This window comes from Panthera pardus, unplaced genomic scaffold, assembly GCF_024362965.1.
Source record: "Panthera pardus isolate Hobbes unplaced genomic scaffold, ASM2436296v1 HiC_scaffold_10, whole genome shotgun sequence".
Classification (NCBI taxonomy): Eukaryota; Metazoa; Chordata; class Mammalia; order Carnivora; family Felidae; genus Panthera; species Panthera pardus.
Genome location: NW_026526655.1, coordinates 102,178,082 through 102,315,014, shown reverse-complemented (window position 1 = coordinate 102,315,014; position 136,933 = coordinate 102,178,082). Strand labels below are relative to the sequence as shown.

The window sequence follows — 136,933 nt, the reverse complement described above, 5'->3', positions numbered from 1 at the left end:
GATCTTGAACCCAAGAACCGTGAGACCGTGAGATCATGACTCACAAGCCTAAGTCGGATGCTTAACCAAATGAGATCATGACTCACAAGTCTAAGTCGGAGCCTTACCCAGGCTCTGCATGATCAGCACAGAGCCTGACATGGGGCTCGGACCCATAAACGATGAGACCTGAGCCAAAGTCCAACACTTAACTGACTGAGCCACCGGTGTGCCCCGCGGGGCTGGTGTTTTAAAGCACGTATCAATGTAAATGTAGTAGGTAGTTTTGTAGCTATTGGATTTGTGGATATTTTTGTAACAGTCTAGGTCTTTTCCTTTCCTTTTTTAAAAGATTTGATTTTTAAGTAATCTCTATACCCAATACAACCCCAAGTTTAAGAGTCTCTGTCACCGACCAGCCAGACTCCCTTAGATCTTTTTCGTGAAGGGCCCAATAGTAAATATTTTCAGCTTTGCGGGCTACACGGGATGTGTTGCAACTGCTCAGCTCTGCTGTTGTAGAGCAAAAGCAGCCGCGGACAACATCCAAATGAAGGGCGTGGCTGTTGGCCATGAGAGCCGTGTTGTGTGCCAATAAAAGTATTTATGAAAGCAGATAGTGGGCCGTACTTTGTGTATTGAAAGCTTCAAATAATCAGTTGTGATCAGACTATAATTTTGGTTTAAATTGTTTAGGATATTTATTTGTTTGCTTTTTAGAGACAGAGAGTGGAGACTGCCTGCGGGTACATGCATGCACAAGCAGGGAAGGGGCAGAGGGAGAGGGAGAGAGAGAGAGAGAGACCATGAGATCATGGACCTGAGCAGAAATCAAGACTTGGACCCTTAACCGACGGAACCACCCAGGCACCCCTAGGATATTTATTGAATTCAGTTTGTAATCAGTGTTCAAACATTTATGAAAAATTATTCTCCAAATGCGGTTTATTTAAATTCTGTTGTGTTTAATAAAAGCGTGAATTCCCATACAAGTGATGGGAAGTACTCCTCTCTGCTCTAAAAAGCCATTCTGATATTAAAATATTCTACCCATGGAAAAGCAAAACATATTCCACCCATGTAAATGACAGAATGTAAAGTCCCACATCTTTCAATTAGTAAAACAATTCCTATGTAGGTGGTGTGGCAGAGACTGGCTGGCCACAAAGCAAACCCATTTTCTTTCTCTCTGAGCACACACAACCAAAATACATTTCTCCACCTCACCTAGAATTAGGGTACTGTGGGACTGAATGGTAGTCAATAGACTATCATCCCAAGTGACGTACATCAATTCCAGACCTGGCCCGTAAAAACCTCCACCCTGTGGGGCACCTGGGTGGCTCAGTTGGTTAGGCATCTGACTCTTGATTTCGGCTCAGATCATGATCTCATGGTTCATGAGATCGAGCCCTATGAAGCCTGCTTAAGATTCTTTGTCTCCCTCTATCTCTGCCCCTCCCCTACTCTCAAAATAAATAAATAAACATTAAAAAAAAAAAAAAAGCCTCTGCCTTGCCTCCCAGGCCACACACTGAATACTGACAACTCCAAGGCTATAGGGGAGGACAGAGCCAATGTCTGGAAGGTGCCATCCACTGAGTGGGAAACCTGCTTCCAGCTTCCCATGAGTGAGCCATAAAATTCTATTGTATTGAGCCACTGAGATTTTGGGCTTAACTGTCACAGCCAATAATGTTATCTTAATTACGGTAATGGCAGATAGCGATGGAGATTTATTAATTTATTCTGGAATATCTTCGAAGGGGGTAGGGTAAAGGAAGGCAAGAAGATGGAATTTTGACATCCATCTGTCCATACATGTAACAAGTATTTATTGAGGATTTATATGGTTAAGTTCTGAAGAGACAAAGACAAAGGCACAGCCCCTGTCTTCAAAGACCTCATCCAGGAGGGAGCAGGCAGTTATGCTAACAAATAATTGTTTTTGTGTTTGTGTTTGTTTGTTTGTTTTTAGTGTATTTACCAGAATGGGGGGGGGGAGAGAGGGAGCAAGCAGGGGAGGGGCAGAGAAAGAGGAGAAAGAGAATCCCAAGCAGGATCCTCACTGCCAGCTTGAATGTGGGGCTCAAACTCACGAACTCCCGAGATCATGACCTGAGCTGAAGTCAGACGCTTAGCCAACTGAACCACTCAGGTATCCCTAGCAAATAATTGTAATACAGCACTTAGAGTGTCCTGTGATAGAAATAGATCCATGTGAGTTCGTAGGATAGAGGAGGGAGTTGCCATTTCAGAGCAAGGAGAGACCAGCTTCTTCCAAGGGCATTCATGGCTGCCACAGCCTGGGGCCAGCTGGAACTATAACTTACCAAGGGGAAGTTGGGGAGGGCAGGAGTACCAGGAGGTGGGCTAGAGAGGCAGATATCCCTCAAGCCCCACCAGGCAGGTGGCAAGAGGCAGGTGGTGGGGTCCAGGATTGGGCTCTGCATAAAAACTACAGGATTCAGCAAAAATCTACTCTCACAGCACTACCATCAAGAAAAGGCTGCCAGGGGCACCTGGGTGGCTCAGTCGGTGAGCGACCCACTTTGGCTCAGGTCATGATCTCACAGTTCATGAGTTTGAGCCCCGCATCAGGCTCTGTGCTGACAGCTTAGAGCCTGGAGCCTGCTTCGAATTCTTTGTCTCCCACTCTCTCTGCTCTTCCCCCACTCATGCTCTGTCTCTCTGTCTCTCTGTCTCTCTGTGTCTCCTTCAAAAAATAAATAAAAACATAAAAAAGAAAAAAAAAGAAAAGGCTGCAAGATGAGCTGGGCCATGGGCTTGGGTAAGCTTGTGGGGACTCCTACAAAGGAAGATGATTGGTACCGTCATAGTTCTTCCCTTGGCCTCCAGAGGGCGCGCCAATGCTTCCTACGAAGGCTCACTCTTGGAGTACAGTCGTGTCCACCCAGCATCGGTTTTTTTGTGCGGTTTCAGTTACCCCAAGTCAACCACCCACCGGAAGCAGCCGATCCTCTTTCTGATGTAGAATCAGAAGGTCAGTAGCAGCCCGATGCTATGTCACCATGGCTGCGTCATTCACTTACTTCCATCTCATCACATAGCCATTTTATCAGCTCATATCATCACAGGAAGGGTGAGTACAGGACAATCAGATCCTTTGAGAGAAAGCGAGACCACATTTACATAACTTTCATGACAGTATATTGTTATAATTGTTCTATTTCATTATCAGTTATTGCTATTAATCTCTTGCCGTGCCCAAGTGATAAGTTACACTTTATCGTGGGTATGTATGTATAGGAAAACACAGAGTGCACAAAGGGTTCAGTACGATCCACGGTTTCAGGCATCCACTGGGGACCTTGGGATGTATCCCCCATGGATAAGGAGGGACCACTGTATAAACAGAGGGTCTACTGCGTGCAAGGTGCAGCTCTAATCCCACTGTCTAGTAGGCATGGGACAGCAGATACATAAATAGATCATTTACACACCATGCCTGTGACTGGTCCTCCGAGAGACATGTACGTAGGATATCATAGGATCTCGGAGAAGGGGTTGGCTATGTGTCCATAAAAGGGAAAGACTCCTTTTCCTTACCTTCTGGGGTTAGTACACCAAGTTTTGTTTCCTCCACACAATAAAACCTGGCTGCTTTATGGGGCAGATGCTGAGTGGCAGGCATTTTATACATCTAAACACATAAGATTTTGTTGAATCCTAATAACAGCCCCCTTTCCAGATGAGTAAATGGAGTCATGGAGAGGTTACCTAGTAAGTGGAGGTGTCGGGATTTGAATCCAGACCTGCCGGCGCTGAAATAAATCCCTTGTTTTAGGCGTTCTGTTCTAGGGTATCCCAGGAGCTGTATGCTTTGCTCATCAGGCCCCCAACTTGCTGACCCAAAATGTCCTCTGCCTTTACCTTGCTTATTACCTTCATTTCTGGAATGCTAGTTAACTCATCATATGTTGTCCCAAGACATGTCTTCCATAATACCTTTATAGGCTTTTAATAGGCAAATTTGAATAGGCTTAAAATATAAGATGTATTTAAAGTACAACATTATATTTTCCTCTGATGGCAAATTTTTGTTTAAAAATATTAGCCTTGTTGAGGTGTACTTTAATACAACAAAATGTACCCATTTAAAGTGTATATTTCGATGGATCTTGACAAATTTATTTATTTATTTATTTATTTGAGAGAGAGAGGGAGTGGGGGAGAGGCAGAGAGAGGGGGCGGGGAGACAGAGGATCTGAAGCAGGCTCTGTGCTGAGAGCAGAGAGCCCAATGCGGGGCTCCAACTCAACCAACTGAGCCACCCAGGCGCCTCTTGATGAATTTATACACCATGTTAGACCGCCATAATCAAGATAGAGGACATTCATACTATACAAAAGAATTTCCACGTGTCCCTTCTCAGTCAATTCCCCATTTCCATCTTGGCCCAAGGGAATCACTGATCTGGGTTCTGACCTTATAGATTAGATTTGTCTTTTCTGGAGTTTCATAGAAGTGAAACAAAAAATACCTACTCTTGTGTCTGACTTCTTTCACTCAGCAAAATGTATTAGATATTCATCCCCGGACCAGTATTTCTATATTACTGTGGAACAGTAGTTTCATTGTGTTAGTACGGCACGATTTGCTTTTCCATTCTCCCATTATGGACATTGGAGCTTTCTCGGTCATTGACAAAAAAAACTGCTACGGACACCTGTGTACTGGGTTTTGTGTGGGCACATGTGTCCATTTGTCTGTAGTCGATACCAAAGAGAAGAATTGCTCAGTCATCTGGTAAGATTTTTGTTTAACTTTATAAGAAACTACTAAATTGTTTTTTAAGTTTATTTATTGAGAGAGAGAGAGAGCATGAGTGGGGAAGGGGCAGAGAGAGAAGGAGAGAGAATCCCAAGCAGGCTCTGTGCTGCCAGCACAGAGCCCGACGCGAGGCTCAATCCCATGAACCGTGAGATCACGACCTGAGCTGAAATCAAGGGTTGGGTGCTTAACCGACAGAGCCACCCAGGTGCCCCAGAAGCTACTAAATTATTAAGTGGTTGCACCATTTTATATTCCCATTAGCAGTGCATGAAAGTTCCAGTTGCTGCACATCTTCAACGCTTAGTAGTGTTAATCTTTTGTAATCTGAGCCATTTTAGTGGCTATGTAATGTTACCTCATTGTGGCTCTAACTTGCATCATTCTGATAACTAATGATGTTAGGCATCTTTTCTTGTGCTTATTGGCCTTTTGCATATCTTCTTTTGTGGAGTGACTATTGAAACCTTTTGCCTAGTTTACAGTTGGGTTGCTCATCTTTTTTTTTAGTGGGCTGTAAGAACTTTTTGCATATTTGAGATACAATTTCTTTGTCAGATAAATGTATTTGTAGTATCTTTTCCCAAGCTTAGGCTTGCCCTTTTATTTTCTTAACTATGCTCTTGAAAGGGTAAAGGTTTTAATACTAATGAAATGCAGTTTATCAATTCTTCTCTTCTAGGGTTTGTACTTTTTGTGTCTTATCTCAGAAATCTCTGCTTACCCCCAGTTTTCAAATGTTGTCTCCTATGTTTTCCTCTAGTAGTTTTATTTTTTTTTAATTAAAAATTTTTTTTTAATGTTTATTTATTTTTGAGAGAGAGACAGAGCATGAATGGGGGAGGGTCAGAAAGAGGGAGACACAGAAATTGCAAACAGGCTCCAGGCTCTGAGCTGTCAGCACAGAGCCGTACATGGGGCTCGAACTCACAAACCGTGAGATCATGACATGGGCCAAAGTCGGATGCTTAACCAACTGAGCCACCCAGGCGCCCCTCCTATAGTAGTCTTATAGCTTTATCTTTTATATTTGGGTCTAAGATCCATTTTGAATTAGCTTTTTGTACCTGGTATGAAATACGGGACAGATTTATTCATTTTTTTTCCCCCATAAGGACATGAGTTGTTTCAGGTTCATTTGTTTTAACAAATGAAGGGTAAGGATAGCTTTACCCCCACTGAACTATTTTGGAGCCATTGTCAAAAATCAAATGACTAATAAAACTACAGTAATTAAAAAAGTGTGGTGTTAGGGCCAGATTAGGCACGTAGAACAATGGAATAGAATAGAGCCCAGAAATAAACCCACATGAATATAGTCCATTGATTTTTGACAAAGGAACAAAGGCAATCCGATGGAGAAAGGGTGGTTTTTTCAACAAATGGTGCTGGAAGTATGGCACATTCACATGCCAAAATAAATAAATAAATAAAAAATATATATACATATATATGGGTTATATAGAATATATGTAAATATATATAGAATATAGAAATATATATACAAATATATAGAATATATACATATATATATTCTAGACACTGACCTTACACCTTTCATAAAGATTGACTTGAAATGGATCATAGACCTAAATGTAAGATGCAAAATTATAAAACTTTTAAAAGATAATGTAGGACATAAACCTATGGCTTTGGTGAGGACATTTTAGGTACAATACCAAAAACCCAACCCATAAAAGAAAATTTTAAATGCTTGCTTTGTGAAAGACACTGTAAAGAGAATGAAAAGACAAGCCACAACCCAGCAGAAAATATTCACAAAAACACATGTCTGATAAAGCACTTGTATCCAACCCAGACAAAGAACCCTTATAACTCAACAAATACGAAAATAAACGTACTGATGCCAATACTACCCCCACTATTTTGCCCAATTAAAAAGCGGGCAAAAGAGCTCCAAAGACACCTCATCAAAGAAGATAAGCAGATGGCAAGTGAATATATGAAAAGATGCTCGACTTCATAAGTCATTAGGCGATTGCAAATTAAAAGAACAAGATATTACTATACACCTGTTAGAATAGCTAAAATCCAAACACTGACTATACCAAGTGCTCACATGGATGTGGACCCAAGGAACTCTCATTCATGGCTTGTTGGGAATGCGAAAATGGTGCAGCTACTTGGGCAGGCAGTTCGGCAGAGGGTCCGAAAGGACGCCTTCCAAAGATGATATGCAAATGGGCAACAGGTACCTGAAAAGGCGCTGACCATCACGAATCAGAGAAATGCAAATCAAATCCACAATGAGATATCTTGTCACACCGGTTAGAATGGCTGGTATTCAAAGACAAGAAATAACAAGTGTTGGCGTGGATATGGAGGAAAAGGAGCCCTTGTTCACGGTTGATGGGAATGTAAATCGCTGCAGTCACTATGAAAGCTTTTTGAGATTACTCAAAAAAAAAATTAAAAACCGAAGTACCATATGACCTAGCATTCCACATCTGAGTATTCATCCAAAGGAAATGAAAATTCTAACTCGAAAGATATATGTACCCCATGTTTATTGTAGCATTATTTACACCGAGAAGTGCGAGCCAGCCAGGGTCTATCAGTGGATGAATGGATAAAGAAACCATGGCACCTAACAGATGTCAGCGAGGATGCGGAGAAAGGGAAACCCTCTTGCCCTGCTGGTGGGAATGCAAACGGGTGCAGCCACTCTGGAAAACAGGATGGAGGCTCCTCAAAAAATTAAAGATAGAACTACCCTATGACCCAGCAATGGCACTCCTAGGTATTTATCCAAAGGATACAAAAATGCTGATTCAAAGGGACACATGCACCCCAATGTTTATAGCAACACTATCAAATAGCCAAATTATGGAAAGAGCCCACAGGTCCATCGACAGATGAATGGATAAAGAAGATGTGGTATATATATACATACAATGGAATATTACTCGGCAATTGAAAAGAATGAAATTTTGCCATTTGCAACAACGTGGTTGGAACTGGAATGTATTGTGCTAAGCAAAACGTCAGTCAGAGAAGGATAAATATCACATGATTTCACTCACCCGTGGAATTTAAGAAGCAAAACAGATGAACTTAGGGGAAGGGAAGGAAAAATAAGATAAAAACGGAGAAGGAGGCAAACCATAAGAGACTCTTAAATATAGAGAACAAACTGAGGGATGTATGATGGGCCTTAAAGAGGGCACTTGTTGGGATGAGCACTGGGTGTTATCTGTAAGTGATGAATCACTAAACTCTACTCCTGAAACCGTTATTACACCACATGTTAACTAACTTGGATTTAAATAAAATTTAGAAAGAAGCTGTGGTACATGTGTACAATGGAATATCATGCAGCCATAAAAAGAAGGAAATCTGGCCATTTGTGACAAGGTGGATGGACCTCGAGGGCATTATGATAAGTGATATAAGTCAGAGAAGAACAAATCCGTGTGATCTCTCTCATATTTGGAATCTAAAAAACAAAAACCAACCTCATAGATACAGAGAACAGATTGGTGGTTGCCAGAGAGGGAAGGAGGGAGTGAAATGGGTGAAGTGATCAAAAGGTACAGACTCCAGTTGTAAAATAAAGAAGTTCTGGGGATGGAACGTACAGCAGGGTGGCTATAATTAATAATACTGTATTGTATATTTGAAAGTTGCTGGTTGCCAGAAGCAGAGGATGGTGGGCGGGTGAAATGGGTCAAGGGAGTCAAAAAGGGTAAGCTTCTAGTCATAAAATAAGTAAGATAAGGGGATGTAATATACATCGTGGTGACTATAATAATACAGTATTGTATAATTGAAAAGTGCTAAATTTTTTTTTAAATGTTTACTTATTTTTAAGACAGAAAGAGAGAGACAGAGCATGAATGGGGGAGGGTCAGAGAGAGAAGGAGACACAGAATCTGAAACAGGCTCCAGGCTCTGAGCTGTCAGCACGGAGCCCGACGTGGGGCTCGAACTCACGGAGTGTGAGATCATGACCTGAGCTGAAGTCGGACGCTCAACCGACTGAGCCACCCAGGCACCCTGACTGAAAAGTGCTAAGAGAGTAAATCTTAAAAGTTCTCATCGCAATAAAAAAATTCGTAACTGCATAGTGATGGATGTTAACTAGACTTATTGTGGTTATCATTTTGCAGTCTGTACAAATACCAAATCATGTGGTACACCTGAAGCTGATATAATGTTATAGGTCAGTTATATCTCAATGAAAAAAGATTAAAAAAAATTAATTGGTCATATAATCTTAGGTCAATTGCTGGACTCTATTCTCTTCCATTGCTACCTGTGTCTACCCTGATGCTAATACCACTCACTACTGTAGCTTTACAATAAGTCTTAAAGTAAGTAGTGAAAGTTCTCTAACTTACTTTTCTCTAAAGTTTGAATTTCCGTGTAAATTTTAGAATCAGCTGGCAAAGCCTGATGAGATTTTGATTGGGATGGTGTTGAGTCTACAGATTCATTTGGGGAGAACTGGCAGTTTAACGTTGAGTTTTCTGATCCATTAGGATTGTATACCTCTTTAAGTGTTCTTGAATTTGCCTAGCAATGCTTTGAGGTTTTCATTGCACAAGTCTTGCAAATATTTTGTTAAATTCATCTATAAGTATTTCACGTTTTTGGATGTTACTGTAAAAAAAAATTTTTTTTTTACTTTTGATTTTCAGTTGCTCATTGCTAATACATAGAAACAGAAGTGATTTTTTATTTTTAAAAAATTTTAATGTTTATTTATTTTTGAGAGAGAGAGACAGACAGAGCATGAGTGGAGAAGGGCAGAGAGAGAGAGGGAGATACAGAATTCTAATCAGGAGGCTCCAGGCTCTGGGCGATCAGTGCAGAGCCCAACGCGGGGCTTGAACTCACCGTGAGATCATAACTTGGGCTAAAGTTGGACACTTAACTGACTGAGCCACCCAGGCATCCCAGAACTGGTTTTTTAACATCGATCTTGTATCCTATGATGTTGCTAAACTCAATTACTACTTCTTGTAGATTTTGATAGATTCCTTAGGTTTTTCTTTGGATACAATCGTATCACCTGTAAATAAAGATTGTTTTACTTCTTTCTTTCCAATCTAAATGCCTTTTATTTCTTTTTCCTTACCATGTGGCCTTGCTAGAAGCCCCAGTGACTGTTGAATAGAAGTGGTAAGAGTAAACATCTCTACCTTGTCCCTGTTCTCAGAGGGAAGGCTTTCAGTCTTTTTCCTTTGAGTATGATGTTAGCTCGAGTTTTATTATCTATGCCTTTCATAAAGTTGGAGAAAATTCTTTCTGGTTTTAGTTTGTTCAGAGTTTGTATTATAGATGGGGGATGCCATCTGTTAAATGCTTTTTCTGCGTTTATTGAGGTGGTCACATTTTGTTTTTTGAGTCTTTCAATATGGCGAATTGCAGTGATTCGTTTCTGAATGTTGGGCCAACCTTGTGTTCCTATCATAAATCTCGTTTTATTCTTTTTATATATTGCTGGATTTGATTTGCTATTTTTTTAGTAAGGATGTAACATACATCTATGTTATGTTTTGTCTTTTACCCCACTTACTGCAATATTTATGAGATTTATCTGAATTGTTGTGTGAGTAGTTTGTCCATTCATTACTGTATATTACTCTGTATTACTTATCTGTTCTCGTGTTGATGGACCTGTGGGTTATTTTCAGTGTGGGGCTATTGTGAATAGTGTTGTTATGGACATTTTTGTGCAAGTGTTTTGGTGATGCATTTCATTTGGAATACCCTGGAAATGACTTACTGGGCCCTACGGTATAGACGTGTTTCACGTTAGTAGATACTATCAACCAATGCGTAAGATATTTGAGCTGAAATATTTGTGCTACTAGAATATCAACAGTGTATGAGAGTTCTGACTGCTTTACATCCTTGCCAACTCTTTTAAAAAATTTTTTTTAACGTTTATTTATTTTTGAGACAGAGAGAGACAGAGCATGAACGGGGGAGGGTCAGAGAGAGGGAGACACAGAATCCGAAACAGGCTCCAGGCTCTGAGCTGTCAGCACAGAGCCTGACGCGGGGCTTGAACTCACGGACCGCGAGATCATGACCTGAGCTGAAGTCGGCTGCTCAACCGACTGAGCCACCCAGGCGCCCCTTCATCCTTGCCAACTCTTGACATTTATTTGTCTTTTTCCTCTTTGCTATTCTGGTGGCTGCATACTTGTGTCATATTGTGGTTTCAAATTGCCCTGATGACTAGCAAGGTTGAGCACCTTGTCATGTGTTTACTGGCCATTTGCATAGCCTCTTTTGAGAAGTTCAAGTGCTTTGCTCTTTTTTTCCTTTGTATTATCTGTCTTTTTATTATTGATTTGTGGGAGTTCTTTACATATTCTGTATAGGAGTATTTTGTAGGATAGACATTTTGCAAGCCTTTTTTTCCCTCTCTGTGACTTGCCTTTGGACTCTCTCAATGGCGTTTTCCACTGTTGTTTTAAATTCTATTTAAAGGAAAACATTTTTTTCCCTGGTTACACATGAAAACTAGATTCCCAGTAAGCCCTATAGCTTGCTAGTTTTTTTTCCTACATGACAAAGTGTCCTTAGATGAGGTGAAAAAAAAACCCTCCCATAAACAATATAAATGTATGAATTCACCTATATGAACTTGTAGAACAGGTAAAACTAATCTAGGATAGAAAAAAATGAGAGCAGCGTCTGCCTCCGGGAGCATGGTGAAAGATATCGCCTGGGAAGGGGCATGATGGAACTTTCTGGATTATAGCAGTGCTCTATATTTTGATAGGGATCTGGGTTGTACAAGTAAATGCATTTGTTAAAAGCTATCAAGTGGTATATTTAAGATGCTTGCATTTGGGGCGCCTGGGTGGCTCAGTCGGTTGAGCAGCCGACTTCGGCTCAGGTCATGATCTTGCACTCCGTGAGTTCGAGCCCCGCGTCGGGCTCTGTGCTGACAGCTCAGAGCCTGGAGCCTGTTTCAGATTCTGTGTCTCCCTCTATCTCTGACCCTCCCCCGTTCATGCTCTGTCTCTCTCTGTCTCAAAAATAAATATTAAACGTTAAAAAAAAAAATTAAAAAAAAATAAGATGCTTGCATTTTATTGGAGATAAATTTTACCCCAAAGACACAATAAAATTGTAAACAAATGTTCAAGTACTCAAGTACATACCTGTTTAAGTATTTAGGGGGAAGCATACTAACATCTGCGACTTACTCTGAAATGCATGGAAAAGAATTCAGGTAAGAGGTGCCTGGGCGGACCTTAGCTCAGCTCAGGCCTCGATCTCAGGGTGATGAGTTCAAGTCCGGCATTGGGCTCATGTTGGCTGTGAAGCCTACTTAAAAAAAAAAAAAAAATAGAAGAATTCAGGTTGCTGGATAAAGGAGTGGATGAATTGCTAGATGATAAAGCAACTGGAGTAAAATGCTGTGCTAAAAGTCTAGGTAGTAGAGACATGGGTGTTCACTGTGAAAGTCTTTCAACTTTTCTGTGCGTTGGAAAGGTTCCCTAACAAAATGGAGAGAAATAAATAGTAAGTCGAACACCCTCAAAGTCCCTTGAAGTTGAAAGGAGGCCAGCTTTTCTTGCTTCCTGTCACCAGCTACTGCAGACCTTCCCTCCGTCCGTGGGTCCCATCTGCTCTGGAAAAGGGTTTCCTGCCTAAGAGCCCCTGACACGTTTCCCTCTGTCCATGCAGGAGCTCAGATTCCTGTGTGAGTGTTTGAGTCTTGATGGCTCCATTCAGAAGGGTGACTCTATCACCGCAGTGATGCCCAAAGAACACCCGCTGTGAGTGGCAGGTCCTCCCTGGTTAATTAACCCTTTCAGGCACACCACCTTGGTTCATGGAAAACCCTTGGCCTTCTGCTCCCTCCGGCAGAATTAGACTTTGGAGAGCGGAGCTGGGACTGAGACAGAGCCTCCAATTGAAGAAACCATTTTTTACCCTCCAAATTATAATTTTAAAAACGATAATACTCTGGGCACCTGGCTGGCTCAGTCAGAAGAGCATGCAACTCTTGATCTTGGGGGGTCGTGAGTTCGAACCCCATGTTGGTTGTAGAGATTACTTAAATAAATAAAAACTTTGGGGGAAAAAATAAAATGTTAATACTCAAGGCTGGCAAGGATGTAATGATGAAGGGCCCTTTTATACATTACTATTAAGAGCTTTTTTTTTTAAGTTTATTTACTTATTTCTTTTGTGAGAGAATGAGAGAGACAGCATGCATGCAAGCCAGGGAGGGGCAGAGAGAGGGAGAGAGAGAATCCCAAGCAGGCTCCATGCTGTTACTGCAGAGCCCAACTGGTCTTGATCCCACAAACCGGACCCATGACTAGACCCAAACTCAAGAGTTAGAGGTTTAACTGACTGAGCCACCCAGGTGCCACACCAGTAAGAGCTTCTTCTGTACCCAAGGGATACAGGAGTACTGATGCATAGGGGCACTTGTACCCCAATGTTTATAGCAGCACTCTCAACAATAGCCAAATTATGGAAAGAGCCTAAATGTCCATCAACTGATGAATGGATAAAGAAATTGTGGTTTATATACACAATGGAGTACTACGTGGCAATGAGAAAGAATGAAATATGGCCCCTTGTAGCAATGTGGATGGAACTGGAGAGTGTGATGCTAAGTGAAATAAGCCATACAGAGAAAGACAGATACCATATGTTTTCACTCTTATGTGGATCCTGAGAAACTTAACATAAACCCATGGAGGAGGGGAAGGAAAAAAAAAAAAAGAGGTTAGAATGGGAGAGAGCCAAAGCATAAGAGACTTATAAAAACTGAGAACAAACTGAGGGTTGATGGGAGGTGGGAGGGAGGGGAGGGTGGTTGATGGGTATTGAGGAGGGCACCTTTTGGGATGAGCACTGGGTGTTGTATGGAAACCAATTTGACAATAAATTTCATATATTGAAAAAAAAGAGCTTCTTATGGACATAATTTATATATGTATAAAAAGATTCTATATTCTGAATCAATAAGTTATATCCAAGGATGTACCTATATATAAGTGAAAAATCAAAAATTTTTTAAAGATCTAAATATGAAGATATTTTATAAGTTATAATAATAGCAAAAATGGGATATTACCTATCAGGGTACTAATTAAATGACAGTTCAACAATATGTTAGAAATACTATGCAGACATTTTCATGACATACTCTTTTTTTTTTAAATATAATTTATTGTCCAATTGGCTAACATACAGTGTGCAAAGTGTGCTCTTGGTTTTGGGGGTAGATTCCCGTGGTTCATTGCTTACACACAACATCCAGTGCTCATCCCAACAGGTGCCCTCCTCAATGCCCGTCACCCATTTTCCCCTCTCCCCCACCACCCTCATCAACCCTCAGTTTGTTCTCTGTATTTAAGAGTCTCTTATGGATTGCCTCCCTCCCTCCCTATTTGTAACTATTTTCCCCCTCCCCCCCCCCCACCATGGTCTTCTGTTAAGTTTCTCAAGATCCATATATGAGAGAAAGCATATAATATCTTGTCTTTCTCTGACTTATTTCACTCAGCATAATACCTTCCAGTTCCATCCACGTTGCTGCAAATGGCATGATTTCATTCTTTCTCATTGCCAAGTAGTATTCCGTTGTATATATTAACCACATCTTCTTTATCCATTCATCAGTTGATGGACATTTAGGCTCTTTCCATAATTGGGCTATTGTTGAAAATGCTGCTATAAACATTGGAGTACATGTGCCCCTATGCATCAGCACTCCTGTATCCCTTGGGTAAATTCCTAGCAGTGCTATTGCTGGGTCTTAGGGTAGTTCTGGTTTTAATTTTTTTTTAATGTTTATTTATTTTTGAGAGTGAGAGAGAGACAGAGTGCAAGCAGGGGAGGGGCAGAGGGAGAGGGAGACACAGAATCTGAAGCAGGTTCCAGGCTCTGAGAAAGCTGTCAGCACAGAGCCCAACACGGGGCTCGAACCCACGAACCACGAGATCATGCCCTGAGCCAAAGTCAGAGGCTTAACCGACTAAGCCACCCAGGTGCCCCTATTTTTAATTTTTTGAGGAACCTCCACACTGTTTTCCAGAGCGGCTGCACCAGTTTGCGTTCCCACCAATAGTGCAAGAGGGTTCCCGTTTCTCCACATCCTGGACAGCATCTGTTGTTTCCTGAGTTGTTAATTGTAGCCACTTTCATGATATTCTCTTACAGGAGAGAAATGAGGTTATAGAACTTTATACATGATATGATCCTCACGATATGTTAAAAGATTATGAGAGATTATTTGTTCTCCTTTTTATAGTTTCTGGTATTTTCCTAGTTATCTGTAATACATGCACACTGTTTTCAAATTAGAAATGGAATTTTATTTTATTTTATTATTATTTTTTAAAATGTTTGTTTATTTTTGAGAGACAGAGTGCAAGTGGGGGAGGGGCAGAGAGAGAGGGAGACACAGGATCCAAAGCAGGCTCCAGGCTCTGAGCTGTCAGCACAGAGCCCGATGCAGGACTCGAACCAACAAACTGTGAGATCATGACCCAAACTGAAGTCGTATGTTTAACCTACTGAGCCATCCAGGCACCCCAGAAAAGGAATTTTAAAGGCAGCAGTCTGAAACTGGGACATGAAAGAGAGTCTACCGGGGATTCATAATGTGATGCATTTAAGGAAACTGTACCTTGAAAGGTTTGTTTAAAAACTCTTAAAATCATTTGCAGAATATTTTGCTTATAATATGAAGACAGTGCCGGTCTCCATTTAGGCTCATTTTGATGGAAATGTTAAGTCAGTGGGTAGAAGGAACAAAGATTACCACTGACGAGCAGAACTTTGTCTGCATTGGGCTGGAGCAAATGCGTTACAAAATTCCCAAGAGTATAATTGCAAGCAAGGAACTGTCCGTAGTGCCAAAGGTTGCTGCCATTGCTGTCTTGCCACATGGATGGCATTAGCTGCAAATTCCTACCATCCGCAGAGGAAGTGAAGGGTCACTGGAAGGGAAGGGAAGTAACTTTCACTTAGAGAGTCCCTAGAGTTTGCTTCGTGATGTGAAGTTTGCAAGCATTGTCAGTCGTCTGATCCTTAGAGCAGCCTTGTGAGCTGTGCATTATATTGTTGTAGCCAGGAAGTGACAGAAACCCACATCAAACTAGCTCAAGTAAAAAGGGGATGTAATGGTTCAGTTATCTAGGAAGGACAGCTTGATGGAGGCCTCATGTGTTAAGGTCATGAAACTCTGGCAGGTTCTACTCCTGCTAATGGCTGCAACCGTGTCTTCCAACGATGGGACTTTGACGCTTCTTCCATTAAGAAATGGGGCTTGTGTTCTCTCTCCTTGAAATTGGGTGAGCTTATGATGATGGCAGAGGGGATGCCGTGTGACTCTGGAGGCGAGGTCGTAGAGATCCTGCCAGCGTCTCTTGGGACACTCACTTTGGGAACTCATGCTATGAGGAAGCCAACTCCAACTCCAACTATGAGGAGATGGCTGGGTAGCGGTGCTGGCTGACAGCCAGCGTCAGGCACCGGGTGCGAGCCTGAGTGAGGAGGCTCTCAGAGGACTCCATGCCCACCATGGAAAACCAGGTGAGCCATTCTGAACGACAGCCATCCCGTGGAGCCCAGTCAAGTCCAGAACGAGGAGAATGAGAATGACATATTGTTGTCATGAGAATGACATATTGTTGTTATTTGTAGCCACTAATTTTGGGAGTGACTTGTTACACACTAACAGAAAAGTGTTTTCTGGGGCACCTGGGTGGCTCAGTCGGTTGAGCATCTGACTTCGGCTCAGGTCATGATCTTGCGGTCTGTGAGTTCAAGCCCCGCATTGGGCTCTGTGCTGACAGCTCAGAGCCTGGAACCTGCTTCGGATTCTGTGTCTCCCCCACTCTCTGCCCCTTCCCTGCTCATGCTCTGTGTCTCTCTCTCAATAATAAATAAACGTTAAAAAAGAAAAAGAAAAAGAAAAAGAAAAAGAAAAAGAAAAAGAAAAGTGTTTTCTTTCAGTGTCCAAATGAAGTCTGAGGTCAGAGCTAATCTGTTGAGTCATGTCCACCCTCGGTAATCACTGTGGTCCAAGGAGTGGAGTTCTGTGACCAAGGTTGCCACCTGTACATTCTCCCCTTCCCCTTTTAATGACACCTAGTTCTCTTTGGGTTGGCCAGGTGCCCAGCCTGTCTTATATCTAGGCAAAACTACGTGGCTAAATTCTGGTCAATGAGATATAGGCAGAGACGTATGTGGTTCTTTAGGGACAGATCCTGTATTTGTTTCCTATAATCCTGCCTGATCTCCTGTTGCTTAATAATGTATTACAAATTTAGTAGCTTAAAACAACACAAATTTATTGTCTTACGGTTCTGGAGGTCAGAGGTCTGACACGGATCTCACTAGGCTAAAGTCAAGGTGTCATGGGGTCTGTATGTCTTCCGGAGGCTGTAGGGGAAGCTCTCATTCTTTGTCTTTTTCAGTTTCTAGAAGCTGCTGCATGCCTTGGCTCATGACCCCTTCCATCTTTAAAGCCAGCGATACTACGTCACTGTGATATTGATTGTTCTCTCTGTTTCTTCCACATTTAAGGACCCATTGGGCCCAGCTGGATAACCCAGGATCCTCTCTCTATTTTAAGGTCAGCTAATTAGCACTCTTACTTCCATTTGCAACCTTAATTGCTCTTTGCCATGTAGCCTAACATATTCATAGGTTCTGGGGATCAGAACATGGACATCCTTGGGGTCTCATTATTCTGCCTACCGTAGATGGTTAGAGGAGAGTGGGTGTCCTTTTGTCCTTTCCTCCCCCTTCCTGCTATCTTGAATGGACTCAGATATGTCCACTTCTGGGATGAGTTACTGTGGTTGGCAGCCTGCCAGAACCACTTTCGGCAGTCGCTCAAATGAAAGAGGGAAGGGATGCTGGCTGGGCCAAAACACCAAATGTCCTCTGTAAACATCTGCTACAATAATGCTGCATAACCAACACCCCCCCCCCCAAGATCTGATGACATTTATCATCAGTGGGTAGTAGCTCACAGGTCTTCAGCTGATGGTGGCTCAGTCAGGCTTCTCTGCGACCAACCGGGCTTAACTTTAGGCTGTGGGTTAAGTTAGGTGTGATCTATCTGTCTCTCATCCCCCTGGGACAGCGGCTCCTCAGGAATATTCTTCTCATGGCAGATGGCAAAGCATATGAGGGCAAACCAAGCCAAGTAGGCCCATTTACAGCTCTTGCTTGCCTTGTGTCTGGTCACATTTCATTGGCCAAAGCGAGTCTCATGACCACACCTCGTGTCAATGGAGTGAAGGTGAAAATTCTGGCCATTTTAGTGGGAGGGTCTTCAAGGTGAGGCAGCAAAGTTGCAGGGGTATGTAATTCTCTTCTTTCTCTTTTTTTAATTTTTTAAAATGTTTACTTATTTTTGAGAGACAGAGCATGAGCAGGAGAAGGCAGACACAGAGTCCAAAGCAGGCTCCAGGCTCTGAGCTGTCAGCTCAGAGCCCGACGTGGGGCTCGAACTCATGAACTGTGAGATCATGACCCGAACCAAAGTCGGATGCTTAGCTGACAGAGCCACCCAGGCACCCCTGTAATTCTATCCATGAAGGATACAAAGGGTTGGGAGCCATCATCCACTTGGCCACGATAGTATAAAGCAAACCATTTCCCTCACCACTGGGGGAGGCTTGGAGGGATTTTTCTTTAGGTCCACTTGACCTGAGGGACTACTAAAGTAATTTCTTTTCCTCCCACTATTTAAAAAAAATACATAAAACATATAGAGAAGTGCAGAGACTAATATATCACATACTGGAATATGTTCTTACATCCCAAATTTGAAAGATCATTTTTACTCAAAAGAATCCCCTAGATTCGTATTCTATTCTTTATATACATATATATATACATATATGTATACATATACATATATAGTTATAATTTAGTATATATATTTCATATATAATATATACGTTTTTAAGTGGGTTCCACATCCAACATGGTGCTTGAACTCATGACCCTGAGATCAGAAGTTGCATGCTCTACCGACTGAGCCAGTCAGGTGTCTCTATTCTTTTACTACTCCTGGAACATCAAATTTTTGAGACCCCCAGATAATAAATGCATTAGTTTCTGATCCAGAATCCTGGTTCCCATACACTGTAATATTACCATACTTACTTTATGTGGACGTAGTCCTGACTATTCACGGTACCTGTGTCACTTAGGAATTGTATTTGGCTGTGAGTAATAGTACCCTGAAAAAAAGGTGACGTAAATACACAAGGGATTATTCTTTGACAGAAGGAAGTCTTCAGGTGAGCAGCCCAAGGATGATCCAATACTTCTTCAGAATCATCAATCATCAGGAATCGGGATCCTTCTCTGTTTCCATTCTCGAGATTTCCTCATGGTCCTATATGGCTGCTGGAGCTCCCTCTATCATGTCTGCTTGTATATCTTTTTTTCTCTCTCATCACTCCCTGTGTATTCTTCTAAAATTAGGTACTTGGTTGGAGAGGATGACCTTTGTGGACCCAGGAGAATGTCCTTTGGTCAAGTACATTAGTGGTGGAGTACATTTGTGACCTACAACTTCCCAGATTTCAAACCTATTCTCTCCAGCTTACTGTTCCCATTTTTTTTTCTTCCTCCCTATAACAGAATTACATATCCATGTTCTTTGCCAGGAAACTCTGTAGTGCCTCCCATTGGAGTAAGCAGAGTAAACATTCCTGCCCTGCTGCCTTTGGACTTGGCCATGAGACTTGTTTTGATTAATGAAATGTGAGCAACTATGACCCAGGCAGAATCTTTGAATGTGCTTGCATGCCTTGGTTCTGCCTCTCGAACTTTCTGCAATCTTCTAAGAGAAGAACACACTCCCAGATACCTGCTAGTTCAAGAATAAGGAGATACATGGACCAGACCCAAACCCAAACCTCAACCTGGATTCAGGCTCAGCTGATCTCAGGGAAGCCCATCAGGATCATAGCTGAACAGCAGACCCATGAGTGAGAAGTATTTGCTTATTTTTATAAGACTGAGTTTTGGGAACTCTTTGTTACAGAGCATTACAATGACAAAAAGTTGACTAATACATCCACCAGGCAGGTCAACTCAGGAAAAAGAGTTAAGGATACTATTTTACACCTTTTGTGTTGAAAGTAACAAGAAGCCAGCTCATATCAGTATGAAAAGGGAAAGTATGGCTCACATTTCTGAAAAGCTCAGGGGTAAATCTGGTATCTTGCCAGCTGAATACAGAACCCAGATGATATTGCAGAGCTTTGTGTTTCCTTCTACCTCTCTTTTGCCCCTGCTTCTCTTTGAATATTAACTTTAGTTTTTGCTATGGTAAATAATTTCTAACATGCTGCTGGAAGCTCAAGCTTATGATTGGGAATCTCTACAGCTAGAGATTCCCAAGGATGGGGGAACTTTCCATTGAGACCTGGCCAATCAAGGTGCTTCATGCTCCTGGCTATGGGATTGGTCCACTCATGGTCAGGTAGCCCAAGAAATCATTCTTGCCTAGAATTTTCGTGCTGGGATCCTTAGGAAAAAGTATCTGTCCTATATTCTAGGGTTCTATTGAGCTAATTCCTCAGGAATAGTGGAGCAGAGATATTTCCTCAAAGAAGGGATGCTGGTCCAACTACACATGAACACAAAAGATACACAATTTAAGACTGGGAAGAGTAGGCTACTTCAGTCAGAACCTCTCAAATCCTAAAACCCTAAAAAAAGATGAATTCATTCTTTATTCAAAACTCTTCTGTTGACCAATAATAGCTATCATGTATTAATTTGTCTTTTGTGTATTAGGCATTTATTCAATCCTCGCTCGTAGAGATGAGGCAATTTACATTTTTTTCCAACATTTATTTATTTTTGAGAGACAGAGAGTGAGCAGGGGAGGGGCAGAGAGAGAGGGAGACACAGAATCTGAAGCAGGTTCCAGGCTCTGAGCTGTCGGCACAGAATCTGACATGGGGTTCAAACTCGTGAACCCTGAGACCATGACCTGAGCCAAAGTCAGAGGCTTAATCAACTGAACCACCCAGGTGCCCCAAGATCATCCTATTTTATACACAAACTATCTCAGGCTCAGAGAAGATAAGAAACTTGCTCAAAGAACAAAAGTGGTCACACCGCGATTCAAATTCAAATCTGTCTGCAAAGCCCAGGCTCCTTCCTCCCCAACATATTACCTGATGTACTGGCAGGGCCACACTGAGGCAAGACCGTGTTAAGGGTGGGGTAATCACCTCTCCAAAACCCCTCCCACTTTGCAGTCCTCCTTTTCTTTCGGCACCTCTCCTACTCAGTGGCGATGCTCTGGGGCTGGTGGGTGAATTCTCAGTGTGGTCACCTGGGCAGCAACTGAAGCTCTACCTGTTCATGATAAAACTGCTAACCCCCATGCTTTAAGGCCCTGGATCTCTAACACAGATGAACCCAATCGAGTGTTCCCAAGAGAGTCCTCCAGGTAATGGTGTCATATTTGCACTTGGAAAAGACCTTCAGGGTCTTACTTCTAGAGGGCTGCCGGTGGAGGGAACCAGCCCACAGGCAGCCACACAGAGTGGGCAGGCACATTAGTTTCCTGGGGTTCCTGCAACAAATCACATAAACTAGGTAGCTTAAACCAATAGAAATTTATTCTCCCATAATTCCGGATGCCAGAATTAAAAAAAAAAACTTCTTTTCCCCCAAGGGCAAGAATGTCTTTGTTGAAGTGGGATGCTGGGGCGTGGGGGGGTGCGGGGAGGGAGACTCTCAAAGGCCTGGGGCTCTCCCAGTACTCAGCTGCATGCCCCGCTGGGGCTGGCAGATCCAAGTGGTGGTGACAGCCCCGGGGCCAGCAGCCAGGATCAAGGGCCCCAGAGATTACCCCTCCCCACAGTGCTGTGCCACATGCTTGCTTTCTCACCAATTTCCCTGGAAAGACTTTATCAGACTTTACAGCTACATACAAAAGGAAAATATCCGTTCATTCAAATAACGTTCATTCATTACTTAGCAAGGATACTCACCCCAAATCATAAAATGAAATGCCCAGAGTCTAAGAGACCCCCAAAAACGAACCACCAGAGTCCAGAGTCAAAGCTAAGCAGCAAGGGTCATTTATTGCAGGTTCGAACCTGGACCTCTGCGCCCTCGTTGCCGGTGACGCCAAGAGGTCCTGAGAGAGGTTTTTACACCCCTTTTATAGACAGGTACAAACAAGTCATGGGGAAATCAGGAATTTTCCACAGTTACAGAGCTGCGATTGGTTGGTGTTTAAAGTTGGACACTTAACAGTATTCGATTGGTTCCTGCCTTTAGGTCAGACCACAACCGGGGGTACAGGTATCACAATGATTGATCAGGAGTACACGGATGTGCCAAGTAACAATGGTTGATCAGGAATATACGGATGTGCCAGGCAACAATGATTGATCAGGAATACATGGGCGCGCCAAGCAATTGTACAGAAGCGGAACAAGCTGGTTAAGCTTGGTTAGGTTTCAGTTTCCCGTAACTTAAGCTTTTAAGTTTTAATTTGTTCAGGCCTCTCAAAAACATTAAGAAAAAGCTATCGGTTGGGGCACCTGGGTGGCTCAGTAGGTTAAGTGTTCGACTCTTGATTTCGGCTCAGGTCATGATCTCGTTGTTCGTGAGTTTGAGCCCCACGTTGGGCTCCACGCTGACATTGCAGAGCCTGCTTGGGACTCTCTCTCTCCCTCTCTCTCTCTGCCCCTCCCTCCCTCATGCTTGCTCTCTCTCTCAAAAAAAAAAAAAAAAAAAAACTATAAAGAAAATTACAAAAAAAAAAAAAAAAAGGAAAAGCTGTCAGTTGATCAATTCCTGGTCTTCCAAGGGTTGAGTTGTATCCAAGGCGGGGCAGTGGTGGGGGTGGTGTTGCAAAGCAGGGGGCGGATTCTCTGGATGAAGGCAGAGAGGGCATCCCAGGGCACCTCTGTTGCCCTGCAGTTTGTGGTTTACAGATCTTTCGAGGCGAAGATGGCACCTGAGCTGTCTTTAAACTCTAGACTCCTGAGGGAGCTTTGCTTATTTTCTGGTCTGTTCTTAGCTACCCCTTGTTCTTTCAAAAGAGAAGTCATGCAGAATCACACAAATAAATAAGAGAGGAAACATTCTGATCTCTTCCTTGGGAGCTGCCAAGGGCAGAGGCGTTGTCTTGCCTTGACCCAGGCCCCAAAGGCAGAGCTCTGCTAAAGCCTGCCTCTGCTGGTTATTCTTCCTGCCCTGTCCTCAACTCCAAACACCTGTAATTTAATTTTAAACACCTTTAATCATCTGGCTACTTAAACCACCCCCTCACAACTTCCCAGCCTGACTCACATCAAGGCAGGCATTTCCGGTGCCTTCTCTTTCCCCTCCTATGGCTTTCCTTCCTGTTTATTCTGGACAATGCCCTTCTGCTCAGCCTCATTTTATTGATGAAGGAACTGAGGCATATAGTGGCAGAGCAAGTCCCTTATTGATCTTTGACACTGGTTCCCAGACTTTTGGCTTTTGGAATTACTCTTGTGTAGGGAGAACATCCTGAGACAACCTACACTCACTTGCATTTGCAGTAACTTCCCACTTAATGGAGCCTGGCCAAGGTGGGGAACAGCCTTCTGTGGCTCTAGGCCAGGACCTGTCTGGATAATGGGGAAGGAAGTATCAAGGGTGAGGATGTGCATTAGGAAAGGCCTCCGGGCTGCTAGGAAGTTGTGTCTGCCAGGCATTGTGAGGTTCTTTACCCATTCTATCAGCCCATTTTATAGATGAAGAAAATGTGGCTCCAAGAAGATTCGTGATCCGGCACCTGAGAGATGGCAGTGGGAGTCACGGGTAAGTCTGTCGCCAGGGGCAGATTGGAGGTAAGAAGTACCTCAGGGGAGCTGTGGGTGCCTCACCGAGGAGAGGGGAGGACTGGGTGCCCTGCCCTGCTCCTCTGCCCTCCTCGTTTGTTCCCAAATGACACCCTGTGAATCCTCCCTGGGCTGTATATGGACTTCTGCAGAAGCCATTGGAGCAGGCATGACCCCTGAGCCCACTGGTGATGTGTTCTTAGAACACCACAACTTGCTACTTTGTTAGAAATCAGTACCACTACTCTATAGTGTATGTGGGGGGGGGGGGGTGGGGGCTGGGTGGGGATGGGGGTGCTTCAGGGCTCCCCAAACCTCGCAGAGCTTCAGAATCACCTGAGATGCTTAAAAAAGTATGTTTCACTGGGGCCCTGCTCCGTCCTGGGAGATGTGACCTGCCTCCCTGAGCCACTCCGCAGGAAGACTGGCACAGGTGGGGTGTTTCCTAGCACCTTCTGCTAGCCCAGTGAGGCAAGTGTCACCCTTGTCCTCTGAGCGACAGTGGAGATGCAGGTCTGAGGGGCAGCCGGTGGCCACGAGAGAGAATGTGACAGAAGGGGACAAGCAGGGCCTTCCTGGAGACTCCTGGGTTTGGATCCATTCACGTCACCTGGGCCTTAATTCCCTCATCTCAATAATGGGTCCAGTACTCCCGATTACAGAGCATTGAGGTGTGGTGCCCACTTCAAAGCAAGATTAAATTCACCAACCTGAGTGGGAGGCTGGCCCTGCGGGTTCTCACAACTGACAGCCAGTGAATGGAGGCTGTGCCAGTTGTGGGCGGACGGGCCTTTTGCTTCTGGGCTAGGTCCTTGACTCTGACAGACGTTGATTGCGAGGGACTTTCCCAGGGACAAGAGTGGTTTTCAAACTGGCGGGACAAAACTTCTGGATGAAGTGCCACACACCGGGGACCCGCTCTGTGGCAGGAGTTTCTCACACAATTTCATCTCACGCGGACCCCCACCCTCGCGGTAGGCGTGCTGGGCCTGAGCCCGGAGCCAGGTCTGTGTGGACAAGAACCACGCCCTGGGCTCCATTCAGGGTGGTTTTTCCTTTGGTTTACACCAGAAGCAGCCAAAAACTGATCAAAGCAGATAATCCAGATAATAATAGGAGTGTGGCTATGGCTCCCTACCGCCTCCCTCAGGGATCATGGAAGCCTGGGAGTTCTGCAGCCTTGGTGGCTGGCCCCACCAGGCTGGTGCAGGGCAACCAGGTGGGAGGAGAACAGATCTGTGGGCCTCCTGCCCCACATGCCCTCAGTCACATTAGCGCCCAGGGGAGACTTCCACCTAAATGGCATCGCTACTCAGGAAGTCACTTCGCTCCAGTTGCATGGCTAGGCTTTGGGACTTTGACCCCATGGGGAGCAGGTTCCTGCCTACCCCTGAGCTTCTGGGCCTAGTTTTCCATGCGCAGGCTGGGCTGGAACCGGACGGTCACCATTCTCAAAACCCACTGATGTAGTCAGGTTCACGGAACACCTCTGACCACATCTCCTTCCCAGCAGCTGCCTATCACATTTGATGACGGTCAAATTTTGTACTTTTCAACTTCATTATCAAGGCTTCTCACTCTCTAGTCCCATTTTCCATCGAAGGTGTGCCATACTCCAGCCATATCAGACAGTTGCCCTCCCTGCCGTTCCAGCACGGGTCATGCCTGGGGGGCCACCTTGTGTGGTACGGGCACCTGAGCCAGGGAGACGTGCACGTGAATGCTGGCTCTCAGATTATTCACCAGCGGAGTGACCTTGGGCAAGTCACTGTAACTCCTGTTCTTCTGGCTGAACCATGTCTAAGACCAGGGCACAGGCTTTGGAGGGAACGGAGAGCTGCTTGGCCTCAAGGAGCTTCTCCTTGAATTTAGCCTCCGCAGCCACAGCTGCATGATGGGAAAACCGCAACCTTCCTTGCAAGACCGTGGAAATGAGTGGAGTAGAACATGTGGTGAGGAGGGCCTGCCAGCTGTCTCTTTTTTTCTTTTCAGCAACCTACACCTGCCAGGGTCGAGCTCCAGCCTTTCTTCTCTGTAACCTTAACCCCTGGCCTCCAGGGTCCTGATCTCCTTTTTTCCCTGCTAAGCACCCACACCACCCGACTCGGTTATGCCTGCCCAGCTGCCTGTGAGCCTGGGGCTCTGCGGATGCCCCGTGGCAGGTATACAGTTCATTCCTGACAGGGGCCTCTGGCCTTGTTCATTTGCTCTGGAACCACAGACTGGATGGACCTCAGACGAACCTTAAATATTTGTCAACCCTGCTTTCCTCAGAGCTTGAGGCCAGCAATGTCCCCAGCACAGGACTGGCAGTCCCTGTGGCCTGGAGTCTCAGCCAGCGCATGCAACTGATGTGGCTGGAATGGGGAGGAACAAGGAGTTAGGAAAAGCTATTTCTCTAATTCTTTTCCTCCCCATCAGAGGTGTGTGCACTTCAGGCTTAGACTAGGTGGGTCCCCTACCTCGCACCCTAGCAGAGGGGAGGATGAGCTCCAACGCTTCCAGACAAAATCTTTAGAAAAAGGAAGTGAGGAAGAGCCATTAGAACGGAGGAAGTGATTTCAAGAACTCAGATTACCAAAGACTTAAAGTAACAAATGCACTTTTAATTGATCTACAGATAAAAACTACTCAGAGCATGTCAGTAACCATTTCAGCCCCTACTCTGTTAGGGCCGTATCCTGTAGAGTCTTCAGGATCTAGGTTAATGGGCTATTTTCATCATTTCACGTCATCCACAGCATTAGAAAAACAAGGCATTGTTATCAGTTTAGATGAAATGCATTGCCGGCAGCCAAATCCAGTTCCTTATATTCCATATTTTTTCTTTAGCTCTTCTACTTTGTTGATGTAAGCTTTCATGGCATCTTCCTTGGAAGTCCCTGGAAGGAGTCAACAGGGTTATTGGTCAGAGAGGCAGCACGGTAGAAAAGCAGCAGACTGGAGCCCTAGACAGCCCCCAGTTTTAATGCTCTGAGGCTCAGTTTCCCTTGTAAAGTGGGGATTCCACTACCTGCACCTCACAGGCTTGGCCTGAAATACCTAAGGAGCCTGGCCCACGGTGAATGCTCCACAGAGCCCTGAACCCATAACGTGTATACAGCTGTCCTGAGGCTTGTCATTGGCCTGCCGGCCATGTGAGTCCCCCACTGCTGGAATGAGCAGTCAACCTGAGCCTGGGGAGAGAGGCTGGACACTCCGGACAGGCAGGAAAGCCTAACTAACACGGGGAGCTGTAGTGACTTTAGTTGTCCTGCTTCCTCTCATGGTTGGCTTTGGCCTATCAAGTAGCCCTCTGCCGGGCTCTTATCTGCCAGATGTGGCCATGAAAAAGCAAAGCCAGATGCCCTCTTCTCCCCAGAGGGAAGTTGTGAGTAAAGTTTCATGAACTCTGAGTGAAAGCAGCTGGCTCATGGAGTGGAAGGAGGCAAAGTTTTGCCTTCGTGCTGCGGTCCAAAGGGCACTGGCCGTACCCCTTAGTAGTAACACCCAGTTTCCTGGGTTCTGTGGCGAAGGGGAGATACGCCGGGAATCCGAGTGCTTTCTGAAGCATTGGAGAGTACACGGACACTGGGATAGAAAAGCCCAGTGACAACGGGCAGTCAGACGGGCATTCCTGTCCCAGTTCCTTGCAAATCCTAGGAGTGTATTTATTGTATTCTGGCCCTTTTTGAATTCAAGGGTTTTCCATTTGCAGGAAGACAGAGGGCTTATTCAGAAACGAGCTAGCAAGAACACAAAAGCTGGCAGGCACTTCACTGCCAACTTGTGGGTCCTGCTGCTGCAGGTGGCACGTGATTAAGTCGGAGCCGGGCTCCTTCTTGGCTGCCGTTGCTTAGCATATAATAGCTCCATTCAGGGGCCTACGATGTGCCAGCAGCCTGCCATGCGTTAGCTCATTCCTTTCTTTTATGTGCCTTTCTGGCTGGAAGGGAGCTGGGGAAGGCTGCTTGGGTAGGGGGTCACTACCCGGCCTTGTCGGGGAGAGGAAGGTGCAGGAATATACGGAAAACCCAGGCCAACTAATTACCTCCCAGCCTTTTCTCAGTAAGCCCCAGCCCCTCCTCTCCCGATGATGCCATTGCGCAGAGATGGGCTCTTGGAGGAACCATACATGGTATTAGGAGAAAAAGTAGGTGGCCCAGTTTTTTTCCATTCTGGCTAGGTTAGGCCGGTTTCTAGCATGGGCCTCATCCACTTTGTTTTCTCTCTTCACCCCTAACACTTCATAATGAAGAGTGTTTCATTACTGGGCTTCACAAGCCGGGGAAACTGATGAGAACAATCACCTTTCAGCTGATTCCAGGCATCCCACTTGGCCTTGCCTTTGAGATCCAACAGTCCAGGCCGTTCTGAAACAAGGGAAGAAAGGACATTAGATCCGCTTCAAGCCTTTTTTTAAAAAATGTTTTATTTTTGAAAGAGTGCATGTGCATGCGTGGGGGAGGGGCAGAGAGGGGCGGGGGCAGAGGATCTAAAGCAGGCTCTGTGCTGAGAGCAGACGGCAACCTGATGCGGGGCTTGAACTCATGAACCGTGAGATCACAACCTGAACCGAAGTCCAACCCTCAACCGGCTGAGCCACCCAGGTGCCCCGGATCTGCTTCAAGTTCTAACGGAGAACATTATCGATGTTCTTGCCCTGAAAGCCATCTTTCACTTCATCTGTTCCTTCCAGGCTCTGTTATGGAGTTAAATGGGTCTAGCATAGTGGGTTCTGTCTTTAGAAACCCAGATGTACAGAAACCCAAACTTATGATCTAAAGAAAATAGTAAGAAAACTTTTCATTACTAGATGGTCTTTGTTTTAAAAGTTAAACAACTCCAAGATTTCTTTTTTCTTTTTATTTAAAAAAAAATTTTTTTTTAATGTTTATTTATTTTTGAGACAGAGAGAGACACAGCATGAGCAGGGAAGGGGCAGAGAGAGAGGGAGACACAGAATGTGAAGCAGGCTCCAGGCTGTGAGCTGTCAGCACAGAGCCCGACGCAGGGCTCGAACTCACGAACTGTGAGATCATGACCTGAGCTGAAGTCGGACACCCAACTGACTGAGCCACCCAGGTGCCCCTCCAAGATTTCTTTTAAAAGGCATACTTAAAAACATTTTTTTTTAAACACGTACTACATCCATTTATATGGCTTGCTATATAAGCTATATAATGCTATAAAGAGGGCTACTATAAAGTTTCCCTCCCACCCCTGCTCTCAGCCACCCAGTTCTTCTCCTTCATGCTATTATTGCTATCAGTTTTCTGGGAGTCTTTTCCTGTGAACAGTCTGTTCATATCCTTGCCCCATTTTTCTACCAAATTGTTAGTCTAATTCTTGATGATTTGTGGGCAGTTGTTCCCCCCGAAGGCAAAGCATCCTTAAAGTTATACCATGATTTTATGCTCCCAGGCCTGTCCTCAGCTGCACCTGGGAAACACCCTCGCCACCTCCCCGCTGACCTATTTTACTGCCATGCCGAGAGCAAAGGCAAAAGGAGCAGTGGCAGTGCCCACCGCTGGGACCACTGTGTCTGAGAAACATCAAGTCTCCGCAGGTGCTTTCAGGGAGGTATTCCCAGGGGTACCAGGAGGTGCACCTGCAGAGTCATCATCTAGGAGAGCAAGCGCACTCCAACAGCCCTTTCTGTGCAGATGGAGACATACATTTGCACTAACTCAGGGCCACCTGCCTCTTGTGGCACCTGATAGGTGACTTGTGCGACTGAGGACTGAGCTTTGGATTTTTTTTTTTTAACTCTTTCTAATTTCAATTTAGATGGCCACACGTGGCTAGTGGTGACTGTATCTGGACGGTGCCGCCCTAGAAGGCGCCGAAGCCTCCACTGTCAGGAAGTGAGAGTTACTCAAGCCAGTCTTTGTATGCTCCTGCAAAAGAAGGGCAGAGGCCAGTGTCTGTGAAAATCCTGTCTGGCAGAAAAGCATCTCAGCCCCTCCGGCCACCCCCACTTCATCTCTCTCCCTCCTCCCTGGGAGGATAGAGAATTTATAAACCTAGCATAAAACTCATCTTTGCCCCTAGACCTCTCTCAGCTAAGCCCTTCCTGTGAACTTTGATTTGGTGCTGCTCATGATCCTTAGCTCTGGGCACCATCTCCTGCTTCCAGATGGCTGGCAGCCACCGACTTGCTCCACCCTCCACCCCAACTGCAGTGGAACTGGGGGCCATGCCACCCTCCTGAACAGACAAGGGGGTGACCTCCTTCTGGGCTGCCATGGCCACCGCCTCTGAGCCCTTGCATAGAGTGAATCGTGCTGTTGCCTCAGTATACAGCTGGGTTTCAGGGACTTAGGGGCAGAATAAAAACCGTCCAAGGGGGGAAAGGCTGTCTTCAGACTATGGTAGTCTAGACTATGGCCTCAAAATCTGTACCAAGATTTTTTGATAGGCGAGAAATGGTCATCAGGGCTGTGGTCAGCAAAACGGCTTCTGACCTGCCACAGGAAGCCAGCTGCTTCTCTGCTCCCGATATCAGGCTGCCAAGTGCTCTGACTTCCGTCCTGACTGTCTGGGGAGGCATGCTACTGAAGCAGTGTGGTTCAACAAAGCTACTACTGAGTTGAGACCAAGTCTCTTCCAAGCTGGGGTCTTTGCTTCTTCCCAAGTAGATGGAAAATGCTGGTGATACCCCGCAAAGTCCTCCCCAAACTCGGGTTTGAATTCCGCGACCTGAGCCACCGAGAACAGTGCAGGGTCTGTGAGTCCCATTCAGGAACGTGATCTTCGTGAGGAGCGGGGGGAGCCCCATGAACTATTACCATGTCCCACGTGAAGAGTAGGGCTTCGGGCGGTTTTGAGAGTGCAGTTCCCACAGATTAGAAGAGCTCCAGCACCCATCAAGGCTGCTGAGCCTGCTTTGATGCGGGGCCTTCCCAAGCTCATCTCAGCATACCTGTGTTTATGTCACCCACAGTTGCTTGTTTGTAGTGGCCGTAGATGAACAACATCTCATCATCTGCTGGCTTGGTCTTGAGGTGCTTAACATCCTCAGCAGCTTTGTCAAACTCAGCCTAAACGTGGGGGAGAGGAAAGGCCTAAATAGAGCTCAGTAATGGGGAGAGACAGGTTGAAAAGGCAGCACTCCTGAGATGCCCCTGAGGAAAAGCAGTGTGTCTTCTCATCTCCCCAAGAGGGAAGCCAGAAAGATTCAGCAAAACAAGGAAGGGAAGCACATTGGTTCACTCATTCGATGGACAACTATGTACTGGATGCTCTCACTATCAGGTGCTAGAAACACAGTGGTGAAGGAGGAAAGTTAGGAGTGCCTGCAGTAGGCATTCACTTCATTGAAAAAGCAGCGTGGCCAACTGCCTGACCACCCCTGGGCCAGGCCGGGGTCCCAGTAAAGCCTGGACATGTGGATAGGACTAGCACAGCGTGTTTGAAACAGCTGAGATGGGTACAGTTTTGAGTGCGGCTGGCCAGAGGCCATTGGACCCCTCCCCCCCGGGGACCAGGCGTCCAGCGCCAACCTCTCTTCTGGTGTTCCAATTGGAGAGAGGTGATGAGTCAGAGGTCATTCCACACAGCTCGGTCTCAGAAAAGAGGCTACATTCCAAGGAGGGAAAGGCCTCTGGGTCACCTCTCCCCTTCTCGTACGTTGGACACTCGGCCCCTGAGTCCCCTGACCTCTAAACTGTTAACAACCACTTCCTTGCTTTCCCATTCTGCATGGCTTCCCTACTCTTGCCCTGACCTTCCGGATGGGGAACTCGGTCCCCTTGCTCCTTCAATCCATGCAACCCTCTACCTGCCATCTTTCTCCCTAGGACCCTCTTCTCCAACTCTTGTTCCTGCCTCACCGCGGAGTCCACCCCACGGGCAACTTTCCAGCAGTTACCGGTGGGTACCTAAGTCCAAACCTGGAAAGTTCCGCTCATAAAGCTCTGTGCAAAGAGAGCGGGGCACGGGTCCAGGAGGCACAGCGGGGCCGGGACGGGAAAGACTCTGCGGAGTTCTGCTTACGGGATAGTACCCCCCCCCCCCCCCCCAGTTTCTAGCCCCGCCGCACCTTGGCAGCCAGGCTAGGCACAAGCTATACCTGAGACATGCCGGCGGGGTTGCAAGGATTCCAGGGAGTGAGCGAGGCGGCCAAGAGCAGGAAGCAGTAGCACAAGACTCGACTGGCAGCGCCTTTAGAGGCGCAGCCGCAGGCGGCTCCAACCGGGCCAGGCCAGCGACAGGCAGCCAATCAGAAGCCAGCCTCACGCGGGGGGCGTGTTCAGCCTCCGCCGCGCGGCCAACCTCTCCCGAACCCACGTGGGTTTGCTCGCACAGGCGCAGAGTGGAGCCGAACGGGACGCCGGGAACAGGTCTGGGCCGCGGAAGTCGGGCGTGCTAGTGGGTCCGTGCAGGCAGGTCCGAGCGGGGTTCAGCTCCGGGCCGCCGTGGGGGAATGCACCGCGGGGCAGAGAGGAAGGGGCGGTGGCTGAAGAGCAGAGGCTTTTAAATTTGTTTCATTAAATCGTGTATCTGGAGTGAAGAGCCCGGAAGTTGCGGCTCTGGACTAGCAACCTCTCAGGCCTGGGGAGGGCGAGTGCGCTCCGCTCCTCTCGGGGGTCTAGAGGAGACCCTCCGGGATCCGTCCGTGGAGAACTGCTCCGTGGGAAGCTGGACCGGCCCCAGAAAGGCAAAGCCGAGGCCTCTTCCTCTGAGCTTTGGGCGTGTCTGTGACCTGCCCGTGGCTTTAAGTTTGCGGTCCTGCAGTGCACAGTTTTGTGTTGCATTTCTCCATCGGGTGCATTAAAAGCTTTGCCAGTGTCTTACTTGCCTTAACAAACCCGGCCCGGACCAGGTACCCAGCAAGTGCCTGTCAAGTGAATGACTCTTCATTGACAAATGTTTACTGAACTCTCTGCTACCTAACTTGCGCTCTTTTAGACCTTGATGATACAGCAGTGAAGGAAACAGATAAATTCCTGCATTCCTGGAACATTGGGGATGATAGTTAACAAAATAAGTAGAAAGTTTGTTAGGGAGATAGGGGGTTGGAAGTTTAGTTTTACATGGGAGGTGGAGGGCAAGGGAAGGTAACATTTGAGAAAGCCCCTCAACAGAATTTCCAGGCAGAAAATAAGTGTAAAGGTGTGACCAGGGAGTGGAGGGAAAGAGAAGAAAGAGAGGAGACTGGAGAGTTGAAAGAGGTGGCAGGCTGGCTAGGTGACGGAGAGCGTGGCCTTTATAGGTACTATATGGGTTTTGACTTTTATTTTGAGATGGGAAGTCAGGCTTTTAAGCAGAGGATGAGACTGAGAGGTCAGGTCTTTACAAAGTTAGGGTGATATTCTCCATGGGAACAGAAAGGAGCAGCACAGGTGGATGGCAGAGTTTGAGGATGATAAGAATTTTCTGGTAGTGGTTACAAAGCTGGCTGAAGGGAGGGAATTGATGGAAAATTCTCTGGAGATCATTTAAAAAAAGATGGGGCTCCTGGGTGGCTCATTCGGTGAAGTATCCGACTCTAGATTTTGGCCCAGATCATGTTCTCACCGTTGTGAGATTGAGCCCCATGTCCGGCTCTGCGCTGACAGTGGGGAGCCTGCTTGGGATTCTCTTTCTCTCTCTCAAAATAAATAAAAATAAACTTGAAAAAAAGGAAAGGAGATGATTCCTTTTCAATTCCTAATTTGTGTCAAGAGGACTAGACTACAAATCCACACACCCCCTCCCCAATTTATGGCCATAGGAGTTTAGAAAAAAAGGTGGGGTGGAAGATTTCGGAGGTAATTTCCTAACTAGTGTAGGCCAGCCTTTTTAAAATGTTTGGGGAGAAGTGGAGGCCAGTAGCAAAGAACAAATCCGGAGGCTCTATTTTAGTCTCTGTGTAATTTTGGTAGAGAAAGCAAAGCCAAACAAATTGACAAAAAGTTTGGAGTTACACTGGGGGAGATTACATTTGAATCTTAAGAAGTATAGTTTTTTTCCCAAAGTGACAATTCAGAGCTGTTTTTGTTTTTGTTATTATTTTTTTTAAATCCCCTTCTGAGGCACAGATGAAGCCTGGATTCATTTTTGTTCCATCATGTAGTGCTTACAGATGCGCTAATGGGAATTCAGATTATTGCCTGTGTGGGTCAGATTTCTAGTCAAATGTATCTTTTTTTTTTTTTTTTTTTCAACGTTTTTTATTTATTTCTGGGACAGAGAGAGACAGAGCATGAACGGGGGAGGGGCAGAGAGAGAGGGAGACACAGAATCGGAAACAGGCTCCAGGCTCCGAGCCATCAGCCCAGAGCCTGACGCGGGGCTCGAACCCACGGACCGTGAGATCGTGACCTGGCTGAAGTCGGACGCTTAACCGACTGCGCCACCCAGGCGCCCCTCTAGTCAAATGTATCTTAAAGTCACTAGGTTTTAACATTAGGTTATTATGTTTGGCACATTTGAAAAGATTAGGTAGCTCTGACAGTGTAACTTCATATTCCTCAGAGATTGGTTGATGTGATTGAGTTTTTTTTTAAATTTTCAACGTTTTTTATTTATTTTTGGGACAGAGAGAGACAGAGCATGAACAGGGGAGGGGCAGAGAGAGAGGGAGACAGAATCGGAAACAGGCTCCAGGCTCCGAGCCATCAGCCCAGAGCCTGACGCGGGGCTCGAACTCACGGACCGCGAGATCGTGACCTGGCTGAAGTCGGCCGCTTAACCGACTGCGCCACCCAGGCGCCCCGATGTGATTGAGTTTTGACTGGACGCTGTAGAAAGCAGGGCTAGTGTTTTAACATGGTAGTCTCCAGTTTATTTTATCTTTTATTTTTATTTTATTTTTGCTAGAGCGTAAGCGGGGAAGGGGTAGAGAGAGGGGGACAGAGGATCTGAAGTGGGCTCTGTGCTGACAGTAGAGAACCTGATGCGGGGCTTGAACTCCCGAACCGCGAGATCATGACCTGAGCTGAAGTCAGACGTTCAACCCACTGAACCACCCAGATGCCCCTCCAGTTTGTTTGTTTGTTTGTTTTAATTTTCAAAAATTTCTCATTTTTTTCTTCAAATTTTTATTTAAATTCTGGTTAGTTAACATACAGTGCATTATTGGTTTTAAGAGAATTCAGTGGTTCATCACTTAATATACAACACCTAGTGCTCATCATAACAGGTGTTCTCCTTAATACCCATCTAGCCCATCCCCCACCCACCTGCCTCCATCACCTTTGTTCTTTATCGTTTAGAGATCTCCTGTGGTTTGTTTCCCTCTCTTCCCCCCACCCCGTATGTTCATTTGTTTCTTAAATTACACATGTGAGTGAAATCATATGGTGTTTGTCTTTTTCTGACTTATTTCTTTTAGCATAATACACTCTAGCTCCATCCATGTTCTTCCAAATGGCAAGATTTCCTTCTTTTTGATGGCTGAGTAGTATTCCATTGTGTATATATACCACATCGTCTTTGCCCATTCATCAGTTGATGGACATTTGGGCACTTTCCATAGTTTGGCTATTATTGATAATGCTGCTGTAAACATCAAGGTGCATGTACCTCTTTGAATCTGTATTTTTGTATCCTTTGGGTAAATAACCTAGTAGTGCAATTGCTGGGTCATAGGGTAGTTCTATTTTTAACTTTTTGAGGAACCTCCATACTGTTCTCCAGAGTGGCTGCACCAATTTGCATTCCCACCAGCAGTGCAAGAGGGTTCCCGTTTCTCCTCATCGTTGTCAACACCTGTTGTTTCTTGTGTTACTTAATTAAAAAAAATTTTTTTTTTGCATTTATTTATTTTTGAGAGACAGAGACAGCATGAGCAGGGGAAGGGCAGAGAGAGAGAGGGAGATACAGAATCAGAAGCAGGCTCCAGGCTCCGAGCTGTCAGCGCAGAGCCCGATGCGGGGCTTGAACCCATGAACCGTGAGTTCATGACCTGAGCCGAAGTCGGATGCTTAACCGACTGAGCCACCCAGGCGCCCCTGTGTTACTTAATTTTAGCCATTCTGACAGATGTGAGGTGGTACCTCATTGTGCTGATGATTTGTGTTTCCCTGATGATGAATGATGTTGAGCCATCTTTTCATGTGTCTGTTTGCCATCTGGATGTCTTCTTTGGAAAAATATCGCTCTTCTGCTCATTTCTTACTTGGATTCTTTATTTTTTGGGTGTTGAGGTTGGTAAGTTCTTTATCGATTTTGGATACTAACCCTTTATCTGATATGTCATTTGCAAATCTCCTCCCGTTGTGTAGGCTGCCTTTGAGTTTTGTTGATTATTTCCTTTGCTGTGCAGAAGAGAAGCTTTTTATTTTGCTGAAGCACCAATAGTTCATTTTGCTTTGTTTCCCTTGCCTCGGGTGACGTGTCAAGTGAGAAGTTGCTATGGCCAAGGTCAAAAAGGTTGCTGCCTGTGTTCCCCGCTAGAATTTTGATGCTTTCCTGTCTCACATTTAGGTCTTTCATCCATTTTGAATTTATTTTTGTGTATGGTGTAAGAAAGTGGTCCAGTTTCATTCTTCTGCATGTTGCTGTCCAGTTTTTCCAACACCGTTTGCTGAAGAGACTGTCCTTTTTCCATTGGGTATTCTTCTCTGCTTTGTCAAAGATCAGTTGACCATATAGTTGTGGGGGCAATCTCCAATTTAAGTGGAGTTGATTTGTTGGTTGCTTGTTTGGAATATGCTCCACATTCCTAAAACAAAGCACTTTTTCACATGATGGTTTTGTGCCCAGGTGAATCCACAAAAGTTGCTTAATGCAGTTGAACTATGGAACTAGTGAGGATTGCAGATCCCAGGGAGCAGGGTGCTAAGTGGTTTTTTCTTGTTGCGGAGCCCCCGCTAGGCCAGGTTTTGAAATAGGTGAAGGCATGCCCTCCAGCCTGCTTCCTGCTTCCTTCCCTGGTTCCTCAGGGACTCATTTTGGGTAATTTCTACCTAAGGAAATGGTGTCTTAAGGCCTCCACTTACTGCTTCTAGTGTATGCAGTTGGAATGACATTTAGCTTTTAACCTAAAGAGATAATAGCAAGCTGGCATCTGCGATTTAGTTTTTTAAAGTAAATTTTAGAGTATGTTTGGGGGTCAGTAAATTATATGAAATTTTTAAATGTTTTATGTATTTTTGAGAGAGAGCGAGCAAGCATGAGTCGGAGAGTGGCAAAGAGAGGGGATAGAGGATCTGAAGCAGGCTCTGTGCACTGACAGCAGTGAGCCTGATGTGGAGCTTGAACTTGCAAACCTTTGAGATCATGACCTGAGCTGAGGTCGGATGCTCAACCAACTGAGCCACCCAGGCTCCCCTAAATCATATGAATTTTTAATTCTATATTTGGATAGCATTGGAAGGGAAATTGCTTTGCGTATCCCCAGAAAGTGCAAGTTCCTCAGCTTTGTTTATATCCTTGCTAGCAACTAGCACACTTTGTAATTATTTTATTTACAGTCATTTTTTAAATTTTTTAAATTAAAAAAAAATTTTTTTTACATTTATTTATTTTTGAGAGCCAGAGAGAGCCAGAGCACAGGTGGGGGAGGGCCTGAGAGAGAGGGAGACACGGAATCCGAAGCAGGCTCTAGGCTCTGAGCTGTCAGCACAGAGCCCGGCGCGGGGCTCGAATGCACAAACTGTGAGATCATGACCTGAGCTGAAGTCGGACGCTTAACCAACTGAGCCACGCAGGCACCCCCATAGTCATTTTTATTTATGTACTCTTCAGTCTGATCTCCCTCCTCTACATAAGCCAAGGAGAATAGGGATTACCCTGTATTGGTCAGTTCTGTATCTCCAAGTGCCTGGCACTTCTTAGACACCTGAACAAAATGGCAGGTGAATGAACAGAGTCATTTGCTCTTCAGGAAATGTAGTCATTCTGATTAGCTGTGAACTTGGAAACTATTAGAACTGAATGTGCAACTCTAGGCTATGGTAAAGTAGATTAATTCTGGTAAAAGGACTATGTAACCTCTTTGTATCACAGTCAGCTGGAAACAGAACACCTGAAATATTAAGAGAAGATGGGGAACCTGATGAGCCAACTAGTCAGCCTAATCGGCCTTCCCACTTAGTGGAGAGGCTCTTGTCATTGCCGCAGCCCGCCCTCACATCTTTGGGGTGCCAGTCCTGAGTACTCACAGGCTACCCTTGCTGGGTCTCAGCGTAGAGGCAGCCGGGCAAGATGCCTTAACAGAGGTTGAAAGCAGTGCTTGCCCAGTGGGTGTGAGTCGTAGTTTTATATTAGGTGTCTTGATGTAAACTAAACCTCTAATTTCTAAAAGGAACCTAGTTATTAAAAAAAATGGACTACGGTTACAGGAAAGCTTTGCTAGAAGGCAAAGGCTAGAGTGCTCACAAATGATGAATTATCTCCATCCAGTATTTATTTTCATTTCTTGGTATGCGATTCCTGAGGCATGGCTCAAGCAAAGCTGGGAGGAGATTAGTGTGTTTTAAAGGGAAGGAAGCACTTGGGAAATGCTTCTGGGGTAGGAGGTGGGCAGAGTTGGGGGCGTTTGTTTTGTGAAGGTGGAGGAAGGAGGTAAGTGCTGAGATGGGGGGATAAGAATGCAGCGTGGCTTTTCTCTCTGTTCCCTCTGGTTTTTTCCCCCATTCTTTTCTCTTCCTGTGTCTGTCGTACTCTTCTGATGGCATAACTCGTTTTTGGTGGTCAGGCAGCTGGAGGTGTTAGCCAGTCCCTCCCCTTTGCCATTCTCTTGTTCCTGTGAGTGTTCATATTCAGAGGAATTGTAGCGAGCTGGATGTGAGAGAAGAGTGTGTGTGTGAGACCTGTATGTGTATGATTCGCTCCTTGTCCTGTGTCTGTCCAGCTAACATGGTGGGGTGGTATTTTGGGCTGAGGTGAGACTAGGAGACCAGGGCTTGCGATCAGGGGGCTGTGGTAGGAAGTGTCCTACGTTGTCTAGGAGTAGGGAAGACTTTCTTAAGTCTTATTTAAACGTAAATAAACACTGCTGAGATATTGCCTGTATCCTGTCTAGAAATACTTATGACTGGGGCGCCTGGGTGGCTCAGTTGGTTAAGCGTCCGACTTCAGCTCAGATCATGATCTCACGGCTCGTGAGTTCAAGCCCTGCCTTGGGCTCTGTGCTGACCTCTGAGAGCCTGGAGGCTGCATCAGAGTCTGCCTCGGTCTCTCTCTGCCCCTGCCCTGCTCACACGCTGTCTCTCTCTTTCTCAAATATAAATAAACAGTAAAAAAAAAGAAGTATTATATTTATGACTAGGGATAGGAATTAGAAATATTAAAATATGATGACAGGTGTTTTGACTGATAATTCCTTTGGAGACAATGCCAATTTTTTAGAGATTAAAAAAAATTATTTATTTTGAGAGAGAGAGAACATCCATGCACGCACTTGCAGAGAGAGAGGAGGGAGAGAGAGAATCCCAAGCAGGCTCTGCACTGTCAGGGCAGAGCCTGATGTGGAGCTGGTTCCCACAAACTGGGAGATCATGGCCTGAACCAAAATCTAGAGTCGGAAGCATAACCGACTGAGCCACATAGGCTCCCCGAAACAATGCCATTTTAAAAAAACAAATACTTTATTTTTATTTTGACATAATGCACTAAAAAAAAATCCCTATTTTTTATTTTGAGGTAATTGTAGGTTCACGCGCAGTCGTTAAATAATGCAGAGATCCCTTGTACCCTTTACCTGTTTTCTCCCAATGGTAACATCTTGCAAAACAATAATACCACAATTGAAATAATTAAGGTACAGGACATTTCCATCATCAAGGAGCCCTCCTATTATTCTGTAATAGCCACAACTGCTTCCCTTCAGCCCTAACCCCTCCTTAGCTCTGATATGATTATGTGATTTTTCTTCTTTAGCCTTCTGCTGTGGTAGATTACACTGATTACTTTTGAAATATTGAACTAACTTTGTTTCCTTGGAAGAAACCCCACTCGGTCATGGCATGTAATTCCTTGTATATATTCCTGAATTCCATTTGCTAATAATTTAAGGATGTTTATGTTTGTATTCATAAGACATGTTGGTTTGTAGTCTAGAATGATTCTGTCATTCATAACAAGTCTGGCCGGTGAGTTGATCCTGATCTGAATGTGTTGCGGTGCAAGGTGGTGTTACTAATCACTTTAGCTACAACTGGGGACAGATTTCTCAAAATAAGCCAAGTGAAAGAAGCTAGACAAGAAAGTATAATCCATTTGAGTCCATTTATTTAAAATTCTAGAAAATGCAAATTAATCTATCATGACGGCAGATTAGTGGTTACCTCGGGAGAGGACCAGTGATTATATAGGGGCATGAGTAAACTTTGGTCGGGAGGCAGGGGAATGGATATTTTCATGATCTTGAATGTTGTAATGCTTTTACAGGTGTATACAGAAAGTCAAAATTTAAATAATTTTGTAATATTAATTATTAATATTAAACAATTTTATTAAAATTAAATGATTATCAATTAATATTAATAGTAAAAATTATTATGTAATTATTATATAAGCAACTCATTGTATGTCATTTATGCCTCAATAAATAAAAGAACTAATACATGGAAAAAACACACCTGGGGACAGATTTCATACCACCTTTTCTAACTGGAAGACTGGTCATAGGGAAGACTACCCGTAGGACATACCTAAAGCAATGAGCCATTTAATCTTCTGGAAGCTCCCGCTGAGTAACTAGATTAGTTTTGGAGTGATCACCTGTGTTGGTTACCCGAGAGCTTGCTTGTGGTGTTTTCTTGAAACACCCTCGGGTTTAAGATGCAAATAACAGCGCTTTTGAGAAGGAGGCAAGTTAATACTTACACACACACACACAAATCACAGGCCTGGTGGTGCACATGCAAATTTCTTTCCTTGGAAAGAAATTTCTTTACAGTTTACCCTGGGAGCCTTGTGGCTCAGAGGGCACAGGTTGTCAAGGCCTCCAGTGTAACCTTCGGCCAGCTGGTGGACTGGAGGGTTTTCACTCGAGCACACATCATTGCATGTGGAACTTGCCTTTGGTGGGGCTGCCTGAGGGCAGTCAGTCCTGTCTGTCCTGTCCGTGCTACCAGCTGAGTGGCATTTGTCTATGGGAACAGGCGGAGGAGACATCTGGAAATGTTGACAAGTATTTTCCATGGGAGGCATCGGAGCTGGGATGTATGCGTCAGATAGACTTGTTGGTAACAGTGATCGAATGGTGGTCAGAGCCATCTTTTAGGGGTCGGCAGATTCAGGTATCAGGAGATTGGAGGTACTTACAGTAGTTTGGGGGAAACTCAGCAGGGTATTTTGCCTCATGAGGACTATTGCAGGGGCAGGCAGTTGTGAAAGACAAAAGATCTCTAAAGAGCTCCCTGCCTGCGTTTCCTGGGTTGTAAATCGTTCTCTCCCTAGATGCTGAGGTTATCTCTCTACCTCCACCTGTACAGAAATCTGCGTGTTTCATTCCAGCATCTATCACTTCACCTTTCTTCTAATCAACTCCTACTCCCTGAAGAGAATTTTTTTCTTTTTAAATATTCTATTTTTAAGTAATCCCTACGCCCAATGTGGGGCTCAAACTCACACCCTGAGATCAAGAGTCGCACGCTCCACTGACTGAGCCAGCCAGGCACTTCCCCTGAAGGGAATTTTTATAAAACTCACAGAGATGCATTATGTCCCCTACTTTGGACTGCGGTGCATTTGAGTGGGTCATTATTCTTGTGATCTGGGACTTGGTCAATTCAACAAGGGAATCCAGGCAGCTGAACCAGAATTCAAATCCCCTAAGCCCCTTTTGGCGACTTGTCACGTGGAGGATGTACCAATTAGGCTGGCAAGGGGGTTTCTGCAGAGGAAAGAAAGAAGCATCTTACAAAGGAATGGCCAGTATGGAATCCCAGGATTTCACACTGGTCTGTGTCAACCCCCTCACCCCCACTTGCAATATTGTTTGTTCCGATCATTACCCAGGAAGCTCCGGAGAGAGGCTGATCCTTTTCTGGGGACGGCCACATTCAGGGAACAGACCATTGTACTTTGTATGTTATGTGCTCCAGGAGGAGATTAGGTAGGTAGGGTGAGAAATCTTTTTGAGTTGATTTCTCAGGAGCCTTTTTTCAGATGATACCAGATGGCTGTGGATGGTAGGGAGGAGTAGACAGTCTATGGAATACCTTGACCGTTAGCCCTTTGTTCCTTAGCATTTGTGATGAAAGATGCACCATTGTCAGACTGCAAATAGTGTGGAAAACCAAACACATGGCACAGATTCTTTTCAAAGGTCACAGTGGTTTCAGGTGATTTGGGACATTAAGACTATAACCTGAAAAAAAAAATGTCCTGGGAGTGTGGCTTCCTGAGAGGAGGTCAAAGGTCAAGTGTAAACAGTCTGCCAGAAGCCGGTGGGGGCAACAGTCTGTGTGGTGTGGCCTCCCTCACCACCGGACCAGCGCGTCAGCCTCTGGCTGGAGTCACAAGTCTGGCACGTGGCGGTGGCCGTGTATCAGAGGTGGAGTTCTTTTTGTTGTGCCCGCCTGCGAGGATGGACCAAGGCAGCCGTGCGGGCAGCCCGGGTGGTGTAGGTGCCATCAGTAGCTGGAGTGCGGCTCCACCAGATTTGTGGGCATCTGGATGAGTTGCCCCGCTGGTTCGGTCAGCAGCTGAGAATCGTTGCCACGGTTCACAGCCCAGCGGACAGTTTTCCAAGTGGCAGATCAAACCACTAGGCCTTTGGCGACAGCACAGGGGTCAGTACAAACATCAGATTCATCCATGGGAACATCAACCAGAGCTATGGCAACGGCCTTGAGTTCTGCTCACTGAGCAGAGGGGTCATGTCCATTTTCAGTTCTTCCTGGGGAGGGGATGCAGGGGAACTTGTGGTGGCGTTTCTCTGCCTGTAGCTCCTCCTGATGGGGGAGAATCCCCCCTGGCACTACGGACAGGGAAGTAGAAGTAAGTGCAACCTACCATTTATACATTCACGTGAGAAAACAATAGTACTTTGGATTGGCCTGAAGGGCCCCATCCACTAGGTCACATTAGTCTCTCTCCCCCACTGTGAATCTTATCCAAACCCCATTGGCTGAATCTGAGTACCTCCTTACACAGGGCCAGGTAGGGTGGTGACTGGGTACCTGTATCCACAGAGCCATAAAAGTTGGAGTCCTTCCCTCCTGAGAAGTCCCCCAGCATACTTAGGTGCATAAGGCTTTCTAGTCTCTCTTAAGGACAGGGAGCCCTCAGCCTACCCATAATTGTCCTCCTCCTCCTTTTTTTTTTAATAAAATTTTTTTTTAAATTTTATTTTTTAAATTTCCATCCAAATGAGTTAGCATATAGTGCAACAATGATTTCAGGTGTCGATTCATTAACGCCCCTTACCCATTTAGCCCATCCTGCCTCCCACAACCCCTCCAGTAACCTTCTGTTTGTTCTCCATACTTAAGAGACTCTTCTGTTTTGTCCCCCTCCCTGTTTTTATATTATTTTTGCTTCCATTCCCTTATGTTCATCTGTTCTGTGTCTTAAAGTCCTCATATGAGTGAAGTCATATGATATTTGTCTTTCTCTGACTGACTAATTTTGCTTAGCAGAATACCCTCTAGTTCCATCCATGTCGTTGCAAATGGCAAGATTTCATTCTTTTTGATTGCCAAGTAATACTCCGTTGTATATATATACCACATCTTCTTTATCCATTGATCCATCGATGGACATTTGGGCTTTTTCCATACTTTGGCTATTGTTGAAAGTGCTGCTAGAAACATTGGGGTGCATGTGCCCCTGCAAAACAGCATACCTGTATCCCTTGGATAAATTCCCTAGTAGTACAATTGCTGGGTCGTTGGGTAGTTCTATTTTAATTTTTTGAGGAACCTCCATACCGTTTTCCAGAGTGGCTGCACCGGCTTGCATTCCCACCAGCAATGCAAAAGAGGTCCTCTTTCTCCGTGTCCTCGCCAACATCTGTTATTGCCTGAGTTGTTATTGTGAGCCATTCTGACAGGTGTCAGGTGGTATCTCATTGTGGTTTTGATGTGTATTTCCCTGATGACGAGTGATGTTGAGCATTTTTTCATGTGTCGGTTGGCCGTCTGGATGTCTTCTTTGGAGAAGCGTCTCTTCATGTCTTTTGCCCATCTCTTCACTGGATTATTTGTTTTTCGGGGAATTGTCCTTCTTCTTAAAGCAGATCTCAGGGTAGAGGGTGAGGGGAAGGACTGGGGGTGCAGAGCAGGAGAGGGGCTCTCTGCCAGGAAACAAGGCACATTTTTAGTTCCGAGTGGCCTGGTGGCTGTTCATCGTCCAACTTAATGAACGTTTCAGTCACCCAGAGCTCTAGATCCTCATTGCGGACATCTTTTGTTTAGGCTCTGGGGATTCCTTTGCTGATCCAACAGCTACAGCCACATTGCCTCTCATCTGAGAGGTGGCGTGCAGCATTGCCAAGGACGGTGAGCCACAGCCAAAGCACCACTGGACAGCTTGTGTCAGTCCTACCCTTTGCTGTTCATTCTCTAAAGGTTAATCAGCCCTTACTCCCCAACACCCACCTCTTGGACAAGAGCATTTGCTGCCAGACCCCAGGGGATCTTCTTATATCCCCAAAGCCCATGAGACCTTTGTCTTTTCTGTTCCAGAAAGCCATGTCTCTGCTAGCGTCCATCGTCAGCAGCAACTGCCAAGAACTGTGAAGAACCTGACATTTTATCCTAGTTGAAAGCTGACAGTCAGCCCGGTTTGCTGGACGCCGGCAGAAGACATGGTAATCTGGGGTCAGAGACAAAGGACTGTCTCTACACGGCGCAGTCAGCAGCATGAATTGCGTGTTTGTGTCAGCACCTCTTGGCCCATTTATCCCATGGGGGCAATGCAGAGTGGTCCAGAAAGATGCTGCCCACTCAGTGGGTTTGAGTCATGGCTGTAGAGCCCTGAGTTTAGGAAATCCCAATCTAGGTGCTGGCAGAGAGCATGAGACTCCTGGGTCACGGACAGAGGACTGTAGTACAGCACAGCCAATAGCATGAGTCTCACGTTTGTGTATTTCCTCCTCTTGCCCCATGCGTCTGCGGCTGTAGAACCCTGAGTTGAGGTAATCCAGATTTTTTTTTTTTAAGTGGTACAAACAAACCTGCCTAACCTTAGCCTGGAAGGGGACTCTCCTTTTGTTCTACTGGACAGTAAACAACTCTGCCCTCTCCTCTGGAGGGAGAGGATGTCTGTGTTTCTAGGCTGTTTACCAGACACACATCTGTGTATAGGTAGTCCAGAATGAAAGCAGCCGTTTCCTCATAAGATGTGCAAAAGTGTGAGAGATCCCTGGAGAATTGCCTCCCAACGCATTGTACAAGGGTTAACGTTCTCACCGAGGGCTGTGAATCAAAAAAAAAGTAGAATTTATATTCAATATACCTTGTTTAAGAAGGAAAGTGTGTGGAATATTCTTTCCAAATAGTTAAGTGTCTAACCCTTTGGGAAACTCGACTGTCTAGGATAGTAGTTCTTAGAGAGTCTTACTTGTCTTGAACAGAGAACCCAAATTGTGATTTTGTGTATTTACCCCAACTTGAGGGTCACAAAGGCAGGTCTGTGGAATTACAGGTGTTGATTTTTCAGGGGGTGATATACTCACGACATTCAACATTTTATTTATCAGAATTGCTTATGACTCTGCCTCAGGAAAGGGCAGGTGCTAATGGCATTATGTAACAGAGTAGTTACAACACTGAGAAGCATTTTTGTAGTCATCAGATTTAGCTGATATTTATTTTGTACTTAAGGTGTTATGTAAACCCCTAAAGAAGAAGACTGTTTTTTTAACCCACCTAACAAATAGTTGAGGTTGGGGTGCCTGGGTGGCTCAGTTGGTTGGAAATCCAACTTCGACTCAGGTCATGATCTCACAGTTCGTGAGTTTGAGCCCCGCATCGGGCTCTGTGTTGACGGCTCAGAGCCTGGAGCCTGCTTCAGATTCTGTGTCTCCCCCCCCTCTGCCTCTCGCCTACTCGCCCTCTCTCTCTCTCTCTCTGTCTCTGTCTCTGTCTCTGTCTCTGTCTCTGTCTCTCTCTCTCAAAAATAAACAAACATTAAATAAACGGTTGAGGTTAAAAACTTCAAAATCATTCATAAGTTAATACATTGAAAATATGTTTCTCAAATGTCTTATGTCCATGAAAGGTGAATAAACTGAGTTTTCTAATAGTGCTTTGATTTCAGTTATACCACTAAATACTTAGAAGAAAAAGGCCAAGGGGTTTTCAAATGTTTATTTAATCCTCATGTGGTCTTAGTCTATAAATGTATACCTAAGTTCATATTTTAAAAAATTATGCTTTCGAGAAAATTTAAACCAAATTCCTGTTCAGTTTTTCTCTTTTTATTGTAATGACCAGCTTTTACTATTTCATTGTTACTGAGATCTATTTTTACAATAAAAGTTGGTTCTCCCTCTGGAGGTTAAAAAAACAAAATATGCTTTTGAAGTAGGCCAGAAGAGATTAAAGTGGAATGAGCCTTTCACTTTTAGTCATAGTCTTCAATGTGATGTGATTTAATTTATGAACTTCATAAATAATTCTTATGAACTTTAGTTACACTGAAATATTATATAAAGGTATTAATTTGCCAAGGTTAAGTTCTGTTTAAAAGGTGAACATTTATCATTTGCCATCTTAGCAGGATGCTAGGTGCTCAGTACTTTTAAGAGTAATAAAAATAATGAAGGTATTTTTCCCCCCTCCTTCTGGTCTTAGGCACCCCCACCCCCCAACTTTAGTGAAATGACACATTTGGATGACATTTAGCAATGCATAGGATTATTTACAAGCTTTAAAGCAAACTTGATATATGGCAGCTTTGGTTCTATAATACTTAAATTTAGGAAGTAGATATAACTTTACAAAGATGTTTAGTTTTTCAAAATGATGCACCCTAGGAATCTGTTAAAATTCAAGACGTAATACACCACTTCTCGGAAACCTGCTGGTTGAAGGAAGGAAGGTCACCCAGTGCCCTCTACTGTCTGGTGGTTATGGAATCTTCCCCTCGTTGACTGCTTCAATGTTGACTACTTTCATACTCTTAAAGCTTTTAATAGTTAACTCGTTCTGGATTCCATTCTTTTACAAAAAGGTCAAGAGCATGCCTTCTTCAAATGCTTTTAAAGGCACATGTACTTTTTTTTTTTTTTTTTTTTTGGTAAGAAAGTCTTCATTATTTGCGTATTCTTTATTTATGAATTCGCCAACTCACTACAATTTATTTGTAACCCTGAAAGCAATACTCAGAGTAGTTTTTTGGTGGAAATAACATGGGCAGAACAGTGAAAAATAGGAGTTCACCAGTGTTCACGCTCCCGGCTGAGGTCAAACAGGGGGACCTTCTTGTTTCAGCTCTCAGGTTGTAAACAAGTGGCTGGTTTATGTTCTGTTTAGTGCCATACTTTTCACATCGTTGTGCTTTTTGTTGGTGAACCCACTTTCCAAAATGGCTACGTGTAGTGCTGAAGTGCAGTCTGGTGTTTCTGAGTGCACGAAGGCTGTGATATGCCCGAAGAAGAAAAATACGTGTATAAGATCAACTTTTTTTTCCCAGACCCGAGTTACAGTGCCGTGGGCTGTGAGCTGAATGTTGATAATAAATCAACAATATAAAAGAGGCATCTTTAAACATCAACACACATAAAGCAAGGTTATATTTTGGTTGCTTGATGAAAATGTTGTGACCGGACATCCCAGAGACTCATGAGAACCTAACCCTGTATGTCCTTAGGGGCAGTGGTTCAATATTCACTGATTCCCTTTCTAGACCTTGTCTACTTCAAATAACCGGAATCGGCTGTAGTTAGTTAGAGCTGATAGAGATAACTTAAAGTTAACAATGGAGTATTCTGCAAATATGCATGTTTTGTGCTTGTCCTAATGCTAGGCTCTGAGCTTTTCACCTCAGGACCCTGTGCCAACTGGCTTATAGTGCTTCAGCTTGGAATTTTGCCACGAGGAGGGGGAGCCGGCTTGGAAGGAGAACAGCTGGGCCTTCAGGGAAGCTGGCATGCAGCTTGGCTTGGCTTTCCCTGACCATTCCCTGCTGAATTTCCACCTTTGCTGGTTGTGCTTCTGGAGCCTGGGTCGGAAAAAACAGCTCCAACCTATCCTGTAAGGACCCGGGAATTCTGGTCCAGGAGGGAGGCTGCTGGGCTGCGTCCATTCTTGGCTCTGAATGATGCGCTGGTTACCTGTTAGGGACCTGGGAGCTCCAGGTGAGGGGGTTCCTACACACATTTTGTGTTTGCTTCTTTGCTTTCAAGAATTTATTTATTTATTTATTTATTTATTTATTTTTCAGTTGATGGACATTTATTTAAAAAAAAATTTTTTTTTTAAATATGAAATTTATTGTCAAATTGGTTTCAACACTTAGTGCTTTCAAGAATTTAGTTTGCTTTGGATACGGCTTTTACTTCATGATCCCAAACCAGCTGGGGAAGTACCAGAACAGGTTTTTTTTAGGCAGGGAGGTTTAATGACCTTCCTAAGCCCCAGGCACTGTTATGTTTCTTTTGTCTGTCTGCCTGTCTGCCTGCCTTCCTTCCTTCCTTCCTTCCTTCCTTCCTTCCTTCCTTCTCTCATGCCCCTCACCCCTCGGTGCTATAACATTTCAAATCCCCACCTTACATCATATAAAATGTACCCATATGCTACATAAAACCTGACATATAATTATGAACAGAGCCGAGTTGCTGTTGAAAGGTTATATGTTGTAGGTATTTGATTAAATGTTAATTTTGATTTTTTAAAACATTTTCATATTCTGGAATAATAAGGTTTTTTGTTTTTGTTTTTGTTTTTTTTTTAAGGTCTCAAACACTTTCACGGGCTGTGGAAAAGCTCATAGACCCTAGGTACCGTGACTGCGCAGGACTGATATGGCAGGGTGTCCGTAGGAAAGGTTTCAGATTTTCCTCATTTCCTCAGCCCTTCAGCTGCACATTACTTCTCCTGACATCGTTGGGGGGCTCTGATGTGCCTCAGGCCACACGTATTGCTGGGTCTACAAAAATAAGCCATGGAACCTTCTTTCCCTCAAGGGGCTTGTACGCTAACCCGCTTTAACAGTTGTCTTCCCTGCGGCATGACCCAGTGCTGTGGGCGAGCAGAGGGGCTGTTGGCTCAGCCTGGGGCAGAGGCGGAACTGGCAGCAGAGATGTCCCGGAGCAGGTGGTCTGGACTGAGTTTTGAAGGATGCTTGCTTGCACGGTGAGGCAGAGAGGCGAGGGGCAGAGGGAGTTTGGGGGGAAAGCCGGGGGCGGGGGGGGGTGGAAAGGTATGGCAGAGGCTTAGAAATAGTGCGGTATGTGTGGGAAACTATGGGCTGTCACTGATGCTGGAGTGATACATGGAAGGTGGACTGTGGTGGTGACAGGTAACATCAGAGACGAGGGAAGGGCTGGGTACCCAGGGCCTTTGTGCCATCTTGGACAAGGTTAGACTCGTCCTGGGAGTGTGACCTACTTCTGGTGCCTGGGCTGCGTGTGCTTCAGATTTATTTGGTAACCCTTAATGCATTATTGGTTGCCTGAGTCTCTAGCCTTGTCTATCCTTTACAGTATTGATAAGTCCTGGGTTGTTTGCTTTTGTCCAGTTATCTCTTCTTAAAAGAAACGGAAATGGCTTCATTTTAAAAATACCTTTTTCTTGGTGCATACCACATGAAAGTAAGCATACAGGGAAACAGCTAAACTTAAAAACAGATAATTGTTATTAAAACATCCAGCAATATTAAGAATATATAAAACAGGTAGCAGTCTCTGGTATGTCTACCATTCAGAGATAGCCACTGTCAGCATTTTGGTAAAGCCACTGTCAGCATCTGGACGTCTTGCCGTGCTTATGGAGATACTACGTACCTGCCGTTTTCTCGCTTGTGTTTATTTTTATTCACTAATATGCCATAGGCAGCTTTCAAAGTTAGTGTCCCTGGAACCATATCGCCCTTAGTGGCTGCAGGGGATTTTATCTTACGGCAACTGTGTGACACAATTTACTTAACCAGTTCTTCACCAGTGGGCCTCTAGATGGATTCTAATTTTTGTGAACTGTTGGAAGCACTCTAGTGAAAAACAGCTTCATTGAATGTACATCTACATGTACTTATCTTTTCTTAAAATATTTTTCTTGTGAGAAATTTTAAACATAAAAAAATAGGATAGTATGACGAGGCCCCGTGTATACCCAGCTTGAGCAGTTGACAATGTTCTAGTTCTACCATTTGTTTTTTTTCCCCCCAAAATTAGAGGAGAGAGACAGAGACAGCACAAGCTGGAGAGGGGCAGAGAGAAGGAGAGAGACGGAATCCCAAGCAGTCTCCTTGTCATCAGCACAGAGCCTGATGTGGGGTTCAAACTCACAGATTGTGAGCTCATGACCTGAGCCAAGATCACGAGTTGGATGCTTAACCGTCTCCTTCTCCCTCTCTCCCTCTCTCCCTCTCTCCCTCTCTCCCTCTCTCCCTCTCTCCCTCTCTCCCTCTCTCCCTCTCTCCCTCTCCTTCAAACTCACAGATTGTGAGCTCATGACCTGAGCCAAGATCACGAGTTGGATGCTTAACCGTCTCCTTCTCCTTCTCCTTCTCCTTCTCCTTCGACCTGAGCCAAGATCACGAGTTGGATGCTTAACCGTCTCCTTCTCCTTCTCCTTCTCCTTCTCCTTCTCCTTCTCCTTCTCCTTCTCCTTCTCCTCCTCCTCCTCCTCCTCCTCCTCCTCCTCCTCCTCCTCCCCCTCCCCCTCCCCCTCCCCCTCCCCCTCCCCCTCCTCCCTCCCCCTCCCCCTCCCCCCTCCCCCTCCCCCTCCCCCTTCTCCTCCTCCTCCTCCTCCTCCTCCTCCTCCTCCTCCTCCTCCTTTTTTCCCCCAAATCTACACTCTCATACTTACTTTTCCTCTGTCAGGGTATTTGAAAGCAAATCATTCATACCATTTTGCCTATGTATACCTTACACTTTTTTTTTTTAATTTTAATGTTTATTTATTTTTGAGAGAGAGAGAGAGACAGAATGCAAGTGGGTTAGGGGCAGAGAGAGAGGGAGACACAGAATCGGAAGCAGGCTCCAGGCCCTGAGCTGTCAGCACAGAGCCCGACGTGGGGCTCGAACTCATGAGCCGTGAGATCATGACCTGAGCCGAAGTCGGACACTCAACCGACTGAGCCACCCAGGCGCCTTACTCCTTTAAGATGAAGATACCATATACCTTACTCTTTTAAGATGAAGACTCAGAGGGGGCGCCTGGGTGGCTCAGTCGATTAAGTGTCCAATTTCGGCTCGGGTCATGATCTCACAGTTTGTGAGTTTGAGCCCCGCGTCAGGCTCTGTGCTGACAGCTCAGAGCCTGGAGCCTACTTCAGATTCTGTGTCTCCCTCTGTCCCTCTGCCCCTCCCCTGCTCATGCTCCGTCTCTCAAAAATAAACAAACATTAAAAATAAACATTAAAAAAAATGTAAGATAAGGACTCAAACGTAATATCAAGTAAACAGAACTGACATTAATTCCTAATAAGATCTAATATTATGCAAATCACAACCCATCTAAATGTTGCTTTGGTTGATATCTCTTTAAGTCGCTTTTAATTTATAATTTTCTACCCCTTCTTTATTTATCATGTTATTTGTTGAAGAAACCAAGTCATTTATTGAGTAGAATGTTCCAGTCTGAACTTGACTGATAGCCTCCTTCTGGTGTCATTTGACGTGTTCTTCTACCTGTCGTGATAGCCCATAAATGGGAAGTCAGATCTGGAAACTAGCATCATTCATGAGGGTTGATGTTAGTAAGTTCAGGTGCCATCAACCCCCGATGTATCTGTTCTAAAGTTTCCCATCAATCTTGTGCCTCGTCATTTTGGCATCCCTTTATGATCTTTCCTTACATTTATTATTTCATAGAATTTTCAAGATGATGATCTTTAGCAACTACTAATTTTGGGATAATTGTAGATTCACATGCAGCTGTTGGAGATGATACAGAGAGCTCCTTTATGCCCTTCATGCAGTTTCTCCCAGTGGTAATACCTTGCTTGAGTATATAGTCCAGCATCACAACCAGGGAATTGATACATTCCATGGATGGTATACAGATTTCACTAGTTTTACGTGCACATGTATTTAGTTCTATGCAATTTTATCACACATGTTGATAAATGTGGATAACACCGCAGTCAAGAATCAGAGCATTTTTATCATAAGGCTCTCTTATGCTACCCTCTTATAGCTACACCTGCTCCCTTCAGGTTGATCAACTTTTCACATTATTGACTTTGTAAAGATAACCAAGTACCTTTACCCATGTTTCTACCAAGATATTGGTCTTTTCTGACCTATTTCTGTTGTTATACCTATCAGCCTTTTTCTGGATGGTTGCTGATTTTTATTCAGTTAGGAAGGGCTTTCTTACCTTAAGATTATAAAAATATGTGCCCATTCTTCTTGTGCCTATGATTTTACAGTTAAATGTAAATATTTGTTCCTTATATGATTTATTTTTGTATAAGGAATGAGGTAAGAATGTAGCCTTACTTTTCTCCAAATGTCTGACCATTCTCCTAATGCCATTTGTTAAATAAACTATCTTTTCCCCAGTAATGTAAAATACCACTTTTATCTTGTACCAAATTCTCTAACCTAGAGTCTGTTTCTGAGTTTTCTGTTGTGTGCCACTGATTTGCCAGGTTTTCCTGCTTCATTATCACAGCTTAAATGGCTCAAGTTAATTAAATTACTTAAGTTGTCCTTTAAAATTTTTACTCTTGACTTTTGTAAGAATATGAATCATACCAGCTTATTCATGTATTACTGTTATATGCCTGTTGCTTTATAATGTGTTTCAATAATTGGTGCTTTTTTCATTTTTTATGACTTTGATGACCAAGCTCACAAATTTATTCTTTCCGATAGATTTTAGAAATATCTGTGACACGTTCCTAGAGCACCTTTTATACTTTGATTGAGATTTTATTCAGTCTATAGAATAATTTAGGGGAGAATTGATTCTTTTACAGCTTTGAGCCTTCATAGTTAAGAACATGGTCATTTCATTTATTCAGATCTTTTGTCTGTCCTTGAGTATTTTTTATTAATTTATTCCCAAGTGTATTGCTTTGGTTTCTCTGTCCCTTCAGTGGAATGTCTTTTAAATTTGACGAGATTCATTTTTTTTCTTAAGTAGGTTGAACCTCTGGGAAAATGTCACGTTTTATAATCTGTAATATGAGCTTTCTAAACTGGCTCTTCACTATGTCTGCATTCCTAAACCAACAAGCTGTAATTCCCGCAGTCCTTAAAACAAATCCGGAAATGGCTGGTTTCTGACAGTAGCTGTTATTCTTTAGTTACTGATACAAATAACAACAAATTTCCCATGAAGATGGCAATGCATTGTGGACCAAATTAGATATGAATGCAGACTTGCAATTTCAGCTATTTAAGTATGACATTTGGGAAGCTTTGTATTAAGGGAAAGAAACAAACCTGTAATTATAAAACAGTTTCATAAGGCATGCATGTGCCAGCCTGCCCAGCCTCCTTAGACCATTTATACGATTCATTTATGGCACCTGGGAATCTAGGATCTTCTGCTGTCTAAATGAGCTGCCTTTATGTCCAACCCTATTTTATCCCAAGTTGACTATTGCTAAAAGCAGCTACCACTATTCATTGAGATTCTGTGTGGGATCCAACTTTGTGTTACAGCAAAGAGGTAGAGGTGGTTTTTAGTTAGTTCTGTCTGTCTCTAAACTCTTCGGGCACTTGGACTACTCTATAGGGCTTCCTGGCATGTGTGGCTTGCATGTGTGTGGGTGTCGTTTGGAGGGCTTCTGTGTTGTGGGAGCTTGATGACAGGAGGAAGAAGTAGTCTTTTAACAAAGCTGCTAACGCTGCTTCTAAAATACAGAAATTTTAGATGTATTTTACTCAGTTGATTGAGCATCCACCTTCGGCTCAGGTCTTGATCTCACGGTTCATGGGTTCAGGCCCCACATCAGGCTCTGTGCTGACAGCTCAGAGCCTGGAGCCTGCTTCGAATTCTTTGTTTCCCTCTCTCCCTGCCCCTCCCCTACTCACTCTCTGTCTCTCTCTCTCTGTCTCTCTCAAAAATAAACAAACATAAAAAAAATAAAATACAGGGCTCTTTTATAATATCCCTTTTTTTAAGGAGTTTGCTTTATTAAGTACTTCAGTATATTTTAAATTGTAATTTTGTGGATGTCTGCTGAAGTGCTATTACTTGGTAGATTCTTGGATCAGAATTTGTGGGGGGGGGGCATTGTAATCCAGTATAAGAAGAAATAATGTCATAGCTAATATTGGAATTATCAAAAGATTTGTTAATTTTTTTATGTTTATTTTTGAGAAAGAGAGCGAGCTTGAGTGGGGGAGGGGCAGAGAGAGAGGGAGACACAGAATCCGAAGCAGGCTCTGGGCTCTGAGCTGTCAGCACAGAGCCCGACACGGGGCTCGAACTCACGAACCGTGAGAGCATGACCCGAGCTGAAGTGGGACGTTTTAACTGACTGAGCCACCCAGGTGCCCCAAAGATTTGTTAATTTAAGGCCATTAACCACTATGCAAGACTATAAGATGAATCCTTAACTTTATTTTAGGGGGAGAAAATAATTTTCAGTTCATTAAGAACCATTCATTTAAATATAAGCAATATTAATTATAAATTATGTATTAAAGCAGCTTGAACCTTTACTTTTCGTATATAATGGTCTATATATTCCCTCAACCTTAGTAAAATATTGTATCAGCATCTTATGATGCAGAAAGACTTTCTAGGCCAAATTAGTGTAGCTTGTGGTGTATATTATGAAGGAGTCCAAACACATTAAAAGGTGTAAAGAATAACATATGACCCATATACCTAACACCTTGCCTAAGGTATAAACTTCTACCAATATAAGTGGTCTGTGTACTTCTTTCGTATTGCATACTCCTTCCTTTGGCTCAGAAATAACAATTATCTCTTTTTGAAACGTAATACAAGCTATGTGTTTTTTTAAAATTTTTTTTATTTAAGTAATTTTTTTTCAATATATGAAATTTATTGTCAAATTGGTTTCCATACAACACCCAGTGCTCATCCCAAAAGGTGCCCTCCTCAATACCCATCACCCACCCTCCCCACCCTCCCACCCCCTGTCAACCCTCAGTTTGTTCTCAGTTTTTAAGAGTCTCTTATGCTTTGGCTCTCTCCCACTCTAACCTCTTTTTTTTTTCTTTTCTTCCCCTCCCCCATGGGTTTCTGTTAAGTTTCTCAGGATCCACATAAAGAGTGAAAACATACGGTATCTGTCTTTCTCTGTATGACTTATTTCACTTAGCATAACACTCTCCAGTTCCATCCATGTTGCTACAAAGGGCCATATTTCATTCTTTCCCATTGCCGTGTAGTACTCCATTGTGTATATAAACCACAGTTTCTTTATCCATTCATCAGTTGATGGACATTTAGACTCTTTCCGTAATTTGGCTATTGTTGAGAGTGCTGCTGTAAACACTGGGGTACAAGTGCCCCTATGCATCAGTACTCCTGTATCCCTTAGGTAAATTCCTAGCAGTGCTACTGCTGGGTCATAGGGTAGGTCTATTTTTAATTTTTTGAGGAAACAAGCTATGTTTCTGAACTTTGCCTAAGTGGTAATGTGCTCTGACTCTTCAGCAACTTGCTTTCTTTTTGTTTGCCATAATATATATTTTTAAAAGTTTAATTATTTATTTTGAGAGAGAGAGCACAAGGGGGGGTCGGATGGGGAGAGAAGGAGAAAGAATCCTAAGCAGGCTCTGCGCTGTCAGCACAGAGCCCTATACGGGGCTTGAACCCACGAACCGTGAGATCATGACCTGAGCTGGAGTTGGACACCTAACCGACTGAGCCACCCAGCTGCCCCTCGTTTGCCATAATATTTTTGAGATTCATTTATGTTGGTGTGTATAGTCCATTTATTTTTAGTGCCTATACTGTTTCACCGAATGCCATAGTTTACTTACCTCTTCTGTTGATGGACATTTTGTTTCCAGTTTTTAGAATTAACAAACAATGTTCTTTTGCACATATTTGGGAGGTTCCCTCAGGTACCTATGAATGAAATTGCTGGATTGAAAGGAGCATATATCTTCAGTTTTACTAAATATTGCCAGATTGTCTCCAAAAGTGTACCTGTTTGGGATGCCCACCTTCCCTGATTAAATTCTCATTGCTCTACACCCTTGCCGACACTAGATATTATCAGATTTTTTAGTCTGTTAGTTCAGTAAGTGATCTCATTATTTTGAATTTCTCTGATTACTAGGGAGGTTAGATGTCTAATGTGTAGTATTACAGGTGTTTTTTCCCAAATATAATTGTATATTACGGCTGCAAATTGTATGCAGAGTTGAAAGCATGAAGTACTTATTACTGGATAGAAATAGACCATAATTCTCTCATTAGATCATAAGCAACTTTGCAGATTTTTGAGGAGGAAATAATTTGGTGTGATTTTCTGATAGTGTATTAGAGCATGGACTTTGGAAGAAGTAAACAAGGGAGCCACGATTCAGGCATCAGTTTGGAATTAAACGTGGCTCCATTATTTACCTGCTTTACGGCCTTGGGCAATTTGTGCAGTCTCTCCAAGTCTGTTTCGTCATCTTTAAAATCAGTGTAATACCTCATGGTTTGAGGATAGAGTTAGGGGAGATGACATTAACAGCTGGCACATAGCACGAGCATGTAGTTTTAGAATGAGGCAAACATGCTTAAACAATAGTGTGAAAGAGGGAAAATACCACAGCAGAAAATGAAATCAGCACTGAAATCTGGCAGCAGTTGTGAGATTAAACTGTGATGTATTGTTAGCTGACTCAGTCTCAGGACCAAGCGAGGGGACGTCTGGCACAGCAAATCCCATTCAGTCATGTCTATGCCATGCATCCATTTGGAAACCCCACTTCTTCCCGTACACGCACCCACACACCTGTGTCACTTGTGTTCGTCTGGGCCCTGTTCGTTTTGTGCCAATCAGGACATCAGTGACTGTGACAGAGCTGTCCAGGGTCACAGTGGATAGACGGGGGTAACCTTGGGACCCTTTTGGGTGCCTGGGATCTGGCTTGGGTTTGGGGACTCCGTCAGTAGCCATGCAGCGTGGGAACGATGGCCGGGTGCCCTGGAGCTGATGGTGGAAATGCACGCTTGTTGGGTAATTGTGAATGGATGTTATTCAGACTGTTCTCATGTCCCTCGCCACAGGAATTTCTCCGCATGGCTTCCAGAGAAGTGACCATTACAGTACGCCTCATTCGTTCTTTTGAGCATCGCAATTTCAAACCTATAGTGTATCGTGGAGTTAATTTGGACCAAACTACAAAGGAATTTATAGTATTTCTAAAGCAAGGTACGAGATGTCTTAATCATTTCATTTTATCAATATTTTGAGAAAAATAGTTGACTACTATATTGATGGTAATCTTTTAAAACTACTTCGAAAGATATTAATTTAGGTTCTCAGCCAGGTGCTAGGCCAGCTCCTGGTCTGGGCTTTGGCATCAGCCAGAATATCTTCCCAAGGCTCTTTGGGCATTGCGTGTGCCCTCCTCGGGAATCATTACCCTCATGTTTGGCTTCTTCCTCCCCCTCCCGCCTTTTTTTTTTTTTTTTTTTAAAGTGTATTTATTTAAATTGAGAGAGGGAGAGAGAGCCTCTGCAGGGAAGGGGCAGAGACAGAGGGAGACAGAAAGAGAGAGAATCCCAAGCAGGCTGTGTATGTACTGTTAGCGCAGAGCCTGACGTGGGGCTCGAACTCACAAACCATGAAATCATGACCTGAGCTGAAACCAGGAGTCGGATGCTTAACCGAGCAAGCCACCCAGGTGCCACTTCCTCCCCCCCCCGTTTTTTTAATTAAAAAAACTTAAGATCTCGGTTTGCTTGTGGTGGGCTTATGGATTTGGAGATTGATTAACAAGGGAATGCGGTGTAGCTCATGGCGTTACCTGGCTGAGCACACAGAGGGCCTCATGGGGAGCATGCTCGGAAGGTGGCAGGCCTCCGTCTTTATAGCCGGAAAATCATGAGTGCTGTGGGTCAGTGTGATCACAGAAATGACAGCCAGACCAACTGGTGTTCGTTTTTCATTTTGAGCTTGACGTTCGATAGGCATGAAGTCAGTGAAGGCTTTTTGTAGGACCTCGATGGGTTTCTAACCCCTGTTTTTAATTATTGAAGTGTTCCAATCATCAACATTTGATAAAACATCTAGAATAAGCTTTTATTATTTTAATCGAAATGTAATTTATATATGATGTAATGGACAGATTACATACAGTTCCCTGAGTTTTGACAAATGTATCACTTTATATCCAACTTAATTTTTTTTTTTTACTTTGACATAATTTCAGACACAGAGAAGTTTCAAAAATAGGACAGAGAATTCCTAGATGCTCTCACAGAGGTTCCTGAAATGTTAGCGGTTTGTTACATTATTTTTTTAACCTTAGCCTCCCCTCCCTCCCACCTTTGTCTCCTTTTCTCCCTTTTCTCTCTTACTGAACTTACCCCTTCATTTTTTTCTTTCTGAACCATTTAGAAGTATATTGCTGACATGATTCTCCTTTATCTCTAAATATTTAAGTGTATATTTCCTAAAAGCAAGAAATTCTCGTACATAATTACAGTACAATGATCAAAATCAGGAACCTAACACTGAAATATAGCAAAAGAAAATTCAAGGGCACATGCTACATTCACTTCCTTTAATCTGACTTTTTTTTTTTAATGTTTATTTTTCTTTTTGAGAGAGAGAGAGAGACAGCGTGTGAGCAGGGAAGGAGCAGAGAGAGAGGGAGACCCAGACAGAATGTGAAGCAGGCTCCAGGCTCCGAGCTATCAGCACAGAGCCCGACGTGGGGCTTGAACTCACGAGCCATGAGATCATGACCTGAGCCGAAGTCGGACGCTTAGCCGACCGAGCCCCCCAGGCTCCCCTGACATTGTGATTCCTTTAGTCTGCAGTCTTCATCACGTTGGCAGCTTTTTTTTTTTTAATTTTTTTTTAATGTTTATTTATTTTTTAGAGAAAGTGTATGAGCGGGGGAGGGGCACAGAGACAGGGAGGCACAGAATCCGAAGCAGGCTCCAGGCTCCGAGCTGTCAGCACAGAGCCCGACGTGGGGCTTGAACTCACAAACCGTGAGATCGTGACCTGAGCCAAAGTCAGACGCTTAACCGACTGAGCCACCCAGGCGTCCCACGTTGGCAGCTTTGAATAGCACGGGCCAGTTGTTTTATAGGGTGCATCTGGGTTGCATTTTTCTGGTGTCTTCTCACAGTTGGGTTTAGGTTATATGTTTGGCAGAGCAGTCCCGGACGTGATGCAGGCTTCTCTGTGCATCACACCAGGAGGCTCCACTGTCCATCAACACCAGTACTGGCAATGGTAACTCTGATCAGTTGGTTGGAGTGGAGTCTGTCAGGTTTCTCCACTGCAAATTTTAATCGTAATCGAAAAGTAGTTTGTAGGGATATATTCTGAGGCCATGTGAATATCCTGTTACTTCTCAAACTTTGATCCACCAGTTTAGCATTCTTTGATGATTCTTGCCGGGATCAGTGATTATGATAATTGGCAAATGGTGATTTTTCCTATTCTGTCCTTCCTCTTACATATGGTAGTTGTTTTTCTCCACTAAGGAACAGCCCGCACCTCCGCCATCCCATTTATTTAATCATCAATCATATCACTGTGGACTTGCAGATTCTTACTTTAGTCAGAGGATTATAATTCTTTACTCTCATTATTTATTTTGTTGGTTTTTTAAAAGTTTTAAAAATTTATTTATTTTTTATTTTTATTTTTTTTAGTGCTTATTCATTATTGAGAGAGAGAGCATGAGCAGGGGAGGGACAGAGACGGGGGGAGATACAGAATCTGAAGCAGGCTCCAGGCTCCGAGCTGTCAGCACAGAGCCCGAGATGGGGCTCGAACTCACAAACCGTGAGATCATGACTTGAGCCGAAGACGGATGCCCAACCAACTGAGCCACCCACGCTCCCCTCATTATTTATTTTGATGCTCCAGGTATCCCCATTTTGGCTGGTGACAGCCCCTTCCATCGGGCCCCAGGCCCTTTGAACACGTCCCCATCATTCTCTGAGCACTTCTTTACTTTTTTGGTACAAGGTGTTCCAGACTTGTCCTGTTCTTTCCCTGCTTCAGCCCTGGAAGCAGCTATCTCTCTGAGGAGCTCTGATTCCGTTACTGGAGAATGATATTGCAAAACCAGTATCTTGGTTTATATATATGCAGTGAAAATGTATATAGCTAAGTTTCTAAAATGTGGTAAATTCCTTTTTTTTTCCCCCACCATCATTAGTATTTTATTTATCCCTCACTGCTCTGAACACACATGTTGTCTCACACAGATGAGGACACCAGTCAGGACTGCAGTGCAGGTTGATTCATTTTTCCATACCCTCCCCCCTCCTCCCGCAGCCTGGGTTGGAGTCCCAGCTGGCCCTGTCCCGGAACATGCCAGATGTGGTCAGACTCTGGGCAAGGCCAGGCATCTGGCAGACCAGCCTCTTCGGGAGCAGCAGTCTCCACTCAGGAGGCCTTCTTCCATCAGTCTGGGTCTGAGCCTAGAGCACATGCTCCAAATCCAAAATGTGGTGAATTCTTGACATTGTACTTCCTGATTGACTTTGTAAATCTTCTCAACTCTTCTCCCTCACATTTCCTCCGACCTCTAATTTTGGTAGTTTTACTACTCAGTATTACCTGTATAGGTCAAGGTGGGCGACATATACAGAAGACAGACCAGTCAGTTGGCTTCGTAGTGACTGTGAAAGATTTCATGAGAACATAATTGTTCGTGAAAGTAACTACAGGCTGATGTATAGAGTATGTGTTGTTGTTGTTGCTGTGTTCTTAATTCTTAGGGGGGAGTTGAGAGTTGGCACTAAGATATTGCCAATTATATAGTGTCCTGCTTTTGGAAAAGATAACACCAAAAAGCATATTTGGGTTTTGAAGTAAAAATAAACCCCTACATTGCTTACTTTAAAACCTGTCTGTGTGTTATGGCTGACAGCGTTTCTTAGTGTTGACCTTGTAAGCGCTCTGATGTTCTTGGTACGGTGCAGGATAGGTTCTTCCTGAAGTCCTGGAGAATAAGGTGTGATCTTCAGGCTGCTGCAGTGGCAGGAAGAGACATAGTCCCCCCGGGGTCACTGTACTCTCCTCCTTCTAGGTAGCCTAGGACGCCTTCTCCGTTAGAGCAGCAGTACCGATCACAGCTCGGTGCTCGGCCGCGCCTTCCCACATCTTTTACCCGTGTTAGTAACAACATGGCTGCTGCTTGTTTTAGTTGTGCGGGTGGGACACTAGAAGGTGAACTTTTGGGGTGTGGGCTCTGTGCCCAAGCCTATCCGATTGGAAGCACTGTGGAACCTCTCTGAAAGGTCGGTGGGCCACCTGTCTACCTTTTACAGTTTTGTATGTGACGAAGACCAAAGAGTTTATTTCTGGGGAATTTTTCAAGTAATAATGATAACCAACTTTGTATGTGGTCCTGTGCTCGGAGCTTAAACTAGGTGATCTCATTTCATCCTCACAGAATCCTTCTAAAGTGGGATCGGTTATGTCCTCATCTTACAGGTGAACCAGCTGAGGGACAGAGAGGTTAACACACTTGCCTGCGGTGACGTGGCTAATAAAAGCCAAAGCTGCAATTCGACACAGGCAGTTTAACTGTACAACGCGTGCTCTTAAACACCGCGCTAAGTTGCCTCCTTTCTGTTCTCCTGCCTCACTTGCTGAGGTGGGATCTCTGAGCTAAATGGACCCCCTGTCAGTGAGTCTTTGCGTGGAGTTCACCTTGCTCTAGCGTTTTGAACACGGACAGCGAGCAGAGAGGTTTGCCACCATGGCACAGTGAATTTTGCACACAGCCAAAAGTGGTCATTGTGATGAATGATCTCTTGGGGTTATTTAAAACATTTTTTTAAATGTTTATTCATTTTTTAGAGAGAGAGAGTGAGAGTCGGGGAGGGGCAAAGAGAGAGGGAGACACAGAATCCGAAGCAGGATCCAGGCTCTGAGCCATCAGCACAGAGCCTGATGCGGGGCTCGAACTCACTAGCCATGAGATCATGACCTGAGCTGAAGTCGGATGCTTAACCGACTCAGCCACCCTTGCATGCCGTGATCTTTTGGGGTTATTTTAGATGACTTCTTGCCTTTCTAACTGTTCTTCACTTTTTTGCCGTCCTTCATCTAGTCTCCTGCCTTGTCTGTCTGTATTTCTCCCTCAGCCAAGGAACTTTGGTTAAATTGGATTCATTCTCCATTGACAATCACTGTTCCACAACATCATGCTATTAAAACCTAAAGTTATATAAATGCAGTAAATATAAGCTCATTTATTTATAAATAAGTATATAAATACAGATTATATTTATGTATGAGTATATAAATAAAATAAAATAAAATAAAATAAAATAAAATAAACCTGTTATTAACATATGGGGGATGGATGTTATTCAGATATTCTGATCACAGAGGTACTGTATATACTACCTTATATAGATGACTTTCTAGATTCAGAATAGTGTCCAAACCAGCTATCTAGCTAATATAAGACCTTTTCATTAATCTTTGATTTGGAAGCATTTAAATATTTTGTAACACGTGAGACCTTCTAAATGTAAAATCATTTCACCCACAAAACAGAAAAAAGCTGTGGATGGTTTGTCCAGACTTGCAGTTCAGAACTCCTTCATCCCTCGCATACCATCTCTGTATGTATGTGTGTTTTGAGTACTTTCTTACTTTATGGCACTATAAGATGCTTCAGGCTCATTGTGTAGATTTCCTGTCCCTGTCCCAGAATCAGCCATTTCTCAAAGGATCCCTGGTTCCTGAACGCAGATCTGGGTGTGGTCATTACTCCTGGGGTATTGTTCTTTAAAGCTCTCTCAGCTGAGGGGGACCTGGGTGGCTCCGTGGGTTGAACGTCCGACTTTCGGCTCAGGTCATGATCTCATGGTTTGTGAATTCAAGCCTCACGTCGGGCTCTGTGCTGACAGCTTAGAGCCTGGAGCCTGCCTCGGATTCTGTGTCTTCCTGTCTCTCTGCTTCTCCCTCACTCACGGTCTGTCTCTCCCAAAAATATATAAATATTAAAAACAAACAAAAATAAAGCTCTCTCAGCTGAAAGGGCAACCTGTGCGCATACACACATCCCCGAGTGTTTTCATGTCACCATCTGTATCTGTGTGGTAAACATGAGTCCTTCCTGATGTTTTCCAGTCCATCCCAACATGTCTCCTTCTAGCTTCCTCCCCTGGCGGATTTGTGTTTCCACTCCAAGAATGAGAACTCTGGCTCCCATCCTCTGCCATCCACTTACTTAATTCTTTAATTCCAGTTTACATGTCTAGCAGTATCAGAGTTTTTCATCTATACCCTCTGGGAAGCAACTTGATATTAACTAGAGCACAGTGCTTTTGTGCAGCTCCTTTTGCCTTAGTCTTACAAGAATCTCTTCACTGCCACGGTTAATTAGATCAGCAGCCTTTCTTTCACTGCCTTCAGGAAGGTTGCTTCATACATTTGCAATGCAGCTGGATTCTTTGGTCACTATCTGCGATCTTTCCTGGGATCTTCTGCCCTCCTAAATGGTGGTTTCTCACTTTGCACACATTCAAGCTCACTCTTTGTGCTCTAAAGTTCTGTGGGCTTCAACAGATGACTAATGTTGTGCAGCCACCGTGACACTGTTTACAGAATAGTTTCACCACCATAAAAATCCCCCATGGTTTGCCTGCTCATCCTCCCCCACAAGCCACAGGCAACCACTGATCCCTTTAATGCCTCTAGTTTTGCTTTTTCCAGGATATCATGTACTTAGATTTACACAATATATAGTCTTGGCGGACTGGTTTCTTTCATTTAGAAGCATGTATCTCAGATTCCATTGTGTCTTTTCTTGGCACACCATGTCTTCTTAATTCCTTTTGATCTGGAGCAGCCCCCCTGCCTTTTATCTGTCACTATATTGATTTTTTTTTTAATCTCGATTTATTTGATTGTTTTCTCATGATCAGATTCAGGTTAAACATTTTTGGCAGGATTACCACCTAGGTTGCAGGTGGACAAGCTACGACAAGCTAAGTCCGACCTGCCACCTGCTGCCACCTGCTTCTGTAAACGAAGTTTATTGGAACACAGCCATGGCTGTGACAGAGACCGCGTGGCTCACAAAAGCTAAAATGTTGACAAGCTGGCCTTTACATAAATAGTTTGCTGACCTCCGATGGAGGTGACTCATTCTTGTTTGCATCATATCCGAAAGCGCTTGATGCTGCTTTGTCCTGTTACTGGTCATACAGATTTCAGTCATTTGGTTAAGGCACTGGCTGCTGGATTTCTCTGTTGTAAAAGTATCTTTCTAATTAATAAGTAGCGTATGGAGTGATAAACATTGAGACCATATACATATCTTGTTTCCAGCAGTTTTGGTATTTCCCAGTGATCCTTATCTGAATCGCTGATATTGCTAGAAATCAGGATTTTTCTTACTGTGTGATTCTTTCTACATTTATTATTTCACATGCTGCTGTAAAGAAGCAGTCCCCTGGTCCCCCCCCCCTTTTTTTTTAGAAAGGAACAGGGTAATTTTGTAGTAGTATAGTCACAGCATATTATCACCTTGTCACAAAGAGACTTGTCCTTCAACACTATGTTGAGGTGATGCTTTCTAGTTTGTACTAAAAAATATACTGTAGATCCTTTAGTGTAATTTTTTTTAATGTTTATTCATTTTTTGAGAGAGAGAGAGAGACAGAGCACGTGCAGGGGAGGAGCAGAGAGAGAGGGAGACACAGAATCTGAAGCAGGCTTCAGGCTCTGAGCTGTCAGCACAGAGCCCCACATGGAGCTCGAATCCACGAACTGCGAGATCATGACCTGAGCTGAAGTCGGATCTTAACTGACTGAGCCACCCAGGTGCCCCTAGATTCTTTAGTTTAAATTCTGAACTCTATAAACTTAAAACACAAAATAACACTCTGTTTTCTGTGGCTGTGACTTATAGAATGAGAGTATAAAAAACATAGGGGATATGATAAGTTAGGGACAGTTAGTGCTTACTTCTAGGAAAGGAGAGATAAGGGGACTAGGGAAAGACAGGTTTCAGCTGTATCTATATTGTCTTATTTCATAAAAAGTAGAAAAGGATCTGAAGCGGTCATGACAGTATGTTCAATTTGGTTGGTGGGTTAAAGGAATTTTCTATTCTCCACACTTTTTATGTTTAGAGTATTTCATAATTAAAATGAATAGCATCTCGATAGAGCTGAACCTTGGAATCTTACTATTATATAGATAGGACCCCTTGTTAAGTTATAATATTGGACATTATTCTGATTAATGGTGGGTGTTTGGTGTTCTTGCTTATACTGATTAGTCATTGAATTGGTCACTTTTTTCCCTTAGGTGTTTGTGCTTTCCCAAAAGTCTAAAAATAAGTTACAAACTGTACTCCTTCTATTTTTATAGCCTTTACTATGAGGTAAAGAATTATTTTATTGCCTGTTGATATTTTAATAATTTTTGAGACTTTATTGATTTTTATATTGAAATGTATGTTTTAACACTTCAGACTTCTTTGGGGGGCATCCTAACTGCCAGCAGTATATTTATTAAGTTGCCTTATTTTGCTTATTAATTTTTCTATGGATGCCTTTCATGGAGACCTAAGTGAATGAGGAAAGTTAGTGGTTACCTTCTCATCAACTTTCCAATAATGAAATATTAAATTAATTTTTGCAGAATTCATTCTGTAATCCCAGATTCTCCTGTATAAGTTCGTTAGGTCTCAAAGTTAAGTTCAAAGGTGAGGAAAGATAAAATAAAAGAAAAACTCTGTGTAAAGTTGGACATCCTTTTCAAAATGTAATAGATAGGCCCCAGACTTTTCCTTTCAGCTAAGGTGAGCAACAGGAACTGAACTCACTCTTGCCTGGAACAACTAAAAAAAAAAAAAAAAGAAAAAAACCAAACTATGCAAAATTTATGCAACAGTGGTTTTCAGATACCGGACATCAGGCAGCATAAGACAGTGGTCCCTGGGATAGGGGAAGCAAACAAGGTGACCCCTGTGATTGTGCCACCTTACCACCTGGAGGGAGTCTGTAGGCTACAGAGCAGGTAGGACTTGGCGAGTTCCATGAGTTCAGCTCAACAGCTGGCACACTGGAGGGGAGCCTGGAGACTTCATAGGGCAGAGACCTGGAACGGAGAGGGCTGTGCAAAGGGAATGCTCTGAAGATTTGCAGAGCGTGTGTCTTCAGTTGAATACAGTCAGCACAAGGGTATAAGGAAACTACCCGCAGTCAAGGTGAAGAACAATCTGAAGGAAGCAGAAGGCAGCATGCTCAGAGCTCAGACAGGCCTGAGAATAGTTTTGTGTTTTTTTTTTTTTTTTCCTCCACACCAGCCAGAATGGAAGAGCTTGTGATTCACAGGTTATCAGGCAGAGTACCTAAAGGGGTATTGCTGAAATTGTAAGGCAAAATGAGCCCTAGAGTAAATTCCGCTCTGCTCTCACCTGACAAAGCTCGAAAGCAAGACTCGAAAGGATCTAAGTTTCCAAGTAGTTTAACAAAGCTCAGGATGTTTATAGAAACACACAAATATCCAGCACTCAACAAGATAAAATTCACAATGACCTGAATCAAATCAGAACTTACCAGGCATGCAAAGAAGTGAGAAAATATGACCCATAATTAGGAGAGAAATCAATCCAGTAAAACCAGCCCAGGAATGCTGCAGATGACAGAATTAGTAGACAAGGACAATTGAAAATTATTATAACTATACTGCAAATGTTCAGGAAGGTAGACGGACAGTTGAACATGTTAGCAATGGAAGATGTGAAAAGAAAAAAATCCCAAATTGAACTAGAGATGAAAACTACAACGTTTGAGATGGATATTCACCGAATAGGATTAACATGTAGATCAGATGCGGAAGAAAAGATTCTTAAACTGAAAACAAAGCAACAAAAACAGTCTAAAATAAAGCATAGAAAAAAACCCGAAAGAAAAATAAATAGAGCGGTAGGGAGGGGTGGGGCAGCTGCCATTAGCTAGATATACGTGTAATTGGAGACCATGAAGAGGGGAGCTGGGACAGGGAGGACAGAAGATGTATTGGAAGAAATGATGGTCGAAAATTTTACAAATGTGATGAAAACTATAAACCCACATATTCAAGCAGTTCAACAAATCCCAAGCAAAAGAAGGATGAAGAAAGCTATACCAAAGCATATATAATGAAGTCGCTTATAGCTGGTGATAAAGAGAAAGTTTAAAAACAGCCCCCCCCCCCGCCAAAAAAAAGAACATATTATATAAGGAGGAACAAAGAGGAAAGACACAGACTTCTCATCAGAATGAGTGCATGTCAGAAGATGCGGAGCGACATCTTTAAAGTATTGAAAGACAAAAAGTCAATCTAGGATTCTATTCCCATCTTTCCGAAATGGAGGCATAAGAAAGACTTTTTAGACGTACAGAAGCTGAAAGAGACCATCACCAGGAAACATCAACTACGGGAAATGTTAAAGGGCCTTCTTCCAACAGAAGGAAAATGATACCAGATGGAAATTTGGAGGCACACAAAGAAATGAAGACTATTGGAGATGGTAAACATGGGTCAATATGAAAGGCTTTTTTTCCCTTATTTAAAAAATTTTCTTAAAATAGGCTTCATCACATAAAGAAAAACACTAACCATGTTGTGGCGTTTGTGGAAAATATATGACAGAACTAGTACAAGACCTAGGAGGGGAGAAATAGAAACATATCCTTTTTATTTTAAATTTTTTTATTAAAACATTTCTGCAATGTTTATTTTTGAGAGAGAGAGAGACAGAGACAGAGTGTGAGTGCAGGAGGGACAGAGAGAGAGGTGAGACATAGAATGTGAAGCAGGCTCCAGGCTCTGAGCTGTCAGCACAGAGCCCAATGCAGGGCTCGAACCCATGAATCGTGAGATCATGACCTGAGCGGAAGTTGGATGCTTAACCAACTGAGCCACCTGGGTGGTCCTCTTTTTTTTAGATGTTTATTTTTGAGAGAGAGAGAGTGCACACAGGCCGGGGGGGGGGGGGGGGGCAGAGAGAGAGAGAGAAACAGAATCCAAAGTAGGCTCTGCGCTGTCAGCACAGAGCCAGATGCGGGGCTTGAACTCATGAATTGTGACTTCATGACCTGGGCCGAAGTCAGTTGCTCAACAGGCTGAACCACCCAGGTGCCCCTGGAAGCGTAAGATTCTTTCACTCTCTATAAAGTGTTACAGTGTCGCTTGGAGGTAGACTGATAAGTTAAAGATGTTTACTGCAAATCTTAGAGCAACCACATGTTCAGGCACACACACACATTACCTGAGTTATAGATAATAGGCGAACAGAAGGGTTAAAATGGAATCATAAAAAATTGTCAGAGAGCCATTTGTCAAAAGAATGTAGAAGAGGAAATAACAGATGGACAAAACCAAACCCAAATAGCAAAGTGGTAGATTTCAATCCAATCATATCAGTAATCACATTAAATGTAAATGGTCTGAACTCCCTAATTAAAAGACAGACATAACAAGCAGTCCTAAATTATGTGTTACCAATAAGGCATGCACTTTTTTTTTTTTACTGTTTTTATTTATTTTTTAGAGAGAGAGAGTGAGTGGGAGAGGGGCAGAGAGAGAGAGAGAGGGAGACACAGAATCCGAAGCAGGCTCCAGGCGCTGAGCTGTCAACACACAGCCCGACGTGGGGCTCAAACCCACAAGCCATGAGATCATGACCTGAGCTGAAGTCGGACGTTCGACTGACTGAGCCACCCAGGTGTCCCAGGGCATGCACTTTAAATATAAAGATAAAAATCAGTTAAAGGTAAAAGGACATAGAAGTTATACCATGCTGATACTAATCAAAAGAAAACTGATATCAGATAAAGTAGAATTCAGAGTTAAGAATATTGCTGGGGATAAAGACTCTCATTTGATAATGGTAAGACACCGATTAAGATGACATAAGGATTCTAAATGTTTATGCACCTGACATGACAGAACTTCAAATATGTATGAGGTCAAAGCTAACAGAACTGCAAAGAAAAATAGGTGATTCTGCAATTATTGTGAGAAATTTCAGCACTGCTCCCTCAATAATTGATGGAGCACAAAGAGAATCTGTAAGGATACAGAAAACTTGAACAACACTTATTGGACTAAATTGGCTACATTGACGTTTGTAGAACACTCCACCGGACAACAGAATACACATTCCTCTCTGGTGTACACAGAACATATACCAAGAGACCATATTGCAAGCCATAAAACTAAAGTCATGATGAATGTAGAAGGATTAAATTCATACAACGTAGGGTTTTTTGACTACGGTGGAATTAGATGAGAAATCAATAACAAGTATCTCTGGAAAATTCCAAAATATTTGGAAACCAAATAGCATACTTCTGAATAACCTACGTGCAAAAGCAGAGGTCAAAAGACGCAGTATTGTGAACTGAAAAAAAACGAATGCACAACTTTGCAAAATTTATGGGAAACAGGTAAAACAGTACTTAGAGGAATGTTTATAGGACTAGAAGTGCCTAAATTAGAGAAGAGATCTCAAATCAATGATTTCAGCTTCTATGTTAAGAGACTAGAAAAAGAAAAATTAAAACCAAAGTAAGCTAAAATAAAAAAATAAAGATTGCAGTAGAAAATAGAAAACCACAGTGAAAATAGCATCCAAAGCTAATTCTTTTTTCTTCATGATTAAAAATTTATTTATTTATTCATTTATAATTTACATCCAAGTTAGTTAGCATATAACATAGTGCAATAATGTTTTCAGAAGTAGATTCCAGTGATTCATCTCCTATGTATAACACCCAGTGCTCATCCCAACAGGTGTCTTCCTTGATGCCCCTTCACCATTTACCCCATCAGCCCCTCCAGCAACCCTCGGTTCTCCATATTTAAGAGTCTTATGTTTTGTCCCCTTCCCTGTTTTCATATTATTTTTGCTTCCCTTCCCTTATGTTCATCTGTCTCGTATCTTAAAGTCCTCATATGAGTGAAGTCATATGATATTTGTCCTTCTCTGACTGACTTACTTCGCTTAGCATAATACCCTCTAGTTCCATCCATGTTGTTGCAAATGGCAAGATTTCGTTCTTTTCGATTGCTAAGTAATACTCCATTGTATATATATATACCATATCTTCTTTATCCATTCATCCATTGATGGACATTTGGGTTCTTTCCATACTTTGGTTATTGTTGATAGTGCTGCTATAAACATTGGGGTGCATGTGCCCCTTCGAAACAGCATACCTGTATCCCTTGGATAAATACCTACTAGTGCAATTGCTGAGTCTTAGGGTAGTTCTATTTTTAACTTTTTGAGGAATTTCCATACGATTTTCCACAGTGGCTATACTAGTTTGCATTCCCACCAGCAGTGTAAAACAGAGCCTCTTTCTCCGCATCCTTGCCAACATGTGTTGTTGCCTGAGTTGTTCATGTTAGTCATTCTGATAGGTGTAAGGTGGTATTTCATTGCGGTTTTGATTTGTATTTTCCTGATGATGAGTGATGTTGAGCATTTTTTCATGTGTCTGTTGGCCATCTGGATGTCTTCTTTGGAAAAGTGTCTATTTTGCCCATTTCTTCACTGGATTATTTGTGTTTTGGGTGTTGAGTTTGGTAAGTTCTTTATAGATTTTGGATACTAACCCTTTATCCAATATGTCATTTGCAAATACCTTTTCCCATTACGTCGGTTGCCTTTTAGTTTTGTTGATTGTTTCCTTTGCTGTGCAGAAGGTTTTTATTTTGATGAGGTCCCAATAGTTCATTTTTGCTTTTAATTCCCTTGCCTTTGGAGACGTGTTGAGCAAGAAATTGCTGTGGCTGAGGTCAAAGAGGTTGTTGCCTGTTTTCTCCTCTAGGGTTTTGATGGTTTCCTGTCTCACATTTAGGTCTTTCATCCATTTTGAGTTTATTTTTGTGTATGATGTAAGAAAGTGGTTCAGTTTCATTCTTCTGCATGTTGCTGTCCAGTTCTCCCAGCACCATTTGCTAAAGAGATTTTTTTCCATTGGATACTCTTTCCTGTTTTGTCAAAGATTAGTTGGCTGTCCATGTGTGGGTCCATTTCTGGGTTCTCTATTCTATTCTATTGATCTGAGTGTCTGTTTTTGTGCCAGTACCATGCTGTCTTGATGATTACAGCTTTGTAGTAGAGGCTAAAGTCTGGGATTGTGATGCCTCCCGCTTTGGTTTTCTTTTTCAACATTACTTTGGCTAGTTGGGGTCTTTTGTGGTTCCATACAAATTTTACGATTGTTACAAACATATACTTATTTTTCCCCCATTTTACTCAAAACGTGGCTTACTTGAAAAATAATGGTCAGCCTTTCTTTACCTTTAACATATCTTGAAGATCTTATATTAGTAGAGTGCTTTCTTGGCCTCTTTTTTTTTTTTTTTTTTTTTGTACAGTTGAAAACTATGTCTCATTGTTTGGGCATATTATAATTTATTTGCAAAGCCTCCCCACCGGAGGACATTTCTTTGGATTTTCCTAAGCATTTGCTATTGCAACCAGCGCTACAGTTAGTATCCTGGTATATGTGTCATATTGAACACGTGTGCAGAGTGTGCAAAGTGTATCTCTGTGATCAATTCTCCAAGTGGAATTGCTAGATCAAAGGGTATATGCATATGTAATTTTGATATATATCAGATTGCCCTCTGTAGGTATTGTAGCATCAGATGTTATTAATGAAAACTAATACTGGTATTTGAAATACTCCTTTAAAAAGAATATTTAGTTTGTTTGTTTTTTTTTTTTTTTGCATTCTTTGCTGAGGTAGAGTAGTTATATTGTAGGTTGTCTGAATTTTGGGAAGAGTAATGACTGTTCTAGATCATTGGTTTCCACTATTGGCCAAAGACCCTGAAGGGGTCATATGCTAAACTAACATCAACTGTATAGAAAATAGTACCTCACACATGAATGCTATATATTTCAAATGTGCATAGATGCTGTTGTATTGAATAAAATGCCAGTGCATTTAAGAACGTTGCTGAATCCTTAATTCAGCTAATAACGGCTCAACATCTTCTCAGTGGTTCCATTATTTTAGGTGACCTTTGGATTTTGGTGGCATGTTAGCTTCATTTTGTGTTCTATTGACCTTTTCAAAGTAGCTTAGTCTGGAGGTCTAGGAGAACAGAGCAAAAGACTATGCATATACCATGAGTGTCTATTTGAATATAATAAAAATAATATTTCTTTTATAGATATTCCTTTAAGGACCAGCCTGCCACCACCATTCAGAAATTATAAATACGGTAACTAATTTTTCGTATTCTTTAAAGTGTATATTAATATAGTTTCACATTAGTTTTACGTTGCTAGCAATTTGAATTTGGTTTTTAAAAATTAGTTTACTATCTGTAAATAAAAACCAATATGGAAGTTTATTTAGAAATCTCGAAATCCTGGTGTATCATTAAATTGTAATTGTGTATGAAAGTGTCCTATTTATGAGGAATAAATAGCATATTTGGCAAACCATGTCTAAAATGAATTTCTTGGGGCGCCTGGGTGGCTTAGTCGGTTAAGCATCTGGCTTCGGCTCAGGTCGTGATCTCGCGGTTTGTGAGTTCGAGCCCCACGTCGGGCTGTGTGCTGACAGCTCAGAGCCTGGAGCCTGCTTCGGATTCTGTGTCTCCCTCTCTCTCTGCCCCTCCTCCGCTCATGTTCTCTCTGTCTCTCAAAAATAAATAAACATTAAAAAAAATTTTTTTTTAATTAAATGAATTTCTTTGTAAGGTAACCAGAAAAGAAAAGTGATTAAAGACTGGGAATTAAAAGAAGAGATTAAACATTAATTTAAATGCCAGTAACTTGAGCATATTACATAGCAGTTTTGTATGTTGCAGTGTTGTTTAAAAATGTAGTAATGAGGCAGGAAGTTGGGTTTCATTATTTGGTAAAAAGATGGCATGGTTATTAACCTTCAGCAGAATGACACTCATCAAACTTTGAGTCTGAGACTTCACTTGAAAATTATGACGCACCTAATAAATATTTCTGTTAATTGGTACAGACATTTTTTGAAGTATAAATTTTTTATTACCTTAGATCATTTTTTTTGGAGTGGCTTTTAATTCTGTTCCCATTTGGTAGAGCAACTTATGACCTAAAATACTTTGAAATCACAATCTTCACCGTGTGTATGCATTTTAATATCCAGAGACTAATTGTGAGGTCATAAGGGGTAGTCAAGCAGAAGTTGAAGGCGCTGAGTGGAAAGTACTTTGATTTATTGGGCTTAAAGAATTTACATACTAAATATTGAATAAGAGAAAGGAATAAAAAAGCATGGTTAAGTAAATATGAAACTTCTCAATTCTGGCTTTCATGGCTTTCAGAGTATAATCACTTGCAATATAACCTTAAACTTGAATCAACCTACAAATGCCGTTTCCTTTTTTGCATGGTGCGTGCGTGCCTCTGTGTGTGTGTGTGTGTGTGTGTGTGTGTGTGTGTGTGTATACAATGCATATGCATACATACTCAAACTTGTGTTCCATGTAAGTTATTTTGAAAAATAAGTTTTAGATACTGGCATTAGAATGTCTGACTATTAATCATCATGGTGGTAGATCATGTGCCTTTTATATTTCTCCACCTTTTTAACACTGCTTTGTTCTAGGATTTGTGTACTATTTAGGTGAATTGGCAGAAGAAGTGAATACATTTATCTGTGAAATTAGAAATTAGAGAACTAGGGTTTTGATAGACTTCCAGGGACTTAGTAACTCAGTCTGGGTTTGGCTTTGTAACAATCTGCTGCTTTGTGTTCACTCAGAACAGCCAAACATTACTTTCTCACCTGTCATTGTCCTTCGGTATTGCTACATACTCTGTGGGAATAGAATCCATTGGGTGATGGGGAGTGGAAAGGGTGCAGAGTCAGATTTCCACTCTGTTGGTTGCGGTCTTTGTGCCCTTGGGCAAAGGGCTGGCTCACTCGACTTGCGAGTCTGAGATTTCTCATGGGCTCTTCTCCCATTTAATTGTCATCTACATCTATTATTGATTTATCCTGACCAGACTGTGTGTTCTAAAGCACATCGGATGCTGTCTTATTTTTAAACCTTGTCACCTAGACACTGTGCATGTGTGTAATAAATATTGGTGGCTGTGCAGCATGGAGCTTCTAATACTGTTTGTTTCATGAGGCTGTGTCAGATTAAACAATGCTCGTGTGAACACGTCAAATACCTAACAAGTTTTTTATTTTTATTTTTATGAGGTTATATTCCTCAAGGAATTTCCATTAAGGGTGCAATACCCATAGATGTTGTTTCTGTTAATAATGCAGATATTTTTGGGGGTGCCTGGGTGGCTCAGTCGTTTAAGCATTCAACTTCAGCTCAGGTCATGATCTCGTGGCTTGTGAGTTCGAGCCCCACGTCGGGCTCTGTGCCGACAGCTCAGAGCTTGGAGCCTGCTTCAGATTCTGTGTCTCCCTCTCTCTTTGTCCCTCCCCTGCTTGGGCTCTGTCTCTGTCTCTCTCTCAAAAATAAATAAACATTAAGAAAATTTAAAAAAATAATGCAGGTTTAAAAAATTTTTTTAATTTTTAATTTAAAAAAAATTTTTAATGTTTATTTTTGAGATAGAGACAGAGCATGAGTGGGGAAGGGGCAGAGAGTAGGGAGACATAGAATCTGAAGCAGGCTCTAGGCTCTGAGCTGTCAGCACAGAGCGCGACGCGGGGTTCGAATTCACGGGCCGTAAGATCGTGACCTGAGCCAAAGTCAGACGCTCAACCGACTGAGCCACCCAGGCGCCCCAATGCAGTTTTTTTAAAAAAAAAGAAGTAAGAACAAGTGAAAAAAGATTGTTTAACAAGAAAGGGACATTATTATTAGTATAATATATTTTGCTAGCTTATTGTTTCTTATCACATCTTACCCGTTTCTGTTGGAGGGAAAAATCTATAAATTTCTGTTCACATTATTTCTTCTTCTGCTAAAAAAAAAAATGTAGCCCTCTTATTATGGGTTTGCAGAACCCATTAGAACAAAGATATTTGTAATTTAAAGGCTCATTAGCAAAATATCTAGAACATAATTAATATTTGGTAAGACCAAACTACAGTTTTGCATATTGATTGTAACAGGCTTTAAGTGGGATTCATTCTTTTTTTTTTTTAATTTTAATGTTTATTTATTTACTTTTGAGAGATAGAGAACACACATGTGTGCACATAAGTGGGGGAGGGGCAGAGAGAGGGAGGGAGAAAGAATCCGAAGCAGGCCCCAGGCTCCGAGCTGTAAGCACAGAGCCTGACCTGGGGCTCAAACCCACAAACCATGAGAACATGACCTAAGCCGAAGTCAGATGCTTAACCAACTGAACCCTAAGCAGGATCCTTTTACTTAAAAAACTGTTACTGGCTTTTCTAACTTGTCTCTAATAATAAACCAGTATCTGTCTATAGTGAGAAAAAGAGAATAGGGAACTTGGAATAATAGGTAATCCAAAAGCCAATTTGTTTATTTTCTTGTGTACCTTATAAGCTTATTTTTAGCAATTGTGGTATATTTACATTCCTAATACTCATTTTTCACTTAGATTAGATTTAGTTTTAGTTCTTAACAATACATAGAGTTTTAGGATTAGGCTGACCTTGTATTAAAAATTGCAGTTGATAATTGAAAGCTGACTTTAAAATAATGGGTAACTCTGAGTGCTAGTTCTTAACTGGATAGCTACCCTATTCTTTTGTGTTATTAGAACAGAGTTAAATCAGGGCCTGTTTTTTTTTTTTTTTTTTAATTTTTAATTTTTTTTAACGTTTATTTATTTTTGAGACAGAGAGAGACAGAGCATGAACGGGGGAGGGTCAGAGAGAGGGAGACACAGAATCTGAAACAGGCTCCAGGCTCTGAGCTGTCAGCACAGAGCCCGACGCGGGGCTCGAACTCACGGACCGCGAGATCATGACCTGAGCCGAAGTCAGACGCTTAACTGACTGAGCCACCCAGGTGCCCCTCAGGGCCTGTTTTTTAAAGTAGATCCTTTTGTTTTACTATTGGAATTCCTTATGGAATCAAATGGCATGATTGATAGAAATAAATTTTAGTTTAAGCTTAAGAGTTTATCCAGATATAATAATACATGTAATCACAGTACACTAATTAAATGGTGAAATAAAACCAAGTGAAGAATTGGAAACTTTGTGACTTTAAGCCTGTTGAATGCTGAGCCTATTTATAATTAAGAGGTCATTGTTACAGAGTCAGAATTTGCCCAATGCGGAGAAATTACTTCTTGGAAAAGCACAGTGTGGCCTGGCTTCAAGGTAAACAGATTAAAGAGTGAAGGAGGATTGAATAAAGCAGATTAGACGGTGTGAGCCTGTGCATCATTTGAAAACCAGGAGGCAAATACTGGTACTCTGTGGGCATTAGCAGCCTTGGCCAGATTACCAGGGTGATCCTTTGACCTCCTGCCACTTGTATGCATTCTGAGAGCCGGGTAGATTGTTTTGAACTGCTTATGTTAATGTCCAATAATTTTTTTACATTATTTGCTCGTTGTAGCATTCTGCAAGTCCCCCCAGGGACAAGACAGAGTGACATGATCCATCTGGCTTCTGTTCTAAGGGGAAGGTGTGCCAAGGTGACTGCAGGTTACGGCATATAGTTGTGTGTGCCAAAGGCCACAGCTTTCAGATATCTTTAAACACAGTGATCTTTAATGGCCTATAGTGGTACTTTTTCTTCTACTGCACTACATTTTTAAGTGAACTGGTCGTAAGGCAAGGACGTAAGTTTCTCAGTTCTGTAGCTGTATCTTTCCATTGCAAATTGTTAAAATGAAGTTTTAGAATAATCTTTGTAAAAATACTTCTTTCTTTCTTTCAGATAAACTAAAGATTGTTCATCAAGCACATAAATCAAAGGTACGTTTCATATATACGGCATCTGGCACGTAGAAAGTAATCGCTGTCGGCTGTCTCAGTGAATAAGGGAACAAATGCATGCACTTCTAAAATATTTTCCATTATAGTAGCATTTTTTTATTTCATAAGTACCCTTCCTACAGCCTTACTTTTCCATTAAGGAAAAAAAAAAAACCTCACCAAGTCATATCCCTGTGAGTAGTAGATCTTGTTAAAAAGTATTAATTTTTGGGGCGCCTGGGTGGCTCAGTCGGTCGAGTGTCCGACTTCAGCTCAGGTCACGATCTCACGGTCCGTGAGTTCGAGTCCCGCGTCGGGCTCTGGGCTGATGGCTCAGAGCCTGGAGCCTGCTTCCGATTCTGTGTCTCCCTCTCTCTCTGCTCCTCCCCCGTTCATGCTCTGTCTCTCTCTCTATCTCAAAAATAAATAAACGTTAAAAAAAAAAAAGTATTAATTTTTAAAAAAGCATACATGGGGGCGCCTGGGTGGCTCAGTCGGTTAAGTGGCCGACTTCGGCTCAGGTCATGATCTCGCGGTCCGTGAGTTTGAGCCCTGCGTCAGGCTCTGTGCTGACAGCTCAGAGCCTGGAGCCTGTTTCAGATTCTGTGTCTCCCTCTCTCTGACCCTCCCCCGTTCATGATCTGTCTCTCTCTGTCTCAAAAATAAATAAACGTTAAAAAAAAAAATTTATAAAAAAGCATACATGTTATTTTTTTTAATATTTATTTATTTATGTAAAGAGCGAGCGCGTGAGCCAGCATGAGCAGGGGAGGGGCAGAGAGAGAGGGAGAGAGAGAGAATCCCAAGCGGGACTCAAACTCATGAACCGTGAGATCATGACCTGAGCCAAAATCAAGAGTCAGATGCTTACCTGACTGAGCCACCCAGGCATCCCAAAGAATACATGTTCTATATCAAGCGAATATTTAAAATAAAATAAACATAAGCATAAAACTTGGTAAAGTAAATTTAGGTTACAAAAAAAAAAAAAAGAGGAAACCTTCTGTTATCTGGCAGTTCAGTATCTTTGATTTTCTTAATTGTGTATCAGAAGAAAAGAGCCAAAAGCAGGTAAAAATAATTTTATTGTTTTTTCTGACCTATCTCTTTCTGTGTGTAAGAGACGGTCCAGGACTCTGGCTCTTGGGAACATGCCTTCAAGTTGCACGCAGGGCATGGCCTGCAGTCTTAATGGTATCTTACCTGCTCTGGAGAAAGCTGTTTATTTATCATGTGTTTACATGTCTGTTTTCTTACTTTTTTAGAGTAATGTATTTATAAAGCCACAATCAAAGATTTGCTTCTCGGGGCGCCTGGGTGGCTCAGTCGGTTGAGCGGCCGACTTCGGCTCGGGTCATGATCTCGCGGTCCGTGGGTTTGAGCCCAGCATCGGGCTCTGTGCTGACAGCTCAGAGCCTGGGGCCTGTTTCGGATTCTGTGTCTCCCTCTCTCTGACCCTCCCCCGTTCATGCTCTGTCTCTCTCTTTCTCAAAAATAAATAAACATTAAAAAATTTAAAAAAAAAAAATTTGCTTCTCATACAGACTAAAGCGATCTTTTTTCTTGAATGTCAATGACTTTGTATCGACTCCTCATTAAAGCTGTAACCTTAGTCTATTATACAAACTAGTCAAGGATGAGGGACCATAATCTGTTCTTCGTGTCTCCAATATCTGGCACAATGCCTCATTCATAAGAGTGTTTTTATAACAATTTAAAAAAATTTGTTATGTTTATTTATTTTTGAGAGTGAGACAGAGGGTAAACTGGAGAGAGACAGAGAAAGAGGGAGACACAGAATCCAAAGCAGTCTCCAGGCTCTGAGCTGTCAGCCCAGAGCCTGATGAGGGGCTCGAACTCACAGACCACAAGATCATGACCTGAGCCGAAGTCAGATGCTTCACCGACTGAGCCACCCAGGCACACCATCGATTTTTGAATTAAGTATTTATTTTTGAATTCACCTAATTTCATTGTCTTTTCTAGTCATAGATGCCTACCATAAACTCAGTCAGCCTTCAAGTAAATGTATACCAGACATTACAAAGAAAATGGCATCAGGGTATGGCTATCAAATGTGAATTAGTAACTTCAAAACACATTTTTTTTTCCTTGTAGCTTAAAATAGCACACATTTATTCTCTTCTAGTTTTGGAGGCCAGAAATCCAAAATTAGTTTCACTGGGCTAAAATCAAGGTGCTGGTAGGACTAGTTCTTTCCAGTAATTTTACTTTTTTATACCACGGATTATATGTACCAATTTGACGTTACCCCTTGTCAGATGCTTTAAAATTCAGTGCCACATGTGTCCGGGCTGCGGTGTGGAATCTGCACTTTGTGTGAGTGCTAGAATGTCCCTCCACTATGGCCGCCAACTTCATTCTTTTTCTGGGACAGGAGGGTTTACAACCTTGTCTCTAAAATGTGGAGAATAGGAAGTTTGGGCTTGTTATAGAGGGAGAAAAATATATACATATACGTATATGTGCGTGTGTGTGTGTGTATACATACATACGTATGTATGTATACATATGTACATGTATACATACATATGTATACATACGCACACACACACATATATATATATAATAAAGTTATAAGGAAACAATATGCTCTTTGAAAAGGTTGTGAAATAGAGTGATGTCATTCTCCATTCAGTGTTGCATTTTTACATTGTTGGACTTGTCCATATGATCGTACGATTAGGTACAAAGACCTGATTCATAATATTCAAATACTCAATATCATGACATTTAAAAAAAAATCAGGAAATTTTCCTCTTGTAGTTGGAAATCTATTAGAATTGTTTCTTATGTTAAAAATGGTTTTTAAGTTTATTTATTTTGAGAGAGAGAGTGGAGCAGGGGCAGAGAAAGAGAGGGAGAGAGAGAATCCTAGGCAGGCTCCGTGCTGCCAGTGCAGAACCCAACATGGGACTTGAACTCATGAACTGTGAGATCATGACCTGAGCCAAAACCAAGAGTCTGATGCTTAACCAACTGAGCCACCCAGGAGCCCATTTCTTATATTTAAAACATATGTTTCAACCTGGCATGTTAGAGTTATACAATTAGAGCTTATCTTTCCAGTTGAACAATGCCTTTATTTAAAGAAATAAAGTTGCTTTAGAATGTTTCTGGAATCTGGCTTTATAAATTTTCATCTAAGCCATAACCATTCTAGTTAAGTACAAACTATACACCCCAGGGATGATTCTTCCACGTTTCCTCTTCAGCTTTTTATAAGGAAAGGGGTTAATATATTTTTACAGATACAGATTTAAAACTTAAGAAAAACTTTACCCCAAAGCCCTCATTTGTGCTTTATCCAGCTTCCAGTCATTTTTCTCATTTCCCCATCTGCATCCTGTTTTCCGTTTTCTGTTCCTCGTCTGTGGGGCTTGTAAAGCAACCCTGGACCAGCGACCAGCCCATCAGTTTTCCAACAACCCAGCAACCCAGCTGTAGTTTTAGTCTCCTTCCTCAGCCAGAGGAAGAGACTTCCAACTGTCTTAATGACCTTGATCACAAAGGCATTTCCCCCATTTCCTCAATTTTCTACTTTTAGAGACTTCTTAATTACCAGGTATCTACAGAAATTTCTTCCCACTATTACAGTGAAACTATCTGGATACCTTCCTGTGAGAGCCTCCTGTTTGGAGGAGCCTACTGTTTGGAGCTCATAAGCTCAGTTTTTTGTTTTTTGTTTTTCCCAATGTTTATTTATTTTTGAGAGAGAGAGAGAGAGAGAGAGAGAGAGACAGAGCACGAGCAGGGGAGGGGCAGAGAGAGAGACGGGGGGAGACACAGAATCCGAAGCAGGCTCCAGGCTCTGAGCTGTCAGCACAGAGCCCAACACAGGGCTTGAACCCGTGAACTGCGAGATCATGATCTGAGTTCAAGTCAGATGCTCAACCGACTGAACCACCCAGGTGCCTCTGAGCTCAGTTTTTGTTGAATGAATGAGTCAATCAATAGTACAATGTAAATAATTACCGTAATATGATTTATGGTTATCAAGAAAATGTACCTGTGTGTGTATTATGGGGCTGTTTGTAAAGTCAGAATAATTCCTATTAAAGAGTTTTAAAATGAAAACTCTAGGGGCGCCTGGGTGGCTCAGTCAGTTGGGCGTCCGTCTTTGGCTCAGGTTATGATCTCGAGGTTCTTGGGTTTGGGCCCCACATCGGGCTCCGTGCTGACAGCTCAGAGCCTGGAGTCTGCTTTGGATTCTGTGTCTCCCTCTCTCTCTGTCCCTCCCCTACTTGTGCTCAAATAAATTCAAAAATAAATAAACATAAAAAAAATTGTTTTTAAATAAAAACTCTAATTTCTCCTATATTGTGAGTTTGGAAACCAGGTAACTACTCTTGTTAAAAGTTTTTGAGAGGAAGAAGTCATACCCTGCAAGAAATTTTTTAAGAAATGTGCAAGATCTTTAAGAAGAAAACTTCAAAATGCTAGTGAGGGTTATTCAGTTGTCCAGGTCCATTGAACTGAACTCCCCTTAAGATCTTTGCATTTTATTTATGTGAAATTCTACCTCAATTTAACAAAAAAAAAAAAAAAATAGACACACCAAAAGGATCCAACATAAGACTTAAATGGAAATGCTTAGGGTATTTGGATAGGAAGATGCACCAGCTTGAAGATGTCTGTTTTCTTAACTTAGTTAACTTATGAATTTAATGTCACCCCAATAAAATACAGCAGCAGTTGTGTATACATATGAATTAAAGAAGCTGATTGTAATACTAATATGCAAAAAGTAAAAACAGTCAGGAAAAAGAAGAGAAAGGAGAGTGGCCAGCCCTGACATGTATTAGCCATATGATTAAACTAAAGTAAATAAAACAGTGTAGTAACTGGCACATGAACTGTTAGGTGAATGGCACAGAATTAAAAGTACAGAAAGAGACCCAAATATATATGGTAATTTAGTGTATAGTAAATTCAGAGCTGTAGAGAAAATATGGAGGATTCTGTAAGTGTTACTGGGACAACTGGGGAGACGTCCAGAAAACAGCTAAATTGAATCCGTATTCTTTTCTTCATGCCAAAATAAATATCCATCGGGTTAATGACTTAAGTGTGACAGTAGAGCCCACAGGTAAGAATGTAGATGAAACAGATTGAACATGAGTAGATCATTTGTTCACACCAGGTGATGGGTATGTGGAGGGTTCAGTATGCTGCTTGGTATACAGTGTATGTTTGAGATTCTCCATAATTAAAAGCTTAGAAAAAATGAAATTGATGAACATGTTTGAAGAAAACGTGAAATTTTAGAAGGAATTTTGGAATGAAGGCCGTTCTAAGTAAGATGTAGAAAACCCAGAAACTGTCAGAAAAATTGCTAAGTTTACTTCATGTATTTATTCAACAGGCATTCAGCACTTTTACTAGAAAAAAAAAAAGCATTATAAGAAAAAAATCAAGGAAGGAATGAACACTGGAGCAAAATTTTCTTTTTTTTCTTTTTTTTTAACTTTATTTTTGATTTTTTAAAATTTACATCCAAATTAGTATATAGTGAAGCAATGATTTCAGTAGATTCCTTAATGCCCCTTACCCATTTAGCCCATCCCCCCCTCCCACAACCCCTCCAGCAACCCTCAGTTTGTTCTCCATATTTATAAGTCTCTTTTGTTTGGAGCAAAATTTTCTAAGTTATATTACAGACAAGGCCTAATTTTCTTAGTGTGTGTGTGTGTATGTGTATTACAATTCTATTTAAAAAATTATCATTTGAGGGGCATCTGGCTGGCTCAGAACAGCATGTAACTCTTGATCTCGGGGTTATGAGTTCAAGTCCCATGTTGGGTATAGAGATTACTTAAAAATAAAGTCTTTTTAAAAAAATTATCCTTGGGGCACCTGGGTGGCTCAGTCGGTTGAGCGTCCAACCTCGGCTCAGGTCATGATCTCACAGTCTGTGAGTTCGAGCCCCGCATCAGGCTCTGTGCTGACAGCTCAGAGCCTGGAGCCTGCTTCCAATTCTATGTCTCCCTCTTTCTCTGCCCCTCCCCTGCTCATGCTCTGTCTCTCTCTGTCTCAAAAATAAATAAAAACATTAAAAAAAAATTATCCTTTGAGCCCATTAAAAAACAAAATATTTATGACTTTACTCAAAATAAATACAAATTAAGACTGCACATAATCTTCATCTGTTAGGTTGCCAAAGATTAGACGGTGTTGATAATACACCGTGTCAGGGGGGCTGTGAGAAACAGGTACTCTCAGCAATTGGTAGCGTTCCTGTAAAGTGGTACCACTTATGTGAAGCATAATTTAGCAATATCTGCCAGAAAAAAATTGTGTGTATTCTCTGACCCAACGATTCTACTTCTAGGAATTTATCTTACATATAAAACTTGTGCAAAATCTATCTTAGCCATAAAACTTGTATGTATGCAAAATATCACACGTATGAGAGGTTATTTGTTGCAGGGTTCTTTACGGTGGCAAGAGATGGAAACAATCTAATGGCCATCAGTGAGGACAGAGTGTGTGTATATGTGTTTATGTCTCTTCAGTGGAATACCCTGCAGCCTTGCTAAATTATGAGGCATCTCGTATACCAATTTGGAATGATTTTAAGCTATGTTTTAAGAGAAAAAAGCAAAGTGTTAGAATATAGTGTACAATATGCTGTTATTTGTTTGAAAAATTTTACATGCACATTTCTGCCTGCATGAACATATACAGACACAGTGTCTGGAAGGATATACCAGAATTAGTAGAAGTTATTTGTAGGAGAACTGGGCACCCCGTAGATAGGGATTGGAAGGAGACGTACTTTACACTCCATCCATATGTACTTGGAGAATTTTGTATTATGAGTATGTTACCTATTCTAAAATGATTTGTTTTAAATAACATTCCCCCTCCCCCCGCCCCACCCCCCCCAGCCGCCGCCCGTTTAATCTCTGTGCTTTGGAGATCAAGCCCTGTGCTCTCTAGTAGGTGAAGTTGTGAACTGTGGAGCATGGCTTCTGGGCCTTCTATTTTGGCTGCTGGAGTGGCCTTTCTGTTGACTCTCCCTCTTAACCATATTTTAGAAATAGACTATGTTGCTAAGCAGCTGCATTCTGGTTGACAAGTGGATTGTGTGTTCATCTCTGTGTGCTTTTTGGGGGCAGATATCAACTCAAAGTCTTCTCCTATAGTTATAATATTTAACTGGATTTGTAAAAAAAAAAATCATTGGAGGACAGATTCATCCACCACCACCTGAAACCTCATCGTGAAAGGTTACAGTCAATATCACATGGGATCAAGTTAATATGACATGGGATCATGTGTTTACTCGATAGGGCAAGGTTTTTAGATACATGGAGGTAAGCTTGTTTTTCCCTGAAGTCAAGCTGGTCAGAGCTCAGGCTTCAGTTCCATGTACTCTGGGTCTGTTTTGTAACCTCTCTGTTTCTTGAAATACTGTGAGGATGAGATGATGATGATGGTGATGGTAGTGGCAGTAATGATCATGGTGGTGGTGGTGGCGGCGATGATGATGATGGTGGTGATGATGATGATAATGGTGGTGGTGGTGATGATGGTGATGGTGGTAGTGATTATGATGATGGTGGTAGTTGTGGCGATGATGGTGGTGGTGGTGGCAATGATGATAATGATGGTGGTGATGATGATGGTGGTGGTGGTAGTGATGATGATGGTGGTAGTGGTTGTGGCGATGATGATAACGATGATGGTGGTGGTGATGATAATGATGGTGGTGGTGGTGATGATGATAATGATGGTGGTGGTGATGATGATGGTGGCAGTGGTTGTGGCAATGATGATGGTGGTGGTGGTGATGATGATGGTGGTAGTCGTGGCAATGGTGATGGTGGTGGTGGTGATGATGGTGATGATGATGATGGTAGTGATGATGGTGGTAGTGGTTGTGGCGATGATGATAATGATGATGGTAGTGGTGATGATGATGATGGTGGTAGTCGTTGTGGCAATGGTGATGGTGGTGGTGATGATGGTGATCATGATGATGGTAGTGATGATGGTGGTAGTGGTTGTGTCGATGATGATAATGATGATGGTGGTGGTGATGATAATGATGGTGGTGGTGGTGATGATGATAATGATGGTGGTGGTGGTGTTGGTGTTGGTGGTGGTGGTGATGATGATGATGATGGTGGCAGTGGTAGTGATGATGATGGTGGTAGTCGTTGTGGCAATGATGGTGGTGGTGGTGGTGATGATGGTGATGATGATGATGGTAGTGATGATGGTGGTAGTGGTTGTGGCGATGATAATAATGATGATGGTGGTGGTGATGATAATGATGGTGGTGGTGGTGATGATGGTGGTGGTGGTGATGATGATGGTGGTAGTCGTGGCGATGGTGGTGGTGGTGGTGATGATGGTGATGATGGTAGTGATGATGGTGGTAGTGGTTGTGGCGATGATGATGGTGGTGGTGATGATAATGGTGGTGGTGGTGGTGATGATGATGATGGTGGTAGTGGTTGTGGCAATGATGATGGTGGTGGTGGTGGTGATGATGATAATGATGGTGGTGGTGGTGATGGTGGTGGTGTTGGTGGTGGTGGTGGTGATGATGATGGTGATGGTGGTAGTGGTTGTGGCAATGATGATGGTGGTGGTGGTGATGGTGGTGGTGGTGATGATGATGATGGTGGTGGTAGTCGTTGTGGCGATGATGATGGTGGTGGTGGTGATGATGGTGATGATGATGATGGTGGTGGTGATGATGGTGGTGGTGGTTGTGGCGATGATGATGATGATAATGGTAGTGGTGGTGGTGATGATGGTGATGGTGGTCTCCTGGAACACTGTGAGGATGAGATGATGACGATGATGACGACAGCAACAACAGAATAGCAGCAGCTAACGTGAAGAGTCCTTGCTCTGTGACGGATAACATATTGATGGTTTCGTCTCATTTCATCTTCACCACAGGGCAAAAGAGAAGATTCCTTCCTCTCCCCTTTTCTACAAAGGAGGACACTAAGTCTTGGAGAGGCTGTGTCGTTTGTTGAGAATACACAGCGGGGCATTGGTGGAAACCAAATTTTAATCTGGACCTGGTGCCAAAGCCCTGTGCTCCCCAGCCCTTGCGGAGCGAGCACACATAATGGGTGCTCACATGTGTGTGCTTCTGCCCTGTCGGTGGTGGGAACAGCATGTGACTCCGGTTATTGCCGTGACCCAGGGTAACAATCCTGTGTCTTCGAGAAGTCTTACCAAACACAAAGCACCTATAAGTACTGGTAAGATGCAGGTTTTTTTTCTTTCCAGACGAATGAGCTTGTGTTGAGTCTGGAGGATGACGACAGACTCATGCTGAAGGAAGACAGCACGCTGCGAGCCTCTGGAATCGGTGAGCGAGAGGGGCCCTGTGGTGCTGGAGGGGCGCTCGCTCCCCCAGCCTCTCTGCTGACGCCCGGCTGATGATGTTTGGATAACTCACCGCAAAGTAAATGCTACCCTGGGTGCTCTTTACACTCCCTGATAATTATTCAGGGGAGGAGGACGAGAATGATGTACATTCAGATCATTTGACTGAGGGCAGGAGATATCTGCTCTCCAAATGTGCAGAATGCAAATAGTTCTTTTCAGCAGGTATGCTCAGAATTCTGCTGAGAGTTATTTTAAGTGATTGACAGGTTATTACTCACTTAATAACCTACTTACTCTTATCAGCATCATTTGAACTGACGGTTTGAGAGAAACGGACCTGGTAAAAGTAACGTGGAATAATGAAGTAAGATGTTGTTTGTATAACGTGCAGCGCAGTTTCTAATAGTCTTCTGGATCACTCAGGGCCCGCCAAGCCGTGGAATTTCAAGCAGGAGCCTAGTGTGTGCGGTTGAAAAGGGGCCCCACCTAGCTCTTCAACCTGTGTGTGGTTCTGTTTTAAAGAAATACCATGTGACATGTTTTGTGACCATTAGATGTCACTCTAATTCTGTGTATGTACACCTAAAGATCATCTGGCGATAGCAGTGAAAATTTTCAGAGGTGTGAGCAGTTAAAGGCACTATGCCTCTGACATACCTCTGCGGTCAGTGACTCTAATGAAACAGCACAGATCACACTTCCTTCATAATTATTTACATGTACTGGTTAAGGGGTACTCTAAGTGAGGTCCCTATTAGGAGGCTTTCCATCTTTTTGGCAGGTGTTCTCTTGAGTCATTTTAGTGACATATGTCAGGAGTTTGATTTCGAAGGGTCCGTGTGGCTAAGGTAAGTTCCTGACATGTCTTCTTTTTTTTTTTTTTTTAACGTTTATTTATTTTTGAGACAGAGAGAGACACAGCATGAATGGGGGAGGGGCAGAGAGAGAGGGAGACACAGAATCGGAAGCAGGCTCCAGGCTCTGACCCATCAGCCCAGAGCCCGACGCGGGGCTCGAACTCGCGGACCGCGAGATCGTGACCTGAGCTGAAGTCGGACGCTTAACCGACTGAGCCACCCAGGCGCCCCCTTGACATGTCTTCTAATTTAAGTAGGATTTTGAATAACACGTTACAAAATCTTAGACTGACTTTCCCTGTTTGTTTCCACTATTAGCTGGATTTAGTGTCTTTTCATATTATAAATAGGTAAGATTGCTATTGTTTGAAAACACAGTTTTTATTTTGGCATTTATTTCTTCAAATGCTATTATATTATTACAGCAAGTGGCACCTGTGTTATTGACGCATACAGCACCTAGAAGTTAGCCCCGCTTGTTACTAACGCATAAAGCTGTAATTATTATAACAGATTGCTGTGGTATTAATGTACGATTGAAAGCTGCATGGAAAAGATCAGAAGCAAACTAAAAAAGAAGTCAGAGTTCGCAATATGATACAGTTTTGACATCTCAAATAAGTGGGGAAAGAGTGAATTAGCTAGAAAATGATGTCAGGCCCATTGCCAAAGCATTCAGGAAAATAAAATTTAAATCCTTATCTCAATCTTTATTCCAAAATAAGTTGTGGATTGATTAAATGTCACAATGTAAAAAAAATTTTTTTTAAATAAAATGTAGCTTAGTAATTTCATAATCATGGGGAGAAGAGCTCTCCAAGCATGACTTTGAAGGCAGAGCCATAAATCGGGGCGAAATGATATATTTGACCACGTAAAAACTAAAAATTGTAAACAGAGTTAAAGCAGAAGCACCAAACTATGAAAAAATACTTTGTATATGACAAAAAAGTTATTAGCCTGAATTGATAAAAGCTCTTATAATTAGCTTGAAAAAGATAAGAAATCCTACTGGTGGAAGAAATAGCTAATATATGAAAAATAGTTCAGCCTTATTAGTCCTGAGAGAGAGAGATACATGATGATAGATGCTATTTTATGTAGTAATAGTAATCTAGTGGTTAAGAATTAGAGACTGGAGCCAGAGTGCTTGGGTTTACAACCTCATTCTGCCACTTACTGGCTGGGTGACCTTGGACAAGTACCAATTTGTTATTTATTATTTCTTTTAAACATTAAAAAACATTTTAAAAAAATATTTATTTTTGAGAAATAGAGCACGAGCAGGGGAGGGGCAGAGAGAGAGGGAGACACAGAATCCGAAGCTGACTCCAGGCTCCAAGCTGTCAGCATACAGCCTGACATGGGGCTCGAACCCATGAACCGTGAAATCATGACCCGAGCCAGAGTCGGCCGCTTAACCAACTGAGCTGCCCAGGCGCCCTGACAAGTAGTGGTTTCAAGACTAGCAGACATGAAGAAAAGTGGTAGTATCCAAGAGAATGTTGGGAAGTGGATACTCTTTTGTACTACTCTTGGGAATGTATATTACCTCTAACTTCCTGTAGGTCAGTTTGGCCAATGAGACTTTCTCGCTCCTTAACTTTGTCTTGTATCTGTTACCAGGCCAACAGGAGTACGCTTCCTCAAACTCTGTGACTCCCCGGAGGTTGAGATGTGCCTTCAGAGGGGTGGCAGGGGTTCTCTCCCCTTCCCTGTTTGTGAAATCACTGGTGTAGAGCTTTCTTTATTGAATGGAAATAGAATATATTGTGTGATACCATTACTGTTTAAAATATATGTTTACACATCTGTATGTGTATATGGAGAAAAGATCATGTAACAAAATTTTAGAAATGGTTCTTCGGGTGGTGGCACTTTAAACAATTGATTTTTTTTTCCTCTCCATATTGTCTAATTGTTCTTGTAGTGGAAAATTTTTATACAGTTCACATATACTTAATTTGTAAATTAAGGAACCAATTTTAAAGAATAGACTCCTGAAAATTGGTTTGAGTGAGGGCTCTGCATTTCACTTATTTTGTGACCTTTGGGAAGCCATTTAGTGTTTTTGAATGTTCTGATCTCTATAACACAAAACAGAACCAATTAGACCTGTGTCAGACTGTTGTCTTAAGAGTTGAATGAAAAAAATATATGAAAGCATCTGGAACGATGTCCGTAGAGACCCTCAGAAATACTTATTTGGAAACCATTTTGGAGAAGGCAGTTGGCAAATGTGAATTGTTGGTTTAATTGTCTTTAATCTCAGACTCCTGTATGGGCACCTGGGTGGCTCGGTTAAGTGTCCGACTTCGGCTCAGATCATGATCTCACAGTTTGTGAGTTCGAGCCCCACGTCAGGCTCTGTGCTGACAGCTCGGAACCTGGAGCCTGCTTTGGATTCTGTTTCTCCCTTTCTCTCTGCCCCTCCCCTGCACAAGCTCGCTCGCGCGTGCGCACGCCCTCTCTCTCTCTCTCTCTCTCTCTCTCTGTCTCTCTCAAAAAGTGAATAAACATTAAGAAAAATTAAAAAAAACTTTCAGACTCATGTAATGAACCACCTGTGAAGGTAAGCATCAAATCCATCTTTTTGTCATTCCTGTTTTAAAGCCATGGGTCTTTGGTGAGAATCAGATCCTTTCCATGAGTCCCAGGGTGGTACAAGAACCTTGCAAGCCCCTAGCCCTGCTCAGGGGTGACGCTAGGCCCGGCCTGAGTGGCTCTCCTGTCCCACGCGTCCCTCCGTGTTGCCTGGGGCCGTGTAGCTGTACCCTGGAGAAGCTTCATTTAACACCTAGGGAAGGAGGTGACGGGCCCTGGAGACCAACCAAAAATTCTAAGTGGGAGTAGAGTTGTAAAAACGACCCTTGAAGTGTGCGACTTTTCTGGGGAATTGCCCCTCCCTCAGTGCTGTGTCTGGTTCGGTTTTTAAGAGGTTTAAGGGAAAAACTCGACGTCGTCCCTCTCCCTTTGTACCACTTGATCTTGCTGTAGAGCTGTCACTCTGCCATCACAGCCAGTTGCCATGGGAATAATGCCAATGTAACAAATTTATCATTATGACTTCTCTGCAGAATTCATGAAAGGGAAAGAAGGACTGTGTGTGTGGAGGGGAAATGAGGGGAACAAACTTGTTTGAAGATCTCTTTTCTCACGGAGAAATTCTCCAGTTCCTGCTCCGACCTTTTATCTGCATCGCAGATCCCAATTGTATATTCTGCGCCTGACGTCAGGGCAAATTTTCGCTTGCGGACTCAGAGCTAAAAGACAGAAGGAAAAAGATTTGCTTTTTGGAAGGAAGAAGAAAGCTTGGCTCAGAACTGTTATTTGTAATTGAAAGATTTTTACCTTGTTATTAATGATTGTGGTTTTGTGCACTGATTCCCCTAAGTGGTAGATTTGCATGTAAGTATTTTGGGGGTATCTCTTTCCTTTTGCAACACTCTGCCACTATTATCTTTTGAGTCTTCTTTCCTTAGGAAAGAAATGGTGGCAGGGTAACTCTTTTCAACCAGTTGTGTTTTGCTGGAAATATTTTAAGACAAGATACAGTGTCCCAAACCAGGAGTGCTGATCTGAGGGAAGAGCTTGCATAAAACCAGATCCTGTGATCCTTCCAAAGCTCCCTTGTGGTCTGTTTTCCTCCTGCGTGTCACCTCTTGGTGCCTGCCCATGACCAGATCCCTGACTCTGTGCCCAGCACCTTCTGATGACCTCACACGTACAGCTGATATTGTGGGATTCTTTGGCTTCCATTCCTTTATCAGGCTCGTGTTTGATTTGTGTTTCCTGAAGGTTTGGGTCCCTTTCCCATTCTCTTCTGGATAGTAATATCTTTGGGCAGATGTGCTCTCCTCCCTTGACAGCGCGGGAAGGGGGCTGTTCTGTACTTTAAACATCAACACAGTGATAGTCTGGTACTCAGGGAAGTAGGTGCTAGACCCAGGAAATTGGGCTTCCAGAGCAAGAGGTCTGGACTGTTTCCTTTCTACCTTCCCCTCACCATTGTGGACATCACAGGCCTGTGTCCAGTCTGTCAAAGGTCAGATTTCTTTTACTATTCGTTTTCTTCAAACTGTAGCTTGAAACCCTCTCTGCCAGCTGATCTCAGGAACACCAGACGCTTGAAGCAAACATAAAATAAAAACCACTGTGTTTGGGAACTTTCTGCCTGATCCCTTTGGTGCAAAGTTAGAAACATAACTCAGCTGTGAGCACAGTTTTGAATGATTTGTACATTGGGATTTTGTGAACCTTGCAAGGGTAAGATGTATTCCTGGGCCAGGAGAGAGGGCAGAACTTTGTCCTTTTGGTCTCAAATTGCCACAGAAACCAAACCTCGCTCTTCGCGTATTGTGTGTGTGTGTGTGTGTGTGTGTACGTGTGTCCATAATCTGCAATTATTATCACATTACAGACTGCCTTGATCATTATCTGTCCCACAGAGTCAGCGCACAGGTCTCTGTCTCTCTTCTCAGACAACAGTTACTGTGCCTTATGCTACATTGGTGCTGACTAGTACAGGCTAGGGAGTTTGAAACTGCAATAAATCCTTGTCGATGGGTGAGTTTTTTGAAATAAGCTAGTTAAGGAGTTTAAGCAGATTGCCTTGAATTTTCCTTGAGATTTCACATTTAAAATTGGTTTTTCTTACATCCTTTTATATAAAGTCATTATTATTTTCCTTTTAAAGGTGAACGTATATGGTGTCTGACCTGTTTAGACACATGGTATACAATTATTCATTTCATTTTCAAAGTTTGAATGTCCTGGCTTATGTTCATTTCAGTAAACTTGAAAGTCTGCATTAAAATGGTGCGTGGTATTTGAAGGATTCTTACTTGATATCATTTGATAGTAAGACAAAGGATGAACTGGCAATGTATTTATTGGATTTTAGATTTTACATTCATTTCAGATCCACTTGCCAAGGCGCTCTGCACCGGAGTGCCCTGTCGCCTACAGCACATTTAATTTAAAATCAGGTGCCCTGGGGGACTGGCACACAGTAGCCTTCCCGAGGGTTCTTCTGGAGCCATTTTAAATAGAATTGGAGAAGCAAGAATTTAAGGGATGATGGTGCGAAAGGGTGATTATGGAGAGGTCTTGAAAATCTTTTGTAATTTGTTTTCATTTTAAATTCACAAGTAAATTTGCATCATCAATACAGGAAATCGTTGTCTCAAACATTTTCAACAGAATTTTATAGATTTTAAAAAACATTCCATTTTGTTTGAGGACCACATTACTAAAGTTTACAATACATCTTAAGTCTTACTTTTTAATGTTCCGAGTAACCTGCTTTGAATTTGTGTCTTGTTTTCCAGTTTTTTAAGGGTGTCAGTTTTACCAGCCTGAAGTTTTTGAGTGTAATCCATTTGTCAGTCTTGTTTTTTTTTGTTTTTTTTTTTTTGAGGAAAAGTATTCATCTGGAAATAAAATCTTGATCTTAGGAGGATCTCATTTTGAGCCTGTATTATGGGAGAAGGCATAAATACTTTAGATAAATAATGAATTGATCTGTAAGTTAATTTAAACCCGAGCAAACCTGCATGTCAAAACAAAAACGCTTCGTCAGTGTTTTCTTTACATCCGCTTATTCTGAACCTGTTACTGCGGTACTGAGGAACCATACGATGCATCCCTTTCTCAAAAGGGGTACAGATAAATGTCAGCTGCAGTAAGTGAAAACCGTAATTACAGTTAGTGTGTATTGAGCAAAGTGCTGTGTGGGCAAAGCACTGTGTAAAGTTCTGTATGTAAATAGCACATCCTAGATAACACTTTGCATTGTGATTATTAAGAACAGGGTGCCCATTCTCCATTTGAAGAACGATTAGCATCGCTTGTAAATGATATAGGTCTACCTTTGGGCTTGCTTCACTTCAAAAAAGGAAACCCCGGGAGCTTTTTATAGAAAGGACAGACCCCAAAACATCTTCTCTTTGAATACTGAATTTTCTGAAGCCCCCTTGTCAACAGTTTACTGATTCCAAGTGCAGGGCCTGTTAGCCATTCTTTTAAAGGCTGTTTTCTTGTAAAATGTAGCTGTACGTGAGCTTCTGGTTTGCCTGGGCTGCATTTGTTTACAGCCCCTCCTCACCGATTCTCAGTTTCTCTCTGCCCACCTCCTCCCCACCCCCAGGCTCATTGTGCCGAGATTGTAATCTGATTTTCATCAAGATTCATCTTCACTTAATCTTGAAGATGCAGTGAGACTGGAATGAGGATCTGAGACTATGGGTGTCTTTATTTTCTTCTTTCCACATTTCTGTGTTTTCTGTAATGAGCACGGGCAACTCATGATTGAGAAACAATAAATTTGATATTCTTTTTTTTTTTTTTTATTTTTTAATATATGAAATTTACTGTCAAATTGGTTTCCATACAACACCCAGTGCTCATCCCAAAAGGTGCCCTCCTCAATACCCATCACCCACCCCGCCCTCCCTCCCACCCCCCATCAACCCTCAGTTTGTTCTCAGTTTTTAACAGTCTCTTATGCTTTGGCTCTCTCCCACTCTAACCTCTTTTTTTTTTTTTTCTTTTTTCTTTTCTTTTTTTTTTTTTTTTCCTTCCCCTCCCCCATGGGTTTCTGTTATGTTTCTCAGGATTAAATTTGATATTCTTAAGACCAGCATTTTTTTTTTTTTTTTTTTAACTGAAGTGCTGTGCCAAGCTCCTTAATTTCATTCTTTTGTGGTAAATTCTAGCGATGAGATGAGTTTGGTAAACTAAGAGACCCGGGGGTGGTAATCCTTGGCATCTTTCCCTATTATCCTATTTATTTGGCTTGAAGAGTTTTACTTGTCTGTTTTTAGAGGATATGTTAATTGAGTGATCAGTATTCATTACAAATAATCTTGTCTGTTTTCTTGTCGAGATTCTGAAGGCCCTTTTGCTCTTTCTGTAAAAGCTAAGCAGACTGTATTAACTTCTGGTTTAATTTAAAAAACGAATGTGGAACTTGTTGGCGCACACCTTAAAGAATTGCATGTTTAATAATTGGAAGGCTTTCCATCAGATTTGTCTCCAGTCTGAATTAATAATGTTGCTGACTTATTGTTTTAGAAGACGGAGTCCTTGACCTGCTGGGTTGAAAGAATGTGACTGCTTTGCCCCTCTGTGGGTCCTTTAGCTGTGCTATATCCCCTGTGAATAATTAGAGGTGTTTGAAGGTATTGCGGTAGAAGCCAATTTGTGTCTTTCACTTTGCATATTGTTGAAGCCTCATGAATTAGTCATAAGCAGGCAAAAAATTAACTTCTTCAGACACATATTTTGATGGGTCATGAGGGAGAATGTAAAGTGATCTGTAAAGTATTCTACTGATCCTCTAAGTATTAAATTATTATACCTACAGGCTAATTTCAGAGAGAGAAAAAAAGAGCATTCTTCCTCCGCCTTCAGTAACTGAGCAGCAAATTTGGGGAAAAAAAAATAAATGTTAATTTTCTGGGACTGTTAAGAGGTCTATAACATGAGCAATTTTATGGTTTCCTGGACACCAGAGTCTTGTACGAATTCTTGTTTTTAATTGTTTTCTTGTGTATTTTTCTTTTTAATTTTAAATTATTCGAGTTCAGAATTCTTACAACAACCAATACTTCTTGTTGATTTGATGAAATGTGAAACCAAACAAGTAGCTCATTTTTCTCACTTTCGGCGTCTGAAACACTGAATCAGAGTAATATGGATTTCAATACTTGCTTAAAAATCTAGTTTTACATTAACATTTTTTTCCATTGTCTTTTTTTTTTTTTTTTTCAGCTCATGAAACTGAAATTGCATTCTTCTGTGAAGAAGATTATAAGAACTACAAAGCTAATCCCATTTCATCCTGGTGAAAACCCTTTGGGGTCTCCCTTTTTGCAAACCTGTCTTAAGCTTTTTATCCCACTAGTGAGTTTTTTTTTTTGAAATTGATAAATAAACTTAAAAAATTAATCGCAGGCTCTGCGATTTTTGCTGAAGTCTGTGGTGTTTTCTGTCCCTGCAGGTCTGTACTTTTTCTTTTTTTCTTGTTGTAAAATAATGTATTTATTTATGAGAAAAAAACAGACGATTTTTTTTTTTAAGTGAAAGAAATGGTTATCCAAAAATCATCATGGATGATTGGTTCTCTAGTCATAACTTATTTTTCTGAAATTAGGGGTTATTTGGGTGGCTTGCATGTTGGGTTCCTTAAAAAGATTGGAAGATGGGGCGCCTGGGTGGCTCAGTCAGTTAAGCATCCAACTTGAGATTCTCCCTCTCCCTGCCACTCTCTCTCTCTCTCTCTCTCTCTCTCTCTCTCTCTGCCCCTCCCCTACACGTGCTCTCTTGGATGTGTCCACCCTCTCTGTCTCTCAAATAATGAATTTCAAAAATAATTTTTTTAATAAAAAAAGAATGTAAGACTAAGGTCATTCTGTTCATTTTGTGTTCTTCCCATGGTTTCCATTAGAGCCACTGTGGACCGTTACCGTCTTTGGTTAGCAGAGATTATGAGTCTCTCATGACCACCAGTGGCATCTTTTTGGCCACAGGGAGAGGTTTTCTGATGTAAGAGTGTTTCTTTTCTTTTCATATTTCAGCCCACACAAGTAACACGACTGATTTCCCACCCCCCGAGCTGTGTTTCCTTACTTCAGGAGCAAACTATAATAGAAACAAACTCATTTCTTTGGAGAGAAAAGGTAGCAGGATGTTTGCACTTCTGGAAGAAAATTGTTCACTGAGAACAAGTCTAAGTCATGGAAGGTACATTTTTTTCAAAATAATATAATACTCTGGGTTCCCTATAATGGCTACTACCAGTTCCTAAAGAGTCCTGATTTCAAAGGGGCCACTCGGACAGCATGTGGATCTAATGAGAACTCCTACGAAGTTAGTCGGCCCTAGAATTATTCCAAGAACCCTCAAAATTGCTAGTAGGACGAATTGGTTTCATTGTGGTAGAGGCCAACTTAAAAAAAAAAAAAAATCAGCTTTGAAAGTCTGATTAACATAATCAAAATATGGTTTTTTGGGGCTTGTTGAAAGATTTAGTATAGTAGAGCCTTACTTAAAAGAGAAAGTTTATTCATGGTTTCATTCATTAAAAAAGGGCTGAATGGACCAATGACCCAGGCTCCTGAGGAGTGAATAAACACTTAAATAAGACACAGTTTTTGCCTCAGCAAGTGGGGAAAGATATTTAAGCAAGTAATTTTAATATAGTAATAGTGGAAGCTGCCATGGGAACAATGATGATGGGATAGTTAATTCTATATTCTGTGCAGGCTTAGTTTTTATTTTTATTTATTTGTTTTTTTAAGTTTATTTTGAGAGAGAAGAGAGCTGGGGAGGGGTAGAGAGAGAATCCCAAGCAAGCTCCATGCTGTGAATATGGAGCCCGAAATAGGGCTCTGTCCCACAAACTGCAATCATGACCTGAGCCAAAAGTAAGAGTTGAACACTTAACCAACTGAGCCACCCAGGTGCCCTGGGTTAATTTTTATTTTAAAAGAAGTATCCGTTGAGCTTTTTCTTAAAAGATTGAATAGGAATTTTTACTTAGTAGAAAATAAGGGAAAAGCTTTTAGGAAGAGGGACCAGCATGTGTAAAGGCAAAATACTGTTAAGGAACTCGGGATTATCCGCAGGAAGTTACAGATTTCAATGTACTAGGGTGGAAGGCCCTTGCACCAGAGGGGAGGAAGAGAAGGCCAGAAGGGAGGTTGAGCTAGGCTTTATCTATCACGCTAAGGAGTTGGAACTTTACCTAGTAGGTAGTAGGGAGCCAATGGAAAGATTTAAACAGATAAATTATAGGACTAGATTCGTATTTTAGAAAGGGAGCTTTGGCCGCAGCATCTAGAAGGCAGAAAGACAGTTGTCATGGACCAGGTAAAAGTCTGGATGGCCTGACCTCCAGAGTTCGGCACAGGGGAAGGGGAGACTTTCTCGCGAGATAGTGTTGACATTTGGTCACGTGTTACATGGCAAGCATCTTGTGGGGTACTTTACATATATTATCTCATTCACTTTTTACCCCAGCTCTTCAGTCTTGATAGTATCATATCTATTTGTGGATAAAGAAATTGGGGCCCAGAGAGGTAAGGTAGTTCACCCAAAGTGATGCAGTCGTGTACAGTGGGATTGGACCTGGGTGTATCTTGAAGTCCTGACCTTGCCCTGTCAGCCCTGTGGCCTCCAGTTAGAGGTGTGGGGTGGAGGGACTGGGGGAATCTGGGGCTTGGTGAGGGCTGGGTGTGGAGGGTGTAGCAGAAGGAGGAGTGGGGACTTGGTGATTCTTGCCGGAGCGAGTGGCTGGCTTGATGGCGAGGGCGTTGACCCACGTAGGGGATTTGGTGAGGAGAATAACAGGTTAGAGCACATTACATTTGCTCGTTTTGCAAACACTCAGTTTACACATAGTTTTTCTTTTTTTTTTTTTTTTAATTTTTTTTTTATGTTTATTCATTTTTGAAAGACAGCACAAGCAGGGGTGGGGCGGAGAGAGAGGGGGACACAGACTCTGAAGCAGGCTCCAGGCTCTGAGCTGTCAGCACAGAGCCCGATGCGGGGCTCGAACCCATGAACCGTGAAATCATGACCTGAGCGGAAGTCGGATGCTCAACCGACTGAGCCACCCAGGCGCCCCGAGTTTTTCTTTTCTAAGAAAAATGAAGCCTTTTTTTTTTTACCTGTATATTTTCTTTTTTAACAAATAATGCAAAAAGATGCATACAAAGTCCTTTGTTTTGGTGTGTATTTTCCTGATTAGACAGTTACATATAGTTATAAACACAGGTGTGGAAATCAAAACTAGAAATGTCTTATGACTGAAGAGGGCTTTTACCAGGAATGGAAGATTGGTTCAAAACTACAGAAAACCTATCAAAGTAATTCACAAAATCTGTAGATTACAGGAGAAAGAAATTACGCTTCTCTCAGTAGCTGCCAAAAAAGCATTTGATGATCTGCAACCCCGGGCATAAGTGAAAGGCAGGAAAAGGATGTGCCCTTCGCTTAGCGAAAGTTGTCCACAGAGAACCCGCTTACTGGACAAGTGTTCTAGGCAGACCTATCAGAGAAGATACAGGACCAAGGTGACCACTGCTGCCGGGACTATCCAGAATTGTTCTGCGGGTCTTGTCATAGCCAATACAATAAGAAAAGTGATAAGGAGCACAGATACTGGAGAGGAGGTAAACCATCCCTTTGCAGACAACAGGATTCCAAGCATATCGAGTGACACATTAGGAGAAGTAACGAGAGACTTCCAGAGCACCTGATGACCAACCTACTGAGACGTGTGCACACAATGTTCCTAGAGGATGTAAGAGACCTAAGCGAAGAGGGATCACATGTTCATAGATGGAAACCCTGGTGTCGTAAAGACGTAGGTTTGTACCGAACCTGTAACTTAGTGTAACCTCCATCAAAACCCCCAAGGATTTATATTGGCATTTGACAAACTGGCTTAGAGATTTTATTTGGAAAAGGAAATGTGCGAAAAGAGCCACGATCAACTGAAAAAGCAAAAAGGAAGGGGGGTTACCCACCAGGTGTCAAAATATGCTTTAAAGGTGTAGTAATTAAAACAACTGGGGAGTGATACAGAAATAGACCCCCCCCCAAAAAAGGAAGAGAATAGCAAGTAAAACTAATGTATGTGGAAACTTAGTATATAATAAATGTATTTGTAAGAAAAGAAGGATAATTATATGCTAATTTGGATGTAAATTTAAAAAAATAAAATTTAAAAAAGAAAAGGATATTTTTAGCAGCTGGCTAGGTGTGAAAAGAGTGAGTTAGGGTCCTACTTGCTACCATTCACATAAATTTCAAATGGATTAAATAACTAGGCATGAAAAACAAGATGATGAGCTTATTAGGAAAAAAATGGATTATATATATGACCATGGGATAGAGAAGTCCTTAAAACACAAAATGCAAATACTATAATTTGCTAAATTTTATGTATCTCTATGAAAAACTCCCTCCCTCAAAAAAAAAAAAAAAAAGGTTGAAAGACAAGTGAATGGGAGAATCTACTTGCAATTATTTAAAAAAATTTTTTTAATGTATTATTTTTGAGAGAGAGAGAGAGACCGAGCATGAGTGGGGAAGGGGCAGAGAGAGACAGAAAGACATAGAATCCAAAGCAGCTTCAGGCTCCGAGCTGTCAGCGCAAAGCCCAATGTGGGACTCGAACCCACGAACCGTGAGATCATGACCTGTGCTGAAGTCGGACACTCAACAGACTGAGCCACCCAGGTGCCCCATGCTTGCACTTACAAAGTAGACAAAGAATGGGGCTCCTGGGTGGCTCAGTCGGTTAAGCGTCTGACTCTTGATTCCGGCTCAGGTCATGATCTTACCGTTGGGTTAGTGAGATCGAGCCCTGAGTCAGGCTGTGCACTGATAGAGAGGAGCCTGCTTGGGATTCATTCTCTCTCTCTCTCTCTCTCTCTCTCTCTCTCTCTCTCTCACTCATGTGCGCGTGCACACGCGCTGCCCCTTCCCCCCTCAAATAAACATGAAAAAAAATTTTACATAAAGGATTCGTTTCCTGAATATGTGAATAACTGTTATTATAATAAGTCTATGAGAAATGGACACACATGCCACAAAAAAACAGACACATTTTATGGAGGAGTTCATGAAAAAGGAAACCTGTATGGCTTATAAACATGTGAAAAGGAGCACATGGTGTTATTCAAGGAAATTCAAAACAAAAGGATACATTTTCATTCGTCAAGTTGGCAAAAAGTATAAAAGGGTTTGGTAATATTGGCAGTGATGTGTACCCATGCTGTCAGTGGGAGTAGAAATTCGTGTGCAGTCCCTTAGGTGTGGTATCTATTAAAAAACCAAAAGTGCAGATTCCATTGACACAGAAGTTCCACTTCCCAGAATCTGTCCCAGGGAAACCCTCTCGTGCCTGCAGAAGGAGGCATTTATAAGGGAATCTACTGCAGTGTTATTTGCAATAGAAAAGCACTGTAAACAACCTAATTAAAGTCATAGCAGAGTAAACAAAGTACAGTGTATCTGGATTCTCTACTTAATTTGAAACAATGAGGGGCACATATATTATTTACTGACATGGGACCGTCTTTGGGACATCTTGATGGAATTGCAGAGGGACTCAAACTGTGATGTCATTTGTTTAAAGGCACAAAATAATACCTATAATGTGTCTATATATGTACATATATATGAATATACACATTGTATACACATATGTACATATGCAAAAAAGAATATACACCAAATTGGTAACTCTGATTACCTCTAGGGAGGGACCACAATTGGGAGGTGAAAGTCCTAAAATCGTAAAAGCCTGTAATGTTTTTAAGGAGAATGTATTTGTGTTAAGAATTACTAATAACTAATATCTGTATAGAAATGAAAAGAAATAGGGGTGTCTGGGTGGCTCAGTCAGTTAGGCATCTGACTCTTGATCCCAGCTCAGGTCTTGATCTCAGGGTTGTGAGTTCGGGCCCCATGCTGGGCATGAAGCCTGCTTAAAAAAATTAATTAATTTTAAAAAATTAAAAGAAGCAAGGAAAAAAACTCGTTAGGCAATCTCCAGTAACATTTTGGTTATCCCATCTAGGGTTATTTCTTCTATATAGGATGTTTAGTGTTTCTGATCATTTTGGTGTGTTTTATTCTGTTGTTTATTTTATTATTATTTTATTTTTATTTTTTTGAGACAGACAGAGCATGAACAAGGGAGGGGCAGAGAGAGAGGGAGGCACAGAATCCAAAGCAGGCTCCAGGCTCTGAGCTGTCAGCACAGAGCCCGACACGGGGCTCAAACCCATGAACTGTGAGATCATGACCTGAGCCGAAGTCGGACGCTTAACCGACTGAGCCCCCAGGCTCCCCAATTTTGGTTAACAAGCAGGTAACATCTGCTTGTTAAAAACAACCAACTTTTAAGGTAAGTAAAAATCCCCTTCTTCCAAGGTCATTCCTTTGCATACCCTGATATGCCATACTCTTTTCTGCATATATCTCATTATTTACACGTGTGTTCTAAAGCGCTATCATTTGATATTTAAAATATTCTCATTCTCTTAAACACGGTTCGGGAGTATCCTTTTCCTTTGGAATCATCACTATGTTCCAGACACTGCAGGTGTCGTAAGTATGATCTCATAAGTCCTCAAGTTGGAAAGAACTCCGAGCAGAACCCCATCTGTGGAATGAGAAGCCAATGCCCACCTCACAGAGTTTTGGGGATCGAGCAAGACATTGCTTACGGGGCACGCAGGACTAGCACAAAGGTAAGTGCACAGTGTCTTATGCTTATTATGAGCACTGCAGCAGCCATCAACTTTATTTTGGCACCAAGAACCTTGATGCTCTCAGACACGAAGACACTCGCCCAAGACCTAAAACCTGAGAAGTCATAGAACAGGTTCCTCCTGGCTTCAAATGCCATACTTAGCAATATTGGGCCCTTGGAGAAACATGGTAGCAAGGGTGTCGCCCAGGAGACGCTGTCCCATTGTTATTGGTTGGCACCCCTTCTACGTGGTTCTGTGCCCTTTTCAATTGTTCTTGTGCCACAGGAACCTACAGGCCCTAGTCCCACATTTAGTCCCACATTTAGCTAAGCCTCGCTGTATGTGAGTTTGAGGAGCTTTCCCTCAGCAAAGCTGTTTTAGTTGCTTTCCTTTCTGCCTCCTCCACACACAGGCAGGGGAGGTGAGGATGTTCCTGCCTCGTTGGGACACCCAGAGAGGCGGCTTTGCCTGGGCCCCTTTGGACAACTGCCGCTGCATATGGAGGCAAGGAGGGGGTGTCTGAGACTGTGGACTCGCATCTGTAGCGGGAAGAGAAGTCTGAGGATGACGGTGTTCGAGGTACCGACCCTTGTCATCTTTTCTTTGTTGTGTGTGCATGCGTGTTGGGGGCAGGGCTCTGATTACTGGTTGCTCGCAGTTTCCCTTACTTTCCTCAGAACTCTTCTGATTCGTTAGATTAGCATAAGTAACTGAAGCTGGCAGGATAGTTCCTTAATTGGTTGGAGGTTAATATTTTGAACTCCACCGTCAAGGCGGTGGGTCTTGGGTTCTGGAGGCCCGGGCAGCCCCCATCGCGCACGTTGGACCCACACTATCAAACTCATTGCCACCCTCCACCTCTCTCTGTGCCCCGCCAGCATTTGTGGGAGGGGAGTTCGTGGTAGGAGCCAGAAAGATCACGAGCTCTCTCCTATCCTTTCAGTGTTAAATTCTGTTTAGCGAAAAACAAACAAACAAAAAAACTCATTTAATTTCCTAATCCTTGTCCTTCCTCCTCCCTGTAACCCCCAACTTTCCTCCCAGTGCTGTCAGACTATGCACTGCCTACCTCCCACCCCCTGTTGCAGACGCCTGCAGGCCCCCGGCTGCCCGCCCCCCATTCCTTCACCATATTAGCTCCTGGCTCACCGTCACCTCTCCAGTACCGCTCTGGTCAGGGTTCAGTACAGACAAGCCTCACAGTACCGCGGGGCTCTCAGGTCACTGACCATCCTGGCTGCGATGTGTTGATCCCGTACTCCGTCTCGGCCTCCTGCTCCCGCAGTCACACCTTAGCCATGGTCATCATCAGTAACCACACCCCAGTAGGCAACACGGTCTTCATAACTACACCTCTCATTTTCCAACCGTGGCCCCCTGCCCTTCCGTCCCTCCCCCTCCAGTGCCCACCCCCTCAGCGGTTCTTCAGCCTCGCCGGGCCTAGAGTTCGTGGCCCCTACCACCTTTTCACTGCCCCTCCCCTCCCCAGAGATTCTCTGGTCCTCATCCTCCATGCCCCTGGGTTTAGTCCCACTCTGTGCCTGGAATGCCTGCACACGGCTGGATACAAGCATGTGGACTGACAAAGCTTTGGTTCATGAGTGCCGGGCTCCAGTAAGTTCCTAACGCTGCCCAGCAGCCCCGCACATCCCTGGTTCCTTCGTCCTCCAGTGGACATTCTCCTTGACCCTCGACCCTCGACCTGACCCCTCCTCTCCTCTTGAGGGCTGCTCCTGTTGTTTCCTGTTTCATTGAGAAAACAGGCCATCGGCGGGTGGCTTGCTCCTGCTCCCACTACCGTGTCCCCCTGCTTGTAACGGTGGTGAGCCAGCAGCAGTGCCCCTTTCCAAGTCTGTCCTCCGTCTGGGCATCCTCCCCGCCCCCGCCCCCAAGCACCACCACAGTGCTGTCCTCGCCCCTCCTCCGGGTCATTCCCACCAGCATGTAAACATGCTGGGGTGACTCCCATCTTCCTGTTAACACAAACCCTTGACAGTTCTGCACACCCTCATTTTTTCCACCTCTCAGCTTCTCTTGAACTCTCTCTGGTTGGGCTTCTGTCCCCCTCGGTCTAGTGACATGGCGCCGGGCAGGGTCACCAGTGGTTCCCCTGTTGCCAGAGGAATATGCTTCTCCGTGTTTGAGTCCACCTGTCAGGGACATTTGACACAAAAGCAACGGACACCTTCCTCTTGCAAACCCCTGCTTCTTGTGGCTTCCTCGTGCTCCACTGGCCACTCAACCTCATTTCCTCCGCCCGCCCTTATCTCCTCCAATACTGGAACGCCCAGTCCCCCTGGCTTCTCTAACTACATCTACCTCCGTGATGAGCTCAGGCATCTCACAGCTTTCAACACCAACTACATGCTGCGGACTCCTCATTTTACCCCACAGCCCAGATCTTCCCCCGAGCCCCACACTCGTACCTCTAACTGGCCACTCTACATCTCCATTAAGGTGGCGAATGAGCTAACAGACATCTCAGACTTTAACATGTCAGAGAACAAGCTTCTGAGCTCTCTCCCCTCCCCTGGTCACCCCTCGGTCTTCCCCACCGAAGGAAAGAACCCTCGTCCGTTTGTGTAGACCCAAAACTTTGGAGACATTTTTCTTTTTCCTCTTCTACCCCGCATCCAGTCCATCAGCCAGCCCTGTCAATTCCACCTCCGAAGTATATCCAGCCTCCAGCCTCGACTCGCCTTTTTCCCTGCTACTGATTGGTCCAAGGCATCACCATCTCTCCCCTGGATTACTGCAAGAGCCTTCTAACTGGGACCCCCTGCTCCTATCCTTGCCCTGCTACGGTGTCCCTCCCCCAGCAGTCAGAGTGATTGTTCCAGAACCTAAATCCTGTCATGCTTTGCTGAGGAAAAAAGCCAATTTCTTGCTGAGATTTGTGAGGTCCTATGTGATCAGCCCCTAAGCTTATGTGACTTCAACCAGCATCTCTCCTCTCTCTGAATAGCCACTTTGGCCTTGCTTCTCTTCCTGGTGCATGCCAAACACATTCATAGCCCAGGGCCTTTGCACTCACTCTTCCTTTTGCCTACAATGCCTTTTCTCCTCGTTATTTTTGTGAGTTGCCCTCGTTTCTGTCAGGTGTCTGCATAAATGCTGTTAAAGACTTCCCCGCTCACCCCATATAAAATAGCAAAAGCCTGCCCCCTGCAGTGCTCCCTGCCCCTCTAGCTCTAAAAAAAAAAAAAAAAAAAATCTTTTTCTGCTCTGACTCCTGCTGTTAGAATGCCCCCAGTGTATAGAACAGTCTGTGGCACTTAGTGGGGCAGCATAAATATTTCTTGAATGAATGAATGACCTTGAGATTGTATTTGAGCCTGAAAGCAAAACTTTATAGATTCTTGAAGCTCATTTCATAGCAAAGGAGACCCGTGTCGATCGGACAAACTCGAGAAGCTTCTGCACTTGAAGAACGGTCATCCACATTTATACACGGACGTAGGCTGTAATTGGTCAGCAGTCCTGCACACATATGTGTCTTGAATGGAATTGAGGAATTGAACGTGAGATGAAACATCTCATCAAGAGTTAGTTGGTTTTTACTGGCCTGAAGCTGGGTGCTGCGGCACCTGTGGCTTCCCTCTGCCGCCAGGTGTTTTCTGCAGCGGGGTTCTCGCGTGAGCTGGAAAAAGCGCCGTGGTGGTTATTCACAAGAGGCAACATAGGTGGCCTAGACTGTCATTTGTTTCTGTTTGAACTGTCCCTGGAAAGCTGTACTCGGTTTCTGCTGGAACTGAACCGTGGATCCTACAACTGTACAAATTACAGCAGGATCTCCCCCCTCCCCTCCCCCCCCACCACCCACTTACCTTAAAGCAAAGTTGCTTGTTTTACAAGTGACCCAGAAGTGAACTTGTGGTGACATTTTGAAATGACACAAATTCAAAACGGACAGTGGTGCACTTTGGCATGGATCGGAACTGTTTCTCCCCCAGTGTTTGGTTTTGGCGAGCGTGAGGAAGGAGGAAAGAGGAGGGTTTTTGAAGGCAGACAGCCCTGGGTTAGAAGAATACATATGTTGTCACTAGTTGGGAGGTGTGACCTCAGGCCAGCCACCCAGTCTGTCTGTGTCTCAGTTTCTTTCCCTGTTAAATGGGGTATGATAGCACTGACTTCACAGAAGGGCTCTGAGGTTTTGGTCAGATGACCTGGCTCAGTGCCTGGCACACACATACTCTATTTTGGGGACAACTGTCACGTTGCTGTTGCACAAAGAAGATTCATTGCACAGAGGGAAGGTTTAGGCACAGAATGAAAGGTTATCCCACATCAAACATTGGGAAGTGGGGCGCCTGGGTGGCTCAGTCAATTAAGCATCAGACTCTTGATTTCAGCTCAAGTCATGATCTCAGGCTTGTGAGATCGAGCCCCACGTAGGGCTTAGCTCTCGGCATGGAGCCTGCTTAAGATTTTCTTTCTTTGCCCCTCTCCCACTTGCTCGAGTGTGTGGGTGCGCTCTCTCTCTCTCTCTCTCTCTCTCTCTCTCTCTCTCAAAAGAGAGAAGCACATTGGGAAGTAAAGCCAGACCTTTTCCTACAAGTCAGGTATTTTCCACTGCTTGTGAATTCTCTCCCTTCCACCTGCACCTGTCATCTCCCATAATACTGCCCAGTACTGCTCCTGGGACCCAGGCAAGGACTCAACTTTTCATTTTCCACAAAATCTTCCCTCCCATTCACTTTCCTTGGGTGCCTTGCCCTTGGATGAAGCTAATGCTCGGCATGTTACCTGTCAAAATGTTACCAGTCAAATGTTTCCTGTACTTGTCCTCTTTCTTCTGGTTGGAGTTTTTCCCAATTAGGGTTGAGTTCATTAACAACAGCAGAGCCATTTACATTTCCTTTTTGTAAGAATAAGGCCATTCCTTTCTATATTCTTTGGCCATAAAGAACAGGAGCAGGGGAGGCGTGGTAGAATGAACAGATGCAGAAGTGGATTCAGAGGTTGCTCAGACAAATATCTTTGGGAAGAACAATTTTGCAAAGGCAGGCTTTGCAGTGTGAATATTCTTGGTACCTGCCGAGACTTCTTCAGTGGTGCTAATGCCCCGCTATTAATCTTTAGATCTTGTAGAGCAGCTCTTCCTCCACAAAACACCTTTCCTGCTGTTTTAGCAGGTGTTCGTTACACGGACTAGAAATCCAGGCAGCAGGTCAGGTGGAGGGAAATCAGCTTTGAACTCACGGTCTGCCACCAGGTGTCAGCAGAGTCTGCCTGGGCCTTGGAGTCTCAAGGGTGAGAGGGCTGGACATTTGTCAGTGACTGTGCTTTGCTGGGGAGGTTTGTCCACCTGTCAGATCAGACTTGGAGTCCTTTAGCTGAAAGTCAAAGCCTTCAGCCTGTAAATGGTATGTATGGAATGTTGTACTCTTGTTCGAAAGTGATCATGGGACGGCTACTGCCTCAAATTCAGATTTCTTTCAAAAGTCAGTGCCTGATTGCTTCAAAACCAATACTAGCTTTAATCGGTTAGACCTCAATAATCTTACTTATTTCTAAAGTGAATACCAACAACGCATTAACGCTTTGGAAAATTCCCCTGCTTATTTGTCGAGCATTACTTTTGAAAGCTAAAGATTGAAAATTGGCAAGCAAGTTTTAATAGATCCTTTGTTAAAGCTTCCAAGGATACTGCATTGTGTGCAACTCCCTTTGTTTAGCTGAGCTTAGATGCTTAAACAAATCCCTTTCCAAACCAGTGATGTTAGAGAAGACATTGTGCTCGGCGGAGGGGCTTGGAAGCGATCCTTCTGCAGGTGACAAGATGAGTTTGCAGCAGAGCCCAGAGGTTCGGAAGCAGGGTGACTGCTGCCTCAGGGACATGGCAGTTGTTTTGCACGAGGTAGTATCTCGTCCCTTCTGGAGGCTGGAAGTGCTCACACGCGATGAGGCGATACCATTAACCCTTTGAATAGTTTACAAAAAGCCTTGTTTATTTCTAGATTATTAAAGAAATATAGCCGCAAGGTAGCGAACAGAATAAAGAACCAGCCTGCCACAGTGCAGAACTTCCTCTGCATGTTCTTTTCATGATTCAGCTCGAGTCTGGCCGATGGAAGAAAACTCTAGGGCGGAGGGCAGGGCCCGAGATGGCAGGGTCTCTGTATAACTCTGGGGACTCTCTTGGGGTCTAACTGTGGTCCTCAGTCCTGTCAGTGCCACTTAGCTCTTTAATGCACACACTGTAGCTGGTAGACGCTTGCAGGCCAAGATGCTGAGGAGAGGCTTGGTCACATGTGACAGTCCTAGGAAGGCCCGCACCAGGCAGGAGCTCATCAACTCCTTCCCAGCTCTTCCTTTTCCAAACAGTTACAGCCCCTGGCAGAATGGGGCTCACGTGACCTCATGAGCAGTCCCTGGTCTCAGGTCTCCCATGTGTGACAGAAACATGTTAAGACCCGTGTGCAAAGGTTCTGCTGACTGGCCTTCCTCAAGTCTCCAGACCAAGGGGACAGAGTAGTTTATTGAGATAGGAATTTGTATGCAATTCTCTGTATTCTTTTCTTCCGTCATTCCAAGGTGGTCAGGCTCTTTGGTGTTTTCACCCAGGGGTGCTTTAAGACTGAAAGCAGAAGCGTTTGAAGGCAGATTCTTTCAGTCTTTCCTGGAGCCTTAGCTGGTCAGGCAGATTTTGCCGTAAGTCTTGAGATGGAGGGGAAGGAGGAGCAGGCCGGGAGGCTGGAATGATTCCACAGGGCAAGTTCTACCACTGGACGTTTTGTGTGTTCTGGGGAGGAAATTGCTACCCCCAACTGGACAAGCCCTCCCACTGTACTCAAGACTCCAGACCTCCATTCCTCATAGGATATGCCCGGTTGCTCAGCTTCTCGGGACCACATGGATAGCAACAATAGTTTCCTCTGGGAAAGCCACTGTGAACTGATGACTAAAAGAGAATCCTAGAATACTTCGCCCCAGGACCTTTGCATAACCTTGCAGTAGAGGATAAGAAAGGTCAATTAATGGCTGAGATTGAATTTCAAGCCAGATGGGGACCTGGAATCAGACTTAAAAAAGGAAGAAATAGGATGTATACCTGAAACTAATATTACATTCTATGTTAACTAACTGGAATTTAAATAAAAACTAAGGACAGAAAGGAAAGGAAAGGAAAGGAAGAAAGAAAAAGAGAAAGAAAGAAAGAAAGAAAGAAAGAAAGAAAGAAAGAAAGAAAGAAAGAAAAAGAGAAAGATGTCTTTTATACATGTGTTTGTTATCACAAATTCATATACAACATGCTAGGGTTGGCCCAGTTTAATATTTAAGGAAAGATAATATAGCCACTCAATTTCTGTTACCAGCCAAAAGGATAATTTAATAAAAATAGAGAACAGAATGAAACTCTACTTCCAAATTATCAAAAGAACCCACCCCTCTTTTTTGAGAATTAAAAAATGTGTGTAACTTCTTACCAAGTTAAAAAAAAATCATACTGAAAGACTTTTACCTCTGTTTCCTGACCTAACTCTTCTCTCTTTGGTGAAGGGTGTGTTTTAGATTTGGGGGACTGGGCATTTGGGAGACACTTTAAATTTGGAAACTCATATCTTTGAGTTTTGGGAAGTTTTCTTGTATAGGCTCTTTAGTGATTTCTTTCTTCTCTGTTTTGTTTGTTCTCTTTGGCATTTTCATTAGCCAGATATGAGACTCCCAGGATTGTTGCTCTAAACTTTTAACTTTTGTCTTTTGGTTTTCCTTCCTGGGAAGTTTACTCAGTTTTATCTTACTATTTAAAAAAAAAAAAAAGTTTATTTATTTAAAGTTTTTTTAACGTTTATTTATTTTTGAGATAGAGACAGAGCATGAACGGGGGAGGGTCAGAGAGAGATAGGGAGACACAGAATCTGAATCAGGCTCCAGGCTCTGAGCTGTCAGCACAAAGCCCGACACGGGGCTCGAACTCATGGACCATGAGATCATGACGTGAGCTGAAGTTGGACGCTTAACCGACTGAGCCACCCAGGTGCCCCTATTTATTTATTTTTGAGAGAGAAGGGGAGGGGCAGAGAGAGAGAGAGAGAAAAAGAGAGAGAGAAAGAGAGAGAGAGAGAGAGAGAGTCCCATGCAGCCTCCACACTGTCAGCACAGAGCCCAATGTGGGTCTTGAACTCATAAACCTTGAGATCATGACCTGAGCTGAAGTCAAGAGTTGGATGCTTAACCAACTTGAGCCACTCTGCCACCCCCTTATTTTTCTCTTTTTAAATATTTCTGCTATCATATTTTCAATTTCCTTCTCGTTCTGTATTTCTTTTCTATCGTATCCTTTCTTTATTTTATGGGTGTGATATCTTCTCTTTTCTTCTAAAGATATTAATAATTGCTATTTTATTTAAATATTTTTTCTGCTCCTCATAGTGTCTCTGTTTTCTCTGCATTCCTTTTCCCAGTTGTTGGCTTTGGGTTCTTTCTTCCATCGTAGAGGCATTCCCTAAATGTCCACTTATATTTAACCTTGAGGTGTTTATTTATTTATTTATTTATTTTAATTTTTTTTAAACACTTATTTATTTTTGAGAGAGCGCACACGCACAAATGGGAGAGGAGCAGAGAGAGGGAGACCCAGAATCTGAAGCAGGCTCCAGGCTCCGAGTTGTCAGCACAGAGCCGGACGCGGGGCTCGAACTCACAGGCTGTGAGATGGTGACCTGAACCAAAGTTGCATGCTTAGCTGACTGAGCTACCCCAGTGCTCCTAAGCTTGAGGTGTTTAAAAGCTCCATACAAGTGCTCTGTGTTTGGGTGAGACTTGTTCCTCCAGAATGTTCCAGGTCCCAAAGCCCAGAGAATAAACTTCCAGTCTCCTGCCTGGGAGTGACATGTGCATGTGCACACACTCTCTCTCTGAGAATAAATACATAAACTTAAAAAAAAAAAAAAAAGAAAGAAAAGCTTCAAGTAATCAAAAAGATCCTTAATGTCTTTGAAAAAGCATCATGTCCCCTTTACAGATCTTCAAGGTCATAATCTTCTTTGTTCTTCTGAACAAAAAATGAAATTTCCCTTGTTTTTGACCGTGTGTCTCAGCTCTTATGAAAAAAATATATGATTAGCCATCCTTCCAGTACCTTCTGAAGTGTGTGCACTCAGGCGCACAGGGGTGCAGTGAGGGGTGGGTCCTGGGTGGGGGGGGGGGCATGTACATAGAGGGAACCTGTGGCATCTATGTGTTAAGAACTGGGGTGTGCTAGTTGCTTGACTTTTGGCTGGTGGCTGCTCCCTTCATGTAGACCTCTTGTGAGTGACAGAAGCTGTATTTGGAAATGCCACGTCTGAGTATCTTTCCCACAACCAGGTTCAGCAACCTCTGCAAGCCAAGCCAAGCCATGAAAAGGGAGACCATGCAGTAGTGTAGTAAAAGCTAATGTAGTCACAGCTAGTACTTAATAGCTAGTATTTAGTGAGAGTGTAGTCCGTGTGGGTCCTCTCCAGAGCACTTTACATAGATTTACTCAGTTACCCCGCTAGTAAGTGATGGAGGGGACGTTTAGAGCCTGCTTAGAGCCAACTACCGCACTGTCTTTGTAAGGAAGGCAGGAGGGACGCTAAGCGTAAAAGGGAGGCTTCTTATACTCACTGGGTGTGCTAGAAAAAATTCCTCATTGTAACTACCATGAGTGGTATCTTCTTTGCCTCTCACTATTTTCTGATACCTCCTCAGGATGAGTCAGCTCAGAATTCCTGGAATTAACACTGCATAAGAACGCCCTCCGCTTCTCTTTCTACTGCTACTGTCCTGATTTGGGCCCTCATCATTTCTCATCTTGACCACTGAGACACTCTCCTGTCTGGTGTCCTTCCCTACAGACTCTCATCCATCGGGTCCATCCTTCACACTTGCTGCCAGAGTGATCTCTGTTTTAGAAAAATGCAAGTCTGACTGTGTCCCCCCCTGTTTATTTATTTTTTAATGTTTATTCATTTTTGAGAGAGAGAGAGAGAGAGAGAGAGAGAGAGAGAGAGAGAGAGGGACAGAGGGACAGAGGATCCGAAGTGCGCTCTGAGCTGACAGCAGTGAGACCCCCCCGATGCTGGGCTCAAATCCACCAACCATGAGATTGTGATCTGAGCCGAAGTCAGACGCTCAACCAACTGAGCCACCCAGGTGCCCTCTCCCCTCCACCCCCTCCCCCGTTTAAAAAAGCACCTGATGGGTCCCCATTTCCTTCAGGATAAAGTGCATGCTCTAGCATGGCATTGGGGACTTCTTGGATTAATCGCAAAGCACATCTCCAGCCTTTTCTCTTGCTAGTGAATTCGGCGACCCCTTCCTCTGTCCCAAAGCCCTCCTCTGTCCCCACCACCTATTCTCTCTGGACACAGCATGCTTCCACCTACCTCAGGATTCTCACACTGCTTTCTGGAATGCTCCGCCCCCTCTCCACCCGACTGCCATTCATCTTGGGAGGCAGTCAAGGACCGCTTGTCTCCAAGATCTTCTCTGACCCCCCTGTCCTATCCCTTCACAGTCAGTAGACTCAATTCTGCCCTCCTTTGTGTCCTCACCATGTCCTGGCCAGTCTTCTACAGCACTTATAGCACACTGCTGCCTTGCTTTTCCATATGTTGATCTTCCCCACAAGACGGGGCTCTCCCCAAGTTTGGGGCTCAAATCTTACTGTTGTAGCTCCCCTGCTTGGCACATATCAGGACTTAATAAATGTATAGGTCTATTTATTTGCATACGAACGAATGGATTCACTTTCCCTATTGCATCGTATAATCTTCTAAAAGCTATTGGGCTTTCTGGAACTTACATTCAGGAAGTCACATACCAGCAATAATATCCAGATAACTCAGCCTGTGCCAAAATTGCCTGACGAGATTATCTGTGCCTCGCAGCTAGGACCACAATTTTCTGCGTCTTTTATATTCTCTCCGTGTCCTGACATAGTGTTGGATATGCACTATCTGTTTAAAATGTTTTTGTTGATTTGAGTTGGCTTGGCTAGGGGATACAAAAGAGAAAATGTGGTCCCCGCCATTGTGGGCCTGACACATAAAAAGGGAGACAGGATAGGTCCTGTGCGGGGAAAAAGGCCTCATTAAAACCAATTACTGAGACTTTCCTTCAAAGTCCCCAAAGATACCTGTACATATTCCCAAAGAAGCCCTTACGAATTACATGACCCTGGTGAAGGTCTTCCTTCACCGTATGATTTGTTGCAGGAAAAATAAGGACTTTCAAAGCGGTTAAGGTCACTTTGTACTAAGACAGTGGCACTCTATCATGTTAAATAAAATGTCAGTGGATAGTTACTGTGTCATTCTTTTCACATGATTTTATGCACAGCGGATAATTTTATTATATATAGGTATATATACGTGAATTGGGTATGACTATTGATTTTTAAGAATTTAGTAAGGCTGTGCGAACAAACGTGTATCCCTTATTTAAGGAAACCTGGGAAGGAAATGACAAGGTACTGATGTGTCGTGAGGGCTGCGGTGGGCTTTTTGTGTACGAATGCCTTTATGTGATGTTGTGCACAACCCTGGGACACAGACATGGCATCCCCTCCTTACAGATGGGAAGACGGAGGATCACGTATACCAATCTGCCTAAGGTCTCTACGGCCAGTGTCACAGAGCATAGGCTTGAAATTTTAGAGGCTTTCACATTATACTACCTATAGGTACTCAAATCTAAATTCATTCACGTGAAATTCCATCTAAAGGATGGATCCTTAGAAAATTGTTAACTGCTAAGATCCTGTTGGCAAATACCTGAAGTATACTTATTTTTTTATCTGTGTACGTGCATTTGAGTTTTAAACATGAGAAATATTTTAGCCATTAAATTACCAAAAAAATAAAATGATGCATAGTGTACAAAATGAACACAGGCTGATGTACCTCTGTGTTTCCATGTAGTTGTTAGTTACTACAGCAGGAGGAAACCTAGAACAGTACTTTCAGGGTGGAGGTAATTTGACAATATACCTAAATCAGTATCACACAAACCCAGTGATTCGTTGAACTCTTTTTGGGAATTCTTTTTCTTTTTTAAAGTTTATTTATTTATTTATCTTGAGGGAGGAGGGGCAGAAAGAGAGGGAGAGAGAGAATCCCAAGCAGGCTCCACACTGTCAGTGCAGTGAGATCACGACCTGAGCAGAAATCTAGAGTCGGACGCTTAACCGACTGCCCCTCTTTGGGAATTCTATGGGCACAGCGACATGGTAGTTAAGAACAGAACCTCTGGTGGGGCGCCTGTGTGGCTCAGTCAGTTAAGCGTCCAACTTCGGCTCAGGTCGTGATCTCGTGGTCCGTGAGTTCGAGCCCTGCGTCGTGGCTCAGCGCAGAGCCTGGAGCCTGTTTCAGATTCTGTGTCTCCCTCTTTCTCTCTCCTCCCCCGCTCATGATCTGTCTCTCTCTTCTCAAAAATAAATAAACGTTAAAAAAAAAAAAGAACAGAGCCTCTGGGGGTCTTTATGACTCTGCACAGTTTACTTTGAGCCCCATTTTCCTCATGTGTAAAATTAGGCCAACAGCACCCATTGCCTGGGGTGTCATCCAGATTAAATGACAGGATGTCTGTCAGGTGCTGGGCAGGGGCCTGCCCGCAGTATGGCTCAGTGATGGGTAGGTAGCTGGATATGCACACTCCTTACCTGATATCCTCCCCTGGCACATGCACTAGGGCTGGGCTGTACATATTCTGGAAAGTTCTGGAAAGGCCATAAGATATTAGCGAGATGAGTTCTTCTGGTCATGAAGATTGAGAGGGCATGGGGAAATTGAAATTGGGTGCTGCTTCATCATGGGGGGCTTCTAGGAACCCCAGTGTTTGGGGGGAGAAAAGGATGTGTGGCTCAGAGGAGGCATCAGCACGATGTCTGAAGCTGTTGTCATATCATGGTGACATATCATGGTGACAGTGTGCAAAAGCTGGATTCTACCAGCTAGCCAACTCTGTCTCAGCCACGCTCCTCAATGTCTGTGAGCATTTCGTCATGCAGTCACATGGAGCTTGTATTCTGGATTTTCTGCGAAGTTTCAGTTTCCAAGATTCAGTGCCATTGTCAAAGCCCAATTTCTGTTTTCCAGATTTGGCAATTATGGTACCCAAGAGTGGGAAAACCCTCCAGTCTCAGTCTTTAAGCACTAAAATAGAAACGGGGCACGGAGAAGAGAAAGGGGAGAAAAAGGAGTGGGAGGGAGGTGCACACGAAGGATGGAGGGAGGAAAAAGCACTGTTATAAACCCTGGGCTCGCACCCAGGCGTGCTGGTGGAGAGGGCAGGGGTTGGCGGAACATGTTACAGAAAGCAGGGCACGGGAGGGCTGGCAGGTGGCCAGGTGTGAAATCCCTGTGCACCCCCGACCCCCCACTTGCCCATGCTGCTCCTGGATACCACCGCTGGCACCCTGCCTGAAGCCAGGAGGGAGATGGTTGCCAGCATCTTCCAGGGACCCTGTGGAGAGAGCTCCGGGATTGGGAGGGGGGTCTCAACTTCTCGATCCACTGTGAGCTGGCCCAGGGAGTTATCCCGACACGCGCCTAGAGTGGCCAGCCCCTGCGGTTTCTCCACTGAGAACATCACAAGTGGGCACTCTTTCAGAAGGATTTAAGGTAATTCTTCTAAGGGCAAGAATGTTGTTCCCTACCTCTGCCTCGAGGTGTTAAAAGACTCAGATGAGAGGGTTTTATGATTCTGGGCTTTATGCTTTCGCCGGATTTCCCATTCCATCACACCCCTCAGGGCTATGAAATTTGGATTACTTTTTAATCTTCCCTTCCCATTTTCGTTGTTCTGGTGTTGAACTGATTATGCAGAACTGTGTGTTGATGGCTCTGTGGCACCTTCCCTCCGGGGATGGGATGGAGCTCTGCTTCCTAAACGTCACCCTTAATCCTCTTGGGGTGGGGGGCACTGTGGCAGGGGTACTCACCCCGTCCATCAGGGCCCCGCGGGGACTGACGCTTTGCAGGTGCTGGTAACCGCGCTGCACAGAACGGGTTGGGGGTTGGGCAGGGTCCCCGGCTCTTGCCTGCCCTCTCAGGTGACACTGGTGGTTAAAAGAATAAATACATGACAGTTGAGCCGGCTCTGCCCACGAAAGAAACTAGGAGGCAAGTTGCCTATGGGATGTCATCTGGAATCACCTACCTACCGGGAAGGGAGGTGGTGAGTCACCCAGAGAGGAGGATGGGTGGGTGACATTAGGCACCCCCCCCCCCCCCCGCCCGCCCAGCAGCACCTTGTACAACAACTTCAATTCAAAGTGAAAACAGATTCTCCGCCTGGGAGCCAGCCTATCAGTATAAGGTATTTCATTCTCAACTTGGGACCGGGGTGGGGGAGAGGTTATGATAAATGGATCAACACAGGGGTTCCTGCTTCCTGTCTCCATATATATGTGCTCCCTCGGCATGCCTCTCACTTTCCCAACTTTTTACGTCCTATTGGCCTTTCCAGAACTTTCCAGAGTAGGTAGAGCCTACTCGTAGTGCAGCAGGGGATGATTTCAGGTGGTAGTACATTGAGAAAGTTATTCTTGTCTTCTCCTCCAGGTCTTCTGCCTCAGTTTGCTGGCACGTCTTGAAGATTTCCTCAGCCTCATGGCCTCCTCTGTGTTTTACATTAAAAACAATTTCTTTTAATGTTTTATTTATTCTTGAGAGAGAGAGAGAGAGAGAGAGAGAGAGAGAGAGAGACAGAGCATGAGCAGGGGAGGGGCAGAGAGAGAGGGAGACAGAATCTGGAGTAGGCTCCAGGCTCTCAGCTGTCAGCACAGAGCCCAATGTGGGGCTCGAACCCAGGAACCTCGAGATCACGACCTGAGCTGAGGTCGGATGCTTAATGGATTGAGCCACCCAGGTGCCCTGTTTTACATTTTTAAGAAGACCAGGGCTACTCCACTAAGTGTTTTAGCAGGTAAATATCTAACTAGAATTTAATAACACCATTTCGTTTTTATCTTTAAAATTGTATTTAAGACTTTACGGCAAGTGATGCTGGTTTTCCCACTGACACTAGGGGTACTTATGTAGCCAACTTATATGGCACTTACTCTCTGGAAGTCTCATTTTAAAGGCTTCTAAAGAGGGGCACCTGGGTGGCTCAGTCGGTTAAGCGTCTGACTCCGGCTCAGGTCACGATCTCGCGGTCCGTGAGTTCGAGCCCTGCATCAGGCTCTGGGCTGACGGCTCAGAGCCCGGAGCCTGCTTCCAATTCTATGTCTCCCTCTCTTTCTGCCCCTCCCCCATTCATGCTCTGTCTCTCTGTCTCAAAAATAAAACGTTAAAAAAAAAATTTAAAAAAAATTAAAGGCTTCTAAAGAGAGAGTGCTGTGATTCACATAACCTAATTATAAACCTCTGAGATAAGAACGACGATTGCCCTCATTTTATAGATGGGGAAACTGAGGCACGAAGGGGTTAAATAAGGCTCCAAAGCGGTGGAGGCAGCGTCGGAACCCTGACAGCTTGGCCCTAGACTCTGTGTTCTTCACCTCTGTGCTACGCTGCTTCTCCACAGGAGCGCTTTAAAAATTAATGTATTCAAGGGAGAAAGTGAGTCGATTTGCAGAAAACGTTGATATAAAGGCGGTAAGGCCCCTGCACCGTCTGGAATGGCAGAGATGGGGAAGGCGGGCTACATAAAATGAGTGCGGGTGCTGGGTCCCTGGCCAACAGGATAAAGAAGGGCCCAGCCAATTAAGCACCTGACCTTGGACACCGCTCACTCCACCCAAAGGATCGCTGGAGCTTCAGACAAAACTCCTTGCAGGCTGGCTCTGTAATGGAGACGCCTGGCAGGACTAGCTGTATTTGTAATAATATGCGCAAGCATATACACGATGCCCGTATATATACACCCACGTGTAAGTACGCGCACGGATGCTCTTAGGTGCCAGGAACGGAGCCAAGCAGTGCTCTCGTGATAGGCAGTCTTTCCTTTACCGTCCATGTATTCTCTCTGTACTTGTCACAACGGCCTGTGTGGTGGCTTTCACCTCCCACTGCTGGATGAAGACGCCAAGACCAGGAGGAGAAGCTGCTGAACTTGTCCACCCTGACGGCCTTGCTGGGAGGTCAGCCCGGCTGCCCCTGACCCCAGGCAAGTTCTCTCCCACCGCGTGACACTGTCGGTTCCTTGTTATTGCAGAGTGAGCCCACTTTCCCTACATTCTCTTCCAGAAAAGTAAGCGTTGGGTTCAAATACGACTCTGACAACAGTTCTGTGACTCTGAGATTTAAATAATGAATACTTTAAATCTTGGAGATTGATTTGGAATCGCCAGGTCTTCATTCTACCAAGTAAGGCACATTTAAAACAAAACGGTGGGGCGCCTGGGTGGCTCAGTCGGTTGGGCGTCCGACTTCGGCTCAGGTCATGATCTTGCGGTCCGTGAGTTCGAGCCCCGAGTCAGGCTCTGTGCTGACAGCTCAGAGCCTGGAGCCTGCTTCGGATTCTGTGTCTCCCCCTCTCTCTGCCCCTCCCTCCCTCACACTCTATCTCTCTCTGCCTCTCAAAAATAAAGAAAACTAAAAAAAAAATTTTTTTAAAACGGTACTTCTCCAAAGTATAACAAAGCCTGGCAACTGTCCATCATCATTGTCAATAGATAAATGAAAGGAGATCCTAACCCAGAAATGGAGGGAGGACATAAACTTGGAATAATCTGTGTGTGTGTGTGTGTGTGTGTGTGTGTGTGTGTGTGTATTCTATTTTCTTTGAGTTTTTTAATTTATTTTGAGAGAGCATGCAAGTGAGAGAGGGGCAGAGAGAGAGGGAGAGACAGAGAGAATCCCAGGCAGGCCCCACACTGTCAGCACAGAGCCCAACTCGGGGCTGGAGCTCTCCAACTGTGAGATCATGACCTGAGCCAGGATCAACAGCCAGATACTCAACCAATGGAGCCACCCAGGCGCCCCATGTATATTCCATTTTTAAGAAAGTTAAAATTTCCTCTTGGAACCAAGTCGGCAGTGTCTGGGAGCCGCTGTCTTGGAGCGCCAGTCTGACCTTTCTGCTGTTTCGTGTTGGCTGTTTAATTGCCTTAATTTGAAAGCCACCTCTGTCAAGGGATACCAGGAAGGTATCTCCCACTCCTCCTGACACTGATTTGCTGACTGTGGATGCTGCTGGCTGTTCTGCGGATGTTGGAAAGCCACTTCACCCTCAGCACCATCTCTAGTCCTTGGAGGTTGGGCTCCCCAAGAGGGTAGCAGCGGTGTCTTTTCTGTTTACTGCCCTGCCCTTGAACCTCGTCCAGTGCCTGGCATACGGTAGGCACACAACAACTATTTGTTGAGTGGCTGAGTGAATGAGCAAATGGTTGATAAAGGGGAGAATTACATTTTCATTTTTTTCCTCTTTGTGTGCAGATATGATAAACTCTTCACAAAAAAAACATATTTGTAAATTATGAAACCATAATGGGAGGTGCACTGCTAACCCACCACACAGCTTAAGAAGAAAGTTCGTGAGCGCCTACGTTATCTCATCCTCGTTGCTTCCCTGGAAATAAAAAGCATACTGAATTTTGGGTTTCTCATTCATTCTCTTCCCTTTAGAATGTAATTTAAAAAGTACTGTATGTGAGTATTCTTTCCTAAATTTTGTATTTACCACCCGTGCTTCCCTAAAAGAATTTTTATTTAAATTTTTTTTCATGTTGATTTAGTTTTGAGAGAAAGACACAGCGTGAGCAGGGGAGGGGCAGAGAGAGAGGGAGACCCAGAATCAGAAGCAGGCTCCAAGCTCTGAGCGGTCAGCACAAAGCCTGACGCGGGGCTCGAACTCACAAACTGCAAGATCATGACCTGAGCCGAAGTCGGACGCTTAACTGACTGAGCCACCCAGGCACCACCCGCCCCACCCCCCCGCAAAAGAGTTTTTAAAATCATATATGTCTGTATACTCTAAACAATGTATTGTATAGCTTTTGCTTGGTTTCTGAAGTTTCTAAAAATGGTATCCCATGGCTTTTTGGTTTGTTTCCTTTTTTGCGATTTGTGTTTTTCAGTCTATATATTGTTTCTAAGTTTCACTAGAGCAAGGCATATTTTATTTTCATTGCTGAATATTCAGCCATCATGTGAATAGTACAATTTATTCATGCATTCCCCTGTCAATGGAATTTGGGTTGTTTCCATTTTGAAGCAATGATAAATAATACTTCTGTAAACATTCTTTTTTAAAAAAAAGTTTTGTTAAAATAACATTATATGAGCACACACATATACATGTATATGTAGCATAAAACAAAATGAAAGTTAATGAATTAACAAGGGGATGCATTTAAACACCCCTGTGGCAAGGAGACTGACTCTGACCTCATCAGCTTGACACGCTCCCTTTTCCAAACACAGTGCTCTCCCTCCTCCAGCCTGATTTTTGTGCTGATTACCTCTGTTCTTGCTGTATTATCAACCATTCCTAAATTCTACAATTTAGCTTTGCCTGTTTTTTTCTTTTTAAAGTGTCTTTTATTAAGAAAATTTTTTTTCTTAATCCTTATTTATTTTTGAGAGAGAAAGCACCAGCAGGGCAGAGGCAGAGAGAGAGAGACAGAATTGAAAGCAGGCTCTAGGCTCTAAACTGTTAGCACAGAGCCCAACATGGGGCTTGAACTCCCAAACCGTGAGATCATGACCTGAGCCGAAGTCCAATGCTTAACTGCCTGAGCCGCCCAGGTGCCCCTCAAAGTGTCTTTTTAATCTCCCTTAATCTGTAGGCTCCCTTTCCATCTCCTCTCCTTCTTCTTGCCATTTGGAAATATTAGGCTACAGTTTCCATCTGTGCGTGTCTCTGGACTGCTTCCATTGTCCACAGGGATGTGATTCTGCTCCTTTTTGCTTGAATAACAGTATGGGATTTGATTTTTTAACTATGACTTACATTTACATAATATTAGATTTCCTGAATTTATAGAAAGGAGTTCTATATGAGTTATTCTGGGGTGCCTGGGCGGCTCAGTTGGTTAAGCATCTGACTTTGGCTCAGGTCATGATCTCATGGTTCATGAGTTCGAGCCCCGTATCTGGCTCTGCACTGACAGTGGGGAGCCTGCCTGGGATTCTCTCTCCCTCTCTCTGCCCCTCCCCCACTTTGCTCGTGCGCGCACACACACATGCTCTGTCTCAAAAAAATAAACTTTAAAAAAAGAGTTATTCTAATTTCACAACTTTAGAGTACCTTCTGTCATTTAGGTTAAGTAGTAAAGAACAGCAGCACCTCACTTTTTGAGTGACTCTGCCTCTGCTACTTTTATCTGGATCTTCTCCTTTTTCTTTTCTCTATTTTCCTGACCTGCTCCCTTTGGATTCTGTTCCTAGCCGTTGTGCCTCACCTGGGGGTTTGTCCTGGTGGGGAGCCTGGGCTGGTCAGTTCTGAGTGTTTTTTGGACTCAGTCTTCCCGGGTCCCTTTACACTCCACCCCTTGGACTCACCCGCTGTCAGAGAATGCAGATCCCTGCCCATGTCAGGTGTCCTTCTCTAACTGGCCCACTGGCTTTCCCATGGTTGCCTGTTGGTTTGTTTTGAAGTTCTTAGGTCTGACACATACTCTGTTGCTTCCTCTGACTCAGCTGCTGCGCCATGCAGGGCTTGTAGGTGTGTTTCTACCCGTTTAGTTTTAGGTTTGCAAGATCTATGTGATCGTCTGTCATAATTATTGCCCAGGGGATTTTAGTTTTGCAATCCTGGCTGCCCTGTGTCTTTATGGGGAATTTGGAGACATTACACATTTACAACACCACAATGTTGCTGCCTTCCCAGAATGCCCATGAATTCTTGTATAGACGTTTGCTCTTGTACACCTACAGGAAGGTTTCTAAGTATAGCAAGGGGGGAAAATCACAGATTGTTAGTTGGCAAATAGTTGACATTACAAGGTAATGCTAAATTGTTTTCTAAAATTGTTGCATCAATTTATGCTGTCACTGGCAGAATACAAAAGTCTTCACAGATCCACATGTGTGCCAATACTTGTCAGACGTCTTTTCCACCTTTGCTCAGTGGAAATAGTTTGCTCTTTGTTGTGGTCTTCATTGGCATTCTCCTTCATTTTCATTTCTTCTTCATAGGTTTATTCCCACCCCCCCCCCCCCCCCCATATATCTTTTTCTATGAATTGCCTGTTCACGTCTTTTCTCCGGTTTTTTTTTTTGGGTGTCATTTTTCAAAAATTGATTTTAGTTTTTGCAAAATATATTTTCTCTCTTTTTTTAAATATGAGACTTTAATTAATGTTAAGTTTTTATTTTAATTCCAGTGTAGTTATTATTTAATATTATTTAAGGTGCCTTTTGATAAACAAGAGTTTTTAATATTTTTCCTGAGGTAAACTTCCTATAGTATAAAGTTCACCATTTTAACACGTACAATTCAGTGGCTTAAAAAAATTCACAGTGTAGTTGCCTATATTGTTTTCTATTATGCTTAGTGCCTTTTGTGTCTTGTTGGAGTCTTTCTCTGCCCCTTTGTCATAAAGATGTTCTGTACTTTCTCCTTTAAGTGTTAATGTTTTACCTTTGAAGCTTGAGTCTTTATCTGGAATTGTTTTTAGTAAATGGTGTGAGGTGGGATTTTTTTCTCCATATATGTAATCAATTTGCCAAGAACCATTTATTTCATTACCTCCTTTTCCCCAGTAACCTGCAATGCCACGTTGGTCATGCCATATTCCACTGACTCTAAGAAGCCATGTAAGATGTAACATGATTTTGGTGCAGCAATAAAAGGCAAATTACTTTAGATTTAAAAAAATGACATAATTCTCTCTTATCAGTTTATTTGAAAAGCAGTTTCATCATAAATCACTCTTCTGAATCCATATAAGGAGAATGTTAATTAAATTGGTTAAGGTATTCTTAAAATTTCTTCCCATTTACTTCTGAATCATTTTCTTTCTTTTAGCTGGGATATAATTCACGTATCATAAAATTTACCTAGTGGGGTGCCTGATGGCTCAGTCAATAGAGCAAATGACTCTTTTTTTTTTTTTTTAAATGTTTTATTTATTTTTGAGACAGAGAGAGACAGAGCATGAACAGGGGAGGGGCAGAGAGAGAGGGAGACACAGAATCGGAAGCAGGCTCCAGGCTCTGAGCTGTCAGCCCAGAGCCCAACACAGGGCTCGAACTCACGGACTGCGAGATCGTGACCTGAGCTGAAGTCAGACGCTTAACCGACTGAGCCACCCAGGCGCCCCAACTGACTCTTGATCTCAGGGTTGTGAGTTCAAGCCCCACAGTGGGCGTGGAGCCTACTTTAAAAATAATAATAAATAAAAATACAGTAAAACCTTGGTTTGCAAGCATAATTCATTCTGGAAACATGTTTGAAATCCAAGCACTTGTCTATCAAAGCGAATTTCCCAATAAGAAATAATGGAAACTCAGATGATTCATTCCACAACCCAAAAATATTCATATAAAATGATTACAATACTGTAATATAGAAATAAGGAAAATAGAAAATAGTAAGAAAAATAAATTAACCTGCACTTGCCTTTGAAAACCTTTGTGGCTGGTGTGAGGGAGACGAGAGAGGAGAGTTATTGTGTAGGACAGCTTTCACTATCACTAATGGAATCACTGCTCTCTATGAATCTTTTTCTTTTTTGTGCAACTTTTTCTTTTTGTAGAACTTACCAGGGAACCTATCCAATGACACTTGCTTTGGCCTCCTTTTGAGGATTTCGCAGAAATGTGACATTGCATTGTCGTTAAACAGATTCATTGCTCGCACCGCTACAGACTTATACGGGTGGTGCTTTTCTACAAGATTTTGCGCTGTTTCCCACATTTCACACATCTCCCTGATCTCGTTTGAAGTGAGGGATTCCTCTACCTTTTTCTCCTCCTCCTCTGCAGACGACATCTCCATTGGTTTGTCGGTGGCCAGCTCCTGCCTATCTTCCTCCACCAGCTCTTGAATGTCGTCCTCATTCACCTCCAGTCCCATGGTCTTCCCCAAAGACACAATTTCATTGACAACAGGTGGCTCATGTTCATGACAAGCCCCTCTAAGAAGGCAAGAACACAATCAGGCCACAGTTTTCTCCAAGCAGAATTGAGGATTCTCTTTCTTGGTAACCCCATCCCAGGCTTCATCGATGATCTTGAGGCAGTTCGTGATGTGGAAATGATTTTTCCAAAACTCTTGGAAGGTGAGGTTTGTTCCTTTGGTCACCTCGAAGCATCACTGACAGAGTACTTTGGTGTAAAGCTTTTGAAAGTTCTAAATGACTTGCTGTTCCATGGGCTAGAGGATTGGAGTGGTGTTGGGAGGAAGGAACTTGACCCTAATGAACTCAAATTCTTCCAGTAAATCGCTTTAAGAGCCTGGAGGATGAACAGGAGCATTACCCATAACCAGCAAGGCTTTGAATGGCAAATTCTTTTCTAAAAGGTATTTCTTCACTGCAGGGCCAAAGACCTCGTTGATCCACTCAACGAACAAGATATAAGTGACCCAAGCCTTGTTGTTGGACCTCCACAGACCGTTTAACTGGCTCTTCTGCACCTTGCATTTCCTGAAGGCTCATGGATTCTTGGAATGATACAGGAGCAGGGGCTTGACTTTGAAATCCCTGCTTGCCTTAGCACAAACAGGAGGGTGAGATGGTCTTTCACGGGCTTGTGACCGGGCACTGCATTGTCTTCTTCTGTAATGTAGGTCCTCTTTGACATCTTTTTCCAAAAAAGCCCCATCTAATCGTAGTTAAAAACTTGCTTCTGCAGGTAACATTCAGAAACCATGAGCTTCTGGAACTTGATAGCGAACGCCTCAGCTGCCTTAGCGTCCAAACTCGCACCCTCTCGGTGCCTCACAACACTACGGATGCCACTTCTCTTAAAGTTATCAAACCATCCCCTGCTTGCCTTGAAGCCTTCTTTGTTTTCTGTTGATGCACCTGGCAGTTTATTTACTAGGTCAGCACACAAGGCCTTTGCCTTCTCGCAGGTAAAGTTCTCGGTCACAGTATCACTTCCTAGTTGCTTCTCCTTTATCCAAACCAGAAGCAACTTTGCTACGTCTTCCAGAACACGTGGCCATTGATTTGATATTCTCATGACTCCTTTTGCTGTATCTAGGCCCCTTATTTCTTCTCTTCTTTAATATTGTGCAAATGGTCGACATAGATGTCTTATAAAATCTTGCAGTTTTGGCCACTTGCATAACTTGTTTGTATTTCTTTTTTTTTTTTTTTCCAATGTTTATTTTATTCTGAGAGAGAGAGAGAGAGACTGAGAGCGCAAGTGGAGGAGGGAGCAGAGAGAGAGGGAGACACAGAATCTGAAGCAGGCTCCAGGCTCTGAGCTGTTGGCACAGAGTCCAATGCAGGGCTTGAACCCACAGACTGCGAGATCATGCGTTAGTATTTTGATAGGGATCGCATGGAATCTGTAGATTGCTTTGGGTAGTACGGGCATTTTAACAATATTAATGCTTTTAATCCATGAGCATGAAATATCTTTCCATTTGTGTTGTCTTCAATTGTTTCTCATCAGTATTTTATAGTTTTAGTCTTTAACTTAGTCGGTTAAGTTGATTCCTAGGTATTTTATTATTTTTGGTGCAATTGGAAATGGGACTGTTTTCTTAATTTCTGTTTCTGCTACTTTGTTATTAGGATATTAAAGCACTGTTGATTTCTGGGTATTTTGTATCCTGCAACCTTATTGAACTCGTTTGTTACTTCTGGTAGTTTTTTTTGTGGAGTCTTTAGGATTTTCTATTTATAGTGTTATGCCATCTCCAAATAGTGACAGTTTCACTTCTTCCTTACCAATTTTGATGCTTTTAATTCCTTTTTCTTGTCTGATTGCCATGGCTAGGACTCCTAGTACTAGTTGAATAAAAGTGGTGAGAGTGGGCATTCTGGTCTTGTTCCTGACCTTAGAGGAAAACCTCTCACTTTTTTAACCATTTTTAATATCATATTTTTTTTAATATGATGTTAGCTGTGAGTTTCTCATATATGGCCTTTATTATGTTGGGGTATGGTCCCTCTAAACCCACTTTGTTTAGAGTTTTTGTCAGGAATGGATGTTGGATTTTGTCAAGTGCTTTTTCTGTATCTATTGGGATGATCGTATGATTTTTATCCTTCATTTTGTTGATGTGATGTATTACATTGATTGACCTGCAAATATTGAATCATCTTTGCCATCCTGGAATAAATCCCACTTGATTGTGATGAATGTATTGTTGAATGCAGCTTGCTAATATTTTGTTGAGGCTCATTTGCATCTGTGTTCACTAGGGATATTGGCCTGTAGCTTTCTTTTTGTTTTTGTGGTGTCTTTGTTTGGTTTTGGTATCAGGGTAATCTGGTCTCATAGAATGCATTTCAAAGCTTTCCTTCCTCTTTATGGGAATAGTTTGAGGAGAAAAGGTATTAATTCTTCTTTAAATGTTTGGTAGAATTCACTTGTGAGTCCATATGGCCCTGGACTTTATTTTTTGGTAGCTTTTGATTACCAATTTAATTTCATCAGCAGTAATCAGTAATGAATCAGATTTTGTTTCTTCCTAATTCAGTTTGAAAGACTGTATGTTTCTAGGCATATATCCATTTCTTCTAGGTTGTCCCATTTGTCAGCAGATAATTTTTTTGTAGTATTTTCTTACAGTCCCTTGTATGTTAATTGTTACTTCTCTTTCATTTCTGATTTTATTTATTTGGGTCCTTTCTCTTTTTTTTCTTGATGAGTCTAGCTAAGGACTGATCAATTGTATTTATCTTTTAAAATAACCAAATCCTGGTTTCCTGGTTTCACTGATTTTTTTTACACTTTTTTTTTCCTATTTTTTGTTTGTTTGGCCTCTATGTATTTCTTTTGCTTCTGTTCTGATCATTTTGGGCTATCTTTGTTCTTCTTCTAGTTCCTCTAGGTGTAATGTTAGATTGCTAATTTGAGATTTTTTTTATTTCTTGAGTTAAATTTATTCTTAAGTATTCTAGTATTTTTGATGATATTATTACTGGAATTGTTTACTTAATTGCATTTTTGTATTGTTCATTGCTCAGATAAGAAGCACAACTAATTTTTATGTATTGATCTTCTATCCTGAAGCCTTGCTGAATTCATTTATTAGCTCTAATCTTTTAGTAGATTCCTTAGAATTTTCTATATACAGATCATGTCACCTGTAAATAGAGATAAGTTACTTCTTCCTTTCCAATCTGGATGCCTTTTATGTCTTTTCTTACCCAGTTGTCCAGGCTAGGGCTCCAGTACAATTTGGTGAGACTTGTAAGACAAGCCAAGGTCATCCTTGTCTTCCTCTTCATCTTAGGAAAAAGGCATCCAGTCTTTCGCCATCAATTATGATGTTAGGTAAGGATATTTCATAGAAGCCCTTTATCAGGCTGAAGAAGTTTCCTTCTATCCTTAATTTATCCTGTATCTTTACCATGAAAAAGTGTTGGGTTTTTCACATGCTTTGTTACACATCTAGTGAGATGGTTATGTGATTTTTGTTCTTAGTTCCATTAATATGGCATATGGCATTGATTTTCCTACTTGGCCATGATTTGTAACATTTTTTAATATGTTACTGGGTTCAGTTTTCTAGTATTTTATTAAGGATTTGTTTTGAGTGTCTGTATCTATAAAGGGTATTGATCTGTAGTTTTCTTGTGATGCCTTTGTCTGGTTTCATTGTCAGGGTGATAATGGCTACATAGATGGAGCTGGGAAGTAAGTGTATTAGTGTATTAGATGGGCTGCTGTAGTAACAAAGTACTACAACCTGGGCGGCTTAACCAATAAAAATTCATTGTCTTATAGTTCTTGACTCATATAGTCTCATAGTTCTCCTAGGTCTAGAAATCTAAAATCAAGGTGACAGCAGGATTGTATCCTTCTGAGATGGCCAGGGAAGGATCTATTCAGGCCTGTCTCCTTGGCTTGTCGATGGCCATCTTCTTCCTGTGAGCCTTCATATCATCTTCCTTCTATGTGTACATCTATCCAGATTTCCCCTTTTTATAAGGACATAAGTCAGATTAGGGCCCACCCTAATGACCTTACTTTAACTTACTTCCTCTGTAAAGATCCCATCTCCGGTGCCTCGGTTGCTCAGTTGGTTGAGCTTCCAACTTTGGCTCAGGTCATGATCTTGCGGTTCGTGAGTTTGAGGCCCGCATCGGGCTCTGTGCCGACAGCTCAGAGCCTGGAGCCTGCTTCGGATTCTCTGTCTCCCTCTCTTTCTGTCCCTACCCTGCTTGCACTTGGTCTCTCTTAAAAATAAGTAAATATTAAAAAGAAAACATAAAGACCCCATCTTCACATGAGGTCACATTCCGAGGTACTGGGGATTAGAAATTCAACATGTGAATTTGGGGGGAACACAGTTCAACCCGTAACAGGAAATGTCTCATACTTTCTATGTCTTGAAAGTATTTGTGAAGGATTATGATTAATTTTTCTTTAAAATTAGTTAGAATTTACTGGTGGAGCCTCCTTCTCTAGGTCTTTTCTTTGTAGGAAGTTTTTTTGATCACTAATTCAATCTTTTTTTTTTTTAATTTTTTTTTTTTAATGTTTATTTATTTTTGAGACAGAGACAGAGCATGAACAGGGGAGGGTCAGAAAGAGAGGGAGACACAGAATCTGAAACAGGCTCCGGGCTCCGAGTTGTCAGCACAGAGCCCGATGCAGGGCTCGAACCCACGGACCGCGAGATCATGACCTGGGCCGAAGTCGGACGCTCAACCGACTGAGCCACCCAGGTGCCCCATCAATCTTTTTACCTGTTATATATAGGTTGTTCAAATTTTCTTCTTGACTTGGTGTCAGTAGTTTGTGACTTACTAGGAATTTGTCCTAGAAATCTATCTAATTTGTTGGGAGACAATTTCTCATAGTATTCTCTTATAATCTATTTTATTTCTGGAAGGTTGGTAGTAATGTATCCACTTTCATTTCTGATTTTAGTAATTTAAGGTTTCTTTCTGTTTTTCTTGCTCAGTCTAGGTTTGTCCATTTTGCTGATCTTTTTAAAGAATCGATTTTTTGTTTTGTGAATTGTTTTTCTCTATTGTTTTCTCTTTTCTGTTTTCCTTATTTCCACTCTCTTGTCTTATTTTCCTTTCTTCTACTTTTTATGGGTTTCCTTTGCTTTTGCTTTTTTAGTTTCTTAGGTTACTGATTTGAGATGTATGTATGTATGTATGTATGTATGTATTTATTTAAGTTTAATTTGAGAGAGAATGTGTGAGTGAGAGAGAAAGTGAGCAGGGCAGAGAGACAGGGAGAGAGAGTATCCCAAGCAGGCTTCGTGCTGTTGGCAGTGTAGAGCCCAATGTGGGGCTTGATCTCATTACTGTGTGATCATGACCTGAACCAAAATCAAGAATCGGACACTTAACCGGCAGAGCCACCCAGATACCCCTATTTCTTCTTTTTAAATATAAGTATTTATACCTATAAGTTTTCTCTAAGCACTGCTTTAGCTGTATCCTATAAGCTTTGGTATATTGTGGTTTTGTTTTCATTCATCTCAAATTATTTTCTAATTTCTACTTGTTATTTGTTCTTTGCCCAGCTGGTATGTTGCTTAATTTCCACATATTTGTGAATTCCCAAAGTGTTTTTCTGTTGTTTTCCAGTTTTATTCCACTGTGGTTGGAAAACATACTTTGTATTTCAGTCTTTTAAAATGTATTGAGACTGGTTTTATAACCTACTGCATAGTCTGTCCTGGAAAATGTTCCATGTGTACTTGAGAACGTATATTCTGCTGTTGTTGGATGGAGTGTTCTATAGATGTGTGTTAAGTTTTGTTGGTTTATAATATTGTTCAATTCTTTGATTTCTTTATTGATCTTTTATCAAGATTTTCTACCCGTCACTGAAAATGGGCTCTTGAAGTCTCCAACTATTATTGTTGAGTGGTCTGTTTCTCTCTTCAATTCTGACAGTTTTTACTTCATGCATTTTTATTGTTAGGTGCATATATGCTTATAACTGTTATAAATTCTTGATAGGTTGACGCTTATTACTATGAAGTGTTGTCTCCAGTAACAAATGTTGTCTTAAAGTCTAGTAGTCTTTTATTGTATAGTCTTTCATGATGTAGTTCTGTTTTTTTGTACTGTTTGCCCAGTGTATCTTTTTCCATCCTTTTACTTCCACGTATTTGTGACTTTGAGTCTACTGTGTGCCTCTGCAGCCAACAGATAGTTGGGTCATATAAAACCAAATTCGTTCTGCCAATCTCTGCCTTTTAATTGGAATTTTAAATCTTTTTACATTTAATGTAATTACTGATAAGGTAGGATTAATGACTGCCATCTTGCTATTTGTTTTCTGTCTTCTTTTTTATTCCTCGGTTTCTCCATTCTTTCTTTCTCTTGTGTTAAATAGACATTTTCTAGTGTGCAATTTCAATTCCCTTGTCATTTCTTTTACTATATATTTTAACTTATTTTCTTATTGGTTGTGTTGGGACTTATAATTGATATATTGCCTGATAACCATTTAGTTTGGGCTAATAACCAACTTGTAACCAACTTGGTTTCAATAGTAACTTCATCTCAGTAACGTTGCTCCTGTTTATTCTGTCCTCCCTCCTTTGTGCTGTTTTACAAATTACATCATTATACACCGTGTGCCCATCAACACAGATATGTAATTATTGCTTTGTGTTGTCTTTCAGATTGCAAACAAACTAATATGTATTCACTCCTTGGTGAATCACAGAAACTACACCAGGTGAATTGTTGAACAAAATGAAACTTTATTTGCAGCAAATCAGTCATTATTGCTTGAGGGATAGTTTTGGTTTCCATCACTGGGATGTTACACCTGTAGGGTCTTTTGCCTGAATTCAGAGATAAGCTAGAAAGAAGAGCTTGAGGAAAAAGGTGGGTCAAAGGTCAGTGGGTACAAGCAGGTACGCAGGCCAGGTCTTGGGGTCTCGGTGACAAGATGGGAGAAAGAGTTACAAATAAAAAAGGTGTATTTGTGTATTTATCTCTGTAGTTACCTTTACCAGTGTTCTTTATTTCTTCATGTGGATTTGAGTTATTACCTAGTGTCCTATTAATTTGGCCTGAAGGACTCCCTTTCGTATGTCTTGTAATAGCAGATATGCTAGTGATGAATTATCTCTTATTATATTATATTATATTATATTATATTATATTATCTTAATTATATTTATTATATAAATTATATATATACTAATAATATTAGTTTTTGTTTACCTGTGAATATGTTCATTTCTCTTTCATATTTGAACATATTTCTAATGGGTATTTGGAAGTTTTTTTCTGTGAAATCTGGTATCTGGTCATTTTCACAGGCAGTTTTTGTTGCCTTATAATTATTTTTTCACAATGTATGGTTATATTTTCCTGTTTCTTGCATGCCTCCTAATTTTCTGTTGGAAATTTAGACATTTTAGATAATGTAGTGTATAACTCCTCCCCTCCCCCACCACACACACACACACACACACATACACACACACACACACAGGGCTTTTTATTTTTATTTTATTTTTATTTGCTTGTTTGTTTTTTAGTGAGTGGATTATTTTAATGACATCTATTTCCTCCCTGCTGTACAGTGTATTTCCAACTTGGAAATACCCACAGTTCCCTTGGGATGACAGTGGTGTTGGTAGGGTTCTCCTTCTTTCACAGACCACAGTCTAGCTGTTAAACTCCACTAACTGCTAGATGATTGCTCTATTGTTTCCAGTAATGCCCTGGGGCACAAATTGTTCTACAGACTAATCCAATCAAAGTGTGGCTTCTTAGAAGGAGTAGCTTCTAAGCTCTGTGTTTGATATTTGTTCTGACCCCAGGAGGGTTCCTTCCCGCCATCTCTCTCCATGGTTCTCTTGTAAACTAGCCAGCTGACAGCTAGGCTGTATTTTCTTAAAAATCCATGAAATCTCCCCGTTGCCTTTTTTCAAAACCTCCAGTGTTCTTGACAGCGCCCTTGGGTTTGAACTTCTCCATGCTCTGTTGAAAATGAAGTCAGTTCCTTTGGGAAAAGATTAGGAGCTCTCCCATTTTATAGCCTGCTTCTCTGGCTTAGACAAATCGCTGAGCCAGGGCTCTAGAGCTATGGGTGGGAACAATGGCAAGCTTCTGAGTCCAGCTCTAGGAGCTGAGTGATGACTGTAGGGTGGTGGCAGCAGCCTGAAGTCCCTTTGGTTTGCCTCTCCTGGCATGGAGCCACTACCTCATGAGCTGGAACAAGGGTAACTGGGGGCCCAGTATTCTCAGCATGCCACACCCAAGGTAGGGGCCTCTGTTCTACGAGTGGGGGCTGAGTAGAAGAAAGGAGGCTGCACCTCTCAACAGTACTTGCTTGGAATTAGCCTCAGCAATAGGAAGCTGGGGATACAATGGGAAGCCCTGAAGTTCTGCTTCTCCTGGGAAGAGAGCTCTTTACCTGCTTCAGCTGGTGGTCTGAGGTTCTTGGCTGCAGCATTCTGGAGTCTTCACCTTACCGAGCTGGAAGAGGGAGAGAGGGAGAGGTCTTGGTTCAGACACCACACACTCTTGCCTTTCTTACCAATTTTGGGGGGTAGATTTTCTTCTATGTTTTGTCATTTGTGATTTGCTAAAGACCATTTCCAGACGCCTTAAATGCTTGGTTTAAAAACTAATTTTCACCAGTTTCATTAGGGAGTGGTCAGTGGAGCTCCTCACACTGTCATGTTGAAGTGAATCTACTTGTCCCTCATATGGCAAGTATAGTTTTGCTGGATTTAGAATTCTTGGTTGACTCTCTTTGTCTTTCAGCAGTTTAAATATGTTATCTTTCTGCCTTCTGGCCTCCCTCAGGCTTCCATAACAAATACCATAGACTCGTGGCATAAACAACAAATTAATTTCCTCACAGTTCTGGACCCTGGAAAGTCCAGGATTCAAGGTCCAACATGGTCAGTTCCTGTCTCTTTGTTGATACTGTTTGGTGAGGGATCATTCTTATGCTTCCCCATAGTTATTTAGACATGATTTCCTTTAGTTATTCAAACGTATTTAAGAATAGCTCAGGGTACCTGGGTGGCTCAGTTGGTTAAGTGTCTGACTCTTGATTTCACCTTGGGTCGTGATCTCGAGGTTTGTGGGGTCGAGCCTTGTGTCAGGCTCTGTGTTGACAGCATGGAGCCTGCTTGGGATTCTCTCTCTCCCTCTCTCTGCCCTTCCCTCCATCTCTCTCAAAATCAGTAAAAAAAAATATTAAAAAAAAATCTTTAAATAAAAAGAATAGCTAACCTCTCAGGGCACCTGAGTGGCTCAGTCGGTTAAGCATCTGACTCTTGATTTCAGCTCAAATCATCTCACCATGGTCTAAAATCAAGGCGCCCTCCCCCACCCTCTCCCTGCTCCCAGTCAGCTCCAAGCTGGGCATGGAGCCTGCTTAACATTCTCCCTCTCCCTCTGCCCCTGCCCGCCCCCCCCCCCTTCTCTTTCTCTCTCAAAAAAAAAAAAAAAAAAAAAAAGAAGAAGAAGAAGAAGAATAGCTAAACACTCTTATTACCTATAAAGATTTGTAGATTCTTTCGTGTTTCCAGTATAGGAAATTATTATTACTTGTAAATAATGAGTTTTGTGTCTTTTTCTCTTATTCTGTATACACCATTTGTTTCATGTACTATTTTCTTCTTTCGCATTGGCTAGTACCTCTGGCACAATCCTTTTTTTTTTTTTTTTTAATGTTTTATTTATTTTTGAGAGACAGAGCACAAGTGGGGGAGGGGCAGAGAGAGAGGGAGACACAGACTCCGAAGCAGGCTCCAGGCTCTGAGCTGTCAGCACAGAGCCCAACATGGGACTTGAGCCCACGAACCATGAGATCATGACCTGAGCTGAAGTCGGATGCTCAACCGACTGAGCCACCCAGTCGGCCCTTCCTCTGGTACAATCTTAAGTAGGAGTGGTGATTGTGAGCATTTTTGTTCTTGATTGTAAGTGAACTGCTGCTAAATTTCACCATTAAGAATAATATTTGCTGTAAAGTTTTAATAGATTACCTTTGTCGGATTAAGGAAATTCCCTTCTATTCTTATTTTGCTGAGAGATTAAAAAAAAAATTAAACCCACACACAGACAACTTTTTGTTTGTTGCAATTTCCCAGTAATGATAAATTTCCCTATATTTCCTCCCTTTTTTTCTTTATGTATTTTGAAGCTGCATTATTAAATACATACAATTCTAAAATATTTAAATCTTTATCATTATACAGTGACTATCTCTATCCCTAATAATGTTCTTTGACATAAAGTGTACTTTGTATAATAATCTAGCCACCTCAACTTTCATTTGGTTTGTTTTTGCCTAACACATTTTTTACTATAGCTTTATCTTTAGTTTTTAGGTATGCCACTTGTAGATAGCATATAACTATATTGAAAAATCCGATCTAGCAGTCTCTATCTTTTAACTCAAGAGTTTAATGCATTTGTATTTATTGTGATTATTGATATAGGTGGATTTGTTTCTAACATCTGCTTTTTGTTTTTGATATCTGCTGCTTTTTCTATGCTATTTTTCTTTTCTTGCTTTTTTAAGAATTGAAATTTTTGTTTGTTTTCTTATTTCATTTTTTCCTCCCCTAAGGATTTGGATGTTATATTTTAAGGTTTTTAGTGGTTATCTTTGGCATTTTTCCAAGCTTAGTTAACAAAATCTGAATTAGTCCATGATTTCTCCCACTCTCAAACAGATACAGGAGTCTCAGAACATTTTAACTCAATCATTTACTCAGTCACCTTACATGTCATTGTTGTCTAGTCTTTTAGTGTGCCTTTTAAAAGAGCACCCATGTAAGTGGACATGATTATTATTTCATATAGACATGGCTTGTTTAGATGTACCTGTATGGTCACTATTTCTTTGCTTATCATTCCTTGTTTTTTTTGTTCCCCATTTGGGATCGTTTTCCTTCTATCTGAAGTGTACTTTTTAGTAGTTCTTGAGATCAGAACTATTGGTAAACTCTCTAATTTTTCTATATCTGAAATGTCCTTATTTTGCCTTCTTTCTTAAAGATTAGTTTTGCTCTAAGTTGACAGTTATTTCTTCTCTGTACTTTCAAGATATTAGATCACTATTTTCTGATTTCCATTGGTTAAGTTTGTTATAATTTCATAACTGCAAATAATCTGTCACTTTTCTCCAGCTGCTTTTTGAGCTTCTTAGTGTGTCTGGGTGTGGTTTCATTTTCCAAATTTGTTTTCCTGCTCGAAGGCATGCATTACACTTTCTGCTTTTTTTAGATTTCCGTCTTTCATTGCTTTTGGAAAATCCTCAGCCCTTATCTCTTTAAAATTTGCCTCTCTACCATTCTTTCATCCTGGGGCTCCATTTATTTGTATGTTAGACTTTTTCATTTTAACCTCTCTTTTGTATTTTTTATCTATTTGTCTCTCTCTTTTTTTTTTTTTTCATTCTGGGTAATTTCTTCAGCTCCAATTTAGAATTCACTAATTTTCTTCAACCTGCAGTTAAATCCATCAAATTAGGCTTGTTTCCAACAATCTTTCATTCCTGAATTTTCGTTTTTCATCCTATCAAGTCCTTTCATTGTGCCTTATTTCTTACTTATTTTTGTGATTCTATTTTTTAATCCTTTAGTTTATCATTATTCTCTATTTGATAGTTCTATTCTTTGAAGTCCTTGGGAGTTGTGTCTCTGCTGATTCTCACCTGTGGTTTGCTGATCTTAGATATGGAGCTTTCATTGGTTGGTCTGAACTGAGGTTGCTCTTCTCCAGAAAGGACTTAAATTTGCTTTTGCCAGGAGCCAAGGACAGCATTGTCTTATTTGTATGTGCATGCATGCTCTCATTTATTTTCTGCCATGGTGGTTTCTCTTACCTCCTGAGAGTTTAGCAGTACATTTAAAAGTATGTCTTTTGGGGCGCCTGGGTGGCTCAGTCGGTTGAGCGTCCAACTTCGGTTCAGGTCATGATCTCGCAGTCTGTGAGTTCAAGCCCCGCGTCGGGCTCTGCGCTGACAGCTTGGAGCCTGGAGCCTGCTTTGGATTCTGTGTTTCCCTCTCTCTGCCCCTCCCCCACTCATGCTCTGTCTCTCTGTCAAAAATAAATAAACATTAAAAAAATTTTTTAAAAAGTATGTCTTTTGTTCAGGAACTAGTTGCTGTGTAGCAGGAAGACTCCTCACAAAGTGAAAGCATTAATGAATTCTCTAGTAAGTTAAAACTGTTCTTATTTTCATTTAACAAAAATTTTTTTTACCGTTTATTTATTATTGAGAGACAGACACAGAGCGTGAGCAGGGGAGGGGTAGGAGACACAGAATCTGAAGTAGGCTCCAGGCTCCGAACTGTCAGCACAGAGCCCGACGCGGGGCTCGAACTCACAGACTGCGAGATCATGACCCGAGCTGAAGTCGGTCGCCCAACCAACTGAGCCACCCGGGTGCCCCTAGATTAGACCTTTAAAAGTAAGCTCTGCCTATGATAGAGATTATAGAAATAAGCTAGGCTTCTGGTCTGGTAAATGAAATCAACACTCAATAAACAAGGGGTTGATAATTCACTTTACGGGAGGATTGACATTGAGGCTTTTGGTTGTGAAGTGTATCAAAGGTTCCATTTGTGACTGCCCATTTCTCGACAGAGGACACAAACATGAAGCCAAAGAATTTTGCATAACTATCAGAGGTCAACCTGAACTCAGATAAAGGACCTGGAGTTACTACAGAAAGTGGTGGGGGAAAACAGAATTTAACTGGGCAAAACCTCCACTTGGCACACTTTCCAGGAAACAAAATTAGTATCTTTCACCTTAGACAAAAAAGTGTTATAAACCAGTCGTTTCATTTGGTTAACCCCCTATTAAGCTTCCCTGGACAGCTCCTTTTTCACTTTATCCAACAATTATTTGTAACCTAGTTTTAAAAGACAGGCCACTCCTCCTTCTCACTGAAGCCACCTGTGCTCTTTCCATATCCTCTAGGACTTGGGATTCCCATTCTGTCTCTGTCTCTCTTGTCTTCAGCCACTCCGGTTTATCTTGTTCTTTTCCAGGAACACCCAAAACACGTTCAGATTAAAACCATGGGAAAAAAAAAAAAAAAACCGAGCTCTCTTTCTGTCCTTCTATTTCTCCCCAGTTACCAATCCTCTCTCTCTCCCACTTTATAACCAACTCTTGGATGAGTTGTCCAGAACTAGTCTCCATTTCCTTAGCGTCTCCATTCCTCCCCAGTCCTCCAACACCGCATCGACATTCTCACCGTAAAGTTTCCCTATTTTCAAATTCAGTGGACACTTACTGCTCTGCATGTTGCTTCTCCACAGCATTCAATACTGTTTCAGACACTCAGTGCACGCGTGTGCATGCACACACACACACACACACACACACACACACACACACTTACACTTCCTTTATCCCTTATTTCTTTTATTTATTTTGAGAGATGCAAGCAGGGAAGGGCCAGAGGGAGGAGAGAGGGCATCCCAAGCAGGCTCCATGCTGTCAGGGAGACCCCAACATGGGGCTCGATCCCATGACCCCAAGATCACGACCTGAGCTGATATCAAGAGTGGACACTTAAGCAACTGAGCCAGCCAGGTGCCCCTCTTTAGCCCTTACTTTAAAATGTCAAAGGGACACTTGGTTGGCTCAGTCAGTTGAGCATTGGACTCTTGATTTCGGCTTGGGTCATGATCTCCTGGTTTGTGGGTTCAGGCCCCATGTCGGGTTCTGCACTGACACTGCAGAGTCTGCTTGGGATTCTCTCTCTCATAATAAATAAACTTAAAAAAATAAAATGTCAGTTATAAAGGTCAACAATGTTGAGTATTATTGTATGTCTCCTGAAACCAATTACTGTATG

General features: G+C 42.8%; 2 protein-coding genes and 1 long non-coding RNA gene across 12 annotated transcripts; 2 read left to right on the top strand and 1 right to left on the bottom strand.

Annotated features, from left to right (window-relative positions):
* The first annotated feature begins 23,180 nt into the window (after window positions 1-23,180).
* CUNH2orf76 (chromosome unknown C2orf76 homolog) lies at window positions 23,181-94,788 on the top strand. 10 transcript variants are annotated; one of them, XM_053909596.1, is made up of 8 exons: window positions 31,886-31,970; window positions 44,150-44,274; window positions 47,457-47,662; window positions 56,792-56,936; window positions 71,916-71,966; window positions 76,563-76,600; window positions 85,880-85,961; window positions 94,612-94,788. In XM_053909596.1, exons 4-8 carry the CDS (start codon window positions 56,804-56,806, stop codon window positions 94,686-94,688), a joined length of 381 nt encoding a protein of 126 aa, XP_053765571.1. In that variant the 5' UTR covers window positions 31,886-31,970; window positions 44,150-44,274; window positions 47,457-47,662; window positions 56,792-56,803; the 3' UTR covers window positions 94,689-94,788. The 10 variants fall into 10 exon arrangements, with proteins under 10 accessions (XP_053765567.1, XP_053765559.1, XP_053765582.1 ...); XM_053909584.1 differs by lacking the exons at window positions 31,886-31,970; window positions 44,150-44,274; window positions 47,457-47,662 and adding exons at window positions 23,206-23,348; window positions 23,502-23,609; XM_053909588.1 differs by lacking the exon at window positions 47,457-47,662 and having other exon boundaries at window positions 31,847-31,924.
* On the bottom strand, window positions 26,186-31,784 carry DBI (diazepam binding inhibitor, acyl-CoA binding protein). Its single transcript, XM_019469349.2, has 4 exons — window positions 31,654-31,784; window positions 30,505-30,622; window positions 27,890-27,952; window positions 26,186-26,482 (listed from the first exon to the last, which is right to left on the bottom strand). Exons 1-4 carry the CDS (start codon window positions 31,660-31,662, stop codon window positions 26,409-26,411), a joined length of 264 nt encoding a protein of 87 aa, XP_019324894.1. The 5' UTR covers window positions 31,663-31,784; the 3' UTR covers window positions 26,186-26,408.
* Window positions 94,789-122,116: 27,328 nt separating the features above from the next.
* Window positions 122,117-125,901, top strand: LOC109278846 (uncharacterized). Its single transcript, XR_002085857.2, has 3 exons — window positions 122,117-123,255; window positions 123,515-123,704; window positions 123,830-125,901. It is a non-coding gene; the product is annotated as an uncharacterized LOC109278846 (long non-coding RNA).
* The last annotated feature ends 11,032 nt before the right edge of the window (window positions 125,902-136,933 follow it).

Coding starts and splice junctions, on each gene's coding strand:
- CUNH2orf76 (XM_053909584.1), top strand. CDS start 23,562: ATGGCAGTGGGAGTCACGGGTAAGTCTGTCGCCAGGGGCAGATTGGAG. Junction 56,937..71,915: donor TATAGTATTTCTAAAGCAAG/GTACGAGATGTC, acceptor TTTCTTTTATAG/ATATTCCTTTAAGGACCAGC. Junction 71,967..76,562: donor ATTCAGAAATTATAAATACG/GTAACTAATTTT, acceptor TCTTTCTTTCAG/ATAAACTAAAGATTGTTCAT.
- DBI (XM_019469349.2), bottom strand. Junction 27,953..30,504: donor TGTGGGTGACATAAACACAG/GTATGCTGAGAT, acceptor CCCTTGTTTCAG/AACGGCCTGGACTGTTGGAT. Junction 26,483..27,889: donor TGCCTGGAATCAGCTGAAAG/GTGATTGTTCTC, acceptor GACTCCTTCCAG/GGACTTCCAAGGAAGATGCC.